The 132674-nt window shown below is 41.3% G+C and overlaps 2 protein-coding genes and 1 long non-coding RNA gene across 3 annotated transcripts; 1 reads left to right on the forward strand and 2 right to left on the reverse strand.

Annotated features, from left to right (window-relative positions):
- Positions 1 to 12403: 12403 nt before the first annotated feature.
- On the reverse strand, positions 12404 to 14759 carry LOC135578210 (uncharacterized). The gene is made up of 2 exons (XR_010469556.1): positions 14671 to 14759; positions 12404 to 14480 (listed from the first exon to the last, which is right to left on the reverse strand). It is a non-coding gene; the product is annotated as an uncharacterized LOC135578210 (long non-coding RNA).
- A 1840-nt stretch (positions 14760 to 16599) lies between these two features.
- Positions 16600 to 18306, forward strand: LOC102087329 (vitelline membrane outer layer protein 1). The gene is made up of 3 exons (XM_005501472.3): positions 16600 to 16830; positions 17283 to 17386; positions 17941 to 18306. Exons 1-3 carry the CDS (start codon positions 16660 to 16662, stop codon positions 18233 to 18235), a joined length of 570 nt encoding a protein of 189 aa, XP_005501529.1. The 5' UTR covers positions 16600 to 16659; the 3' UTR covers positions 18236 to 18306.
- Positions 18307 to 42315: 24009 nt separating this feature from the next.
- On the reverse strand, positions 42316 to 110472 carry CWF19L2 (CWF19 like cell cycle control factor 2). The gene is made up of 18 exons (XM_005501471.3): positions 110314 to 110472; positions 104459 to 104569; positions 103514 to 103633; positions 102230 to 102337; positions 99789 to 99908; positions 98187 to 98280; positions 96944 to 97059; positions 94652 to 95364; positions 88995 to 89091; positions 87624 to 87713; positions 67650 to 67775; positions 66277 to 66414; positions 50712 to 50924; positions 48782 to 48898; positions 46295 to 46450; positions 44853 to 44933; positions 43794 to 43895; positions 42316 to 42907 (listed from the first exon to the last, which is right to left on the reverse strand). Exons 1-18 carry the CDS (start codon positions 110395 to 110397, stop codon positions 42767 to 42769), a joined length of 2727 nt encoding a protein of 908 aa, XP_005501528.1. The 5' UTR covers positions 110398 to 110472; the 3' UTR covers positions 42316 to 42766.
- Between the last annotated feature and the right edge of the window lie 22202 nt (positions 110473 to 132674).

The following is a 132674-nucleotide window of genomic DNA, read 5'->3' on the forward strand; positions in this document are numbered from 1 at the left end:
GACCGGTACTGGTTTGTATCACTCTCCTGGCTGAAGCCAATGGGCACAAGCATCCTAATCCTCTCCTGCCTGGAGTCACCACAGAGCAGATGTACACCCTGCACTGATGGGAACTGCTGGTCTCTGAATAAACTTAAAATTTCTGTGTGAGTATGAATGAAAATCAACTGCCCTGAGAACTTTGCACAGAGAGGCTAGGTGCATGTGAGTGACATCTCATCTTTATACATGTTTGTAAATATATGTGTATGTATTAAAAAAGGGTTAAATGCTCCAGCAAGTATAAATTTTCTTGCCCCCACTGAAGCCTATCACTCCAGCTGTCAATGAAGCATTAACAGAGAACTGGTGATCTGCACAGGGTCTGCCCACGGCATGTCTCCTACAGCAGTCCTGCAGGAAGCCCACTTAACTCTCTCCATTTTCTGCCACACATAGGACTTCAGACAGCCACAGGAGTTTCTTCTCATTAAAGACTCATTGTGACTGTGCCAGGCTCTGTTTGTTTATCTCACTGCTTTAACTTGAAAGAGTCTACCTATACGCACTTTTCAGTCATGCTGGTCTTGGCATATCCTTGAAACCTTGACGCTGCTGTCTCCATTTCTTCCTCCAGTGTTCATCCCTCATAACATATGCATGCTAGACATGGGGGAGACCCTCATGTTCAGTGCAGGGACTAAGGGGATCCCAAGAAGAGAATGCCTGCAGGTTGGTCTGTGGGTCCCTGCCAGCATGCAGGAGCAGCCATGCAGGTGTAAGGCAAATGCTCTTGGGAACAGTTGGGAGAAGAAAGCAGACACCTTATTATTTCTTTTTATGGCATCATCTCTGGGTTGACACCCTGTCTCAGTGACCCTTTTCACTCCTTTAGGTTTGTGTGGGCTGCAGCCAAAGGCAGGTCTGGGTGTCCCGGTCTGCCACTGTGTGACCCTGCCTGAGCAAACACACCGGGCCCTTCAGCTGCTCTTGTGGGTTCTTGCTTGGCTTCTTATTTCAGGGGAAAAATGTGAGTGGCTTGGTGAAATGTCTCCTTTTCTCAGCTATTTGCTATGTGGTGCTCCCTTCTATTTTGCACTCAGATAAAACTGCCATGTAGCAGAATCTTTTTGGAGTGGGCATCTGTGTCCCAGTCTTGCCACATTTGGTCTCTTCAAAAAATATTTTCTTTCATCACTCTTCTGAGTCTGTCCTGTCGTCAGTATTAAATTAATAACATAAAAGTACTAAATCAAATTAATAATTGGTTACTCACGTTACATTATTCTTGAGTTTCCAATTCACCTCTTAGAGGGTCTAATTTTCTATGTGATTTTTAAAATTATCTAACCTCCTCAAGCAATGCACCAGTAGAATTGAAATTTGCAAGTTCATGGCACAGACCTCCACCATTTGAGTGAGGATCACCACTGCAGGAGAAGTAAGGTGCCATTTTTAATATGTATGTTTTTCTGTCCATCCCCCTCAAGCTATCACCTTATCATCCTTCCAGAAAACTTTCCAGAAAAACTTTTGCGTTGAGTCAGGTATTGTAACCACAAATGGAAAATTTCAGCACAAATGGTTGTAGACTGGAAAAACTACAAGCAACTGCAATCAGTCTTACAGAAGCAAACAGTAGGAAATCTTGACAGGCACCGTTAGCAAGCCTGTGTGCAACAAAGATATAACTCTTGCTGGGTCCAAATGTCTTGCAGTTTCTCTTAAAAACTGAAATTTACTTCAGGCAGAACCCCAGAAGATAAGCCTCTAGCAGGCTTTAGTGTACACACAAACACTCAGGTTGTGCATGCAACAAGGAGACAAAACATGAGACAATTAGGAAAGAGCAATACACTCTATAAATGAACAAGTAAAGCCCCTTACTCATAGTGCATCTCTGAGCAGCAACATTATTCTGCCCCATGACAGAATTAGGGTGAGGTAAGGTTTAGGGTCAGGGTCCCAAGGTCCTCAGAGCTGGAAGTCCCTTAGCACCTTGCTTGGTGGAAGAGCTCAAAAGAGATAAAACACTATGGTCTAGATAACTGCTGCCTGGAGAGAGGATGGAATAACTGTCTGCAAAGATCTCAACTTGTTAACAGTGTTGAATAATTAGAGGCAATATAAGAAAAGGAAGTTTGAAACTAAGAGGTGATTTGCCTGGAACAAGCCTTAAGCATCACACAAGATGAGAAAATTTAGCCACTGCATGTCCTCTGCTGAAGCTAGAAGATGTACTTCTGTGCCAGCAAAAGGTAGATATAATTTTAACAGGTGAGAAGTACTATCACAAAGACTGCTTATTTCCTCAAAGTGAGAAAAATGCAGCTATCCACTTCTTGCTGTGAATCCGTGCTTGCCTTGCCACCAGGACCTGCACAATAACAGAGGCATTCCTTGGTGGAAGGTTTCATTCACCAAGTACTTAATTCTCCATTGATTTGAGGTTATCCTGGCTTTCACCTCTCCCTTCAGAACTGCAGAAAGCCCACCCCCCAGGCTCTACATGGAGACTGTGGGGCAGTGGGCTGAGTGGAGGAGGCTGCTAGTGGTAAAGTCTGATATATGAACTGTCCACCCTTCCACAGCCTTGTCTCAGTGACAGTAGGGACAGGTCACTGAAGACGCATTCAGGCCATTTGTCAAGGAGCAATGACTCTGCTATCACCGGGCCAGAACTCAAACCAAGATGCTCACCAGATCCCTCATCCAAGGGCTTGGTCTCTTTTTCTCCTGCTGTGTCCAGGTAGCAGGTGCACAAAAACACATTTTTGTCCTCCCTGTCACTAATTAGGAGGTCCTTGGAGCAACTGGCAGACTCCCCACTACCGCTTTAGTGGATAAGTCATTGGATTTGCACTGAAGGTAAGTCTTCTCCACTCCCAGAAGTGTCTTCTACCAGCTGCCCGCATGTCATTAACTCCCTCTGATACCCCTTCCTGATCCCAGAACATGATTTTTCACAGATACCACAGTGACAGCAGCAGATCACAGTTTCCCAGGTTGCATGCCAAAAACAATCTCATATCTGGATTTCCATCTGCATGTCCAGTTTTCCAGTAATTTTATGCAGCTGCAATATGGATCTTCTAAATTTCTTGGATATTTATTTCCCCAGAAAATCTTTCACAGAAATACGGCAACCCTGTCCATGAAGCCATGAACCTCATCTTTACCTCATCGTTCCCCTCATCTTTACCTACTCCTGAAAGTAGGATTGCACATGGTCTTTGAAGTGCTTTGAACACTACAAATGGTATCTACAAACTTCACTTGAGTAACACTTGCTTTGGGGAATTTCCTCAGTGTTTTGATTCTTTTGTCCCTTCCTCACCCATGGCCAGGTATAGAAGAGCAAAGCCCCTGAGTTTCTTGAAATACAGGTCCAAACAGCTTAGCCATAATAGCTTCACCAGTGAGGCTGAGTTCTTCTTTATTTTAACCGTATGCCTACACAAGGTGCAGTTATACAAGGAAAAAAAAAAGAAGACAGTTTATTTTTCTCTCCAAACTGGGACAAGCCACAGCGGAAAAATATTCTATTAACAGTGTGTGTCTCTTCTATGGCCACATCTGCATAATTTTATCACGTAATTAGACCTTGGCTTCTGCCAGTGAGGAATCTATTAGTGAAAAGCTCCTCAGACAAAGGGAAGCCTTAGTGCATAAATTAATGCAAATCAAGCCTGGGCTCTCCCATCCTATGCTGTTTGGAGCTGTTATAATCTCTGTGTTGCTGCAAGAGAAGACTGTACTGCTGGAGCCTGAACACAAGTGGATGACAGGGGAGAGAAGGGCAACACAGTCCCCTTGTTTTTTCCAGATGAAGTCCAGGGCTTCAGCCTTATAGTGTGGATCAGAAGGAAATACACAGGAAACAGCTTTGCAAATTGGTGTTGAAATCATGTGGTGTGTCAACTTCAGTTTTAACAGAATTTTTTTAAGAGGCTCATTTAAATCAAAAGATGCACAGAATTTTATTGAACCCCTGAGTAAATCCAGTCTTGCCTTCTGTAACTAGATCTTTGCTTCCTCCCAGGTGGAGTCTGCCAAAAGTAGAGATAATGACACAGCTCTGAAGATCACTGGTCTTTACTGCGTGTGTACCAAAGCCATTGAATCATTGCTATGAGTTGCAATTTGTTTTCTTCACTCCTGCCATGCAGCAGTTCAAACACAGTCACAGGCACTTACGTGTGTATGGTGGCCCTTCGCAGAGAAGGCAGACAACCCTCACCTCTCCAGGGAAGGAACAGAGGGTGAGTTCATCCAGGAAGCAGCAGGAAGAAATGCAAGAGGAGAGTTTGCACCAGCAAAGAAGCAAGCTGGATTACCAGGAGCGCAGGAAGTGGGCCCATGTGAACCTCATGAGCTTCAACAAGGCAAAGTGCAAGGTTCTGCACCTGGGCTGGAGCAATCCCCCTATCAATACAGGCTGGGGAATGAGGGGATTGAGAGTAGCCCTTTGGAGAAGGACCTGGGGTACTGGTGGATGAAAGATTGGACATGAGCCGGCAATGTGCACTTGCAGCCCAGAAGGTCAACTGTATCTTGGGCTGCATCAAAAGCAGCGTGGCCAGCAGGTCAAGGGAGGTGACTCTGCCCCTCTGCTCTGCTCTGGTGAGACCCCACCTGGAGTCCTGTGTCCAGTTCTGAAGCCTCAGTACAGGAAAGACATGGACCTGTTGGAGAGGGGCCAGAGGAGCCACAGAAATGATCAGAGGGCTGGAACAGCTCTGCTGGGAGGACAGGCTGAGAGAGCTGGGGTTGTTCTGCCTGGAGAAGAGGAGGCTCTGGGGAGACCTTACTGTGGCATTTCATTACTTAAGAGGTGCCTATAAGTAAGATGGGGGCAGTCTTTTTAGCAGGGCCTGTTACAACAGATTTGAAACTAAAGGAGGGTAGACTTAGACTAGATGTAAGGAAAAGATTTTTTACAGTGAGGGTGGTGAAACACTGGCCCAGGTTGCCCAGAGAGGTGGTAGATGCCCATCCCTGGAGACATTCCAGGCCAGCCTGGACAGGGCTCTGAGCAACCTGATCTGGGTGAAGATGTCCCTGAACTTTGAAGCTCCCTTCCAACCCAATCTATTTTATGATTCTATGAAAGTACTTTTCTCTGTAAATTTTCCCTTGATGTTGGAGGCATCATTCCTAGGAAGGCTGTGATAATGAACCTGGAGTTCAATATTAATCGTCATCATCCTCAGTTTTTATCCTTTTTCAAGAAATGAACATGCATTCGTAAAACAAGTCAGAGCTACCTCAAATCTCCTTAGAGGAGTAGCAAAATTCAATTCTGAGCCCCCAAAGAGCAGGATATAGTGTGTGCTTATATTTATCATGCGCAAAGAAGACTAGCAGAGAGTGAGCTGGGAGAGAGAAATGGATGACAGTTTGTTTTTCTTGCTGGTGCCTGGGCATATGGACTTTTGGAAGCATTGACTAGGGCAATACTTCCCTTCTCTGCAGAAATTGTCACTTCCCTACACTCTGCTGCTGAGGAAGACATGACAGGATGGGACAGACATGGGGCAGAGCAGTTCTCCAGTTGCTGTCAGAGGAGATGAGAAACATGGAGACAGTGATTGTGGACTTTCCCGAACAGTAGTGAACATCCACCCATCCATCCATCCATCTATCCATCCATCCATGCCACTCTTCCCTCTGCAACAACCGTGATGCTCCCAGCCTCGTTTTCCAGGGCCAGGCTGGCAAACGGGGGCCACAGCCATTTTGTCCATCATGGCTCTTGATAATGGCTTATTTTATTTTGCCTGACAAACAGTTCCTGTGCAGGTAGATGTCAATGGCCAACCATTCTATGGTGTTCAGAGTACTAGTAGACTACTTGTTCTTCCTTACAAGGACTGAATGTTTCCCCATCAGTTCTCTGGGTTTAGAGCAGCCTCACAACACATACAAGCAAGCCCTTGCAGTCACTGGCAGCAGAAGGATTTTCCAGGAGGCTTGTTATTACTTGGCACTTATCTGACAGCCTTAACCAGAAAATAAGCCACCACTGCAGAGCAGTGGTGATGAGTCAGCCAGCTGCTGCCACGATACTGCCTGCTGCTGATGCATCGGAGATTTGCTGTCCCCATTCCCACATCAGGTTTTCACTGCTCTTGCACCATTGGGGACCCAGAGTGAGGAGGCTTTCCTGTCCCACAGAAGTGTTGCACAAAAGTGAGCATTTTCTAGGAGGTACAAGCAGTCTGAGTCCTGCTTGTTTACTTAATTAATTACTCCAGGTCTGGCAATGGCAGAGAAATTCAGCCCAAGTAAAGCACTATTTCTACTTTCTTTCCTTTCCCCTGCTTGATCCCAAATTGTCCTTTCCCCTCCCACCTCCACCTTAGAAAAGAGCTGATGTCAGTTTAATGTTCCCTAATCCCAGCCCAGGCCAGACCTGTGCCAGAACTTGAGCAGCTGCCCCTGGGCTCACCTAGCTCTGAGAACAATGCTGTAGCTAGAGGGAAGTGCAGAGTACCCCTAGAAAATTGGCTCTGTGTTTGTTCTTGCATGTCAGTGCTAGGCAGGATTTATTTCTTTGTTTGTTTTCTTCACTGCTGCTTGGGGGATATTTACCCTTTGCTAGGCTCACATTACTGGTCAGGAAAAGGACTCCCCAGGCAGCAGGAATTTGATGTCCAACAGTTTCTTATCTGCAACCCTAGTTCAGATTGTATTTAAAAAGTTCAAGATTATTTAGTACCTCCATTCTGCTGGCCAGGTGTGGAGGCACTGGGAAATTCAGTACAGGCTTATGATCACAGTAAATCATAATGCATGTAATAATATGTGATCCAATAAATATTTTCATACACTTAATCTAATAAATGCAGCACATGCTGTAATGTATATATGACCCTGGCTACTTATATTCTTCATCAATAGTTTGTGTAAACAGTTAGATCCCAGCTGTCCAAACTGCCTTTGCTTGTATTCTCAGATTTTTCCCAATTTTAGCCTGCAAATACAAAGAAAATAAACACATTGTAATGATGCTTTTGGCAGCAGCTTTCACCCATTTGCTGGTGTAAACCTCCGGTAAACGCCTGTCACTTGCCATTTCACACTCCCTTTCTGCGGCACAGACAGAGGCTTTGCTCCCTGGGAGAAAGCAGTGCCAGGGCCAAGGCAAGCAGCCAGGCCCCAGGGAAAGCTGTCCCCAACGAGCCTGCAGACATAAGTGACATGATCGTGCATGGCAAATGGGGAGAGGTGGCATCTCCCTCCCACCTCAATCCATTCGCTCACACCTCCAGCAACCGATGTTTCAGCAAAGACCCTCTTGCTGCAGAGTCCCTGTGGTGAGCACTGACAGCAGACAGGGTCTACGAGCAGAGCTGTGTCCATGATAGCTGCACTGCTCCCCTCAAGGCTCTTCCATTGTGCTGTTCCCACCTGGGTCCCCATCGGCCCCAGGTGCAGCTATGGTTCCACTGAGGCTCCAGAGGAGAAGGCAGCTGCTGGAGGCTTTACCCATGCTCACCAGCTGAAGGTCTTGGTTTTGAACCACTTCGCTTACACAAATAATCATTTAGTTAGAGCAAACAGGGATGGAAGGATGTTGAGGAGGTCTCCTAGTGCATTCCTGCTCCAAAGCAATCATTGCATGCTAATCATCCCTTATGCACATCTGCTCAAACTTTACCAAAAATGTGATGGAGATCTTACAACCTCCCTAGGCATAATTATCATTATCAAGTGCACCCCAGTGTCCAGTCTCAGCTGGCTGTGATGTTCATCCGTTACTCTTTCTCAGCCTGACGGAGACCAGGTCATTCTTTCTCTTTTCAGCAGTATTTTGCACTGTCATAGGCTTTTATCCCGCCCCCACAGTGGCCATGAGCTGTCAGTAATACAGGGTGTGGGGACTTGCTGATCCCCTCATTCCCTACAGATCCCAGGTGACAGCACTCCTACTGTAACATGTTTTCTCAGGCCCTGAAGCAATGTCTGCCTCCCCAATATACTCTTTATGTCTTCCCGTCTCTTGATTATATGTTCTCAGCTCTCATGCTCATTCCTCAGAGGTCATGTTTTCCAGACCACTGACCACTTTTGTTGCTTTCCTCTGGACTCTGTCCAACTGGGCCACAGTCCTTCTGGAAGTTCAGTGCCCTCAGCTGAGCAGAGCAGCCCTGATGGGGGCTCACAAATGCCGAGAAGAAAAATCACTCCATTTGTCTTGCAAGCTGTAATTTGGTTCATATATCTTGGCATGGAGACGACCTGACGCCGCTGACTCATGCTTTGCCTTTGATCTGTTATGACCCTCAGACCCTTCTCAGCAGACTGATGTTAATGCAGGCATTTTTCCTCGTGCATAAGGTGGAAGCTCACCCTTGTCCATGCAGAACCACATCCTATTTTTCTCAAACTATTTCTCCAATTTGACAAGACTATTTGTCAAGCTCAAGCTGTGTCCTCCAAAGTACTTGCAGCCTATTACAGCTTGTTATGATCCACAAAGTTAAAAATCTTATTATTTATTTTATAGGCAACCATTAATAATGACCTGGCTTGACATTTCCCTGATACTGACACTCTCTCCAGAAGCCACCTTGTTCATTCTTCACAAAGCTTTTCTGTGGAAATTGGATTTCGTCATGGCAAGAGGATGCATGATTAGAACAGAATATAAAAGGCCTGATCCGAATAAAGGGCAAAGGAAAAGATACAAGGAAACAAAGTTAAAATCAGGTTATTACCTGTTTCCCATCTGAGGACAATAAAAATAACGTATAATGCACATCATCTGCTTCATCGTAGTGGTCATAGGCAGCAGCAAGCCAGAAATGTTTGTCCTTAAGCCACAAGCATGTCACATAGCTACCGAATCAAGATCACACCCCATATATCAGCATGTCACCAAGAGAGAGGAGCTGGAAGATGGAAGAGGCTGGTGCGTGCAGTGGCTGAAACATAGGTTATCGGGAACCTGGGGGACCCCACAAGAGGGGATGCTGCTGATGTTGGAGGTCAATAGGAAATAGCCATCATTCCTTCCAATGGCACTGTGAAAAGAGAGAAGCTCCCTGGCTGCACCTTTGCTTGGCCCACAGAGAACCTATTTCACACTCAGTCTAACATCCACTTCTCCTCAACATGAACTTCAAGGACTTGCCCAACTGTCTCAGCTCGTTATCGGTAGACATGGCCAGTATTCCGTCTTGCTGTTGTACTGAGCAGTGGCCCTCCTCACCCTAACAGCTGCTCTTAGAGGACACAGCAGCAGACAGCAGCAGTGGTTATAAAGGCTGGATTACATTATCTTGCTGGAGCATAAATTTCCCCATTTCCAAAGATGGGAGTTACCCAGCAACTGCTCTTTCAGGAACCTCAAGAGGAATGGTCATTGTGCAACCCCACTGCAGCTGCCTTCTCCTGCCTGCTCTTCTCCTGCCGTGCTCAGGACAAAGCAGCTCAACCGTGAAGCTCTGCCCCTGCTGTGCCCTTGGAGGCTCTGGGGGTAACAAAAGAATTATGCATTTTTCCTCCTGCAGTGATACCAGGGAATTTGTATTGACAGCAAAATACCTTTTCTTTTCCATGTTCTCCTTTCTGCCCTTGTACTTTCAACAGCCTCTCTCATAAGGAGAATTCCTTTGTGCTCCAGGTATTTTCATTGCTCAGAGGATTTTTATCTTTCCCTCTTCCCCTTGGTTTGTAGTCGGCAAACAGGCCCTTGGTGTATATTAGCTTAAAGAACACCTGAAGCTCAGGTTTGAGACTGGAGGGATGTTATTAAAGAATTTAGAGACTCTGTAGGCAATGCTTATGGGGGTTTAATCTTCAAATGTCTAAAGTTTCCAGACAGCAGAGAAAATATCAGAAAGAACTTCAAATGAAGGGCTCAAAAATATAAATTCATGTGGCCTAGGAAAGAAAAGGGATGATATAGAGTTTGGAAAGAGATGGAAGTAGAAAAGGGACTGTGTAAAATGGAAGGAAGAGCATAAATTAGGAAGGAAATGTGTTTAGAACTAACTCAGAAGACAAGCCTACAGAAGAGTTTTGCCATCACAGTTATGTCAGTAACACTGCAATACATCTAGTTTTATACCAGTTCAGTCCCAGACGACATCTCAGTAGATGGAGGTTTTTCACAGAACCTGAGCCCCTTGCTCAAAGAAGGGCCAACTTCAAAGAAAGATCAAGTCTCTCAGGGTCAAGTTCTGAAGGTTTTTTCCCCAGGAAAAAATCTTTTGTCAAATCTGTTTATTTTCACTCTTCAAAGTGGACAAAAGCTGATGGCAATACATCATGGCAGGATATCTATCGCTTTGCTTGGCATGAAATACCAGCAAAACTCTGCTTAGTGATACAGTTCCCAGAGTTCTGCACCTGCAAGGGATCTCTTAGCAGATTTCATACACAAAGTACTTATTTCTCAGCTAATCTCAATTCACTTCGGCACTCTCTCCTGTCTTCAGATTTCCCAAAAACCCTCCCTGTAAGCTCTCTGTGGGTGCTGTGGGGCAGCATCAGCCCCTCACTCCCCACCCCAGCTGCAGCCAGGATTTCTGCTCATTGATCGGGTAGGAACAAGTTGGGCAGGAGGTGGGCAAGTCCCTGGAAAAGGCTGCTGCCTGCCTTCCTCAGGCAACAGCTGTAATCTGTGTTATGATGCTCCTCAACAGCATGTTATTTCTTAAAAAAAATGTGAATAATCTAACAAGTAGTAGAGACTGTTGTTGACATGGGGAATGTTCACAGCTACAAGATGCCCATCTCTCTCTGTTGTCATCTCAGGGCTGAGGTGACACTGCAGGTCTCTCAGCAAGAGTAGGTCCTGACTCTCCTCCTCACCCACAGACAAACCACAGATATGAACACTGCAGAGGGTCTGTTCTATTCTTCCTTCCAAAATGTTTTCTGCAAAGGAAACCCTAGGGCTTGCACACTGACTGATGGCCAGAGTGATCTAAAGGGTATGGAGCTGAAAGTACAAGACCAGGGCACACAGCTTATTAAAAAGGGCTTGAGGAAGGGTAAAAACAAACAGGTATTGTTAAACTGTAAGGTAAGGTAGACTGCAGGAAACAGCGAAAGCTAAAGTTATGGCCAAGCAGAAAAAATAGAAGTAACATATCTGGTGGCAGATTGTATGCAAAAGAACAGCAGACAAAAGCACTTTGTGGAACAAACGGCAAAGGGAATTAACACTAATAATGTTTCTTCACATTAAGAATTCAGGAGCCTGTCAGAAAATCTTTAGGACCAGCTGACAGTATAAAAGAAGATCACAGCAGATATGGCCATTTTAAAGCTATTTATTTGCATCAGTGCTCATAGTGGAAGAAACTTTGTTGCATCCAGATGGTTCCAACCACTCTTGGGGCTTAGGGGTCTTAGAAAGATTAGGTAGAAATTTAAATTACTTTAGAAGAGAGACAAAAAAATTAACAGAGTGAATAGCAACAAATAAATAAAACTGATAATAAGCACTCAAGAGGTCTAAGATGTCTCTAAACTGGAAGAGCTAAGGTCATAGCAGTGATGGATAACATGTCATTCAAAATTACTGGAAGGCTAAACAGGGGCAAACAGGAGGTCAGTTTTTAAAAATTGTTCCAAGGGTGATCTGAGTAACTACAGAACTCTTATTCCATCTTAAATTATACAGTAGGATCTGCCAACTTTTTATATAATACATGGGGGTACTGGATTTACGTGGCAAAGTCTTCGTAGTGGGATGGCCTGCAGGGGTGGTTTCTGTGACAAGACACCAGGAGCTGCCACCATGTCAGATAGAGCCAATGCCAGCCAGCTCCAAGATGGTCCCATCAGTGATGCTGGTGGCATCTCTGTGGTAATATATTTAAGAAAGTGTAAAAATGCTGCACAGCAGCGGGGGAGAGGAGTGAGAATATGTGAGAGAAAGAACCCTGCAGACATCAGGATCAGTGAAGAAGGAGGGCCAGAGATGCTCCAGCCACTGGAGCAGAGATTTCCCTGCAGCCTGTGGTGCAGACCATGGTGAGGCCACCTGTCCCCTGCAGCCCATGGAAGTCCCATGGTGGAGCAGATCTCCACCTGCAGCCCAGGGAGGACCCCACACCAGAGCAGGTGGATGCCCAAAGGAGGCTGTGACCCCATGGGAAGCCCACACTGGAGCAGGCTCCTGGCAGGACCTGTGACTCTGTGGAGACAGGAGCCCAGGCTGGACCAGGTTTGCTGGCAGGACTTGTGACCCCGTGGGTGACCCAGGCTGGAGCAGTCTGTTCCTGAAGGACTGCACCCTGTGGAAGGGACCCACTCTGGAGCAGCTCATGAAGAACTGCAGCCCATGGGAAGGACCCACACTGGAGAAGTTCATGGAGGACTGTCTCCCATGGGAGGGACCGCACACTGAAGCAGAGGAAGAGCATGAAGAGGAAGAAGTGTCAGAGACAAAGCTTGCTATCTATTTCTCATGCAACTTTTAATAATAACTGTAACCACTGCCAACATTTCCCTATTACAAATTCTCTCCAGAAATAATCTGCTCTCTCCTCATAAAGACTCTCCCTAGAAATAGGCTTAATCTGAGACAAAAAGCCTCATGAGGAATTATTATCAGGAAATATCAAAGACAACCATAGAAGAACAAACATTTTAAAAAATAGCAGAGGAAAACATAAGGTAGACCCCAGTTTCTCATTACCAGGCCTAAATAAACCCGTGCTCCTTATGGCTTCGTAAGCAGAAGCAAGATGTGAAGATGTGTTGCCCTGTGGAGTTTCCAGTGGCGTTAGACACCTACCCTTAGGCAGCTTAATCAGCTACACAAAAGCCGTTCTGTGGATTCAATTTCATTGGAATCAATTTCTGGACTTCACCAAGTGTACATCCCACTGACTGTAGCAGCAGCTCAGACACAAAGGTCACAAGTGGACTTTTGTATAGGCAAATAAAGGGAGGTGTCATAACTTAGGTGAACCTGAACCACAGCTCTGGTGGCCTCACCAGTCAATAGAAAAGAGCAAGAAGTAGCAGAAATGAGAAACAAAGAAACTGTGAAAGGGAAAGATATATTTGCCTCTACTTCTGCCTCAGAGAACTAATTCTCAGCACCAGTTGGTCTGCACTGAGAGTGGTGAGAAGTCGTGGACTCTGCCTCAGTCTAATGACTTTGAGCTATTAGGGGTGTTTCTAAGAGGGGAAAATATCACTGTCCTCATGTAGGTAGTCACAGGAATCACACCATTATGTTGTGGGCAAGAAGTGCTGCCCCTAACCCAGGTGGCAACTTGCCTGTGTGTCTGTCTGGTCCAGGTTCACCAGCGGTGCCAGCCAGTGTCAGTTCCCTGGCCCCCGAAGAACATCATTAGTAGCTGAGAAAGCTTTGAGACTCCGCTTCTGTTCTTAAACTGACATGACAGCAGCAGGAGTGCTACATGCTTTAAAGGCTGACTGACCCCTTGGCAGCACCAAAGAACACTTAAAACCAGGTCTTTTATCCAAAACCAAGCTTTAGTTTCCAGATTTGGGAAGAATTTAGCTGGCTTTATGTCCAATGACATCATGAAGGCCATTGCAAGTATTTTTTTCAGTCCACATACAACTTAAAGTAACTTTTTCTCATCATCATCTGGGAATGTTCTCATTGCTAGAGAAGAAGGACAACTGAGAACACAACTCTCTGGAGAGCCCCACCATCTTGTAAATATACAGTAAATCACAAAATACCTTCTGGCCCAGAGAAAGTGGGATTTACTTAACCAACACTTAGGTATCTGTAATGCAAAGTCAACAAGGCTACTGCAAGCACTTCGCTCTTTTGTTTTGATATTTTGGCTCTGTGATTACCTTTTTCTATTCTGCTAATTTCTGATTATTTTGAGCACCTACACTCCTTTCAAAGATTCTGATTTCATTGTAACTCTCAGTTCTTTTTATCACAGGGAGGGAGACTTAAATGTGGATGGAAATTATGCCCAAAAGTTGTCCAAAAATAAGAAATATATATTTTTGGTATACATGTTTGCAAAAATACAGAACTGGTCTTTGTCCTACACTGGTCATCGTGTATTCATTTCAATTGTTGAGTCTAATGCTACCCTGCTTTCCAATAATTCAATAAAAAGAAAAACTAAAAAAGATATGACACAAAACATGACCCTACAACTAGCTACCAAAGCTAAACAGCAAAGAAGTTGCCAGACTCACTGAGAAGTTCGAACTCCAGCTTTCCAATCTAACACAATGAAAAATCCACCCATCCTGGGCTTGCAACCTGGTACTTTCCCTGCCTGTCTGCAGGAGTGCAGGTTAACAGAAGAGAAAAAGAAGCAGCGAGTGAAGAGCTTCCTCAGATGAAAAAAACATTCATTAGCAGAAATGTTGGAGACATCACTGGGTACTCGGGCAGGTTCAGTGTATGAGGAGGTTTATCAAAAAGAACTCATTGGCCTTGCACCCCAGCAGCACAAATTCAACTCCTGATAGTGATCCCAGCATTTTCATTCTAGTCCATGCCTTACTCCTACAGCTGGGAACGTGTCCTGTAGAATTAAAAAAAAAAAAAGTGTTTCACTCAAGAAGAAGGTTCATCACACTGGAGGTTTAAAAATTAATGAGAGACAAGAGAGGAAAACATAAAACTGAAATTAGTTCCTTGTTTGTTTTCTAGCTTCCCACTCTGAAGTTATAGAAATGCAGCGTCTACTTTCTCCCACAGGCAGAGTTAATTACCAGCGCAATTGTTTTCACTGCTTCCTGCTGGAGTACCACAGAACCACTGACCCGAGGCCGCTGCCTCCGCCACGTCCTCCTCAGGCAGCCTAAAGAGAGCAACAAAAAAATCAGCAAAGATGCTGAGCGGGGTCTTTTCCCAGCCAGGATCGCCCTTCTCCTACCTGCAGCAGCAGCACCACTGGGGCTGGAGGTCAGGCTGACTGACAGGAAACAGCAGAAGTTGTGTGAAAGTGGAAGACAAAGAAAACAGACCTTCTCAATAAGAGGGACTCAAACAGAGCAAGATTCAGCTCCATGGGTATGCCTACAAACTGTAAAACTTCTCTACCTTTTCAGCAACTGTCAGTTTAGGCCTCCTCCCCCACCCCGCTCTTCTTCACTGCTTCTCCTTAAGATCCTTTTTCTGTTCCAGGTGTCTCTGTCACTGTTCTACCCTAAATCCATTACTTTCCACACATCCAGAAGGCTTCACCATCCAGCCAGCATGGTTAATGAAGGGGGTTGGTCAAATCGTTTCTTCACAGCTCTTTACTGGATGCGGTACCCGGCAATGGCCCATTGCTCTTGCTGCAGTTGCTGCCACTCTTATGAGGAAATCCAGTCGACATCTCAACTTAGAAATTCCTGTCTCTCCAGGAGTGGCAAAGTATCCATGAGCTACCATTCTTGAGACCAGGACCCTGATCACACAGCCCTTCATCACTGTTGTCTTTTTTCTAATGGGTTCCTGCTGCCTATGGGGCACAAAGACACAAAAAGACATTTTCATCCTCTTTGTCTCCCATGGGATGCCATGAGTAACTGAAGGTCTTTACAATTTTACACAAGGGGGAACATCAGAGCATTTCAACTGAAAGCAGCAATTCCTGCTTCACCTGTATGAGATAGCTGTTACAGAAGCAGTGTGTTCCATTCTTTGGTAACTGAAGCCTGGAATAACTCTTTCTCCCTATGTTGGCTATGCTGGTATAGACCTAACAGGACAACTCTCCCAGGTGGCATTATATTGCTGACTCTTCAATGGGACTGTGAGCAGCTTGTACTCCTACTCTGCAACTGCTCACTGGATACCCATGAATACTGCTGTCAGCAGAGGTTTCTTCTCTGCCAGTTCCTCTGGAGGAACAACGCATGCAGAAGAAACTCACATCTGAGTGGAACAACAGTAAAAATAGCGGTATGCTTATGCTGGAAACTTCCACTGTCTCTGTATGTTCACACCTCCTAAAGATCCACCTGAGCAGCTGGGAGCTATGGCTTCACAAAGAGCATGGAGTCCATGGGACGATGGGACTGTGTAGTTTTGCTTCTGTTCCCCTGTCCCCAGTACAAGAAAGACATGAATAAACTGGAATGAGTTCAGCAGAGGCCACATGAGATGGCTGGCAGCTGGAGAACTTGCCCTGTGAGAAGGGGTTCCTACCCTTTACATTTAACATGTGTCTCAGAGCAAAATGCAACGATTTCCAGTGCAGGCACTTTCCTCAGTCCCAGTGGGACAGCAAGGAGAGAAGAAAAGTGATGGAGTGGAAGCAAGTGAGGACTCCCACAGGACAAATAACCCTTAAACCATTCTACTTCCATTTTGCCTCAGCCCCCTCAGAGGTTTCTTCCCCTCCCACCCCACCACTCCTCTTCCTACCTCACTCCCTCCAACACCCTCCTCTCAGCACTGCCAGGACCCTCATCAAACCTGCAGAACCCCCTTGGGGAGTGGTCCCAGATCTGTCCCCTTCCTTCACAGCCCCCAGTCTGCACAACCCTGCAAGCTCCCAAGGCAGCATGCCCTGGTGATACCTCTTCTGTCTGGCAAGGGTGGCCCCATCACTGAGAGACAGGCAGTCAACAGGAACAGTACATAGCAACAACTAGCACTCGCCATGGGGTTTGTTGACACTCCCCAAGGACTCCCACCCACTCTCCAGGCTCATAAATTCCCCTGTGCCATCACCTACATGCAGAGAGGTGCCAAGCCGGTCCCCGACGATGCAGCTGCTCATCCTGTCCATCCTCTGCCTGCTGGGCTTCTACTGCCCCTTGGGTATGGCATCACGGGAGTATGAGTCCATCCTCACCGTGCCCAATGGAGGCCCCTGGGGCTCTTGGGGGAACCCACAGTTTTGCCCCAGTGGCTACGCTAAGGGATTTGAAGTGAAGGTAAGGTTTCGCTCCTTCTTTGGGATGGAAAAAAAACTGCTGTGAAATGATGTTTTGTTCCGGTCTCAGCAGGGCTGCCCACAACGATTTGTCCCATTGCAGCAGTTTGCATCTGCATCACTCAGGCAGGCTTACCAGCAAGAAATCTGTATTGCAGAGCAGCTCTCCAGGCTCCCTGCCAGGGAGCGATTTCTTAGCAGAGTCCATAGTGTGAGGGAAGGCCTGGGGTCAATCTCTGCAGTCTGGAGAAAAGGCAGAGGTGGGCAACAGCAAAAAAGCGTCCCTGAGAAATGCCCTGGAGCTGCCTCACAGCCCCACTCAGCAGCACTGACTATGTCCCTGGAGTCTCCTACCATCCTTCATCAGGACAGCTTACCTCATTCCTTCTTTTAAATGGAGGAGAGTGCTAACCACTCGCTGGTGATACTCCCATTTTCATCCTCTCTTCTAAGGTGCAGCCCTACCAGGGATTATGGCTATTTAGAGATGACACAGCTCTGAACGGCATCCGCCTGCTCTGCACCGATGGCACAGTCATAGAGTCCTCTGTCGGGCCGTAAGTACTCTTTGCTTTCTTGTCCTCCTTGAGGTCAGCAGCTTCTGGGCAGCACGTAGGAAAACCTGTGTGATGGTTTCCCCATAGGCACCCACACCCCCTATGAGGGTGGCTCCCCACCTTGCTTGAGGACGTGGGTGAGGTCCCCCTGGCCATAAAGTGTGAAGGTCTTTGGGTGGACATCTGGTACTGCAGAGGGAACAATATGTACTTTAAAAGATGGGAGTTGAAAAAATCCACATATTAAACCTGTACTTTCTCCTTTTCCTCAAATAGTCACTTGGAAAAGGACATTCATGTTAAATAACAGGGACAAAGCAAGGAACTGAACTCCTCAAGGAGTCTTGAAGAAACAGAGCAGCCCAGGCTGGATGGTGGCCAGGCATCCAGGGGGTGATGGGGAAGCCGAGTGAAACAGGTGCCTGTAGAAGAAACCCACTGTCCCTCTGTAGGTCCCCTGCCCCACAACTACTGGGTCACAGGTGTGTTGTGGTGTTGATTGCATTACAACAGAAGCTAAACACATCTTGTTGAGCTGTTTTCTTCTCTGGCAGGTGGGGAAATTGGACCAACGCCCAGGTCTGCCGCAGCAACAAGCTGGTTTCCTTCTCACTGCATGTGGAAGGGAGGCAGTACCTGGGTGATGACACGGCTGCCAACGATGTGAGGTTCACCTGCTCAGATGGGACACAGCTGGAAGGCCACGGACTTTCATGGGGTCACTTTGGCCCATGGAGCAGTAGGTGCAGCTCCGGGGCCATCTGTGGGCTCCAGACAAAGGTGGAAGCATGCCAGGGAATTCTGGATGACACAGCTCTCAATGACATAAGAATCTTCTGCTGTGAATAAGTCAAATCCCCCACCCCATGACAGTATGTACCAAGTGATCTGCCATTAAACCTTGAATCTGTCCTGCACAAGGAGAGGCGTGCATTTTTCTCCATCACATTTTGTCAGAGGTAGCCGGATCCTGTGGTGACAACATCCTGGGGGTTTCATCCTGCCCCCATCCACCTGATGTGAGGTTGCTCCAGCTCCTTGCTCCTGGGTCCAGCCTGCAGCAAGGCTGAGGATGTGTTACCAGGAGATGCATGTGCACACACACACACACAGATGGCCAGCCACTGATGAACACAGAGAGCAGTGACTTTACACACCCACACAGACTCATGCACACACACACTGCTCACACACACATGGACAGCACGGGCAGCAGGTGCTGTTCCTCTTGGACTGATCAGTATAGACATCCACTAGTGAAATATGGACCCGCACATGGAAGATGGGTCTCTCCAGTAGCTGGCATCAGCTGGCTGAAGGCCCTGAGTTCCCCAGGTGTTGGCACCAGACCCTCCAGCTCCTGAGGATCATGGTCCCGCTCCATCCCATAATAATTCTCACACATTCCCACAACCCTCCTCCAGCAATCACAGGAAGCAGGTTTGGGCTCTGTTGACACTACTGAGGTTACTGCTCCACCTGGTATTGCCTCCCTGATCCTCTCTGAGACTTTGTGTTCACTGTGGTTAGGCTTTGTAATAAATTCATAACCCAACAAATTCCTGGGGGTGAGCACAGAGGATCCCCACACTTGTAGGTAAGGTAGGAGGCAGGACTGTAATGGCTGGACAGTGAAGGAGGAGAAGAGGGATATCTGTTCTGGTTTCAAAGGAGAGGAAGACCAGCTCTTCACTCTCTCTCCATTACAATGGTTACAATGTTGGGGGTTGACTAGCATACTTCATTCATCCATGAATAGGTTCAAATATACCATGCAGCTGTAGGCCTCAGCTCCGTGCCTCTCCTGCCAGCCTGCTCAGCACAGCAACTCAACATCTCCAGGTGTCTGGTGCGAATCAGACAGCTTGGGGATTTTTGTTTCCAAGCCTGCAGTAATTCACATGCAGCGAAATCAGAAGTGTACCATCATGTAAGCACCTTTCCTGAACCCACCGCCATCTCCTTCAGCATCAAGACATCCTGCTTAGCTCTTCTCTGGAGTTCGTATTTTGTCCTGCTTTCTAGAGCTGTAGGTAATACTTCACATGTGAGGACTCTGTCCTTGATAACAAGTGTGGGACATGGAGTAGCCACAAACCCAGTTCTCATAGAGTCTTATGCAAGAACAAGATAGTTGGAGAGTCCTATGGTCCACATGCACAGGGAGGGCTTGGGAAGGAAGGGAACAAACAGCAAGGACAAGGAGAGTTCCACAATGAATTTGCAAAGATTTCAAGAACAAACCTTTTTCTCAGTACCCAGAGTACAAAGACGAGGCAGAAATCCAAGAAAGACATAGGGGGGAAGGAGAGTATCTTTCACTCTAGTTCATTCGTAGGCATTTCCCACACTCACATATTTTAAATTTGCTTTCTATGGTATGCTCTCTGAAAAGTGATTTTTGCCTAGGAAGATTGTGAATGGTTGTCAGTAGCACCTGTGAGCCAAGAGTTTCTGTGCACATATTGAACATCTGAACACACAGACACAGCTAATTCAGTGTTACCTTTGTTAATCCCTGCTGGGAGCCCAGATATTTCTGAAGCATTAACCATGCCATCATTTACCCTTATGCATCCAAACAGTCTGTCTGCCACTTGGCATGCAGCCAGGAGAATTATAGGGTCATGGAATGGGTTGGAAGGGATCTTAAAGATCATGTACTCCCAAACGCCCTGCCATGGGCAGGGACACCTTCCACTAGACCAGGTTGCTCAAAGCCCTGTCTACCCTGGACTTGAATACTTCCAGGGATGAGGTATCCACAGCTCCTCTGGGAAACCTGTTCCAGTGTTTCACTACCTTCATGGTGAAGAATTTCTTCTTTATATCTAACTTAAAGTTACACTCCTTCAGTTTAAATCCATTACCCCTTTTCCCATCACTACATGCCCTCGTAAAACATCCCTCTGCAGCTTTCTTGTGGGTCCCCTTTAGGTACTAGAAGACTGCTATAAGGTCTCCCCGGAGCCTTCTCTTCTCCAGGCTGAACAACCCTAATTCTCTCAGCCTGTCTTCACAGGAGGGGTGCTCCATTCCTCTGATCATCTTGGTGGAAGAAGCCTCACAACACATATATTTACAAGCATATTTAACCCTTTTCACCAAGACTTTGAAAACCGGGGTTTGAAACTCCAAGATGTTACGTTTTAGTGCTCATTTCATTACTTACCACATATTTACCTCAATCCACACCTATACTGGTAAGCCACACAGAGCCACCTGTTATCTCAAGAGAACACCAGATCAAAAATCAAAAGAGAATCACTGAATACATGAGCTGGCAGCAAGGTCACACATCTTCATGGGTGGATAACCAATTTTAAGAGATAAAGGCACTGTTGAGGCAGCTCAGTTTTCTATTACGGGAATCATTGTTTACAATCAGATATAGTAGGAAAATTCATAAGTCAGCTTTTCTTCTAGAAAAAGGTTTCCCTAGAGCACTCTGAAATACACTGAGACAAAAAGATGGGATGCTTGTCATGAATGTCTCAAGAGGTTTTTACATTAGCTTTGTATTATTATATCACTTTCATATTATTCAGTTGAGTTGTTGTACACAGCACTTTGCACGGCATTAAACATGAAAGAGACTTTCCCTCTATACAGGCAGCTCCTGCAAAATGATCAGTCTTAGAAGTCATTTTGTGGTCTTTCTGCTCAGCTCTTAGCCCTCCCCATCGTAACAAAAATGCTCGATTGAGTTGAGTCCAAATGTAACGGCAGGTCCTTTCGAATAATAAATATCCCAGTTTCTGGGCTGATAAGATCTAACGGTGAAATTCTGGAAGAGAAATCCATGTCCATTACTCCTTCAAATTTGTTATTTGATTAATGTTGGATTTTGTACTGTGCACGCCACTACTTCTCAACAGTGAACCCCAGGGCTTGCCACAGACCGACACAAAGTGACAAGGCTCATGTCAAGCACTTGCTTTCTGTCCATTCACAGCAGCCTGTGGCCCCTCCCATCTCAGGAAAACCTGAATGGAATACCTGAAAGAACCCCAAGGCTTTTCAGTAATGGTCCTGCTTCTTTTGCAGTTATTTACCTCAATGTACAGCAAGATCTGGTTGAGATGTTTAATCTTAAGCCTCTCACTTCATGCTTACTTTGTCTTTAGGCACCATTGATGTTAAATAACCAGCAGCAGCTATTCTTCCCCCATTTACTGAGCAGAGCATATGTGGTGCTCAAAATTTTATGTGAAGATATTCACAGAAACACTTCCTCAAGATATGTGGGTTACATGCAACAATGACCATTAACAAAGTAATGTCAATTCTCCACATATATATGGTTTTGAGCACCTGGAAGATGGTGACTACCTCTAAAATAACACCTGGGGTTCACCTTGTGAACAGTTTGTTGTAGCTGTGGAACGATGGTGGCCTTGTTCTACCCAAGCAACCAGTTTTCCTCCTTAGAAATTCCTAGTTACTTCCCCAAATAGACTGATTCATTCACAGAAGAGCCAATCGAGTTACACTGTAGTAAAGAAGTGCAACAGGGGATATCCCAAAGCTATAATCTTTGTTAAGGGAATAGGTAGTAAAGGTAATACAATGATGTCATTTACACTCTAGTGGGCAAAGCACAAACCACAGAGGTCTCCACGCAACCTAGGCATGCACCCAGTTTCCTTGGGTGTACTGGCATGTTGTCCATAGACAGCTGTGACCTGCCTCTGCTGTTGTGGTGAGCAGGCGGTTGAGCCTGCAGCCACAGCCGTCACCTCCCAGCAGTGCCACCAGTCCAGCACCGCGCTCATCACAGCTGTCCAGTACCCAGCCTAGAGCAGAGGCAGCACCATGCCCTTATCTGTTCAGAGCAAGCCTGCAAAGACAAAACTACTTTTGTCCTCAGGTCTCACTTCCCAGGGCTCAGCACTGCTTTCCTGCTGCTCCCATGCTTTCTTCTGCATCATATTTTTGTGCAGAACTTTCTACTCAATCCCCTTTCTGTGCTAGACACAGGATAACACCTGCTTTTGCTCAAACCCCCTCCTCATTCACAAAATGCAGGGACAGGTGGAAAACAGGAGCACTGATGTGACACCTGCTGAAAGCAGCACTCATATTTTACTATTTGCACTGATAGTCTCTTTTTGACTGTCTATTCTGGCAGCAGAACTAATGTGTAAAAACCACAGTAATGGACCAGGACCCCTATGGCAGTATGTGCTGTGGAACCAAGGAGCAGAAGGATGGTCCATGCTCTAATCTTTGTTGAAATTTGAGCATGCATATTTGCACGCATCCTCGTGTGCCAGTGAGGTGACAGGACACTTCTGAGAAGCCATAGGCCTGTCCCCCGGCTGTCACAACACCTGGGACACCCTTTCTGGAGTGAGAGAATATATATGGGTAATAAAATAGAGCAGGATGGAAATTGCATTGGAAATTTTCCTAGTATTTCTCCCAGGAACACCGAAGAAAGACACACAACGTTTTGATCTTCCAGATTTTCATTCCAAAGTTTGGTGACCCAGTGGATATCACTGCCATATGACACAAATGGCACAAGCCACTTTGCAGCCTCTGAAATGAATGGATTTAAACCTGCTAATAGATAATGCAAGCTGAAATAGTTAATATTAAAGCTGGAAAATAGCTATCTTTAAAGCTTTACAAAATGCTAACATTGTCAGACAGCATGGACTCATATCTAGGCAGTGGATATTTCAAACAATCTACCTTCATGGGAGCAGTCAGCCTCAAAACTTCTCCAGAAAGCTTCTTGTTTCCTGCCTAAAAGCAGCAAGCGTTGGATTCCAGTCTAAACTAGAAAACAAACTGCACTGGGAGACATTGCAGCCTAGTAGCTGTCTTACGCTTATCAGCATTTTCATCCTCTGAGCCCACCACATTCTGGTCAAAAAAACCGTATCTCCAGCCCTGTGAAGTTTGAACTTGGCTTCACATTGAGTAAATGCCCCCAAAGTTCAGAGCTCTTCCAAGCCAGTTTATTTCCTCTGAGAACATCTTTAATGAAGTACTTATTTATATTTTCCTTGAAGTAGAAATACTGTATCTGATATTATTTGTTATTTTTTATTTTAGTAGGAGATTGGGTTTGCTTCCACAAGTGTGTCTTTGACCTGTAATAAAATCTGTACTGAAGCAATGGCTAATTCTGAACAAGCAAGTAATTATTTCAGTAAATCCAAGGGAGGACACAAACAGCTACATCCCTCTGACCTTTCTGTGCCCCTTCTCAGGAGCAAACGTGTGCTTTGAGTAACAGAACAAAATTTCTTGTGCTGTGGTTCTGCAGGGTCATAGCAGAGTGCTACCTATATCCATGTAATTAGAAGAGGGGTTCATGAATTGCTAAAGCATATGTTTCCAGTGGATAAAGTAGATGAAAAGCATATTTACGTGGGCTAAACAGTTTATTAAATGAGATTGTAATAGATAGTTTGTCTCTTGTTAAGTGTAATTTCAAGATGAATTGATATCATTCTTTACCTCAGGAAAGTCTGCTAGTTAAAAAAGGGCTGTAGTCTCTACTGATGTGAACCAGTGTCATCACTCATTTCTTTTGGCTTGAATACTTTCTCTCATTTTTCTTTTCCATCCCTAAATCCTACATATCTTCCCTTGGATTTTCTGAAAAATAGAGATCAGCCTCAGCCGTGACTTCAGATACACACGCTTTTGAGCACTCACTGCTGTATTGGAGATTTCCTTCTTCTGCCCAGCTTCAGCACAGTGTTTGCAGGAACAATTCCATGGAGTGTAGTTGCCTTCCCTACACAGAACTCAGAAGCTGATTTAGGAACAATCAGACTCTTACATAGCTTTTAAACGCTGCTGTCCTCAGGAAAGAAGAGTGGAGGGACATTGCAACACCCATGGCAGTTTGCCAATACCTGGGGCAGGTTCCTTTGCATGTCTATGAAGGAGCTGATCCCTTGCCAAGGTCTGGAGGTGGCCTTGATGAAGAAGAGGAAAGGACACAGTTCTAGGGAGGCTACCTGCTCCCTGGCTTGCAGAAGGACGAGTTCCAGCATTGCTGCTCTTTACAGCTGCCTGGAGCTTTCAGAACTGGAAGGATGGGGTTTTCTCTTCCCAATTTCAGGGAGTAAGGAGATCTTTTGAAAGCTTCCAAGTAACAAGCTGCAATGGTGATACTTTTGGGGGAGAGTCCTAACAAAAAGAAAGAAAAATCACCACCTCTCATTTTCCTGCTCTCTAGCATGATTCTGAAGTATGTTAAAATAAAAATGTATCAAAAAGCAGCAAGCATCATAAGCATCATCTGACGTTCTCACGGTGCTTCCAAGCCTCAAGTTTGTGCACGTAACATCCGATTTTACAAGACCAAGACATCAAGAAAGTGCTAGGATTTCAAGGTCTTGCTAAAGTCTGTGTCTTGATTGCAGTTGTAGTACATATTCCAAAGTCTTGTTATGCAGCTACTTTTTCCTGGCTCGTTGCAAAGGTCTGTCAAAAAACAGCTACTGTCTAAAGACCTGATTCCCATTCTTCTGTAAATATTGCTTGTCTGCTCATACAGATTTGTCTAAATGCACCTCTGTCATCTGTAATAAGGTAATAGGCCTAAAAATTACCTGATGTCATCCTGCATCTTCCACTTTGCTACAGAAGATACTTTAAATCTAAATTGATGCCTTTATTACAACTCTTTCTACTCCTTGTAGCACTTTCGGATATCATCTCCCAATAACTGCAACACAGGGAAAGAACATAAACTTGTTCTGTTATTAGTGTTATTTTCTTGTGCTGAAAAATCCCCATGCAGAGTTCAGGTTCAATATCTCCACCGATTTGTCATTTCTATTCGCTCTATTAATTAAACAACCCATAGAAACGCCATACGTTGCAGTCTGATAGGAGCTGGTGTCCAGGCTGGATTGCCTGGAGCCCGGACAATGAAGTGGCTCCACTGGCATGACATATTCATTAGTGGCTTGTGTGCTGAAGCTTAGTGAAACAAAAAAAAAAAAAAAAAAAAAAAAAAAAAAAAAAACAAACCACAATAAAATCATAGCTTGACAGGAAAGAAAAGCAGGACAAATGACCAGTGTCTGTGTTAATACTGCAGCCCAGTGCTCTGAGCAAGATGGGAAGATGCCCAGTGCTGCTCTGGTGGGGCCAGCCAGGGTTCTCTTGCAGCTGCCCAGGCTGGTGTGCCTCTCCCACGCTCCTCCTCCAGCATTCCTCTGCTGTTATGCATATGAATATGATATCCCTGGAGACATTTCCTTATGCAGAGCAACTTCATAATGAAGTGTGGGGTTCCGAGTTACAACGCACTTATCATCTGGCCCACCTTACACCGTAATGCCAGGCTGGTTTTTGTGTAAATGGACTTCAACTTATTTAAGTCAGTTTTACACACATCCTAAAAGATCAAGAATGTGCACTGATTTTTCTGACCAGTAAGCATGAAACACCAAGTCAGCATATCAGGCAATTCTCTTATGGATAAACTCAAATGCAAAAGAAGGACCTGTTCATTATTCACTTACCTAAAACTGTGCTAGTCCTGCTTAAACCTCTTACAACCACTAATGCTATGTCCTTTTTGGAGTGGAGATTAAGGACCATTAGTTCACTATTTATACACTGACAGAACGATGGCAAAAAGATACAGGCACCTGAAATTGCTCCAGGTTATCAAGAACAATTCTGCAGTTGGGCAGGAAGGTTTTGGACTCGTACCCACAAAATCAAGTTTTCCCCAACCTCTTTCATCTCTTCGCACCTCTCTTTATTTGGGCTGTAAGCTGTTCAGGCCAGGCACAATCTTATTACGTATATAAGGTGTCTAGTGCAGGAGGGCACTTAGACCTCAGACTAGATCTAACAGCTGTGGGATTTCTGCTCTTGCCTCCCTCCCCAAGGCTTTTCATGTGAACTCCAACATCTCTGAGAAGTGTTGTATCTCAGGAGACCTTATCTTTGACTAAGATATCTGCATCTTTTTAAACTCCTGGATAATTTTTGTAACCAACATCCTGAATGTCAAAAGTTAGGTTGATGCAATTTTCAATGAGTGAGTTGGAAGTATCTCAAAAATACAAGATTTATAATGGGAGTGAGCCAAAAACCACAAAATGGCCACAGAGCAGCCATTACGGAGTCGTATGTCTCCAGCATTATTTTTCATGCAAAGTGAGTAATATATTTTAAGTCAGGCACAAGAGCTACAAGAGTCCAAGTCATTCCTTTGCACAAGATCAAAATGTGCTGAGGTTTCTTCATGTAAAAAGGTAATTGATAGATTAGTGCAAGTCCTTGTTAGGTGATACTGTCCTGAACAGCCACAGAAAGAAAGCCAGTTGAGAGCTAGTATTGTCTACAGACTTGCTGAGAAATCTTTACTGCTAGATTGCAGCCTACATGTGGGGCAACACACACTGGCTAGATCAGAAGCCTGGTAGAAAAGAGACATCTCCAGCTCCTCAAGTTGAACGTCTGTCCACTATTTCTTTCTGCAATCTTTACTTAAGTGTCTAAAGAAACTCCTCTTGGTACAGCTTCACAAAGAAAGGTTGTCCAAATGTAGATTATAAAAAAAGAAAATGAGACTTGATTGTCTTTTGGAAAATTATATTAAAAGCAGATAGAGTACGTGCTGTGCCAGGGAGTGGCAGCCTTTGTTATACCTAATCACACTGTAAAAATCACTAATTAATGGTGAAATAGTACTTCAGAGACACTATGATCTGTAGGTCCAGATTAATCAGGACAACACTTTACTAATTCAATGGTAATATGTACCACCTTTAGAACCCAAATCATCAAAAGTGAGTGTTTGCAAGCTCAGGAACTACTCCAAACACATTTCCTTCTGGTTGTATTAAGGCAGCAAGTAGACTTAGTACAATTGCAATTTTCTCTGCAATACCTAAAGCCACCTCTGTTTGGCAGACAGATTCCCAGGAGCATACCCTGAAGAGGTGACAGGACTCCACAGAAAAATATTTTACCCCCATTAGAAGGGATGACTCAGATCTGTTCAAAACTCCTTTAGAATCACAGAATCATTTCGGTTCAAAGAGACCCTCAGGATCATTGAGTCCAACCACCTAATCTTCATACCAAACAGGGGTGAAATTAAGAGGGAAAGTGTTCACTCTCACCCTCTTCTTCCAGTTTTTCTTTTTTCTTCTTATTTCCAAACACCATTTTTGTAGTTCCTCTGAGCAGCCTCAGCAAGCTCAACCAGCATATTTTCAGGGCAATCAGAGCTGATCCTTCATCCCCTCTGACCGTCTTTCCCAGCACTGCTGGAGCAGCTTCACCTTTCGTGCCATGCCTCCCTTCTGGGATGAGCTGCTCTTTGGGTTGGCAGGACCTCCTGTCACAGAAGCAATATCACCACCAAAACTGTTAATCCTGGTTCTGCCACACATAGGAGCACATGAGGCTGTAACTAGAGGTGGGCAGGAAAAACAAGGTTAATTTATTAGGAAGTTCCAGCTAAAGGGTAGATATCACTCAACTGGATAATTACAACAATTCCTTCTGGCTTTCGAATTACAGGGAGTGAAAGAGCATTATTTTGAAGAGGCTGTGTCCGACAGCACTGTGAGAAGCACATGATGATGATACAGATAAATGTATCTGGAAGTGGCCTTTTGCTTTACTTGGTTCTGGCTGTACCGCAATATATATCACCTAGTTCTACCTTAAACCTTGAAGTTTTCTTCCTTCTGCTTGGCATGTGCAGCAGTTTCCCTTGAATTTTCCACTCATTTTCTCCTCGTCTGTGAGTCAGCATGTGCTGGAGCTGTGGTTGCTGGAGGTTCCAACCACTGGAAACCCCAAGGTACATTTTGCCCTCAGCCTAATGCCATGCTTGGGCTCCAACATGCCACAGGGCAGAGTCATTATGCAAGTGATGCCCGTGAGACCTGCTGTCATTAATTGAGACCCTCACATAGGACCTTTGTAATTAGGGAATGAACAGAGGCAATGAGTCATTATATTAAATACTGTGGGAGTCTTAGGAAAGGATGTTTTCTGTAACTCATGGAAATAACACGCGACCTTTGACATGACCATTTTTTTTTAATTGTTAACAGATGTCATTGCAGTCAAGGGAAGCAGGATACCATATTGCCACTGTTTTAAGAGAGTCACTTAATTAAGTCCATGCCTTTGATGCCATATATTTAGAGCCTTCGGGAAAGTCAGTCAGCTACAAAGTAGTCTTCAGATATCTCAGATGCTTGCAAGTTTGCCCAGTAATGAGGCTGAGAGCATATCTCAGACACACACACACAGAGGACACCAACATGGGCTGCCACAAACAGCACGGCCTTCGCCAGCATCCCCACAAACACCAACAGCACCCACACACAAGCACCGATAGCTCAGCCCCCTCCCTCCTCTCCAGCTTGTCAGGAATGAAGCCTGCTGGTGAGAACACACATGCCTTCTCTCTCCATGTTCACAAGCACGTCCATGTTCCCAGATCCCTCAGATGACAGCACAGCCGCCGAGTACACCCAACGACCATGCCTGAACTGCCCCCCTGACCCCATACAACAGGTCTCTTCCTACCCACTGGCTCATCCAGCTTGATTGTCACCAGCAACACAGATGCACACAGCCATATGCTCATCTCACAGGCACCCCTCACCCACCAGCCCCTTAAATGTCAGCACAAGCTCTCAGTCCACCTCACATCCACACCCAGACCCCAGGACTCTCACCCAGGTCTCCTCCAGCTAGTCCAGTTCAAAATTTGCCAGCAAACATATGCACGCATGCACAAGGGATTAAATTCACTTGGCAAGCATTAGCACACCCAGGATTTTCCAGTTGTTGGAATTTAGGCCATTCAGTCTGAAGCCAGGAGTTCTTGTCAGTCCAGCCTTCCTGGATCTGAGTTTCTACAACACCGTTCCATGTGTCTCCATAAGGCATGTGTCTGAGCTCCAACCCATATTTTTGGCTCATCCCAAAAACACCACTCACATTCATTCAGTTGGCTGAATCACCCTCTCAACTCCAGCAACTGTACTGATTGTAACAGGAGTTTAGACACCTTCCCTACACCAGTGCTAAATCACACCCCTAAGCCAAGGTGAGATATACTTGCAGCTCATCATTGTGCAGTGAAGAGCTTACACTTTTTACTGCATTTCCTAGGTAACCACAGAATTGATTTCCAAGCAAATTCTGAAGGTTGTAGAAGAAACAAAGGATGAGGGTTACACTTACCAGCAAGGGTAACGTTGTCTTAGTTGGCTTCTTACAGGAGGAAATGTAACTTGCTCTATGTAAAAACTGGACTCAAGAGAGATATGAGGGGTCTTGGTTTAAATGCATTCATAATCCATTATGGCATGTCAGGTTCTCTTCCAGGGGATGCTGATGGGCATTTGAAAGAAGTTTCTTTCCACATACGTACAGCACATGTACAGAGTTTCAAGCAGTGCTGTGATTTAGTTGGGAACAAACACAGACAAATACTGAGATATTCAGCCCTTCACTACCTCTCATTGATGCACCCTGCCTTGGAAAGAATATGTAAATTGTTTCGGTACTGAAGCAATTTCTCCTCTCAAAGGGTTTGTCCCAACAGAAGGAAGAAAGATATTTGAAGATGCAGACACACAATTGGAGTTCTCTTTTTTTTTTTTTAAATACCCAGGGTCCTTTTTTCTGTGATAATACAAAGCTTGTCAAAGGTGACAAGAAAGTACTGTAGGATTCCTGTCGATTATGGTAACTATTAAGCATAAACTAACTGTCACAGATGAGATTTTTCTTTCCAGCAGTGTGGAAGGGAGAAAAACGTTTCATTAAAATGCAGTTATTTTAATATATTCTTTTGGAAAGAGATGTGGATTACTTGATTATAGGGAGAGGGCACAGAGGTGACTTTCAGGATCTGAACATTTTGCTTCTTGTGGCAAAGTGTTTTATCTGCTTCAGGGAATTTGGAAATAAAGAAAAGCTTCACGGCCACAAGAGGGTGTAAAATTACCCAGCACAAAGAGCAGGTTTTGTGCACTTCAACCTTTCTGCTACACAAATCACCAGGAGGGTAGTGAAAATTATACTCTTTTTCTTGGCAGTAAATCTCCATCTGAAAGAACTTTTTCATGGATGAGTTTTATTTGGACTGCATAATGACAGAAAACTCAAAGTGGAGATTCTGCAAGCTTTGCTTGGATGGAAAGGTAAATTTTTAAGGAATTGTGAAGATTCCCATGGAGAGAAGTTAAAAAACAATACTCTTTTTGAATGTTTGTTCTTGTTTTTGTTTTTAAAAAACATCCTTGACAAAATGAACAAAGCTATGGGCCACAGGTGTAGGCAATTTGATACATATTGTAACATTATACTACACTTGATAGTCTCTGTAAATATTTATTAGTATGCAGTAATAATACTTTCACATCTCCCCAAATACTCCAAGCCATCTAGACAGTTTCTTTCTGATTTTTCAGAGACTGCCATGCATGCAAGTTATTGAACATTTTGTTCTAACTCTTCTTTCTTCATTTCTGACTTGACTATTTTCTCCTTTGAAATCTTCATTTTATTTAGCATTTGGTGACAATCAATGTTTGTTGTTTTTTTTTACAAAGTTAGAAGCCAAAATGACTTCACCTGTCTTTTGCACCATTGGTTATTTCCTGTTCTTCCCAGCTCAGCATGCTGACACGCTTCCATTGCCACCCTTTTAGTGCAGGTGAAGAAGCTTCTCTCCTGGTCTTTTATGACCCTACAGGTCCCTAGATCCACTTCACATCTTAGCCCTTCTGATTTTATCCCTTCATGTTATGTCCTTACATAGATCTCAAATAATTCTCCTTTCCACAAATTAGAAGTGAATTATCATCCTTCCCCTTAAACGTTACTCTGTGCTGACCACATGGGAGCAGGAAGGACTGCCTGATGTCAAACAGCAACTCCCACAAGCTCCAGTCTTCTGTGGGTCATTTCTCATTAGCAAAATGGGAGTGGAAAGTACGACTTTTCCTCTACTCTGAGTGTTGGGGTTTTTTTGTTTTATTTGTTTTTTGAGGGGGGCTTTTCTTGTTTGTTTGGTTGGGTTTTTTTCTAGAGCTTGAGCTCCCTATGACATGGGAGGCCTAGCTGTGTGACAAGGCAATAGCCAGCGTAACAGTCAATCTGGTCTGCAGCGTGCTGACAGCAACACAATAATTGTAAATTCTAAATCATAACGTATTTGTTGTATTTGAGAAACAGTTTCAAAATGCCAAAGCTAATATTATTCCTTTCCCATTATAATCAGTAGAAAAACATATCAGAGTCCTATGACAGTATGTTTCTGTCAACAGTTCTCACTCTTCCTTAGACACTGCAGATATCTAACTTGTCTAAGCAACCAAATATTCAGAGGTTCAAACACCATGAATAGTTGCTAACTTCAAGACCAGCTTGTTCAAATCCAAAAGATTCTTTCCCATCTCCAATCTCTGTCTACACATCTTTGGATTCCCTGTTTTAAATAATAATCCATAATGAATCTGTCTTTGTAAGGATCACCCCCTTCTTTAAGACTAGTTGTTGCATTGGCCATTCATGGCTGCTAGAGAAAAACACAATCAGCTTCTGGGCAATACAAACAATGAACTGGGAGTAGGTCTTCAGATATAGGGAGACAAGGGATCTACATCTGAGCAAGAAGGATTTTGCCAGAAGCTCATTAGCTTTACTACACGAGAGATCTCTCCAGCTTCAAAGAGAGAGAGAATGAATCCCACCAGTAACTGCCAGTGGAGACTAGGAATCAGTGGGAGAGTCAGACCTTCATCTCTCCAAACAAAATACAACTCTGAATTAATTAATTTCTTTAATCAAATAATTGAAAAGAATAGAAATTTTCTGCCGGGCATGCTGTCAAACTGACAAAGTGACTCAGCAAGCCAAATAACTTGTCTGTAATGTGATTATATTTGGGGATTTAGGTTGGGGTTTAGACATGTTCGGTCGGGAGATTATGATCTGGTGGCAATTACAGAGACATGGTGGGACAGTTCACATGACTGGAATGTGGTCATGGATGGCTATGCCCTTTTCAGGAAAGACAGGCCAGCCAGGCGTGGTGGTGGAGTTGCTCTTTATGTGAGAGAGCAACTACAATGTATTGAGTGTTGTTCAGGCACGGATGAGGAGCGAGTTGAGAGTCTGTGGGTGGGTGAGAATTAAGGGGCAGGCTGGCAGGGGTGATACTATTGTGGGTGTCTATTACTGGCCACCAGATCAGGCTGAGGAAGTTGATGCGGCCTTCTACAGACAGCTGTGAGCAGCCTCGCAATCACAGGCCCTGTTTGTGGTGGGGGATTTTAACTTCCCTGATGTTTGTTGGAGGGACTACTCAGCCAGCCAGCCACAGTCCAGGAGGTTCCTCCAGTGCTTTGATGATAACTTTCTGATGCAAAGGGTGGAGGAGCCAACTAGGAGAGGTGCACTGCTGGACCTCATCCTCACTAACAAGGAGGGTCTGTTTGAAGCGATAAAGGTTGAGGGCTGCCTTGGTTGCAGCGACCATGAGATGGTGGAGTTCAGGATCACATGTGGCAGGAATAGAACACCAAGCACAATCACAACCCTGGACTTCAGTAGGGGCAACGTTGGCTTTTTGATACTGATATATTCATCAATGACTTGGATGAGGGAATAGAGTGCACTGTCAGCAAGTTTGCTGATGACACCAAGATGGGAGGAGTGGCTGACATGCCAGAAGGCTGTGCTGCCATCCAGCGGGACCTGGACAGGCTGGAGAGTTGGGCACGGAAAAATTTAATGAGATATAACAAGGGCAAGTGTAGAGTATTGCATCTGGGCAGGAACAACCCCAGGTTCCAGTATAAGTTGGGGAATGACCTATTAGAGAGCAGTGTAGGGGAAAGGGACCTGGGGGTTGTGGGGGACAACAGGATGACCATGAGCCAGCACTGTGCCCTTGTGGCCAGGAAGGCCAATGGCATCCTGGGGTGTATTAGAACAGGGGTGGTTAGTAGATCGAGAGAGGTTCTCCTTCCCCTCTACTCCGCCCTGGTGAGACCACATCTGGAATATTGTGTCCAGTTCTGGGCCCCTCAGTTCAGGAAGGACAGGGAACTGCTGGAGAGTCCAGCGCAGGGCAACAAAGATGATTAAGGGAATGGAGCATCTCCCTTATGAGGAAAGGCTGAGGGAGCTGGGGCTCTTTAGCTTGGAGAAGACTGAGGGGTGACCTTATTAATGTTTACAAATATATAAAGGGTGAGTGTCAGGAGGATGAAGCCAGGCTCTTCTCGGTGGCAACCAATGACAGGACAAGGGGCAATGGATACAAACTGGAACACAAGAGATTCCACTTAAATTTGAGAAGAAACTTCTTCACAGTGAGGGTGACAGACACTGGAACAGGCTGCCCAGGGGGGTTGTGGAGTCTCCTACTCTGGAGACATTCAAGACCTGCCTGGACACATTCCTGTGTAACCTCATCTGGGTGTTCCTGCTCTGGCAGGGGGATTGGACTGGATGATCTTTTGAGGTGCCTTCCAATCCCTGACATTCTGTGATTCTGTGATATTGTTAAAGACTGAACTGAAATAACAGATTAAACACAAAGTCATCGGGCCTGCAGTTTTAAAAGGTCCTGCTGTCTGTCATTAAACAAGCAGGAACTTGGTGCCAGAAATAATTGCCTGCTGTGTCACCACACTAGGGCTTCGTGAGTAAATAGCCCTAATAAGCTTATCTAGGTGTGGAACACACTCCCTTAGAAGGCGAGGATGACCATGTTTAGATCTCTCCCCAAGACTGAGGTCTTCTGGCATAATGTTTTTGCTTTAGAAAATGACCACACATCTCATCTCCAATAAACAGACCCTGTCCCCAAGACCCCCACCCCACTAGGAAAGTCAACAGCACATGTCTCCACGGTCTCCCAGCATCAGGCAGTGCCAGTCTACTTAACTACAAGGAATTCACATACAGAGATGCTAAGCACAATACCACACAGGGAGAAGCGTTCTTGCTGCCACCCTCACACTAGCAGCTGTACTGCAGCCAACATCTTACATGGAAAAAAAATGCTATGAAAACAGAATAGCCAGAAATCTGCTATGAGTCTAAAACACATTAACCAGATGTTGTACAGAGATGACTTTGTTACTCAAGTAATGCATATAGGCTAATTTAAGAAAATGAAATGTTACAATTTTATTGCCCTGAATAATAATGCAGCCATAGGTGGAAACCACCACAGGACTGGTAACAACACAACTGAGGAATCACCTGATCATAAAACCGAAGGAAACTCTATGAGCGGTGGAGAAATGAAGATTTCTTTAACAAAAGCATTTCTTAATAAAAGTTATGTTGTTATTACCAAAATACTTGAAATGGGGTGGTCTTTCACGTGGTGGACCTTAAACTACAGTTTTCCATTTAAAAAGGTATTCACTGCTGGATGTTTAAGGTTGCTAGCAATTTTTTTCCCCAAAATAATCATATTGAATTTGTAAAACTGATTCCTGGATTATTTCTTCACTTTCCTGTGAAACACCAGAGCAATGCTACAGGAAGTGATGGGATGTTCTGTGTCTACCAGTGACACTGGAAATCCTTACAGGTGCTTTTTTTCTCCCACAGTCACAGCCAGCTGTTGCCTGACTTCTTACCTCTTTGTATCACAAGTCATACTCTATTCCCAAGCATCAGTTCCCTATACTTAAAAAAGAAAAAAAACCTACTTAAGCCACTTTTATTTTTGCTTGTTTCCTGTAAAATTGCAATTGTTTATAGCCTTTCTGGATCTCAACATTTTCTCAAAACCTGCAGATCCCATCGCTGCAGAGCCCAGGGCAGGGTGTGCTGCTCCAGCTCAGGCACTGCCACCACATGTCACAGACATTCATTTATGCCAGAGCAACACATACTAAGCAAATGAAGGAAGCTGCACATATTGACAGCGTTACCAGTCTGGGTTACAACAGGCCATGTATTAGCAACATGGTCGTGTTTTGCTCATCTTTCAGCATCTTGCTTCCAACCCCTCTGAGTTTTTGCAGAGGGGAAAAAAAAGTACCAACAACAAAAACTACCAACCACAAAACTCCCTCTTTTTCAGAAAGTCCCAAGTGTCCTCGAATGCAAACATGTTCTATACTAATTTCAATCTGTTTCTGCTTTTTGTGCTTCTCCCTGTAGGGCCCTTACAGACTAAGGTTGCAGGTCCCAGTGAGAATGCAGAGGAAGCCACTGATGCCTGGTCTCTAACCCAAATGAAGGCAGGATTATGCTACCAGATGGCCGAATACCTCACAAACTAGTCCCTTCAGAAGAAACTCCTACCGTTCTTATATTTTCATATATCCAATACCTTAGAAATAAGTATTACTGTTTAAATCACAGCAGTTCACTGAAACCATATATGATGAAGAGGCTCCAGGACAGACAGGAGAAGTGAGCATCCTCACTGCACAGCAAACTCGTGTCCTATGAACGCTGCCCAACTCCTCTGGGGATCGAGGGCAAGAAAACGGTGAATTGGAGTCCTCACAGCCCGCTTCCATGTCCTCTCTTTCTACCATTAAAAGACAATCTAAGCTTTCTAGCACTGCTGTTTTGTTAGGCAAGGACTCATTAACCTTTTTAAAGTTAATTATTTAATATGCCAGAATCATATTACTGTTCTCATCTACCTGTATTCCTGTTTGATTTGTATAAAAATGTACTAAGGAAGACAACCACACCATTTAACTGCAAGACCGAGTTGGTTTTCATTAGTGGAGAGGAAGGCAACAAAATTATCCCAGACAGCAGCTCCCACCAAGATTTGATTCGGAAGCTTTGCACAGAAGCTAAAAACATAAGTCTGTGCAGTCATAAATCATTTAAAACAGTGCTTGTGGACAAGGAACACTTCGAGGAGGATGTGACCAACTGAAGCAAGTGGGATCTCTGGGGTGCACAAAGAGCTGGAATCCAAGAGGACCTTCTGGGCCCTCCCAGCAACCCAAAGCCCATGTGCTGGGTTGGGGTGAGGGATGCACCGAGGCCTGGGGGCAAATTCCCCTGGTCCAAGGGGACAGCGGTGTCACGGCTGTCAGAGGGAGCTATGTTGGTCACAGCCTTCAGACATATGGACTTAATGTCTATGAAGAGCTGTGAAGATGAAAGTCCTGAGGATTAGGATTTCCTTGGAGGGTTTCACTCTTTTCTTTCAGTTTTAAATGAAGTTTTTTAAAGGTTTCATATTCAGCAGGAAATAAAAATGCTATTTATCCACACAGTCTTCCAGACAGCTATATAGAGAGACAAGAATTACTCATACAGATGTGAGGTCAATTCCATATCATCTGTTTCTGTAGTGATACTGGCCAAAATATTTTTGCTCTGAAAATAGCCCAAAAGCTTTCCACTAAAGACTATGCATCAGGAAAAGTGGAGAGCTGGTTCACAGAAACCTCTCAAGAAGCATGTGATGTTTGTAAAAAGAAATAATACCTAAATTTTCTGTCTATTCTCTGCCTTCAACAGCATGTTAAGTTGTTTAGGGCTTTTAGAATCCCCAGTCTATGTCAGAATTACAGATAACGTTTTCCCCAGAGTTCTCAGGAACAGCCAGCAGTATATACTTTTAGATTCAAACAACCTGTTTGGAAATCACTGCAAATCTCAAAACTTCTGTTGAGTCATGGTTGTCTCACCATCTGCTGATAGCAAAGGCCAAGGAAAGAAGGTAATTGGCCCCGACAGAAATATGGGCCAAACTAGGACCCTAGGATCTGTTTTACATGGACAGTCACTTTCCACTCACTCCAAATGCAGTTGGATAAAAATACTAAATATGGGATTACTCCATTATTTTCCAACTCATAATAAGCAAGGAGATCGAACTGCTGAGAACAACAGCCACGAAATTTAATCCAATAAGTTGTTTCAATAAAGCTGAGCCATTTCACTGAAATATATTGATTTTGACCAAGATTTCTTTGCTGACAGACTAAGATTCAGTGCTCTGATCACTTCTGATTAGAGAGAAGAAAACTCAAGCAAAAGAAACCTTGGATTTCTGACTGTAAAAATCACTATTCAACACAGAATTCACCATTATTTGATTCTATGAGTACCACCTGCAGTGTGTAAAAGATATTTCTTCCCATTTCATGAATATTCATGAATAGCAACAGAGGGAAAAAGAAGAACTGTTACTATGCAGCAAAAGGGCACTTGCTTAAGTCTGAGATAGATAATCCAGTGCATCCTAAACCTGCTGAGAGGTAATGACAGTCTTTAAATGGAGAAAACCAGCTCAGGAATCAGAGATATGCGTGCAAAAAATGTATGTATCTATATCATGTTTGGCTGGGATGGAGTTAATTTTCTTCACAGCAGCTCATACGGTGCTGTGTTTTAGATATGGGACCAAAACAGTGCTGATAACACACTAACATTTGCACAGCACCAAGGCCTTCTGCTGTTTCTCCCTCTGCCCCTCCAGTGAATAGAAGCTGGGAGGGGACACAGCCAGGCAGATGACCCAAAAAGGAACGGTATTACAGGAATGTGTGATTTTCAACCCAATTTTTCCCCATGATGACACAGAATATAATCCTAGAGTTCATTTCAACCTCACCTTTCCCAGATGATACCACTTTCTGACTTTCTAAACCCACCCTTCCTGTTGTTTTTGCTACTTGTGATGCCCACAGCCTCTACATCCACAGCAAGAATAATGGTATCAGAAGCTGCAGCAAATCCATCAGCAACAATAAAAGTGACAGCAGGGAAACAGCTTAGCCAGTGTACACAAACACTGCAGGGTTCACACGGACATGGCATCAATTTCCAGTTGCCACAATACAGTATGCTGCTTCACCCAAAACTAAGAGCAGAAGTAGAATTCAAAATTATGTCAGCGAAATGGAAAAAAAATATCTACAGCATAAGTGTCAGAATTAAAAGGGACAGCTGGGCAGTTATGCAAGATTGGTCACCGAGCAGATTATAATGTTTAAAACTACAAAGTCATCAACTTCTACAATGATAGATAATTATTTTCCAAATATTTCCCTGCGACAGTCCTGCAGTTACATTATTAGCTTTAAAATCTGAGACCCGAGGAAGGTTTAAATCTTCTTTTGGAACCAAATTCCAGTGGTTCTTAACCTAGGGGTAAAATTTACACCAACTTCTCTCTAAAGGGTGTATCAGCATGACTTTCTTGAAGGAAATATGCTACCCTTCCTTACCACTTTTAACAACAGAAACCCAACATTTTAAAAGTAATGTTATCACACAGTGACATCAATATGCACATGATAATTACGATGTTAGCAAGCCTGGATTTCTAAAGTCTGTTCCTTCACACTGGATTAGGTTGTCTTGATTTATGAGGGGTAGAAGCGGTACTTTTAGCTACAATATTTAGGATCTTGCTTCAAAACCAGCTCAGATTAACCTAAGAGTATAGCAGCCTGTGTGCCCACATCTTTTCATCCTGCAGTAGAGCTGGAATCAGAAAGAGAAAACATGCTTTAATGATAAAAATACATATGAAGATAGGAAATTATGAAGAAATTTTGACTGAGGACAGATCCCTTAAGTGACCCATTAAAATGTTTCTTCTTTCATAGACTGCGAGAGATTTGAGATCTCTTGCCATTAGAATGTAATTATTTATTTATTCTACCATGTTATTTTTCCAATTAGAATTTGTAGGAAATTTAAAACAAGTTGGTTGAACTCAATATGTAAAATCCCACTAAATCACATTTGACTATGACTCTGGGAATAACTCATCATTTGGATTCATGAACAAACTGCAAAAAAATCAGCCCAAACAGACCTAAGCCTGAATGTTGCTATATTGATTTTCTAGCAAAGCAACAAAAATCCACATTGTTCTCTTTTGGGTATTTTAACAAGTACAAAGAAACAATCCATCACTGTTACACCAGAACTGCACTAAATGCAGCATCTCACATTCTCATTCCAAAGGAAAACACAAAAGAAGGGAAAAGCAAGTGGAATAGGGACATAAATGAGAAGTACTTATCTGGAAAAATAGCAGTAATTAGCGGAAAGCCTTGCTTTCCATTTCTGCTGGGTTTACCTCCGCTTATATCAACCTTATTTTATAGGGTGTTTCAAAAAGATGAAGCCAATTTGAAATCACTACTGCTTTGAAACTTTGAAACATCTTTCCTAAATGCCCTGTACATTACGTCAGTTTCCATCAACGGATGACTTGAGGCAATCACCTCCACATCAGCCAACCACTGGTTATGGATAAGAATAATGATGCCATGGCAGCTTTTGCACTTCATTTTGCAGCTAACGGTGTGATACAAATTCTTGTTGCTTTCTTTCCATTTGACCAAAAATAACCTCAAAACGTGGGTTCCTGATATGAAGGCAAAGGCCTCATGCTTCAGGCAGCTTTTTCCAGCAAGCATGTGGGCCCAGGGAACACCAGGGTGAGAAAAAGCCAAGAAGAAAGTGAACATCTCACAGGAGCCTGTTTAGCTCTTTTTCCCCAAGACAGACCCAGGCTGGGAATCTTCAAGGTTTCAAGGCCTGAGGCAGATGATCTGCTTGACTACAGCATCCATCCTGGTTCCCTCTAGAGAACCTCATGGCAAACATAACTTAATAAAAAGCTCTGGATCCCGAGCTCCAGCACATATTATACACAAGAATCTTTCTGTGTGATAGGGTAGGACTCGACTACGTTCTAACACCTGTTAAATTACACACACTGACTCACTTCAAGGGAGAAGCCACTTTACCTCCCTGCTTACACCAAAGAGTACATAGGAGCACATTTATAGCAATGTAAAAAAATCCAGCTTCTGACCCCTGTTCTCCCTGAGGACACCTGAATTTACATTTTCCACCTCTCAGTGCCAAAGAATGTAGATAACGGGTATTCTTCTGGATGAAGATATTTTAATATTTATACGAGTAAAGACGGAAGTTCAAGTGTACTATGCCTTCCATTTAAGTGCCCTAAAAAGCTGTGTTCACTCTCATGGCCTTATGAATATTTAAAGATACTTACAAAGAGGAACAGCTTAACCTGAAGATATGCTCATCTAGTCTGTGACCAAGCACAACACGATACTATTCTCAGTGTATGTGGTAAGCACAGTCCCCATTCTGAAAACTTCTGTTAGGGCAAGACACATTCTCCTGTATCGGCAGCTTGAGATTGTTACCCTTACTCCATATTTCAGAGTCCTTTCCGGTCCAAAGAATATCAGTAGTTTTGCCCAAACCAGAACAATAAAATATGCACACACCATGAGTCGGAGAGACAGACTTTTCTACAAGTTAGATATCATTTGTGAAACACAGCACTTCCCTTGAGGAACATGAATTTTGAGAGAAATTATATTTAGAAAAATTGCATCTTCAACACAGTATTGGATAAAAAAATTCTTCGTGGCCTTAAAAGACACACTCACCTCTGCTGCTTCTGGGTATCCTCCAGGGGGGCACGTGAGACCAGGGGCAACTTTTGCTTTCAGATAAAACCACTTTTAGTCATGCTTTACACCACCACGACTGCACTTTACCTACATTTGCTTCAGTGTTACCACATTCTCAGCAACTCCAAGCAGCAACTCTTTCATGTCCTATTTGCTCTGTAATCTCCCCAGTAGAGTAAGGATGATCAAAACTTACTGGAGAACAGTAGAACTGGCTCTTTTATCCGTGGCTTGCTGGTGAAAAATAGTATGAATCAGACATAAAAATTACTAAAACTAGTGTGACAGCTTACTTTTAAGGTATTTCTCTTGCAGTGACACAAAGATCCTACAGAAAATGATTCACAACAGAGAAGACTTTGCCAAAATGGGAGGAAAAAAATAAAAGGTACTAACTCTTTAGGAAATTTGCAAAAGACCACCAAGGGAGTAGAAATGAACACTTATTCAACCCAGTAATATTTAGTGACTCTTTTCTCAACCTGAGCGGTTCACAACAGTTAAGAGAGCTGTACAGGGCAATGGTGGGTGGGAAAGGAGTGGGAAGCATGTTGGGAGACCTGCAGGATGCCTTGACTTCTCCTGTGCTAAGGGCCCCCATTTGCCCTTTGGAGCCATTCCGTGTGGCACCTTCTGTTCACAAGCCAGTCAGCTCTCTGTCCCTCACCTGCTGCGAGGATGCTGTGGCAACATTTCCATCCCTGTCCTTCTGTCCTTGTCCTGTTCTCCCAGCTCTGCACCTGTGAAGCCTGAGCCTGCTACGGCAGGTTTCCCATGGAAAGGGATTGACACTGATGTGAGAATTTCCCTTTCCCTCCCCCACACTCTCCCACCCCCATTTTGTAAATTTTACACAAAAGGAAAAAACAAAACCTAGTGCATAACAGAGCAGTCCTTTAAACAGTGGACAGGCAGTTCTCAGTGACTTCCATGCACGGAGCTTAACAATCAGTTACGGTGCAGCTCTTGCCCGGATCAGAGTTTGCTCCGATCAGCACTAACAGCATCACGAGCAGGAACAACCAGGAGTGAGTGAGTTTAAGCAGATCCCGATGAAAACTATACAATGATTATCAGAAAAGTATTATGGTGGGCCACCTGCAGCACCAGAGGGGATGCCCAGGGCAGAAGAGTCAGCTGGGGAAATCCCTGTGATCATTTTCTTCTTTCCTGGCCATCACAGACTGTTTTCCCTTAAGGTTCTTTCACCCTCCTCTTTTTCTTTTTTGTTTTTTATTATCATCAAAAGTACCTGTTACCACGAAAGCTGACATTCGCCACCAGCAACAGACTGTCTCATCAGCCTTTGTGCAACAGCCCAGCTTGAAAAAAATACTACTTCATACTGAAAATAAGTACAAAAAATTGCACTAATTCTTGTGCAGGGGGGCAGCAGCAAATTTATCAATCATATCCCATGTCTGTATTACTGCAATGACCTCAACTTAAAGAACACAAGGACTCAAAATCAGAAAATTATTTTCTGTACAGCTTCCATCTGTAACAATGTATTTGTATTAATCAAAATGTTCTTACAATGTAAACCATTTTCTGTAAAAAGTCACCATGATAATTAAGCACCAGCTCTATACTGAATACAAAATAGAAAAAACAGTTGCCTCAAAGATGATAAAAACTCAAAATGTAGCTTCTGCTTTTGGAAGAACTCCAGTAGCCACAGGGATATTATTCTTTTGGCTCAACTAAAAAACAAAAAACTAAAACCACTGTACACTTCTGTTTTTCCAGGCTTGCAGGTTCATGTCATTCACAGTGCCAAAAACAGAAACAGGTAATCAGCAATTAGACAATATCCTTGGTTTTAAAATACACTAGTAGTGCATAACACACTATTGTTATTCTTAACATATGAAATATCCCTTAACGTAATTTATGGCTTGTATAGTCCTTGACTGCAGGGGTGTACTCATTCTTTCTTTTTGGTAAAGTCATATGGTTTCCACCACTGTGCAAACTGCAACACCTTCTTCCTCTGCTCCTCAAAGTTCTGTCTGATTCCTTTTCTCCAGAGTCGCGGTTCCAAGTCCAGCATCCCACCAATGATTTCCTTTGCAAGTAGAAGACAGATAATGATATGTGAAAATTAGCATTTACTTAACACTATTTTCCCTTAGAATAAAGAAATACATATTTTCACTGATTGTCACTGTTTTCTTTGAGTGCTAGTTATTAAAACTTGAAATTCTGAAAAATATATCAATCCAAAAATTAGAACCGTAGCTGTTGTATGGTTGCTTCAGCAAAATTCTTTTAGGTATAGCGTAGCAATGGACTGCATAAAAATCCTAACACTGCAAGATTGTTAATATGTTAGTATGCTTGTGACTAAGAAAAAATTCAGAAAAAAGAAAGCTGCCCAGTTTGCTTTTAACTCCTTCTGAAGTTACATTTCTGCCCAATCATTCTTGATGTTTTTGCAATATTGACTCTTTCAATAAATGATTGCTGTGACATACTGTGACATAATAAAGAAAGGAAGATTTTATTGCAGCTCTTCCTGTATATATGATATTCTCTATACCACACAGAGTAATTTAACCATGGAAGTATTTTACTAGGAGTTGCCTGTGAGACTCTGTGTGTACGCACCTTAATTTATACAATCACAAGTCCATGCACCCATATGAGAACACTCTGGCCATGAAAACTCTTACATAGATGTATTTTCCACCTATTAAAATATATGTCAAATATCTAGACATCCTACTAATTCAAAAGAAACATGGATCTAGAATCACATTCTGAGTATGAGACAGCAAGAAATCAACTACTTGTTCATTCAACAAGCCAAGTTAAAATGAGTCACCAAGAAGAGCCGGCTAACAAACTGGGACAAGGCACATCAAAGTGACTGTTCTGGCAGCACCTGTTTTAATTACTTAAATTTACCAAACAGGGCATAATTGGTAAATCGATCTTTTACATAACAATACCTTTCCAAAGTAATGAGGAAACTTGTATTGATCTTCAATGACATGAGCAAATCCTCCTTGCAGCCCAAAGTCCACAGAAAAGTATGGTAATCCTTTAGGAACCTATACACGCAAAAACATTTTTATACGTTTAATAGACTGTAGGTATTTACTTGACATCCCCACAATGTAATGAATTTGAAAGCGGTTTTGCAGTTGATGGTATCACATCCTACACCTTCGAAGAACACGAGCAGAAATTTCAACACAACCATCAGCAAGTTGCATCTCTTACAAATACGGTGTTGTGCGATAACAGCCATTCAATCCCTTGCTCTACTGCATTTATACTTTCTCTCTGTCATATCAGGCTTCACATCTCATTATTGAAACCCATTTCCTCTTTCTCTTAAATCAGGATTTTTTTAGTGCAAAGGTGCTATATTTACTAAAAGACACTTTCAGAAATTAAGTATTATTACTACATAGTAGTAAACTACTTTGTGGTAAAGTTTATCTACCACACATCTTTAATACTAAGAAGATGGAACAATCTTTGAACCTAACAGTTTTAGCATTATTCCTTTAAGATTTGTACATACAAAGATGTTTCAGTTCAGTATCCAGGAGACAGAGAGAGTTATTGTTCCCTTGTTTTAGGAAAAAGAAAAGCCTATAATGCTATTTATATTTTTGCTACGTAAACTTAGCAACACAAAAGGCTGTTCTAGGTCAATGAAAAAGACACAGCATATTTTTTCCAGGAAAGTAATTTGCAAATCTTTGATCTACCTTAATTCTTAATCAAGAAAATTATTCTGGTACATGTCCTCATAGTGCCAGCTTTGTTCTCAACCAATGCGTGCAGCTCAGTCCACCTATTGTTGAAATAAATGGGAATCTTTTCCCTGATGTCTGTTATGAGCTCACTCAGCCTTTTAATTCTCATCACGTCTATGCCATATCCCGACGCACTAATCTAATTGTGTTCCCTTTCTTCTCTCTTTGAAACAGTTAACGAAAAAAGATGAGAAAAAATTGCTGAGAAATTCAGCGTTCTCAATACATTTCTTTACTTACAGATTTCCGAACATCTTTTGAAGAAAGATCAATTAACTTCTTGTTCACGGACCACTCTTCATCAGATTCCATTATAGCTTTCTGTAAAAACATTTTATCTAAATGTGAAAATAGTCTTTCAGACGAGCAAGCAAAGAGCTAACTTTTCAATGTAGTGACGTACATTGCACTGCAAGTACCAATTATTTCTGAACAAAGTAACTTTATTTTAGCAACCTTTCAGATTTCCAGAACTTACATACTTTATAAAAGCATCGTATAATATCTTCAAACTCACTTAATTCTATTCCTCTTTATTTTTAATTTAACTTTTGCCTGACACAAATTATCTCTCACAACTCTCAGCTAAAAGGTCACATTCTCTTTTTACTGAGCTCATACAAAAACCACTTATGAGTTCATTATAGTAGCCTTTTTTTTATTTTTTAAACACTAAGAGGAGAATCCAGCTTAGAAGAGTAATTATGATTAAACCTTCTAAAGCTGCCTCTGTATCCTCCATAGTATGGAAGCAAGTATAGTGTAGTATAGTACAGGTACCTTTTAAATGTTATTTGTTGTATATTTTAATGATGGAAACTTCTGAAAGTTTTATGCACATTACATCACGATAAATCTTGTACTTAATTTTTCCTTTAACATTCAGATAAAACCCAAGTTTTACCAGTGCTTGAAGTACAGCAATGAAATCAACCAGATGGAGAGTTTCAAATGTGGTAGTTACTGCACTACTGTTCACCATACTGACCCCACTTCATCAAAACCCAATCACACTATTTATTTCCAGAAAACAAAAATAATATTTCAAAGCACAAATAAAAAAATTTACTTAAAAAAGGCAAATCATTATCTAGTTGCTGAAAGCCAAAACGCTTCTTTTGCAGGCAGAAGGTTCAACGAGCTTTTCCTTGCAGGGTCAGCGGAAAGAGACTGGAAAAGCTACAGAAGAAATGCTTACCATGCTGTCTAATGCTCATCAAAAACCTAAGACACATATCAAATTTGGGCCTACTGAAATAAAATGGGGAAGAAATATTATATACTGATATTTTTACAACAGCTGGTATTATTTTGTCATTTTATGTTTGTCAAGCACATGTATGGGGTTTTAAGTTTATACTACAGGACTTAATTGAGAAATATGGCTATCTTTACAGCACTTCAAGAAACTACAAGTCTCTCATCTTCCTCCAGCATTTGTCAGTGCAGTCAGACCTGAGGCAACGGCACAGTGACATCTGGCTCTTCCCCTGACTGCTTGAAAAACAGAATTACCTCACAGGGCTCGTTTTAAGATTAAGTAACAGGTTCAAAGAATGAATCAGGAAGTAAGATCAAAGAATCCACCTTCTCAAAATAGTACTTGAATATTAAAAAAAGAAGTAATAGATGAATTATGATGAACACATTCAAATGACCTAAGAAAAATTATTTTCATGTACCTTAAAGTAAATTGGAGCTGTATCTCCTACTTCTTTTGGAAGAGGAATGCATTCGTAAACCATGTGATACCGTTTCTTCATACCCATGTTTGTTTCTAGGAATACGCAGTCCAAGTCTTTAGCTTCAAACATTTTCACCAATGCACTTCTGAACATCTGTTTAAAGAAAAGTGTAATTTGAATAAGCTTTTCAAAGCTTTCAGATATTTTATATCATTTTACCAACATATATTATATTCATAATATTCATGATAAAATGGATAACAGCGGCAATCATACTGGGAAAATGCCGTATTATTCAACAATTTAACACGGACTATAGTTGCTAAGATACGAAGACAGGAAGTCTGGAAAACTATTGTGAAACACACATTATAATTAACACTACAAACTCAGTTTTAATAAATACCACATATTTTTACAGTTGAAATTAAAGCTATGTTGAACTTCATAACTGTGATGTTCCATAAGACAATATGGTTCTAACAGTAGGTCCCAAGCTTACAATTTCCAAGTTAATGTCTTGCCTTGTATTGACTCTAGATACCATTATCTTTCCAATATTCATCCCAATTACACAGTTTAAAAGAAAAAAAAAAATGACATTTCCACTAGGCATGCTTGACCTTTAAGGAAAATATTAACATTACCTCCAAAGAAAGCCATGGCTTTAATTGCCACCTTCACTGTACGGCAGCTTGCCAAATGCAATACTGTAATACATACCCCTGTCCTCAATGTTACCAGTTCCCCTCACAATTAGGTGCTGCACCTATTCCAAGTGTATTTCAAGTTATAATTCTGCCAGCTCCAGTGTGAGTGCCCCGCACACTCTCGAGGCAGCTCTGACATGGTGGAGCTGTGAGCCGGGATCAGCCGCAGCAGGAGGAGGGGAAAGCACAGCTGTGAGCAGCCGGGCCTGGTCCCGTCACGCAGGAGCAGCAGCTCAGCTCAGGATGAACCTCTGTTCTTGCCTAAGTTTCAGGAATGCCTGTGCCCAGCCTGGCTGATCGTGACCCAGACTTGCTGACTTGAGCCTAACTCATCCCCGCAGACCCGTCTAGCCATCACTGGGCTACAGCTGACACTTGTCTAACCACGGGAGCTGCTCGCTCCTCCTGGCTTGGCTACCATGGCACTGCGCCGTGTCAGTGAGGTGACTTCCCCACCTTGCCCAGCACCATCCACCCCCCAGCCTTCCCATCCCTGCAGAGCAGGAGTGCCAAACGCTTTTTCACCAGGGGCCACATCAGCCTCACGGTTGCCTTCAAAGGGCCAAATGTAATTTGAGAACTGTATAAACGCAACTATTCCTACATACATCCTGTTTTCCTCTATTTAGTTAAAAGAGATTAAGACAAACAGAAGATACAGAATAAGCATTTACCACTCTTCCCCATGCTCTGTTTTACTTCCCAATTCCTATTTGTTGCACTTATTTGCTTCTTATCCAACTTTCTTAGGCATTTCTGTCCATTTCTGTTTTGGAGGAGCATAATTTACTACAAAACACTGTATAAAAATTAGATCAGCCCTGGGAATCAATGTGGGGAGAAAATCTGAAAAGTCAGAGAATCATCTGCCAGGCTTAAGGTAAGATCAATGTTACTTAACCTATTCCAAACTCATTAATCAACCTGCTTTTAAGTCCAAGCAACCACAAACAAAAAAACCTTTACCTAATCTGAAGTAGTATCCATGATTTTTATGTAAGAGGTTGCAGGTTGTTTTCCCCTTGTAAAAATCCTGATGGGAGGAGGAGGGAAGACCAATCACTGTCCAACTCTTAGTCAGAACCTGATTTTCCTTTTCCAAAGAAAACGGAACTTAGAACTTTCAAAATGCCTTCATAAGAGAGTTGGAAAGCACGACCCATCATGTTTGGCACTTAAATCTAAAAATTCTTTTCAAAAAAGTAGGAAATTGTATTCTAACAGAGACCTCACTGATATGAAAAAGAATGAGATAGTTCTCTCTCAATTATCATCCACCCAAAACTCAGATCAGCTTTAAAAACCCAAAAATATGTAAACAACATATCTTCACCTCATGTTTCATTATAAGGCATCTTTCTGCCCTGACAATCCTTTTCTTTTCTTTGGCACTCCCACGGAAATCTTAACTGCCACGCCAGTTATTCCACTTTCTGTAGGGGATCAGCTATACCTACATCACAGCCCTGAGAGATGTTTGTCCAACCTGGTTTCTAAGACCTCCAACAACAGAGGTTCTGCAGCATTCCAGGCAACTTCTTCTAGTACTAACAAGTGAGAACTTTTCTTCAGTGTTTACCCTGCATCTGTCTTTTTCAATTTTTGACCACTAATTTTTATCCATAATGCAAGAATGTTCTGCCCCTTAGTGGAATCAGAGAAGAGCTGCCAGGCTGGAAATTATGAAAACAGGGACTTAATAACAAGAGTATTACTATTCAAAACAACATTATTTTACAGAAATGTGAGAACATGAGACAGTTTCGCAGCTGACCTGGATTTCTTCCCAGATGTCTTCATCAAGAAGAGTGGCTGCAGTATGGTGCTGCAGAGGGGCTATCAGGCAGTGACCTTCAGTAAGGGACTGGTTGCGTGGTAGAGACAAGTAAACCTATAAAAAGCAAATAAAAACTAAGTGCCCATTTTTCTAGCATTAAAAACCTTCCCATTGCTAAGGCTCAGAAATACATCATTTGCTGAACTTCAAACAAATGAAAGTCATTACCTTCTAATTACAGCAAGGTATTAGTAATTTTAGTATTTTTTTAAAAAGGTTCCATTATCCATCAGTAGCTCCAGTGAACTAGTAGTATTCAGGCACCAGCTCCACCAACAAAGCAGTAATATCAGCTTTACAGACAAACTGGTAAACTAACTATTATGAAATCATACTATTTTGTCCACTACAATACACTTTTAATACAGAAATGCATACATATATATATTTGTATTAACCTAATAAAATATAATATATATAAATGCATACAGATATAACTATATCTCTGTATATCTATCAGATATACAAACACACATATATATGTATACACACATAGATGCACATCTGTATGCACTTTCATATAGAATCCTAGAATGGTATGGGCTGGAAGGGATCTTAGAGATATATCTAGTTCCAAGAACCCTGCCATGGGCAGGGACCCCTTCCACTAGACCAGGTTACTCAAAGCCCCATCTGGCCAGGCCTTCAACACTTCCAGGGATGAAGCATCCACAGCTTCCCTGGGCAGTCTGTTCCAGTGTCTCAGCATCCTCATGGGGAAGAATTTCTTCCTTATACCTGAACTAAACCAACCCTCTATCAGTTTAAAGCCATAACTCCTTGTCCCATCACTATGAGCCCTTGTAAAAAGTCCCTCTCCAGCTTTCTCATAGGTCTCCTTTAGGTTCTGGAAGGCTGCTGTAAGGACTCCCCAGAGCCTTCTCTTTTCCACGCTGAACAACCCCAACTCTCTCAGCCTGTCCTCACAGCAGAGCCATTTCCAGCCTTCTGGTCATCTTCGTGGCCTCCTCTAACCCATTTCCAACAGGTCCATGTCTTTCCTGTACTGAGGCTCCAGAGCTGGACACAGGACTCCAGGTGGGATCGCACCAGAGCGGAGCAGAGGGGCAGAATCAGCTCCCTTGACCTGCTGGCCACGCTGCTTTTGATACAGCCCAAGATACGATTGGCTTTCTGGGCTGCAAGGACACATTGCTGGTTCATGTCCAATCTTTCATCCACCAGTACCCCCAAGTCATGCTTCACAGGGTTGCTCTCAGTCCTCTCATTTTTTATATCTATATCTAGTTATATATATATATATGTGTGTGTGTGCATATGTATATATTATCTATTACAAAACAAGTGCAATGTACCATCAATACATATCTATGCATTTAATTCCTTGGCCTATAAAAAGTTTCAAATCAAATTAAAAACATCAATAATAAATTAAAACTTTGGTTAAAGAATGACAAAAATAGCCTATTAACAGAAACAAGAAGGTTCCCTGTACCAAACTATTTCAAAGCATTTTAGGCTTAAAACTGGAATTCTCCACTTATTTTTTTTATAACACTGAGATACAATGTGATACAGTGTGATTTAGTCTTCCACAAATCCACCTACAGTTTAATCTCTGCACTCAGATCTTTCATTATTGCTCCTGTCTTCCACAAATCCAGAAAATCTGAAGTTCTGATATCAAAGATTAGCTTTATAATTCATGATAGATTTATATCTTTTTCTCCTTCACCCTTGAGGAATTTGTGAAATGAATTGTAAGGACAAGGAAAATAAGATGCAGAACAAAAAAATCATTTTGTAGAAACAATTTTGTTCTTAAGCTTAGGAACTCTAACATTAACACTGCCTTCCTTTATATCTTTTTTATTTTTACATTTGTGTTAAATTGCTATTTTCTTACCTTGGTACCAATTGCAATAATAAGATGTTTAGAAAGTTCACTGCTCTCAAAGCAGTGTGGGCACTTTTCCATGCGTGCAGCAAGCTGCTGGTGCTCATGTATTGCTTTTCTTCTTTGTATTTCTTCCTCTTCCCCACTGCGCGCTCTTTTGGCTGCTTTGGAAACAAACATGTCATCCAGAGTGTAGTACTCCCTGTCGGTTTTTTCCATGAGCTGAAAAGATACACAGAAAAAATGCGTGCATTTATACATACGCAAGAAAAAATACTTAGCTCTTTGTAGCATCCTTTATTGAGAAAAGCAGTAAGTGCGTAAACAGTAGCATTGCTTCCTTCCATATGGCACCTGCAGCACTTGCTACCACCAGGTACGTCTCCTGCGAGCAGTCATACGCAATCTTAGACAGCACAGGTATGAAAATATAGATGAATGACAGCAGTAAGAAGAGTATACTACTATAATATATTCCATCTCAAGGTAAGGGCTAAGTATTTCAGTATTAACTTGACAGAATTTCAGCTTGCTTTCGAAAGCTACAAATTTTTAAAAATCATATATTATCATATATTTTATTTTAGTCTTCCTCCTCCTCTCCTATTACGACTATCACTCTCCATCAAATCATCTCTTGTGAAATAACTAGATCGTGATTCTGCACCTCATGCCCTGTGAAAACATGCCAACAGTCATTCTTACCTAGTGAACAGCACTAAGCTATTTTGTGGAGAAAACAGTCTTTGCCTTTAATATTTAGTCTTTCTTGAATACAGCTGTTGCTAGATATGGATAACAAACACAACAAGCACATTACCAGAAACAACACTGAATGATCCACAGGTTTTTTGTTTGCTCATTAATTGCTACATTTTACTTAAATGTGCCATATTTAAAAGAAAACTCTGAGAATACTAAATTTGTTATGAAGACATGCTTAAGGATCAGTGGTGTCTTAAAACACCTTAATAGTGGAAACCCACACAAACTGGCTATGTCTCATCTAGATGATACTTGGCAGGGATGGAGTCTGTAGAGAGGAACCAGAGGAATTGAAGGTGACTCCAGGTGACAGAGCACATGGTAAGAAGGTGGCCTCACAGCAACAGCAGCAAGAGACAACAGAAAGGAAAGCAAAAAAATATATGAGGTCACTGGACTCAAACCCAAGTGAGAGTAGATTTCACTAAGTTTCAAAACTCACTGAACCCCTACATATATATGGCATTAAGCTTTATCAATCTTTTTTTTTTTTTTGATGACAAAAAAATCCCATGACATCTTGCCTAAATCAAGACTTAGCAAGTCTTGATTGTAAAGATTAACTTTCTAAAGAACTTAGGAAAGTATTTCTCCATTTTCTGCTTTGGCTGCTCTAAACAACTTTAAAATTGTGTGCCATTAATGCCCTAAATATTCAACACATATAGCTAAGCAAATGTAAAAAAAATTCAAAATAATTTTTGCAAGTTTTTCTCTTGAAATGAAATTCATAATTCAATGACTCAAACCTAAGAGAAGGTCTGAAGCAACATAAAGTCCAATACATGACCTTGAGTGGAGTCAATGAAAACAAGCACAATTCAGGAGACTTAAAAACATCCAGCTACGAATGCAACAACGAAAAGGGAAAAACAAACCAACCAACCAGCCTTTGGCAAAAGTTAGACACCCAAAAGGACTATGAGACAGATTTCCCAGTTGCATCATAGTATTCTCCTAGTGCTTCCTGGAAATCCAATGGTAGTATTTCAGGATTCAAAATTAAAAGTTCTCAAAGTGAAGGAAAACAATGGAAAATATTAAATTATATTTTCACTTCTAATATTACTAAACAGTCTACATATATAAGTGGAATGTGTAAGCTCCTACTACAGCCTGGATCCCACCCAAGGTCTGTGTTTCAGAGTAGAGTAAGTCAGTGGAGAGTCTTAAACAAAACTTTTGCTTTTTCCTAGAAACCAAAAGGTATGTAGAAGAGTTCTTCATGCAGCTGGAGGCCATGGGAGCCAGACAACATTGCACTTATGGTTTAAGATGCAATATATATCGGTCAACAGAATTAGATGAAGCACACTGGGAAAGGAAGTAAAATAAACATGATTACTTTGGAGAAGTGAAGCGATGAGCAAAGGTAGGTAGCAATGCAGCATTTTGGGAGAGGAGCCAAAGTAAAGGGATATTTCAAGGAGTATTCACAGATCAGGCTCAGATTAACTCTACCACAGAGTCTCTACCAGCAACCAAAGTATAGATTCCATTGCAATACTAATGAATAACGGGATAACAAGGAATGCAAGGCAATTCAAGAAACCAACACCCCAGCTTCAAAGACATTAAATAAGTGCTTGAAAGAATCAGGGTCTAAGAAAAAAAGTGTTTTAAACATTTCAATCTGTTTCTGCAATAAAAGATGCCTAGTCATTAATAACTCATGTCCAATTGGATGTTCTTCAAGCACTATACCTCTCCCTCGCTGAAGAAAAACAGACAAGGACAAAGCTGAAAAATGAGGGCTTATTTCTTTCTCCCTTTTCACACCTTTAAGGAGAAGCTTATGAGACCTTTATTCAAGTCGTAAGTCTAGAACATCAATGCACAGTGCTGTTATATTGCAGTTCTGAGACAAAAAGACCAAGTTACAGATAGTCACCCTGTCTCTGAATCTTCATTTATTGCCATGTATTATCACATCCTTTAGATGACTTTAAAAGAGTGTTAAAATGGGATATATTTTCACCTCTAAAAACAACAGTCATGTAAGGAATAAGAATTTCTTTGCAACTCCTGTATTGTCACAGTGTCCTCCTAACACACCTCAAAACAGTTCAGGAAGTACAGAAACCAAAACCAGGCAAGAATATCAGTCAGCAAGAACTGTGTGTTCCTACTGAAATAAGACACGGCATGAATACAAGTGGGAAAACTCATTCAGCAATGCCTTAAAAACAAAGAAACCACTACTAAAGACATTTAGTCTGCAATATTGCAATAATAGCAATGAACATCACTAACACATTATTTGCCAGGAAAAATGAAAAAAACCTTTTTTTCAAGGGCGTAATCCCCTAAATATTATAATCCCTTAAATATTATTATCCCTCATCTCCTACAAATGCCAAATATCAATGTGTCAGAACTGAAATAAAATAAAATGTAGCCATTACTATAGCAGACTAGAGGGTACTCTTCAACTGCTACTCTAAATATTGGCCTTTTGAAAAGTTATTCAGGAAGAAAATACAAATTCTCTTTCAAAAAATTTACTTTTACAATAAGGTGCCCAGTGTGTTCTGCCAATTGCATTATTTGGCCATAATAAAATTTCTCCAAACAAGTTAAAGGGAAATGGAAGAACAAGCAGAGAGTGTTCTCCAAAATGCCAGAAGGAAAGCGAGTAACCATTGAAAAACCGAATTATTTCATACATATCTTCTTCCATATAGAAGACAGAGCTAAGTACAAATCCAAAGAAGGAACTATGCTGATGTATTAGATTTACTGGAAAGCTGCTGTTCTGCATCAGCTGAAGCATCACACCTGTTAAATGTGAAAGTCAATGCATTCTGGAAGTTGCGTATTTAGTTCCCTCACTGTGCTGGATGCTGTGCTCACTGTATTTCAGGTGCCATACAGAGATCAGAAAGAAGCAGGCAGTCACTTTGATATATCAGTTTTAAGTTGGAATGTCCTAAAAAAAATCACTGATCTGCCTAAAGTTAATATAAGAAATTCAGATATCTATAAAGACAATGCACCTGAAGTCCTTGTTTCTACCAGATTTTGGCCAAAATCAAGATCTAATGTAAACTGGTGTTCTCATAAGAAGACAGATCATCCCCACAGTCCCTTGTCTCCCCTTTTTCATTCTGCTTTTTTACTCTGGGCTCATCTGCCACATTTCTGTGATTTTTTGCTTTGCTTGTACGTCTGTTTTCCAACCTTTCCTCCCCTCTTGGCAAGCACTGGTTAACCAGAGAACACACAGGCGGCTTTAGGACTTTTAGCACCAGGCAAAATGACACAGCCTCCTATGGTGTCATTGTACAACTGAGACATTTCCACCACCCATCTGAGAGGGGATCTGTTTTCCACCACCAGGATGTAGTTTTGGTTTAACCAACAGGGACAGCAGCACAGTTTTGCTTGCCCTGGCCAAGAAAGGCCTGTATTACATAAACACTTATAGAGCAGCTGGGGAAGGCATTCAAACTTCTTCCAGGAGCAAATAAAAGTCACACTTACGGATCTCATTTGGACAGATCTAACATGTGCAAATGTGGCCAACATGCCAAACAAGGAGAGAAAGCACCAACCATTCACCAGAATTCAGAAAGAGATCAGCATCTGACTATGCACAAATGTGAATGAATTGAGGGAGGGAAAAATTACTATGTTGTATTTGCTGATGAAACCCTTAACATTATAATTACCATGAATAACATGAATATATTTCATTAATGATTTCATTATATAACATTCTTTTCATAAAATAATTTGTGTCTTTTTCCACTTTTTTACGTTACTGAAGCCATTAGGCACCTTTGCATGGGGCTAACTCCAAAAACACCTCCTACAGGTCTGTGTCAGGTACACTCTGGGGTAGCCTCATGTTTCCGCCAAGTGTTCAGACTGATGGAACAGTATCTCATAGCTTCCTTTTAACCCAGTTCTTACACACTGCTGGCTGCCCATACCCTCCATCCGAAGGGTGATGCACACTGTGTCTCCTCCTTCTCCGTCCGCTGCTGTCACTTGCTCTTTGGGTGCGCCCTTTGGAACCACTAAAGAATCTAATGACACTGTCATACTGAAAGGAAACCTCAAGCAACAGAACTTCTAGTCATCAGGGATTATCCCTATATAATACCCCAAGTACACCTTTCTCCTCTTCAAATTTCCTCTGAAATCTGGAGATGAAACAGGAAATTCTCTCAAACACAATTAGCACGGTAACAAAATATACCTGCTTCTTTCTAGCACGGGTAATTTTCAGCCTTTTTGTACACATATTTTTCTGCTTGTTTTCTTGTTCTATTTTGTATGCAACTATTGAACGACTGCTTTTTCTCTTTTCTCGCTAACGCAATCATAGCTAAAAGTTACTTCCATATAAGCTAATAAAAGTGCATCTGCTTGGAAAATTTGTGAAAAAAAGTCTATAGATTGTATAAAACGTATCAGTTTGGTTTTATATTGTCATGGCAACACTGACGTCTTCAACTTTAAATGACAGAGTTAATATTTGTGGAATGTTGTCTCTTAATATATTTTGGGAAGATGCAATAAAGAAGAACAAACTATTATTTTAGAATAGAAACCTGGGCGATATATGAATATATCTCATCACAGTCGCATTTATTCACCATTTAGCATTTTTGCTCAGAAAACAGAGTTTCTGATCTCAAATAGCATGTGTTCAAGCCAAATCAAGGTAGAATGTTATCATGTTAGCATTATTACAACTCAAATCTCCCTATGACCACACACACCTGAACCTGTAGGCTTAATTGAACATATAATTCAGCATATAGGCATTTCAGAAACCTATCATTCCAGGGTAATAAATAGTATGTTAAAACACATAGTATCAAAGGATTTTAACTTATCAACGCACAGCATGCTTTTAAGGCCCATGACACATACAGGAAAATATTATGAATCATGTTGATGAACAAGGTAGTTCAGAATTACCTCTGAGCAGCAGAATTCAAGGAATAAACATACAGCGGAGTCCTGTGCAATGATTAGGGACCACGATCCTTTCTGCTTCAGTTATTTGAAATGAAAACTGTTGATTTTGCTATGATTAGTTATTAGGACAGATAAAACTTCATATGCAAGCCAATGAAATGAAAGCCAAACAAAATACCCTCAGCCACAGCATTCTGCTATTAAAAGTGTGATTAGCATTTATCTTTACAGTTATTCCAGGCCATAACTTACATGAAAGAAAACACAGCCTAGAAAATACAGTTGTGCACAAGTCTTCATTTGCAACATACCTTGGAATGTTAACATAATTCATGAAGAACACCAAATGCTTATGCAGCCATTTATTATGGGCTGCTTCCCCACAGTTGCTCCTTTTCCCAGGTTTTTTCTCCTATCCCAGCTGTCACTGCTGTGGATGTGTGTCCACATGCAGAAACAGCTTTGTGTCCACACAGTATTCACAGAAGTTGTTTAGTGCATTGAACTGACATGTAGCATAATGCAGATATTTGAAATTATTTCCTCTTGGGTTTCATTTTTTTTTATAGCAAACCATGAGCATGTATAGATCTTCAAGTAAATGTAAAAAGCAACAGCGTACCAGAGCTTTGTTAGAGGTTATCATGTCTATTAAATCCTGTGCTAGAATGGCTTCACCACATGAAGAAAGAGAAGAAAAGAGTTTATTACACAATAGCAGCAGAAATATTCTTCATTTTTCATTTTAGCTTTTAAAATGTTTCTAGACTATTATTTTGGTTTATGGTGGTGGAAATGCAAAGATGTGCAACAGGGAGGTTTGCACAGCAAGTCAAAAAGATAAGGCTGAAAGCAATTTTCCATTTTACAGACTTCAGAACCAAAGAAAAGCACCATGCAAACTCACTTTTTACAAACCTGTAATACCAGCATATCTCTTGACTAAATCCATAAACGACGGGCAGAATTTCTAATATAGTTCTGTATTTTTCACTGCTTAAACTAATGTTATGGATTATTGCAGAGACTTACAAAGAAAATGAGTTTATGGCCAAAATTTAAATGGTTTGATGAACAACACACATTAATTGTTCTCACTTTCTTCCAGTAAAACATAATCAAAAAGAAAAAAAAATGCCTTAGTAGAATTTACGTGTACAAATAGAAGGTAATTTCTATTGAGGCAATGTTCTAGAAATCAGTCTCTACACACCCACAAACTCCTATTGACATACGTGAAAGCATTACATAAGCCTTAAGAGTATGAATTTGGTAAAACTGAACTCCTTACAACAGTCAAGGGCAGAAGGAACTACAGACAGGCTACTTAAAGCTCTCAGTAGTGAAAACCTAAGACTTCACACATATTTTGGACTTTAAAACTGGGAGGGGAAGAAAAAAAATCTGTTTTCAAATATTTTGTTGACTTTTTTGTATCCTATAGTTATATTCCTGTAGCAGTGAGAACCTAATCTGCTTTCCAACATGAAGAAAGAAAAAAGTATCACAGTATGCTTGGGATTGGAAGGGACCTCAAAAGATCATCTAGTCCAATCCCCCTGCTGGAGCAGGAACGCCTAGGTGAGGTCGCACAGGAACATGTCCAGGCGGGTTTTGAATGTCTCCAGAGAAGGAGACTCCACAACCCCCCTGGGCAGCCTGTTCCAGTGTCTGTCACCCTCACTGACAAGAAGTTTCTTCTCAAATTTAAGTGGAACCTCTTGTGTTCCAGCTTGATCCCATTACCCCTTGTCCTATCATTGTTTGCCACCGAGAAGAGCCTGGCTCTGTCCTTGTGGCACTCACCCTTGATATATTTATAAACATTAGTAAGGTCACCCCTCAGTCTCCTCCAAGCTAAAGAGACCCAGCTCCCTCAAGCCTTTCCTCATAAGGGAGATGCTCCACTCCCTTAATCATCTTTGTTGCTCTGCGCTGGACTCTCTCCATCAGTTCCCTGTCCTTCTGGAACTGAGGGGCCCAGAACTGGACACAATATTCCAGATGAGGTCTCACCAGGGCAAAGTACAGGGGAAGGAGTAGAAACACAGTAACCCCAAACAGCTTATTTTCTTTAAGTGTAACAGTGATATATGAAAGAATTAGACTTTAAGGCCTGCTTTCTTCCATATAACAAAAATATTACTGTTGGCATTTTATTTTTTGTTTAAAAAAGCTTTTTCACCACTGAAAGTTAAAGATTTGAGGTTTTTTCATAATGTTCAGAACTCTGACGTAAGAACATGCACAGGACACTGTAGCAAAGGGTCTGTTTCAAACTGTTTGAGGTAACTGATGTCCACATCAACTTGCTGTGCACAGAAGCAAAAAAACTAACAGGAGATGAGAGCCTCAAGTACAATAGGGTTGTACTAGAACCATAACTAGATAAAAGAAGAACAGGCAAAAGGGGAATGGTAAATCAGAATTTGCTTTTCATCTAAATTTAAAACATAGGCTCAACAGGCAAACAAATAGCAAGAAGACGGCATATTTTCTCTATCTGATCTCATGGAGCCCTTAAGAAAAGGAAACTTTAAAGGTGGGAAAAAGATTTGTAAGGATGCGTGTGCCTTGACCACAACACATGTTCAGCCTGTGAACCTGAGCGGGAGTCAGGCATGAGATAAAGTTATATCAACCTTCATTTGCTAACGGGATTAGACAGAGATTTCATGGACAGAGATTTTGCGTCTATGTACTGCCATTTCTTCCATGTCCCATTCAAGAAAGTAAATCCTTTTATAAATTATATCTATTTCAACATCCCTGTCTCCTGTTACAAAACTGCGATTATGACATTGTATTCAGAGATTCGTAACTACTAGCCCATATATCATTTGAAACACCATTAAAACACTAAATATCAGGAGAGTAACAGTGCTGTGGAACAGAGCATTCAGCTGTGTAAAAGCCTGAAAACATACTGGTCTGTCTTTCTCACTGCATTCCATGTGTGAGAGCAGTGATCATTTCCTTGGTCCCCAACAGCCGTGTGGTTGGAGTTTCCTTTTTGGCGCAGTGTGGGAAAGTGATAAAAGCGCTGGGAAAATCCCTGAAGGAAATTATAGTGCTGCAGTCCGTATACTTAGTGGTAACCACAGCTGGCCACTGCCACAGCTGCAGGGGACTTACACCACATGACGGGAGCAGGAGCAAACCCACCGCACAAGAATGTGCTAGACGGAGGGATGAAGACACGGAGCGCTGAGGCTCCTCTGTTCACACTGGTAAATTCACACTGGATTAAAGGTGCCAGTAAGGGTGATCACACTGCATAACCAAAGAGCTGTAACGGCTGGAGAGCCACCTTGCTGCCAGGCACTGAACGTTCACTGGGCTGAACAAGATATAGACAACACGGAAAAATATAACCTGACCATAAGTTAGAAGCTCTAAACAAAAAAAATCCCCAGACATAATTGGCTATATTATGGTAGCAGAAACTCCCTACGTTTGTAGTCTAAATTTTCTTTTTACTTGGCCGAGCAGCCAGCAATTTTAAGACAACTAACGAATGCAACAGAATTTAAAAATTTAATTTTAGTTTGTTTTCTGTTCAGCTGAAAAGAGGCATCCAACTCAACCTAAGGATGAGCCAGCCCACATCCATTTTCCTGCAAATTATGTTGGCATCAGGTTTGACATTAAAGCTCATGAAAGCAAAACCAACACCGTAATGAGAAGTAACTGTGCAAAACAGATACTTAAAGGAAGGTTGTCGGTAAAAATATACCCTATTTTTCATTCTTTAAAAGCAGTTGTTTTGTCTGCAGTGGGTTGCTTTCTTAGGTGTGACTACTGGGATAAAATCACAACAATCACTCAACAAAAGCCATTCAGACTAATAAAATGAATGAGACCAGCACGTCGCAGGAGCTTTATCCTCCCCCTGTACTCATGCCCTGGTGAGAGCACATCTGGAGTACTGTGTCCAGTTCTGGGCTCCCCAGTTCAAGACAAGAAATTACAGGAGGGAGTCCAGCAGTGGGATACAAAGATGCTGAGGGGTCTGGAGCACCTTTCTCCTGAGGAGAGGCTGAGAGAGCTGGGTCTGTTCAGCCTGGAGGAGAGAAGCCCGAGAGACAACCTCATCAATGTTTATAAATATCTCAAGGGTGGGTGTCAAGAGGATGGACCAGACTCCTTTCAGTGGTGCCCAACAACAGGATGAACAGCAACAGGCAGAGACTGAAGCACAGGAGGTCCCACCTGAGTATGAGGAGAAACTTCTTTACTTTGAGAGTGCCAGAGCCCTGGAACACGCTGCCCAGAGAGGCTGTGGAGTCTCCTCTGGAGACATTTAAACCCACCAGGACACATTCCTGCGCGATCTGCTCTGGTGAACCTGCTTCAGCAGGTGGGTTGGACTAGATGATCTCCAGAGGTCCCTTCCAACCCCAACCATTCTGTGATTCTGTGACTTTTCAGCAGTTTCCTCCCACTGCTGTTCTGAAATGTTATACATTCATTTTCGTGGATATTTTTTTTTCACTTCTCAAATGAAGGCACAAAGACTAAGATGTATGTGTTAAATTTGTGTACTATGTTATCAAACCAAAACTGACAAAAAAGGTTTGGTTGTTGGACTTCCTGCTGGACATAAAAACACCTTGCTGAATCTACTTAAGAGAGATGCAAGATTTTCAAAGATTGTCTCACTGAGCCCCTAGACCATAATGCAGATACTCTCTGTAGTACAGGTTTATCAAGTACATAAAGAAACCATCTAGAGTATCTATAATCACACTCAAATTTTTTAGACTCCCGCCAACATTTCAGCACTAACAATGATCTTGTAATGCTGTGAACTTCAGAGCCTTCCCAAACTAAAATGAAGCAGTTGTTAAAGTCAGAAAACACAATACATTCTTGAAACATCATTAAAAGTTTTATCCTTAAACAAAACAAACAAAAACTAAACCAATAAGAAAGAAACCTTTAGAATGAAGCATACTAAACAGCTGCTTGCTCTAACCCAGTGTGATCAATGTATGTTGCAAAATCAATCTCCAGCAATGGCTAAAATGTACGGGGAAAAGCATCAGCAAGGCGCGTAGAACTGACACTTCTGCTACACACCTGCAGCTCTCAGCATTTCTCTGTGGAAATCCTAAGGCAAAATCCTATTTAGATCTCCCTACTCAGTATTTACCAATGAAACAGAACTTCACAAAGGCCCTGTATCCTTCTTCCTCCCACTCACAATTAAGGTCTCTACAGCGTCTCATGCTCTGCAGCACACATTCTACAATTTCCTTCTCCACTGGGAAAAAAAGAAACAAACAAAAAAAGCCCAGAAACCTCCTTTGTGTTAAACCCTGCTCTGTGACCACTTCATATTTGAGAAACAAAAATAGTTGTTTTCTATTACAGTTTTAAGTGAATTGTGTGTTCTAGCCTACCAGCTGCCTTTTTCCCAAGCTGATGAAATTTGGGCTACTTTGTGTTTTTTTTTTTTTTCAAATGGTACCATTCTGTATTTTTGACCACTGAGTATGATTTACAAACTTGGGTAGCATCGAAGCTATGGGTGCACCATGGGTGCACTAGAGTAGCCTTATGTTTTAAGTATGTCCTAAATTCCCTTTTTCTCCACAGTCTCACCAGCACTGAGACGATGTTTGTAGATTCACAATGACTCTCAAAACAGGCTGAAACAGCCTGTTGCACGTGCACAGTTCACTCAGCTTCACAATCACCATTATTTCGCATTCATTAACCCTGAATTTCTTCTGAATTTACTGCCTCAATACCTATGGTGGGATCTCTTTCTCCTTATCTCAGAGGTCCATGGCATAATCTCCTGTGTCTGAGCTAGACATCTTAATTCCTTCTGTACCAATAGTGTCTGTCAGACAGCATTCAAAATAGGACAGATGACTCACACCACTAAAATACGTACATCTCTCCAGCAACTCTCTGAAGTGAATCTTAAGAATCAGTTCAGATAAAAGGTTCACAGTATCACAGTATCACACAGTATCACAGTATGTTTGGGATTGGAAGGGACCTCAAAAGATCATCTAGTCCAATCCCCCTGCTGGAGCAGGAACACCTAGGTGAGGTCGCACAGGAACATGTCCAGGCGGGTTTTGAATGTCTCCAGAGAAGGAGACTCCACAACCTCCCTGGACAGCCTGTTCCAGTGTCTGTCACCCTTACTGAGAAGAAGTCTCTTCTCAAATTTAAGTGGAACCTCTTGTGTTCCAGCTTGATCCCATTACCCCTTGTCCTATCATTGTTTGCCACCGAGAAGAGCCTGGCTCCATCCTCATGGCACTCACCCTTTATATATTTATAAACATTAATGAGGTCCCCCCTTAGTCTCCTCTTCTCCAAACTAAAGAGACCCAGCTCCCTCAGCCTTTCCTCATACAGGAGATGCTCCACTCCCTTAATCATCTTTGTTGCCCTACGCTGGACCCTCTCCAGCAGTTCCCTGTCCTTCCTGAACTGAGGGGCCCAGAACTGGACACAATATTCCAGATGTGGTCTCACCAGGGCGGAGTAGAGGGGAAGGAGAACCTCTCTCGATCTACTAACCACTCCCCTTGTAATACACCCCAGGATGCCATTGGCCTTCCTGGCCACAAGGGAACAGTGCTGGCTCATGGTCATCCTGTTGTCCACCAGGACAAGATAGCTCTTTTCCATTCTCCTTACTCAGACATGAGAAGTACTTTCTAAATAATGGCTGGGTTCTGGATTAGGTATTTGTTTCATCCCCAGAAACTCTTCATTCTCTCATTCACCCACCCTTGGATTTATTTCTAAATAAAAACTACTAAATAGAGTTTTATCATTTTGGGAGGGCATTCACTCACTTAGAATGTTGCATACATGTGCAATTAGCACTGTGTACTAGAAGGTCCCTCATAACCTGCAAGCATTTTCTCTTCAGGGACTCATTTTAAACTCCCAATTAAACAGACTCCTAGTTCTTCATAATTACCTGTTTACAGAGGTTAAATACTATATTGCATTTTCTTCTACAACATGAATGCAAGTTCAGTTCCCAAATTTCACCCTCATTTGTATAGAAACTTTTTTTAAAACAGCTGTACACTGAGCCAGGCTATTTCTGCACCATTCCTAAACAGGTCAAATTACCCCACTGTCTCGGAAACCCTTACAGTGCAAGTAACTAAAATCTTGGAGGAACTGGCTGCAGATACAAGAATGCCAACCAAAGATGTTATGCATACAGGATTTAGTTTTCTGTTTTCTTCAAAATCAATTATTAGAGCTCATACCTTTTAGCAATACGTACAGATGACAGAATGGGAGATGAGCAATCACCGAAAGGAAGTAACAGGCGATATTCAACCAAATCCCCAATTAACAGAAATATCCATAAACCAAAAGCAGAGAGAAATACCATGTAAGGAGTGTCCACCTTCTGGTTGAGATTATTTTCTTCCTAGGAGCTGGTATAGTACTGTGTTTTGGATTTAGGATGAGAATAATGTTGATAACACACTGATGTTTTAGTTGTTGCTAAGTAGTGCTTATACCAAGTCAAGAACTTCTCACTGCCAAGACGGCTGACCCAAACTGGCCAAAGGGATATTCCAGACCATTTGACATCATGCTGAACAAAAAATGGGGGGAGTTGGCTGGGTGTGGGGATCACTGCTTGGACACGGGCTGGGCATCGGTCAGTGGGTGGTGAGCGATTGCACTGTGCATCACTTGTTATGTGTATTTTATTACTATTATTAGTAGTAGTAGCAGCAGCATTATTATGGTGGTTGTTTTTGTTATTTTCCCTTTCTGTCCCATTAAACTGTCTTTATCTTAACTCAAGATTTTCCCTTTTTTTTTAATTCTCTCTCCCATTCCCCTGAGGCGGGTTTGAGTGAGTGGCTGTGTGGCATTTGGCTGCCTGATGGGTTAAACCACAACAAGGAGGTACCATAAAAGCTTCCAAATAGCTAAAGGCCAGGAAAATACATAAAGGCTGCATCACTGGAAATGTCACCTGTTCTTACACTCTTTCTCCTAAGCAGTCACTACTGGATACAGAATACTGGGCTGAGTGAACCTCTTGTATCGCTGTTCTTGCTTTAAGTGTCTCAGTCATCAAGAACTTGGAAAACACAGAGCATTTCAAAACTGAATAGATAAAAAGAAAAGAACAAAAAGAAATATAAAGGAAAAATAGCAGAATTTTCCCTTTGAAGGCTTGTAAAACTAAATAATAGAGAAACCTTTGATCTCCCTTTGAGTTTGCTACTCTTCCTTGCATTAATAATTAATTAATATAATGTTAAAAACCCCAAAACTAAACCAAGGACAACTGAATATGCTCAAAGAGTCAAACGTTATTTCCATCTCGAACGGAAAAAACTTGAAATCAATAAATATATGAATACACAAACGATATTTCTCACAAAGTTTAGTAATTTCATGGCAAGTCAAGTACATTACTGTACAAATGCACATATTTCTCAGAAAGTCAAAATGGCCTTTCATTTGAGTTTGAAAAACTCCAAGCAAAAAATATTTCTTTTTTTGAGAGCACTCCCCACTCCATAGGGGCACTGCAAACATTTGCTATTACCAAAATCAGGAAATTCAAATTTGTCTGGTATTATTTTCACATATCTGGAAAGAATCAGAGCAAAAAAAGCAATCCTGTAAACTGCTCAGTGGAAGAAAACACATGAAAACTCAGATTAAAATCAGACAAATTGAGTACATTAATAACAATTTCAGAAAGACATGTTAATATTGATTTACAAACCCTTGTTCGATGCCCAGATTTGAGTTAAAGATTTTTTTAAAAATTCCATTCCACTTGGAATGGAAGGTCCTTGAGAAAATGGCAACCATTTGTCTTTGTTATGCGTATTATCGTATGATGTAGACAGTACAGAGTTTTATTGTGTCCCTACATTATCATTTACTTGTAAATATTTTCAGGACATATACGCTAGTTAATTATAGTTAATAGTTTGCACTGTTACACAGGTTTTGTAGAAAAATATGATGTGTTTGTGGTTTTTTTAGAAAGGAAGGTAAAGAACAAAGTCAAATACTGGCAACAAGACACATTTATTTATCTGGACCCCAAGGGCACCCATTTTTTTAGTATGCCAGTGGAAGAAAATGAGAACTTCTACCAGAAGCAGCTGAAGGAGAAGATGTATAAGCCACACTACTTTCTACAGTTCTGATAATCTCTCCAGAAGAACTTCCTGTCAGATGCTTTATAGCATTAGGTTAAACACCTCTGTCAAACACTTCCATATCAAGCACAGAAAGTATCCTTTAATATTCAGTTTGGATGACAGAATTAATAATTCCATTTGCTCTGCAGTATCTGTGAGAGCTGGCCACTCCTTTAACCATGGAACCACTCATGGCACCAATCATGTATAAATCTGTGTGGCCTGCGAGCATGAATTATCTCATCATCCAGGACATCCTGATGGTATTTTTCAGGTAGTCTGCTTCACATCTCATTGACACTTGTAACTTCTAGATGGAAAAGACATTCTAAACACTAAGAAAATGCTGCTTTTATTTGTTACTAATTCGAGGAAAACCTGTTTTGTTGGGCATAAGTAACCTATTAATGTACAACACACTCTAAAAGTGTTCACCTCAGAAGCATCAAATTCTACAGGCAGAGGAACAGCACAATCACTTCTATGAAGGAACTGAACGCACCCCATTTCTCCATGCATTAGGGTTTTCATCACTTCAGTAACATCTACCAGGACCATCTTACTACAGACTTCATTATTATTCAGGACAACCAGAATTCTCAACCAAAAGTAACATACATGGAGCACTGAGGCCTCCTGTCCTCCCTGATATTTCTAATCACAACATTCTCAATTCAAAAGCCATGCACGGGACACCTTACCTTTGATGCCATATGCATGAAGAGTGAGTTTTGATCCTCTGCTGTTCTCATCTTCTCATTTTTGACCAAACCCTTCAGGTCCATACTATCATCATCCTGAAAATACCTTACTCTTTCTTTATCTACATGAGTAGGGACCTGGAAATAAACATATTGAAAATATTAACCTAGTGAGAAAGATCAACTACAAAAATCAGATCCTAGTAATTTCAAAATGTTTAAAGAATCAGAAATCAAACTAACCACATCTAAAACAATTGGGCTTGCAGCTTCATTTGACCTAAGGAAAAAAAAAACAGCTTTCCCTTTCTTCAATTGCATCAGGAGGTCTAAATAAAAGTACAGCCTCTTCCCACAATCGCTATATCCTTTATATCCTTAAGCTATCACAGCTACATCATTACCACTCAGGAAAGATGTACAGTAATTCACTGAAACAGTTAACCAGCTCAGAAACATGGAATATTCCAAAAAGTAAACTTTATTATTTACAGCAGCTTTTCAATTGTCAAGTCACAGACACTACTGAAAATATGTATAAATGTGATACCTCTGCTGGGAAATGCTGCCATCTTAGACAGAGAGTACAAGAGAACAGAGTTTGCCCTTTAGGGCAGGCCTAAACGAAATCCTGAAGGAGCATAGGGAACAGTCATCAACATAAAACAGAGACAGCATTTTCCAAAATGGAAACAACAGCAAGATGACAACCAATTCCTCACATTCTTGTGCCTTTCACTCCTCCATAGCAGTGTTACAAACTGAGCCGTCCTACTAATAAAGAACATACTTGCTACAAATATGAGGTATTGTCATCTCCTCTTTTCCCAAGATGACAGAAATATTAGTTTATTTACTGTTGCAAGCAAACACCCTAAGAATAAAACACTATGAGCTTCTTACTGTCCCCCAAAGCACTTTTTTACAAAGATTAGGTCATAGTATTTATTATCACGAGCAGCAGTATTTTTGATCAGGAGAAAATAAAATTAAAATTAGCTCCCAAGACCTAAGTATCCCAGTAAAATATTTCTTATTTCGGAAATATTCACCTCTACTAATCTGCATTATTTACATAACTTTATGTAATATAAACTATTTGGCTAAGAGACTGTGATAATTGGAAAAACTTTTCCTTGAACGTGCATTTAAATAAGCTCTAAAGTGATCCCTAGGGAAACACAGTCTGAATATAAACTTAATATATGCTTAATAAATATGTACTCAAACACCTAATTACAATCATCTTCCAAAAGAGACTTTTTAACTACCTATTGACATTCTGATAAGATGCTCAGATTCATCATGGCATCATAAAAGTAAAACTACAAAATCATTTCAGAATTACACCGTAATACATTTGTAAAAGTTACCGTTTGCCGCTTTCTCCGTCCCCCTTTAGGCTCTTGCGGTTCAGTTGGTGCAGTCACAGGCCATGCCCTTCCACTTCCATCTGTTCTCACAAGGACCACTTGTTCATCTTCTTGACGGCTTGAAGCCTGTGCCAGGTTTTAAAATGTATTTTAAAACAGATGATACACACAAAACCAAAAGAAACACCTAATCCACACTGAATAAATGTTTTAAATCCTGAAGATTAAGTAAGAACTTCTTTACAGTGTGTGTGTTCATTGTAACTGAAAGCAGACAGTATTACCTTACACAAGGTATTCTTTTCCACATTCAAAAAGAACACAATTTTAAAAATTTATTCAGGTAGTTAAGTGCAGTGTTAATAAAACTGTTCCGAAATGAACCAAGTTTGTATTCCTGGTTCTTTCTCCTAAAGCTTCATCCCCAGAAGAAATGCAATATTCCTGAAGACTTAAATAGATAATATTGAATTAATATACACCACAATTATAACAGTGTATTCCTGAAAACGATCTGAAAAGGTGCCAGATATTACCACATCCGGCCTTTTTGTGAATTGAGGGCATCAGGGATTTTTTGTTTCTTTAGTGGATTTTTTTCTTTTCAAAACTTAGCTAACAAACTAGCCAAAACATTAGCTATTGCTTTTCAACATATTCAATTAGATCAGACTTTTCTTTCCCGCACTGCAACTACCATTAGTCACGGATCACTTGTATCACAACATAACACTAAAAATTTTTTAATCTTGATTCTAGGATATGCAGAATAGGAGATAAAAACAGCTCAACATAAATATATCTCTCTATAGTGAAGAAGAAACAGATGAGTAGATGTACATATATTATTTAGGTCAAATTAAATTACAGACTGAGACAGAAATGACAACGTTCACAACATCTGTTTGCATGTTGAAATATATGGAAACAAAACCAAACATTTACCTGATATATGCCAAATAAGTCATTTGCCTTTGGATTGCACACACATTCAGTCCACATAAACAACAACGGTACTTAGGTACTGTTTCTACATACCAAGAGAAATTTGGAATAATGAGGAAGATATATTTGAAACCTGACTAAACCAAGCTCTTGAGGTGCTGGAGATGTGAGGTAAGAGGAGAGGGCAACAAGGGAAGCTGTCACACACTTACCCTTGGTCCTCATGGTGGAACAGAACCAGCAGTTCATCTGCTGGAAGAGCAACACAGTAGGGCACAAGCAATCCAGACTCAAGTACATCGAGGACAAGTATTGACACAAATGCTGAACAAACCAATGGCCATGGAAGTGAGCAGCTGCCTTGGCTGCAGCAACCATGAGACACTGGAGCTTAATATTCCCAGGGAAAGGAAGAAAGCAAGTAACAGAACAAAGAAAAAACCTGGACTGAAGGAAAATGGACTTCAGTTTATTCAGGGATCTGCTCGGCTGGATCTCAGGGGAAATGGGAAATGGTCATGAAAGACAAAGGTGCCCACAAGAACTGGATGGTCTACAAGAACAACTTTCACAGAGGATGAGAAGGGTCCATTTGATCTGCTATTTGGCGAAATGGGGTACATCTAACAAAAATAAAAGGACTTTTAACAGCAAGTGGAACCTGAGAAAAGTTACCCAGGAGGAACACAGAAGCACTTTCCAGGCATGCAGGGATAGAATTAGGAAAACCACAGCTGAAGCTGAAGGTAGTAAGATACACAAAGAACAAAGAGAAGGGATTCTATGAGCATATTGGATATCCTTCTACAAGCAAGGACAACACAGATCCACTGCTGAAAGAGGAAAGGCCTAGTGACAAAGGACATGAAAGACTAAAGAGGCTAAGACACTCAATACTTTGCCAGTCTTTACCAGCAAGATCTACCCTCAGGCTTCTCAAGCCCCAGTGCCCAGCAGCAGAGTTTGGAGGACAGTTGTACTACCTGCAGGAAAGCAGAACCAACTTAAAGACCACTTAAGCAAACGGGAAACATACTAGTTTATGGATCTAGATTAGATGCACATATTGTTTAAGCTGCACAAGAGGTCTCTCCCTATCACATCTGAAAGTAGTGGTGATCGACAGATGTCCCTGGAAAAAGGTAAATGTATACAGTCACCTTCAAAAAAACGAAGAAGAAACACCTGGTGAACAACAGGATGACCACCTTCCCCTCAGTCCCCAGAAAAATTACAGAACAAGTCCTCATGGAAGCCCCTTGCAAGCACAACAGCAGCAAGGTGACTGGGAACAGCCAGCACGATTTGCAAAAGGCAAATAATTCCTGATAAATCTGCCATCTGCAGTGAGATGACTGGTTCAAAGCACAAGGAAAGTACTGGGAATGCTGTTTACCTTAGTGTTTGCAAGGTTTTCAATGCAGTCTCATAGTATTGTCTTTGCCTGATTGGAGGGATGTGTAGCCTGCAAGATGGGTGGGAAATCATCTGTGTTACCAGGCTCAAAGAGAAGTTGTTAATACTTCCCAGTCTAACTGGCATTCCTCACGGCTTAACTACCATGTTGTTACAGATGCCGTTCCTTAGGGGCTGACAGTGGGGTCTACACTACTTGACTTCAACACCCTGGACAATGGAACAGAATGTGCTCTTGGCAAGTTTGCTGAGACTCTAAATAGACAGGATGAGGATCTGGCTGACAGACTGGAGGGCAGGGTTGCCATTGAGAGGGACCTCAGCAAACTGAAAAAATAGGCTGACAGGAACCTCAAACAAATGCTAAGTTTTGCACCTGGGGACAAACTCATACATTGGCAAAGGCTGAAGACAGATGAGGAGGCAACTCTGTAGAAAAAAGTCAGGATGCTTGGTTGACAGCAGTGAAAAAATGAGTTTATGAGCCAGCTAATCACATTCTGAGCTGTGGTTTCCACCCTGTAGATTATACAAAGTAATGAGAATTCTAGAGGCCAAAATGCTACTCTTAGTCCTGCACATGCAATTTATTACACCAATTTTCTACCCATAGAAAAACTGCAAAAAAGTCATTTTCAAAAGATCTCATAAATTGGTAAGATTAGAGAGGGAAATGGGCAAGTGAAACAAGTTTAAAGCATTCATTCTCCAAAAATTGCTCTAGCTCTGGACAAAATACAATAGAAGAACATCCTGCCATAACTCTTATTTTTTTAATTATATAAATATGTAGCCTTTAAACATGGTTGAGTGAAATAATCAGTTTTGTCAAATACTAAAAAAATATATAAGGTTGTCATTTTCCCCCTCATTTAAAACTAAACAGAAATTAATTTATTGTAAATGTATTTTCAGATTAATATCTTTTGTATTATCAGCGAGAAGTTTTCCAGCAATTTCCTACTCCGTATTTTAATATTTAATGTTGTTAAAGACACAAAACAGTCCTTAAGCAGACTTCCTGTGTCCTTTATATAGAATATAATACAACTGCTTATTTACAATGGATGTAGACCTTTGCAAGACTGCACATTGCCTTTGCTTTCCTTGTAATCAACAGATATCAGCAAGAAATCTTTTATTATTTGCAAAAAAAACCAGTTTGCTTACTGTTATTATTGCTGTCAACAAGTTCTAACCCGTGTTCTTTAATGAGACAGAGCTAAATGCACATCTTACCAGCTATTTCACAATTACTATTACCTGACAAAGCATGGAGACCTTCTTATGACACAGAAAAGGTGACTATGTATTTTCTTTTTTCTTTAATATGCCTATTATAACTGCTGTAAGAGTTCAAAACTTCTAAACAGGAGCTACGTGATGTAGAAATAGTGTGATCAGTCAACCATATCTTTTGCCTAACATACACCTTTTATTTAAACTGAATAAAGACCAATAGAAACCTGAAGATAAACAGTGTCATTTTCCTTTTACTACCTCTATCCATATTCTGAACATTTATTTTTTTTTCCACAATACTGGCGTTCACAAAGCACCATGAACCAGGATCCAAACTAATAGAAGACAGAACCCACAACTCATCACCTGGTTTGAGTTTTTTAAACTTTCATTTCAAACTTGAAAGGTAGATCACTACTGAAGAGGTATCACAAGATCCGTGTCACAATTTACATAGGGATGCTACTGAAAAAACGTGCCTGTCCAGTCTGCATTATGCTCCTATTCTCAACTTCACCCCTATTAGCTATGACTGACAGTTCTCAGATTAGTTTACAGAGAGGAAAAACAGAGCGGCTGTAAAAACATTAAATGCTGGATATCAGAAGGAAAGAAGTTCACAAAGTGGTCCTTACCATTAGACATAGGTAGAAGCTTAATATGAAAACTAGTGGCAATGTTGATTTTTCCTTATCAGAAGCCAAGCAGCAAGCTGCCAAGTGTCCACCAGCAGTTCAGTCTGTCAGCCAGGGACAGGTGAATGGACAGTGAAATCACTATCACTCATATGGGCACAGAGGATACCCCTCAGTTTCCTTGTACAATCAAAACATTTTGCCAGATAGTGTAAACCCTATTATACCAGGCATCTTCAGAACTGTAAGACCAGAAGCAAACACTTGCCTCAAGTGAGATCACCTACAAACACCTACAAGTGAGATCCTCTTAGTCTGGACAGAAAAGCATAATCCCCGAACTCCTCATCTACCCTTCAGCACCTAAGATCTTAGGAGCACCTAACTTGATACGGCTCTAGAATTCCACTGATAACAGGTTATGCTTCCAAGCATGCTCAAAACTGCTCCCATTTTGCCAGAGATGGATCCATTTCCATCCATCAGATGGAAAGCTGATTCCATATTGCCTGGACCAAGCATCCTTACCCCTAAGTTTTATCCCTGGTTGGCTTAGGTCAGATCCAGCAATCCTTAACACTCTTGAGTTCATCAAAAGGGGCCACAAATTTAATGCAGAAAAAATACCCTTTAGTAGAAATATCCCAGAGGAATATCATTCACTCATTTAACTTCAGTGCAGCTCAGGAAGGTTACAGACTCTGTCTCCTATAACTTCTCTGTCCATGAAGCAGAGAGAAGGAAAAGGCCTAGAATACAGCAGGAGTGAAAAACAGACAGGGAGGACTCATTAAGTCAGCACATATGAAACCGGAGCATTATCGTGTAGCTCAGTGATACAAGCACTCCCACAGATTCCAGTCCTTCAGAAACAAAATACCAGGGAGCAGGATGAATCCATCCATTTCCCAAAAAACTGCTTAAATACTTTGCTGCACCTCAGCTACTGCAAACTCCATTTCTCAGGACATGCAACTGCAGTTCACACAACTGCTGCCAGCTGCCCAAAGTGAAGCACGGGAGCACTGGGTGATGTTCTGTATCCCTCCCCTTGTGCACCCAGCCTCGGTCTCCCCACACCTTCACCCGCCACCACCAACTACCTTCTTGCTTGGAATGGAAGTTGCTGCCTTTTCAGCCGACAGACATCTGTTCAGATGATGGACGTCCTGTCAAGAGCCAGGTCAGCTCAGCTCCCTCCAAAACAGGGACAATTGTGCATTTCCACTTCACAGGGGTGTTCTCAGACTTACAAATATATATGGAGAGACACACATATAAAAATAAAATGCAGAAATTCTTCACCAGCAAAATAAGTATTTATGAAATAAAGAAAGAAAAAAAGAAAAAGCCTGACACCTTCTTGATTACACTACAAAGATGTTTAGGTCAGTCAGTTGATCAAATCAGAGCTAATAATGGGGACATCACTAAATCTGGTGATATTAGGACAGCCTTTGTCAAATCTTATAAACAACTTCATTAATCTCAATTTGAAGCTATTTTCCACCAAACAACTGATGTCTGCTTTACATGTGCCACCCTTGCCTAATGAAAGCTTGTCCCAGAAACCCTAATAAAGTCTGAAAATGTTGTAGATACTCAAGTATGCTAGCTTCAATACTTAATTATATTTTTCCCAGAGAAGTTACAGAAACATAAGTTACAGACCAAAAACCTGCCTAGACAAGCCAGACTTCTCTCTTCTGTCTCATCAAAGGCAAATCTCATTTTGCAAAGCAAACCAAGATGTCCAACACTGGTCTGGTTCCAATAACAATAATGATATTTTCAGAGAATATACATACAACACTACTTATTTCCAGCATCAGCTAGATATCTGCCTCACCCGCTACATTTTCCCAAGATAAGGCATTTTCTCTCTGCTGGGAGGGGGAGAAGAGGCGATGCATTGCACCGGAGACAACAGCCACATGCCTGCACCCCACACTTGCCATGTGCTAAGGGTCAAACCTGGCTACAGACACAGGCAACTGGGGGGACACTGTTTTCATGTCATTGCTACGCTGTTCAAACAGGTGTGAGACCTAGTTAACACTACAGCACGACAAGCACTACTTATTTGAAAGCAGAACAACAACAAATGATCAGCATTACATTAGCAAAGAAAACAACAGGGTGGAGAAGGAATACAACATAAGGGAAAAGCAGAAGGATGTACGTTATACTTTTAAATGGGATATAAATGCAATGGAGTATTCTGGATATAGCAGAGGTAACCAATGTAAGCTGCTAGGGCACTGGTCATTTCTTTCTTCATGAAAAAACAAAAACAAACAAACAACAACCACAACAGGGAGACAACTGGCTGGTTTTTGTGGGGTTTGTGAGGTGTGGGGTTGTTTTTCCTAATTGCAAAGTCCAGAGTCCTGAAACAACAATGCATATGAGTTTGATCATAACATATTTAGAGTTAATATTCCAGAGAAAAAGAAAAGGCCAAAAAATCATAGTCATATTTAGCTTTAGAACACAAAGTTTAAAAAAGTGTAGTCCATCAAAGAGAAATTAAAAGGAGCAGATAGATAAAAGGACAAAATAATTATGGGCAGCATAAAGACTAATGTGAAGTAATGCGAGAGACTAAAAGTGAATGTGTACTATGAAGCAAGATTAATCCAATGGATCAAATACACCAGGCACGATTATTCAGAAGATTAAAGATGTTATCAGAGGAAAGACATCTTTCAGAAGTCACAATCCTGTCTAAACAGAACTGAATGAAAAACATAACAAATATAGAAAGGTAATTGTATTAACAGAAAAAGGCAAGGCACAAGTTGATTTTGAGGAAGATCTTACTAACAATAAATAGTAAAGCTATTTCTAAATACATCAGAAGCAGAAAGCTTTCTGGCAGAAATGACGATCAAATGATTACAACAGTATCAGAAGATGACATTTGAACAACAACTTATTGTTTTTCATTCTAAATATAGTATTTTCCTACTCAACCTTATTTTTCTTTTAAAAACAGAATAAACTTCAGGAGTCATCTTTAAATTGAAATATCAGTAAAAGGAGTTTCAAGCAAGCTGCCATAAAGAGATGATTTTCACTAGAGGTCCCCAAAAGAATTCCGATACATAATGTCCACATCCTTCAGCATGCATTCTATCACTTAAACAGGTCTCAGTACAAAAGTAATGGAGGGTGGCAAGTAAAACATAAACCTTTAAAAAAATGTGAAAGGCTGATTCTGGGAATTACAGGGTGAGGCATCTAACATTTGTAATGGACAAATTCACACAAGTATAATAAAGAGCAGAATTCCTCTACACTTGAACAAACATGGCACACTGGGAAAGAGCCTTTGCAGGGAAAGCCATGACTCGCACAAGTATCAGACGTTTCTGAAGGATTTAAAGGAGCATGGATACCAATGTAACTGGAAGACTGTACTTAAAACTCTCATTTTATCTGTTGATATTTTGTTTACACAATATAGACCTGCATTTCTATGTGACATGATATCCAGTAACACCTATGTGCCATTCAGCATAGCACAAGAGTGGAGTAATTACCTTCTTTCCTAATAACAAACTCTGAAACTGTCCAGGCAGCCTTACATAGCTTACTTTAAACCTCTCAAGTCTCTGAATTAATGACTTCTTAAATAATATTAATTATTACACATACTAAGCTATATTATTAGTAGAAATGTTGATTTTAGTATTATAATTGTTCTTTAATAATTACCATCAGATAAATATCTCTATCTATATAAGCACAACATAGGTTTAAAAATATATTAAAGTATTTCAGGTATTATACATTCTATTAAGTGTTACAACTGAAACTGGAGAAGAGGCTCAGTCCCTATCCCTGAATCCTGTGATGACTGCTAGACAAACAATATAATTTACAGTCTGAAATGAACAAAGATAGAGAGTATTTACAGAATGAGAGGGGAATTGTTTGTTCCCATCAAGGAATACGAATTTTTACTTCAGGCCAATTAAATATGCAAAGTACACAGTTGTTCTCTCCAAATGTACTAACCACTATACAGCGATTAGCACCCAATTGAACAAAACAAAGCAGACAAGTCTGGTTTTGAAAGATAAATGTTTTAAATTAAATACATAAATAAATAAAATGCAATTCTAAAAAACATTTTTGAACTCCCGAGAGATGATGTCTGTTCCATAACCCAGCAGGAGGAAATGGAAAAACGCTGCCACCAGGTGTGCAGCTGAATTTGAGCAACAGACACTGAACAAAGGGAGTGAACAGGCCAAACCTATTTCATTGGAACAGGGTCTCAATGTTACCAGCTAAAGAGAAGACAATATTTTTTAAGAGTCAGTATATTGTGGGATAAGGAGCAACTAGAGCTAGGAAAAACAAACTTTTTTTTAAATTACTGAGCCAACAAAAGCTGGATGTTGTGTGAGGTGAGAGCTGTCTGCAGATGTTTACCAGGAGCGACACTGCAGTGGTACAAGCACAGTGTGATGAGGGAATAACAAAGCTCAGCAACAGTCCCCAGCAAGGAACAAACCTCCACTACCAAACACTATAATAGCTGTGGACAAACTGGACACTGGACTAAGCACACAACCTGTGCCCTTTCTGTTACAGCCTATGGCCAATGGCTACGCTTTGAATATTGCCTTATGCGTCTCTTAGAAAAGTCAGCCCTTATAATATCAAATACATGTCTAGGAGACATCTAGCGCTTCTCAGAGTGCTGGATGTAGCTACATCTTCCACCCACCGTCTCCTGCTCTCTTCCATTACTCTCCTCACATTTCAGCCACCCCTCTATCAGGTTCTCAGGTTGTGTTTGCACACAATCACCACTGCTGAGAAGGACAAGTCCACCTCACACAGAAGGAGCCGTCTGCCTCTGCCAGCACAGGCCACACGTACGCACGGCCCAACGCTGAGGAGCCGGTGCAGCCGCGCATGGAGTTCCCGTGTGACACAGGCTGCAAAGCCTCTGAGCCACCCGCCAGGCTCTGCTGTTCGTGGTGAATAATGAACTGTCAACTTGGAGGTAATGCTTATGAAATCAGCAGGCAGACCATTCTCCATAGCGAGACCAAGGTTTGGAACTCAAAGAAAGATGAAATTAAAATGGTCACAGGTCTGTAACAGCAGTCATTGAGTCAGAGAATCATTTCAGTTGGAAAAGACCCTCAAAATCAAGTCCAGCCACAGCCTAACTCTAGCACTAAACCATGCCACTAAGAACCTCATCTAAACAACTTTTGAACATCTCCAGGGATGGTGACTCCACCATTTGCCTGGATAACTTGTTCTAGTGCTTCACAACCCCCTCCATGTAGAATTTTTTCCTAATATCCAATCTAAACCTCCCCTGGTGCAACTTGAGGCCATTTCCTCTTGTCCTATCTCTTGGGAGAAGAGACCAACACCCTCCATGCTACACCCTCCTTTCAGGTAGCTGTAGACAGTGATAAGGTCTCCCCTCAGCCTCCTTTTCTCCAGCCTGAACAGCCCCAGTTCCCTCAGCCACTCCCCATCAGACTTGTGCTCCAGACCCCTCACCAGTGTATTAAACTTCTGTCTTTGATTTGTTTTCTTACAGCAGAAAAAAATAAGACTAAGAGAATTAGCAGCATGAAGAAGACAAGGACAAGCAAACTTCTACCCAGGTTAAAAATTCAGTATTGCAAGAAAGACTCAGTAAATATAGTAATAAGCATCACTACTGCAACTTCAAAAAGTATTATGCTAATTGTAGAAATGGGATTTTAAAAAGTTAGACAAGATCAGGAAGTTGGTCTGCCAAAATTATCACCTTGCACTTAACAGCAGAACAGAAAAACACAGAAATGAACTAGTCTACATAATAGTATTTTCATCAGGTAGTGCTAAATTTACATATAAAGCATGAGAAGAAAAAAAAAACAATAACACACAACACAAAAAACCACAACATAGCTCCTATTTCTGAATTAAAATATTAATAATTAGAAAAGGATTAGGTACTTAAATAACTACTAATTGTTTGGTCTCTATCCTTTCTTTCTCCCTGTCAGTGAGTGACACAGGTTAATAACTTGTTATGTAAAAAATTTAATTTCATTTTATTGATATAAAATTGCTTGCCCTTTAAATCAACAATTCTTTGTTGTTATATTATGAAAAAGTGTATTTTAGCTCACTTGAGCTCACTCAGAATGAGTGTCCTGACCTTCTTATCCAACTCCTCTTTATAATGAATGTCTCCAAGCACCCCTGCATTCAAAAATCCTTTTATTTGCTCTCAGTACTTATTTCCTTATAGTATCTCTCAGATAGGATGATCAGAATAAAACCTCCTGAGTAGAATGGACATGCACACAAACCTCAAAACAAACTCAGTAAGAGTCATACTGCCAGGCTGTGCAAATAAGATTGAAACTAGTAGTTTGCAACTCACAGTAGACTGTTGTAAGTCCAGTGATGTGCCTGGTAATGGAGAAAACTAAAGCAATTAAGTTTAACTTACAATATTATTGGACGTCAGGAAGCCACATAACCTTTCAAATACAACTTTAATTAAAAAAAAAGTCTAAATAAGTAGTTTGATATTTTAAATTGTTAGCTACACTTTGAAATGGTGAGTCACTTAACCATGCCAGCAATGAGCCACTGTAGGTATGCAATGAAAGAATTTTTTTTTAAATGTGGTGATTCCATGGCTTGTTTCTATAGCAAGAACATCTGACAGAAAACACATACACTCAGATGATAAAGAAGAAAAGTATGTTGCAGCATGTTGGTTCTTAAGTCCACCAATTTCATTTTCATCTTGTCAAATACAGAAATGTAATAGTCAACTGAGGTGTTAAGCAGAGGTTCAGCATATGTGAATAAAAATAGCATTTACTTAATTAAATATAAACATTTAGTAACAAGTAAATTAAAAAGTCCAGTAAAAATATTGCAAGAAGTTTCAAAGATGTTCAGGCCTCAATATACACTATTTAGAAAAGAGATTTACCCTAGCTCTGCTACATCAGGTATCTTCAGAGACTGTATCAGCAGAAAAGGTACTTCTACAAGTACCTCTACAAAAAATAGTAATTCAGGCATATAAGAGTGCTTAATAATGCATTTTTATTAGAAAGAAAAGTAGTCCAATATGAAAAAATTATTACGAAAGGAGTATATGTAGAAAAGGGTCTTCAAAAAAAAAAAAAAGCAGATGAATGTGGACAACTAGATGTTGCAGAACAAAGATTCAACTGTGCATACTTTCCAGCTTTTGTTCATGTATATCCACACCCTCAAGCCATTATCACTGCTGATATTTTGGGAGACATCAGAAGACAGATGGAGACTGGAAAAAGCAAGGAGCCTGTAACATCTTCCCTAGACAGGCAGCACGGAACAGTGACGCTGCTACTGACACTGGTGGTGGCTCTTCCACTCCCCACAGCCGTCACTGCAGCGCCCGGAAAGAACCTCTGTAAAAATCTCACGCACACAACTGCACAGCTGGAAGTGTCTCCTCATCCAGATGTGCTGGCCCAAAGCCAAATGTCTCCATTCCTTTCAGAAGGACGGCTGCGCAGTGTAATTGCTCCCCTTAAACAGCCTATTTCTGTAAAACGTTTCTGCTTTATGTTGGTAGCAATGGCTAATGAGACCTAACATGTAATTACGCTAAAGACCAGGTGGTCCCAACAGTCACTGGTTGATCAAATTCTCCTTTCAAAACCTCACTCTGAACACAACCATTTTGTTTCATTGCTGAAACATACAAAATACATTGTTAATTTATGGTTCACACTTTTATAAATGGTTTTATGTGTGAATTATTTTAAGTCCAAACAGGTTTAACAATTTACCAAAACTGTGCAAGGACCAACAGAAGCATGAGCAAGGTTCTACCTCTCCACTTCATGCTGACAGGATCTACTGCACCAGAAAGGCCTTCCAGGTATGCTTTTGCTTTGGTTTTAGCTCGGGGTTTGTGGGGTGTCAAATTTGATAAGAAAACCAGAACTTACTCTGAGGAAATACAACAAAAGGGTAGATAAAGCACTAAAAAGATGCAAAAACTCAAAGTGTTAGGAGAAAAACAGAGCTAGAAAAAAATGACAGCACCAGCTATGAGTGCTGGATGGCACTTGGATATGGTTTTTACTTCCAGTGTCAAAGCACATTCCAAAGCTTTTTTATTATCAGTTTGAACTCTAAGGAAGTTTTATCCACTCTGCCCTTTATGTACTGAAACCAGTAAGATATTTTACATCATTTAGTTACCAATACAATTTCTCCAGTACTTTTTAATTGCAAAAAACAATTTCCTATAAATTACATTCAGGAAGTTAAGATGTTTTGTCTTAGTACATTTTTATCTTACAAATAATTGCGTAATAATCTCTTACTGACATCAGCAAGAGTGTTCAGGAAATATACTCACCAGAATCTGCATATACCCATTATTTTTTAAAAGTACAAACTAATGATACTAAAGCTGTTGTGCAAAAGTATGTCCATTTTATTATTCCCTGTTCCAGTTAGAGATAGTCAGCTCTTTGTATGGAATATAAACTTTTGGTGAAGAAAGGCACAGCTATCCTGCAGATGAGATTAAAGTGTGATGGAACAGCAGGAATTAGAAATTATGATGAGCTGAAGAGATCTGAGAGTAAACAGGCCAAGAGCCATCTGCTGCTGTATCTCCCCACCATCTGAAGTTCCAAATGAAATCACAGATTTATATTGTGCATTTAGCAAGGATCATTAATCCCCAGCATCCTAGTTCTTATACAAGTGTCTCAGCTATATTTTTGTGAGAAAGAGTTTTAAACATTTTTTTAAACTGTTCTTTATCGTAAATCTAAAAGCATTACCACAACTGTATAGAAGTTCTGCATTGGGCATGTCACAATGAAAGCCACTCAACCAGGTGTTATTTAAACATATTACAGGTAAATTTTGACAAACAAATATTTTTTTTGCAGAAAAATACCTGTGTTTATAGTCTCCTTTCCCAAACCTAAAATTAAACATGCTGGCACTCCTGCAGTTTTGAGTGTTAATTTTCAGGGTGCTTTGGTTTTTTGTTTGGTTTGGTTTTGTTGTTTGTTTACTTGTTTAAAAAGAAAAAAACCCACACCTCATTAGCACTGATGATTTTTCTTCTATTTCTTTCACTTCCTATTCTGAAGTATCATTCACTATCTAAATTTTACATGCTTACACAGATATACACAAACACACCACTTTACTTTTAGATAACTTTTTCCAAGGCTCTTTGTCCAAGCTATTTTCAAAAAGGCCAATCTTGAAAACACATGAAAAATAAAGAAACTCTCTCAATTTTCTCTATTATCATTATTGCAACCAATAGAATATTATTTCAGGTTTGTTTCACAACTGATTGCTCTCAGCTACTCCTAACATCATCTGGTTTGCTTGTCTCAGGATAATAACTGTGCTGCAAATAATTTCTCTGGATAAAGATCCAGCATGTTCTGTGCTGTCTCTCTTAAGACAGAACTGTATGTAATGGTATGCAATGGATGGTATTTTACCATAAATAGGATTTGAGGTATAAGCTGAGCTGTCGTGTTCAGTTTCCTTTCTGAAAAACGGTAAGTGTTGCTTCTTAAACAAGAAGAGAAAAATAAACAAACAAACTTTTATACTGATCTAGGTTCCCTAGAATTATTTCTCAGTCTGGATTCTAATGCATCTCTGGGATCCAAATGAAACACCCGACCTTCAATACATCAAAATTTGTATTCAGATGCAGTTTGTAAGAGGTGGTGTTGGAAATGTAATCATCCTTATTATTTATACTTGGGAAGAGTAATTTTTAAAAAAGCAGAAGCATTTGAAGTATGTGAAGCTCTTGATATGAAGAATGGTTTCACTAAAACACAAGCCCTACTTATGTCATAAAACTAGCTAAATTAACTTTTCCTTGCATCTCTATCTGAGATGGAAAAGCAATGGAGACTGTTACTCTTACAGAACCAACAGGTAGCCCAGAAAAAGCTTTCTCCTCTAAAGTAGCATCATGTCAGTCAGTTGCCAACTGTAAAGTGAAATACAGTGCCAGCCACAACTGAAGACTATGGCTCTAGTGATACCTTTCATGCCCAAGAGGCTTCACAGAAGCATCTACATACCCCTCATTAGACAACCTTCAGGAGATTGTTTATTGCTCTGTGTTGAGAAATATATATATCTGGTGGAATATATTTATATATTCTATGTTTGCATATATGTGTGTATATACATATGTATATCTATCTCAATCATTGTTTTATTCCTTATGCTTTAAATATATTTATTAAATGAATCATACTAGACTGAAGACTGATGAACTTTCATAGGAAATTCCCTTATTAAAATGAAGATTTGCTATGCTGAAATCATTTGTGTTTTCCTTACAATTTCTCAAAAACGTGACAGAAAAGCCTGTATCCATTCATACTTTTCCAGAACTTCACTCTCTTATTTTAAATACGCTATATTATAGTTTATCCTCTAACATGTTATTTTGCTCTAAGTACCATCTTCTACTTCTCATTCAATTTTGCATTGATTTTGCCTTTTAAACACAATTCATCATTATTAAGAACTGCCTCTGGCAACTGCTCAGCAGAGACTACTTTCTGTTTGCTGCATACTGATTAAATGCCATGGAACAGGGTAACAAGCTTAGGGTTGCGAAGCTTTTCTTATAGGCCAGATTTCACTTAGAATTCAAAACAGTTTTAAAAGATGCATATACTTCATTCATCCACCACCATGAACTGAGTCTAGATTTACTTAATTCTGTATCATGTCAATATATTTTCTGATTAAAAAAATAAACACAGTTAAGTTTGTGGCAACACAAAATCAAATCAGTTTTCATTTAGCAGATTTGACTCTAATTCTTATGCAGAGACCATACTGAATGAAGCATGAGAAATAATAGAAAACATTATTGAAAAACCTGAAAAAGACAAAGCACGCAAATAATGCACATCGTATATTATTTAGAATTGCCATAAAGAACACCTTCTGCATGCAGATTAAAACATAAAAGCAGCTATACTGGATCAAACCAAAGGCAAACATTGCTTCTCCAGCAGTCACCACAAGGGAATGCCTGATGCAGAGTACAAAAGGAAGGATGCCTCCAAGTATCTGTGACTCTGAAGTTGAGAGCCACACATCATTCCTGTACAGTCCCCCAGGGATTTATTTTTCATGAACTTGTCCAGTCTCTCCTAGAATCTACTTAAGCCCCCAGCACCCACAATATCCTGGAGAAACCATTCTGGGAAGAAACACATTTTTTTCCACTTGTTTTCAATCTGCCTTTTCAATTTGGACTGGATGATCACTCTATGTCTCTTCCAACCAAAATATTCTACATTCTGCCTCTTGCTTGTTTAAATTTTACCTCCCAATTTTTGTACCACCAAAAACCACTGCAAATGATGTGCTTCAAAGGAGTGCTAATGTTCCAGATATATTTTGTTAAGTAAAAATACAGAATAAAAGCATAAATTTCATCAGGTATGGCTGGTGTTGACAATGGCAGAGGTAACATCCTCATAACCGATGCATTCAAATCAAGAGCTGTGTAGCACTGTCAGATAACAGAAATACAAACTGTACTTAAGAGGTAAACCATGAATACTTGGAAGTTATTTTTTAAGTGCTGAAGTCTCCATAATTTTCTGCTGTCTCCTCACATTCAGTAAGTACTCATTTTCATCACCTACTCTAACTCAGAAACCCTGTGGTACAGTAGCCTTCTCTTGCACAGTTTCACTAGGGCTCAAAGTGAAACTTTGCTCTTCTCAAAATGCGCATGACAAATTAGACACGAGCATCTCAATATAAGCATCATTTACTTCTATCACAAATGAAATTAAAATATTTAATTCAGGCTTAGTTCCTTCATGCAGCCCAAATTCCTCTTTTGCATATTCTCCCCATTTTTATATTTCCATAGACCCTGAAGGTTGCCTCCTGCTCAAACATAAAGACAAAACAAGCACATTTTAATTCATTCTTTTAAAAAGGGTCTTTGCATATGCATTCACTGTAGTTGTATAATGTGTATTTAAGTACAGTAGCCATTAAGGCCCCAAATTTCACTTAACAGATCGTTTAACCATAATCCTAAAATTTACAGAGCTACAGGCTTAAGGCAGCTTGCAGCGAACAACAGGGGGCTCTACCCAAGCGGAGACACCCACGCGATGTGCGACAGCCCCACCACACCAGTAACTTCTGTCTTCAGACGTCCAGGGTGCTACATGCACCCAAGGGGACACCTCTCTCACTGGAGCCAAGCGCACAACACCAGCTGACACGCTCCTGCATTTTGGACTTGGTGCTTTTAATCATAGATTTTCCATTTACAACACACACGGCCTCTGCCCCGTGACAGGCATCTAATCCAACGAGCCCAAAGTCAGGCTTGTTCAGTGTCTAGAGCGCCTTAACTGTTGTTCCAATCTGATTTCATGTTTCAAACTGGAAATATTTGGATAAAAATGTTTATTTAATGTTACTAATACTCAAAATAACCTGTGTTGCACTTAAGGATATCAGATACTGGCATCTTTAAAGGTGCAAAGAGAAGAAATGTTAGTAAATCTACCTTTACTTCCCATTATCTTCCTGTCTGTGCTCTCTAGCACAACTAACTAGGAAAATACTTATGATAGCACACCACATTGATTTCTTATATACGTGTGTGTGTGTGTGTGTATATATAGGTTTGTATTTATTTATAGATACAGATATTTTATCAAAAAAATAGCTACATGAAAGAAGTAGGAAAAAGTGCAATTGATAAACTAAATATTTAACATGATGTGGAAATGATGTGGTGGAAAAAATTCAACAACTTCAGTGAACCAATATCCCCAAACAACACTCCCTAGTATTTTTTGTGAAATCCCAAAAAAGCAAGATAACAGCTGCTCATATGCCTTCAGGAGGAATATACATAAAAACTAACCTCTTTAAATATATATAAAAACTCATCTCTTCAAAAAAAACCACACAAATATTATTAAAAAATTCATATCTCAATTCAGGCAAAATAATTCCATTTATAAAGCTACTCAAAAGCCACAAACAATTTTAGAACAACCCAATAAATCTTTGGCTTTTCTGTGCTTTTGACACATGGAAGGCAGTTGAAAACAAATCAAATGTTAGACAGGGAAAATGAGGGCTGGTAGTGCAAAACAGAAATGTTTCAATAGTGCTGAAAAATGGGTTAAGACAAAGTTAGTATTTTTTTTTTCAGTTTCAAGAGGATCCAAACATATTTTGGCCTATACTGAATTTTAATATGGTATGACTTCATACACAGAAAACCTATACCTTTATTATTTGTGGGTGTTCACTTCATCTAATAGAAACATAAAAAAATAAAAAAGAAAACAACAATCCTCTTCCTCAAGGTAATTTTTTTGCTATAAAATTACCCAAGTGGGCTTACTTGGGATGCAACTATGGACTTCTCTTCTGCTCCACTATCTTTTACCATTTTCTTGCTACTCTAGGTTCAAAAGATGTACACATCCACACTTTTTGGCTTCTTTCGCCTGGAAATTTCTACTTGCAACATCTAAATGAATCACAAACGGGAGGTCTTAAGGATGACTTTGGCCAAAACAAAAACTTGTACCATAAACCAGGATCTGTAGGCAGAGTGAAATATATCAACTGATAGACACAAAAAGATTTAAACACCAAACGTAGGTATTTGTGGATATGAAGTACCATTTTCATTCCTGCTGTTGCTTGGGGTAGAATTCTTGTCTAAATCAAACAAGCTATAAAAGCTAGTTTTGCCTCTATTCTCACTTACAAACAAAAAAATAAATAAACCCAGGATTTAAGCTGCCACTTTACAGTCCCTTCAGTCTGTATTTTCTTGATCACTTTAAGGCAGAACAAACCAGCACGGCTGTCAAAACAATTGATTGTGTCCTCTGTACAAACCCCAGCTGCCCCTGCACAGCCCTTGTACTCACATGAGTTTTCATTCAGTCACACAGGGAACTGAATTGGGAAATTGATCCACGTTCAATTAATCAAGAAGGAAAAAAAAACCTTCTTAGGGAGATGCATTCAGAATTGCCTTCACTGCTTCCTGATTTCTCTCCCCAGTTCTCCCAACAGAAATGAAAATAAGGAAAGGCCACATTTGAGGACCTTTCAGTATGACATTGGCCACGCTGCTCCCAGGAACCAGAGACAGACCTGCCTGAAACAAAACACTGCATGTTTGGTATTGGTAGCGGAGGCAAAGCTATCAAACCTTGGGATCAATGGGGCATCCTTTTGGAAAGCCACTTCTGTGGAAACTGCTTCAGGTATCGTACCTGCAATACACCCGGCTGAGGCTCTCACTTGGGAGGTCAATGTTCTAGAAAGACTGATTCGTACAGTTTCCAACACACCTTCACAAATTGGCCTCTTTTGTGTTATCAGATGGTTTCTGAACATCTGGGCTGTTTTAACACAGTGTGATACAGCTGCCACTTGACACCTAGGAGTATGCATTCTGCTTGTGTCCCAGTAGCCCCAAACCACTTTGAAAGTGTAAAACCAGTAAGACTACCCTGGCAACTATCACAAGGATAGGACTTCTGACACAGCAACTGTCAGCTTTGCTGGGACTGTTCACACTCAAAACTCACATAATATAGGCTAGAAGTTGCCACGAAACAGGCACAGGCAAGGCATATTCATAAAGACAAAACAGCAAGCCTCTAAAATGTACAGGAAGACCTTCGCGCTCTGGAAAGCAAGACCTGGCAGTAATTAAAACCCAAATGACTTCAAATAAACGTCAAGGTTTTCACCATCATTTGCGGAGTCTGCCAATTTAATGCCACCCTAAGAAGCTGAGCAACTTTACAGCAAGCTGTAAAGAGGCTGATGCTGTTCCAGCATTACACAGTTCAAGAGCCAGCCTTTGCAGAATTACCAACATAAGCTGCTGTATCTGCAAGAGACGGTTTGCATTGGTAAACCATGGAAAGTCCAAAACAGCAGGACTGTCAGCAGAGCTGGCTCTCACATGCTAAAGATCGTTTCTGCAAGACAAATGAACTTCAACATAAAAATAAGCATTCTGAGATGAACAGACCTAAAAACCAAGCTCCTACATCTGGAGTTATGTAAGACGCTGATCCTGAGCATCAGAGAAAGACAACGTGGAACTCACAAGGGTAGACATTTTGCTACCAAGATATTTCAGAAAGAAAATTGGGGTCAAATTGAACAACAACATCAGTTTTTGCCTAAAAGTCTCCTCTCTGACATGAGGACAGACCTCATAAAAGAAGATATATACTGCTTCCTTATAGCTATATCAAAGTTGGTATGGAAGATTACTATCCATTTCTTGAATATCAACCACTCTTTGAAAACACCATTTGAAGCAGCACCAGCTTCTTCAGAGAGAGCAGAACTACTTAACAGCCAGCACAGTCAACACCACAACACAGACCAGTTTTACTTTTAATGGAAGATACATAACACTGCAGAGAAAATATTACCAATAAAAAAAAAAAATAAAAATCCTTTGGAAGTTGTTAAATTACAATGGAAAATGTTTTGTTTACCACCAAAAAGTACAACTCAATTTGAACAGTAACTCACCTGAAGTCACACCCAACAGTTTTCCTAAGTACGTTTCTCTGTTGAGCTGCTACACGAATTACACTATTGTGTTACCACAAAGAAAAGAAGAATATTTTCTCCTTACCTCTCTGCCAGACTTTGCTGGAACCTGCCCTTGAGTTTCTCTCAATTTGCGAGCATTATCAAGTTCTGCTTGAAGTTTTGAAGCTAACTCCTACAAACAAAGTCATAGTACTCCATTAGTTTAACCACTTAAACTCTTAGAGACTTTTATATCAGAATTAACTATTCATTCAATTTCTTTATTTTTTTTTTTTTTTTAAACTCTAATGACATGAAAGATTTCAAAAGGACAGGATTTCTACAAAAGGTGTATTTGTTCAAACTTTGTAAAGCTAGATACACACATTTGTGTCTAACGTCTGTGGAAAAAGAATTCATAATATAAAATCAGTCTGAAAAGAAAATATTTATAAAATGGACACTTTCTCCTAACAAAACTGAAATTATGTGATAGGGGCATTGACAAAGACCAACACCATGTCCTAATCCAGCAATAAATTCATATACCAAACACCCTGAAACTTCCCACAAACCAAAGAATCAATGGCTCTCAAGAAAGATTAATTTGGCACGTGAAGGTGTAACATGTCTTATTTATCAGTTCTTAGTGATGCAGATTTCAGTGCAAATACTCTGTCACAAGAGGCAACTTAAACAGGTGCACTAAATTATTTTTTTAAAGGCCCATAGTGATAGGATCCACTTCTATAAAATGTTATTTTACTATATCCTTCAAAAATCTTCAGTTATACTTCCTTAAGAGCAGTAATTCAGAGCAAGCACTTGTAAAACATGGCTTAAAAACTAACAGACTTCGACCCTGTTATAATTCAAATTTTCAGGCAGTACTACTTACGGCAACCAACTTACTATAGCCATACTTAAAATAATAAAAAAGTATATACTTCCAGAGTTTAGAGTGTTCCAAAAGATTGAAATTCTTTTTCCCTCAGATCACTGTCTGAAACAAGCCTCCTGAAACAACATTAAATATTTATATTTCCATAGCATAATAAGTAGGCTTATAGGGCAGCGCTACGGACCTCAAGCACCTACTTGTGACAAAGCTGATAAACTAACAAAAGTTCCAGAGACTGTCTACCTTGTAACACTGGGAGAGTTGAAGTTTTCACCTGCTCCCTGCATAATAAAAAGACACTAAATCCTACAAGAAAAGACAGATAACAACTGGCTTTGGCTATGCTGCCTAGCCTGCAAAACCTGGGGACCCAAGTCCCCTATTTTAGTCTACAAAGCACTGCATTTAAAGCAGAACTTATAGTAAAGTAGTATCTTCAAATCCTACCCGATCAAATTTTGCAGGAATATGTATATATATACACACACATACATATATATATTTAACAATTAAATCACTGTGAACTTTAAAGAAAAATTTCAGTAAATTATGACAATTTTGCAAAGACATTACCATGTCTCCCATGAGTTCTGCTTTCACAATCCTCGCTCCCAGTCTGTTCATCTCATCTTCACTAAGGACCCGAGGTGGCTCATCCTTTGATGTATATCTGTAAAACACCAGCAGCACTAAATTCATAGAAAAACAACGTAGTATTCACCTGTGAAATTAAGTATTATATGTCTACTGTACGGGTACATATGATCCTACTGTCAAACCAATTGATAACAACATATAATAAAAACATATTTGCAGTCAGAAGTTGCCAAGGCCTCTGAAACCACAAAGCTTGAATAAAATTTTTATGAGCTGGGTTTCCTTTTACTTTTGATATCAATTCAAATGAAAAGCACTATCTAGGAACACTTTCTCTGCATGAAAAAAAACAGTCAAGAGCCAGTAGCAGGTATAAGCAGACAAAAAGCAAGGAAAAGAAGAACAGAAAGAGTAACTTAAACCCTCTCTAACTCTCCTTTTTGGCTTTGGTCATGTTTTTACTTCTCAGCTCCAGCAAAATCACCTATTTCCCTGTTCTTCTCCTGTACACCAAATGGCTTTCCAGCTCTTGAAAACTACCTAAATGCTCATACTTACCTGCTAACGGTACAAGCTTTGCTTCAAAAGATGTTATGGTTGGTACGGTAGAGTTTCCATGAAAAATTAACTGGTACTGTTTTTAAAATACAAAGTCTCCCTAAAGAAGCTACAGATAGTAAGACATATTATAGTATTGTATTTTAATATTAAAAGGCCAGTGTATGAGTTCTTATGATAATAAATAAGGTCTCTAAGAATTATTGCAAAGAGGCATCAAACAAGTTTGGCTCTTCTTCTCTAACCCTAGGAAAGACTAAAACCAACTAACTCTTAGAAGTAAAATATCGAACACAAAAGAGACAAGAACATAGTTATGATATTGGTTCCTGCTATTAAAAGAGGGAGAGACAATTTCACTCTCCACTCAATATGGTTAAACCCTGTCGAATTTGAAGAATAGGAGAACTTTGATGATGGAATCATCTTTAACTGTCAGATATCCCCAGCCCAGAGGAAATTAACAAAGTTACTTCTGCCTGTTTCTAAGATACCCAATCCAAAACCAAAAAACTCAGCAGAAACATCTACATTAACTTCACCAGAAACAGAACTCTCAAAGAAGTTCTCACTTCTCCTTAATCCATATTTTTCAAAACAAGGCAGACTATTTCAGTTTAAAAAGTACTTCATACATCCTTTTTTTAAGCAGTGTTAGTACTTGATTCATCATCTGAACTTTTTGAGACTATAGACATTATTTTCATTTGCTTTTTATCTTGTCTCAGATCAACCTCTGAAGCAGTCACATAATTAAGTGGGATTTTCAGCTGGATGGACTTTTGCTCTGGGGAGATCCCCTGGACATCAAATCAGTACTTTTAATTAACCTGTGTCATAACTTTGATTTATAGGCTGAAGAAACTCTGTGTTTTAGAAGAGATAAAACTTAAAAGGTACATTGCCAGCATGAGAGATGCGGAACTGAACCAGCAACACCTATTAATCCAAACCTTCACGTCAATTAACATTTACTTTTTGTGACTGACTGACAACACCACTGAAAGAGTACATGTACTACAAGACTCGAAACTTTAGGAAGAAAGCAGCAGTCTATAAATTATTCCCGACAGATAACTACCCCACAGAATCAAACCTAAAATGTTCCAAAAGTCAGGATTTTTGATAAAATTCTGCAAAAAAGATGACAATTGTCACTGAAAACAATAGGAAAATAGGTCATACATGATCTCAAACACACACAAGCTTAGGAGTTGAGAGTCAGCTTAAAGAACTTGGAAATAAATAAGTCAATAAGCAGAGGCTATATGGTTTTCCAGACCTAAGTAATCTCCACTTTACTAATAAATCAGCTCAGTAATTGTGTTGGCTAAGAAATATAATTAAAATATCAAAGATTATGCACAATTGGGTTTAACAGAACTAAAACAGAAGACATATGCAAAAGAAAATATCAGCTAAATAGTTTCTGTGCTTAGTTCTCTTCTGTGGGGAAAGGAATTACCTTTTCTATCATAATAATTGAATTATTTGAACTTAAATAAGCTAACCACTTCCATACACAATCTAGTTTCCCAAAACTTGCAGCTCTGTCCAGTTAGTCAGCATTGCACTTTCTTCATGTGGTAAGCAAAAGCTAAAAGGTACAGGTTTTGTACTTGCAATTAAAAAGTGAACCACCATTTTTTAACAAAAAATAATAATGAGACAATGGTATCACTGACTTGCATTCAATAGTTACATGTTCTACTAGGTCTGGCTAGGATGGAGTTTACGTTCTTCATAGCGGCCTGCATGGTGCTGTGCTTTGGACACGACTGGTGCCGGTGTTGACAACACACCTGTGTTTTGGCCGTTGCTGAACAGTGCTTACGCAGCCCCAAGGCTTTGTCTGGTTCCCACTGCACACCCCAGCAAGCAGGCTGGGTGGGCAAGAGGTGGGAGGGGACATGGGCATGACAGCTGACCTGCACTGGCCAAAGGGCTGTTCCAGGCCACACCAACTCACGCTCGGCACTCCAAGCTGGGGAGCACAGTCTTGGCAAAGTGGCTGCTGCTCAGCGGCTAGTGGGCATCAGTCCACTCGTGGGAGGTGGCGAGTCACCGACTGCCTTTCTACCACTTGGCTTTGTCTCTTTCCTTCACTTGTTAAACTGTCTTTATCCGGTACAGGAGTCTCTGTGCCCTTGTGGCCAGGAAGGCCAATGGTACCTGGGGTGTATTAGAAGGAGGGTGGTTAGTAGGTGGAGAGAGGTTCTCCTTCCCCTCTACTCTGCCCTGGTGAGACCACATCTGGAATATTGTGTCCAGATCTGGGCCCCTCAGTTCAAGAAGGACAGGGAACTGCTGGAGAGAGTCCAGCACAGGGCAACAGAATTAAGGGAGTGGAACATCTGCCTCATGAAGAAAGGCTAAGGGAGCTGGGGCTCTTTAGCTTAGAGAAGAGGAGACTGAGGGGTGACCTTATTAATGTTTATAAATATGCAAAGGCTGAGTGTCACAAGGATGGAGCCAGGCTCTTCTTGGTGACAACCAATGACAGGACAAGAGGCAACAGGCACAAACTGGAACACAGAAGGTTTCACTTAAACATGAGAAGAAATTTCTTCTCAGTGAGGGTGACAGACACTGGAACGGGGGGATGTGGAGTCTCCTTCTCCAGAGACATTCAAAACCCGCTTGGACACATTCCTGTGTAACCTCATCTGGGTGTTCCTGCTCCGGCAGGGGGATTGGACTAGACGATCTTTTGAGGTCCCTTCCAATCCCTAATGTGCTGTGATTCTATCATTCTGCCCCTTTTGCTCTTCTGATTCCCTCTGTGGGATGGAGAATGAGCAAGCAGCTGGGTACACACTTAGCAACCTGCTGGCGTCAACACCTCCCCATCTCGCACAGCATCTTCACAAGGGCTCTCTCACTCAGTCTCTGCATTTCAGACAATCACTAGTCCAAACCACTAGTTCGCTACAGTTAAATAAATAAATTGGATGTCAGGATTCTTATTTGCCATCAGCTATATGACACAGCAGTCAGAGCTTGCTTTCTCCTTCTCAAGTCACAAAGGAAACAGAACTGAGAATGAAGGTAGACTTACTGAAGGATTATATGTCATTTACAGAGAATATTTGCTGCTAATAAGCATTTGGATTTTTTTTTTAAGTGCAGGATATTTGAGATGAAGGATAAGACTCCAACCACACAGAATTGTGCCTTTTTATGTGCACGAAAAAGCAGCTTCTTAACAGGGTGGGTTTTTTCTGGAAGTATAGTTCTGGGTGTATATTTTCATTTTCATGGAGGCCGTCCGTGAAGTGCAGAGCAGACATCCTCTCCCAGCTCACCACAGCATCCCTCCTGAGACGAATACCTATATTTCCCTATGGAAACCAATGCGCTACCCAAGGCAGACAGAAAACAACTGTGGATTGTGCAGACCTTGTACCCCAACAAAGTAATGAACAAACCAGGACTCAAGAGCTGAGGAAATCTCATAGGATCCAGCTCAGACACACCATGAATCATTCTAATCAAAAGCTTACAAAGTGCATTTAAGCAGTAAACACCAGGCACTTCAGGACAATAACTATTTGGGCAATATCTACATAAACCAAGACAATCACTAGATTTTAATGTCTAATAATGCCTCATACACCACAGGTTTAATGCTACAAGAGCTTTTTCTCAGAGTAATCAAAACAACTATAAAGTTATATTTCTGATTTGCCAGCAAAATAGCACCTAGGCAAATACTAAAATAAACAATAAAACAAGACATGACAAACTCTTAGGAGTGGGACTTCCCATAATGCATACAAACTATTCACAACAGAATCAAGAATTACTTCTGCTACCAAGTATATTCAAACTCATGCTTTTTGAAATAAATAATTTTGATTAAGTGAACATCATCCAAACAATTTATCTTCCTGCTATCAAAGAAAACGTACATTTTATTTGCTCCTATCAATGTGGAAAATATAGCAAGTATAACCTGGAAAAAATACCCATCCTATACAGACTAAGCTGCCTGTTTCTGGTTAGTCATGCAGTATTCATTTGATGTACAATCAATACACAGTGACGTATCTGCACGTAGTACATGTAGGAAGAGTTATAAATAAAATAAATACTTTTCAGGTATTGTCTTGTTATTAGAATTCAACAATTAAACATTAAAAGTAAATTCATAACCCAACCATAAGCTTCTTTCTGCAAATAACTGACACAAGCATATAAGAATGGAGGAAATTAATTACATTTCATCAAATGCTGTTCCAAACTAAATCATATCATCCTTCTTACTCCAACCAAGAATATTTACTCATCCAGCATTCCCAAGCAATTAAAAAAACACCATCCTGACTCTAAAATACTTTTGAACATGCTTTCCTGTTATTGGAAAGGGTGGAAGGAAAGCATTCACAGTAATAACCACACTGCTCATACCACCAAAAGAACCAGGTGGTCATACTGGAGAACAGGCGTCCTCGAGTGGAGCAAAAGCTCGGTTCTTTACAACCTACTTCTCTGACCACCACTCCTTACTACTCTCCATTGTTTTTCACTAAAGCAAGTCAGGCAAACTGAAATTCCTACTACATATTAGTTTGCATTTTCCTTCCCACTCTTATTTAGCTTCCCTCTTTTCCTCAGAAAATGCACTTTTCTAATCAAAACCCTCTACTATTTTTCATATGCCACTACTTTAGCATATGGGTTTATCTCATAGGTGGAAAACCTATCCTCACTGTATTAATTATTCCAGTTTTTAGTCAGCATTTTCTAACATTTGTCTTTTATAAATTCAACAACAATTAAGATATTGGTTTGCAGGGTTTTTGCCTAAGAAGCCAATTTTACTGCAGTGTGAACTAACATTCGAAAGAAGTAGAAAATAACCTGTCATTAGCAATTCTCAAATATGCTGAGGAGACAGGACAAGCAGGGAGTGTTCATTATTCCTGCAGCGGTTCATTTTAGCTGCCCCTAGCTGCGAGGGAAGCTGCCTCCTACATAAAGAGACCTGACCATACCAGATCTAATACTGTTACAAAGAAAGAGTTTCCAGTACATTTTGCCACAAAAAACAAGGCAAGATGTTTGTAAAATACCTAGAACATGACGTTTTACTGTCAGATAATGTTTGGCTCTTCTCGGGGATATTGCTTCTGTATTCCTGTCGTGACTTTTCATCACCTGAAGTTCTTTTCCGACTACTGTCATCAGTTTGTTCCCTAGCATCTGATGATTTTTGATCAGACATTAATTTCTCCTTGTTATCTTCTCTGTGTGTTTTGGTCCCCAGTGCAGTATCCTCACTAGGTTTTTGGAAACGGCTGCTCAAAGAGCTATGAACCGGCAGTTTGGAAGAGGATTGCTGTGACTTGTAGTCTCCAGGTGCACTGTAAGATGGTAAATCATCATCAGAGGGTTTCAGAAATTTGTGTTTCATGTTACTGAAAGATGAAGTCTTTTCCTGACTTGGTTTTTCATCTGAGTGCTTTTCTGCTTTGGAGCTGTAGCCTCTCAATGCTGAGTCCATGCTACTGTGTCCACATTCTTGGTCTTCTCTTGATGTATCTCTTTTGTAACCTTTGTCTTCTTGTGCCCATTCCCTGCCATACTTCTCCCTAGTGTAGCTCCCAAACACGTTCCAGTTTCTATCATCTTCATTTCGCATCTCCTTTTTCATATGCTGTTCTTTCTTCTCTTTCTCACTTTCGGAATAGTCACTTTTCTTCCATCGTCCAGTTCTACTATAATTTTCCTTTCTAGATGCAACTTTTTCAGCTTCTTCTAATCGTGACTGAAATATCTCCATTGACTATAAGAAAGAATAGAAAGAAACATACTGCTTGTAAGATCATGGGGTACTGTGAAGCTCTCTACAAAGTATTACAAGGAAGGCATCACTCTGTGAAAATGAATCACTGTGCAAAGGGCAATGCAGAAGCCATGGAGTGGAAAAGAAAACCAGAACGAAAAAAGGAATTTACAGCCTCATGTCTAGTATGCTCTGCTGGGAAGGCTTTCTGATCCCTTCTCTTGGGCTATTTCTAAATTTCATCCTATGGTGCTAAAGCAAAGCACCAAACACTCCTGGGTACAGGGACCAGAGTCTCAGAACTGTCTCCTCCGGGCAACCAGGTGATCAGAGGCTTGAGCCAGGGTGAAAGGCTTCCTCTTTCTCACTCATGAACTTCGTGTGTACGCTCACCAGATGCTCAGCTCCTATAGAACTAATTGACGCTATCACTAAACTATTTTACAATCTAGTTAAACTCTTAAAAACAACAGGAGAGAGGATTCAAAATCCTTAGCTTGAAACAGGCTTTGCACCCATCTCTGGCTTTCTGGACAAATACTCCATTTGTTACACAATTATGCAAAATGTAGACTGTTCCTCTTCCCTCTTTCGAGCTGAATTAAAAGCCACCAATTACTTTTTTTTTAATTTTTTTGTTTGGTTTGGCTCAAAACATTACATACTGAGGCAAATCAAGCAGGGTTCTTTTTCAACCACTATCCCGTATTTCAGCACCCAGAGTGGTTCATGCTGTTTGAATTTTAACTTCTTGAGAAAGATTCTTAAAAATAATATTCTTTACAACCACAGACTCCGAATAATTTCTACAAGTGCTGACCATGTTGTTTTCATCAGTCAGGAGTGACTACAATTCAGTTAAAAGACAATATCATGAAGTCATACTGCCTTATCCAAGATTTCCACAAGCAAATCAGCCTGATCAAGAAACCCCACAGAAAACTCAAATGTAACACTACGACCAAGATTTAACACCCCACACTTTTGACCAGTGCTTTTAAAGACACTTATATAATATGTAAGGGGAGCAGGCTTTAAAGAGTTAACATTGTTATCGTAGACTGTTCTAGTTAAAACAAATGTTGAAGACTTTCAAACCTTCCAGAAGCAAGCATCTTTCTCAATGTATCTGTACTGAGCACATCACAGGTGGTCAGAAGATTCATATTTGGTAAAATGTAACACAGTTCTCAAAATTATCTTGGCATCGTTATTATTATTATCTACAATGTACATTATTATTCACTGCATGTAAGAGAACAAAATGTATTTTCTAGTATACATCATAATTTCGGAAGCGCTCAAGTACTTTGTAGCTGGGACCATTTGAACCTCCTGATGTAGAAAACATGTCTTTAAATTTGCTATACAATCCATATATTAAAAAAATATTTAACTTAAAGATATAAAAGGCTGGGTAGCTTTGAACTCTTCATCATTTGAGAGAAGCTTCAGAGGCTGTTTTTTCCTGCTTCTTTCCTTACGTCTTACACTACACATTGAGTATTTGTGCCTTTACATGAAAGTAACCTTTTCCAAGCATCTATCAGTATGACGAAAAATAATTTAATGTCCTTACCCCATATCTCTCAGCTACAATTTCCTCAAAATCTCGTTTCTCTCTCTCAGCCTCCTCCTTCATCCTTTGGTATGATTTTCGTAACCAACTTAATCCAGCATCTTCTACCACTGTAACTGAAGAAAAAAAACAATGGGAGGTCATCACTCTTATTTAATCTTACTCTGTATGTGACATTAAACCTTCACCTAATGTATTACAAAAACTGAAGGGGTGAAAAAGAAAAATAGAAATAATATAATAATACAATTACTTGTTTTTACGAGTTAATGCTGGATATAAGTCAGTAATACTGCTGATTTAATTTAAGCTTCTCCATTTTATCACAGAACAAAACAAGCAGTTTCCATGACAGAAATTGCATATGAGAAGTTGAAGGGTTTTTTTAATGAAATTAAAGAACCTTCTTATTGTTTCCACTTTCTGTGTCCATTCTTTGGCATACCCCTTACATTTGAACAAATGCATTCCCCCTTCTCGGAAAATTAATGAGTAACCCATCGCTTTCCATTTGAGAAGTTAGCAGAGGTTTTAACATTCAGGACACATACTCACTGATGCCTGTCACCTCTTACAGATTGCTGATCTCTGCGACTCCTACAAGTGGGCATGAGGCTAATGGTTTGCAGGACAGACTGTCCACAGAGAAAGGCTCCCAAAGAGAAAAGCCAGGGACCCTACTGTTCCCTGTTGACAGAATACAAGGACCCTTCTTATCACATAATAAATGCTTCATGACACTATGAAAAACATTTTCCTAACTGCTCTTGCTGGAAATAGGCCGAATAACCCCAGGGTAAGGAAAGAAGTGAAAAGGTTACAGAAATAATATTTTTCACCAACTGCATCTGTAATGTACTTCATTTTAATGTGACTCAGACTTCACTGGTTGAATATTTTAAAACTATAATTTGTGTAATGGAATGAAAGGAACCAAATGAGATGACAACAATTTATCTTGTCTTGGTTAAATCATGCTTTCCTTTAATTAGTTCAAAATGGAGAATTTCTGTAAAGATATTGAAGGTCAAACCGCTCAAGATTAAAAACCAGTGAACAGAAATTCTGCAAAACAACATACTGTGTTAGCCCAATATTCAGTACTGAATTTTCATCCAAATTTTATTTCAGTACATGTAATTCATAATCCCTTTACATCAACATTAGTTGCAACTTGTTAGCAAGACAGAGACCAGAGACTGAGGACCGTAATTTAAGATTATTACTAAAAGTTGCTGTTTACCTTTTTTAACTGACGCTGCTTCATCCTTCTCTGGTGGCAAACCTGTGCCACCATCTTTCCAATACGGATTGAGTTCTCTCTCAGACAGCATGGCCTAAAACAGAAATAATGTTAATGTGCGCATAGCATATGGTTTGTATTTTGTAAAACATTTCATAAATTTTGTGATGCTTGTGTGGGAATAAACAGTTTACTCATAACTTGTACTATCTGAAGACAGGTAGCTCCCAAACATGCTGTCACCCTTCTCACACAGAAGCAGTTTCACTGTTCAACTGCGTTGCCAGTGTAGCAGTAATATGCACTTGCATTTGAAGCACTGCTGTTATGGGGGGCTCCTAGTTTTACCTAAAGCTGCTGCTTTCCATCCTCAAACTAGATCACTTACAGTGAGTCTGTCAGCTGACTTCTCTGGAGGCAGCCAAAGAAGTCCCCTGGAGAAAAGGACTGATTAAGAACTCCAGCACTGACAAAATTTTGAATTTACCTATGTTATATCGTCAGCTCTCCACCAGCTCCAGCATGCTGTATGCATCTGTTGCACACATTGTTTTGGGTATCAAAGGAAGGACCTACATTCTGGCGTAGAAAACACAATACTATAAACCTGCATGGAGAACAAGTGGTTGGGTGGGAGAGTCCATAAAAAAAAGATCATATTCTTCTAGGATCAAGAATACATATAAACTGTCTTCAACTATATAATACATGCTGTTATTCCAGTGACTTAAGATCTCCACATTGAATGGCCCTTCAATAGTTCAGAAAAAATGTTCAGCAAAAAAATTAGGCATGGAAAAAGAAAGAGAAGATAAATCCCTTCTCAAAAGAAACTAAACAAAGCACCACATACTGTCCAAGAACAGTGCTCCACATCAATCTCGTTCGTAGCCACAACACAACTAACTGGAAAACCTAACACTCACAAGGGGCCTACAGCCAGATGTGAGGACAAGTAAATATTAGACCATGATCAGCAACTATGTTTTCAGATCAGATTACCTTGCATTTAAGGAGATGAATGAGCAAATGAAGCAACCAGCAACTAACTGTATGTAAACAGAACTAATTTAAAGACAGCAGCTCCTTCCCCAGTCAGATTCTGATCCATTCAGGAGTTCATGCACAACTGCACCATGAAAGGGCACAGCAACTGCTCTGAATTCTTTCTTCAGGAAAAAACAAGTCTCAGCACCCTACACTTTTAACACAGTAACTTAGGCAAGCTCTTATCACACAAAACAACAGTTCTCCTTTCACACGCACCATGGGGAAGAAGGCCAGACGAACAGTCCGTCATTGTTATTAAGGAAGAACTTCAAATATTACAGAACTTAGTACTAACAAAACTGGCTTTCTCCTTACCTAGAAGATACTTTAAAGACTTTCGTCTGCACATCAGCTGTATGAACCCTTCCCATCCCAAACAGAATAACTAACTGACCAATTTAATTAAAATCACTACCACACAATACATCAGGCATCGGTTTAAAAACTATACAAAAGACTCATGCATTTGGTTCATGACTTACAGCATTGGTTCATTCATCAGACAAAATTCAGTAAGATGCAGAAAACAAATTATATATTAATTTATCCTACCTGCTCACGTTCTTGAGCTTTCTGTCGTTCCAGTATTTTTTCTTTGTGTCTTTCACCTTTGACAGCTGCTACTGATGTGGTTTTCAGTGACATGAAGTCTAAATTCATCCATTCTTCTCTCTTTAAAATAAACACAAAGAATCAGTGTTCATGCTTTCAGCAAAAACATGGCTTAGGTACAAATCAAACCAGTGCAACTACTGACAAATGTTACTTTCAATAAACTGATAGGTTTTACAAACAAATACGAAATACTTTGATCAAAAGCAAATATGATTTTAAGAGCCTAAATCTTTCGTCTTTTAAATATTTATTTACACAAATAAATTTCATAAATGTCTTTCCATAATCTGAACTACATCTTCATAATGTAAGATAATGGTAGACATACGAACCATACAGACTGCCTATTATTTCTTTAAACAAACACTGTACATCTAGACCAATTCCTATTCATCTTGCTCATTCTGACTCATGGCCTCTTACATCTCTTCTAGTGGATACAGAATCTCCAATCAGTAACCGAGCAACCTCATATCTAGGCACTAACTTCACCCTCAAATTTAAGTTACACATCTAAATTCCACATACCGTACCCAAAATAACAGGTAAAAACCTGCATTTACATGACCTAAGCCAGCCAAGGACATGTTAAAAGTGAGGACTGCTCTCTAAAGAAAAGCAGCATTTAAAAAGCCTCGATATACCTACTACCTTTATACATACAAAACCTGAAGCCTCAAAAGAAACCAGTGATACACACATTACAAACAACCACTCTGTAGAAACAAGTATTTGGAACACTTCTGTGGATAGAATAGCAACCAAAATAACAAGATTACGCTTATTTTGAAACATGTCCTTGCAGAAGATTCTTCGTATCTTCAGTAGAGTTCAAGTCTGAGTTGTGAATACGAATAGATGCTATATGTCATAGTTTCTTTGTTATATAAAAATTACATTTGGCAACACACCAGCTTCAGAGATGACACACAACACTGTAGTTCTCAGATATCCTCTAGCAAAGAGACGGAACTGAAAAATAATCCATCTTCAAATGCTTCAAAAGTACTATGTCCACATTAGTAAGCACCATGAATCAAGAGAAGCGGATGTGCAGGAGACCTCTGCAGGTTGTCTGGTCCAACCCCCTGCTCCAGCAGGGCCACCTGGAGCCAGCTGCCCAGGACCATGTCCAGACAGCTCACAGATACATCCAAGGAGGGAGATTCCACAAGCTCTCCAGGCAACATGTGCCAGGGCACGGTCACCCTCATAGTAAAACACTGTTTCATGATGTCCAGAGAGAAAACTCCTGTGTGTCAGTTTGTGCCTGTTGCCTCTGGCCATGTCACTGAGAACCACTGAAAAGAACCTGGCTCTGTCTTCTATACAGGCTTCAGATCTGTGGTTTGGGGCTTTTTTTGTTTCTGTTTGGTTGGTTTTGATTTTCTTGTTGGTGTTTGGATTTTTTTGAGTAAGCACGCTGGACTAGTCCAACACTGGTCCCATGGAGCAACTCAGGTGCACTTTGAGAACATTTCAATTAATTTAAATTCAACAGGAAATGGATGTAGATGCTCCAAGACTTCTTCATAATGTGAGTCAAAATACAAAAAAAAAATAGGGATGACCATGAAATTCCTTTCAAAAGCACTCTCTTCATGCAAAAATAGACAAGCCCAGGCAAGAGATTATAAAAGAAATGCTTGGAAAAAAAATGGCTTTGCAGTATAAGTTATTATGACATGCATAAGGATTTATATTTCATTACTTTATACTTTTCCAGTAAGATAGATATGATTCAGAGATCCTTTTTATTTCTCAACAAGATGTGCAAATTCAGAACGAGAAACAGAGTTTTTCAGGAGTGGAATTAGACATAAAACTAAAAATCATCATTTTCACACAACTGAGAATGTTGTGATATGTGACTACATTTATTTTACTAAAATCACAGTAGTTCATTTCAGAATGACTCAATTTTCCAGAATAAACACTGCTTACTGGGCATATAGTTCACCTAAGAAGATCAAAAGAGACACTGATTCCATAAACATTGTTGCTGAAAATTTGTACACCTCTTTTTCTTATATCTCTTTAAGCACCACAGAAGTAAAAATCCATTCAACTGCAGAATAGTCACCAAAATTATGCAGGAAAAAATAACATGCCTAGTCAAGGTCTTTAAGTTGACCTCTTCAAGAAAACGAAGCTAAGATGCTAGACCTTCAAAATATGACGAATGGAATTGCTGCTGGGCAACTTTAAGTGTAGTGCCTTGTTAAATGCTAAGCAACTATTAGAGAAGCTAAACAAAGACATTTGTCTGTAAAATAAGTTTTGTTCAACACATTGCAAAAGAGCTGTAAAGAAATGTAAGCAGATTTCACATTGGGTCATGCTAAATTTATTTCTGGAGTATTTATCAAACTGCTCACCTGTAGGGAGGGTTCTTCCACAGCATCTGATTGCTTGTTGACCTTCCAAGCTTTTTCTGTGTTATCTGACTGCGACACATTTGACTCAACCCATTCAACTGAAGAATCCTAAAAACAGAGTTTAACATTAAGAATATTAATAGTCCCTTAACACACTTTTATGTTGATAAAAGGCCATACTTACCAAGTATATTCATCATCGAAATTGATCCTGATTAGCATTACTAATATAGTATTGTTTATTATTTTAAAATAATGATAATAAAAATAGAATATTGATATTTCCATAGAAGACTGTTCCTTCATGATCAAAACATTCCACCACACTTCATGAGCACATCACAGCATGTAATACTAGTTTATACTGGCAGTTTATTAGCATAACACTGCTCAAGTTAAAACTGTTACAGTTAAAACTGTCAGAATAAAACCAAAACCAATTGCTTTTATGGTATTACAAAAACAAAATTTTAAAAATCTAAATTCAATAGTAAGTATGTTTTATATTAAAAAAGTGAAATCAGTAACAGTACAAGATAAAGCACTGTACATGCTATCTCCTCCTATTTTCATATCCAACTTCCTACACTCGCACCTGCGAACACTGTGCTGAGATTTTACCCTTGAAGCCCATAGGACTCCACTGAACAGTTTCTTTGCTGTTTACATGAACCTGTCATGGGAAGAACAGATTTGGATCAAAGGCATCAGCCAGGATTGTGTTGTAACCCAGTACTCACTGACGTGATCTGAGGGGTTCTGATGACTGTCATGGGACATGTGGGACATTTGTGCCTTAGGTTACTTCCTACACTGAAAAGCATAGTTCACCTCAGATATCAGTTCCTGGAAAATAAATCTCATCATACTGCATGTTCCTTCACTCAATAAAGAGAATCTCTGAAAATAAAGTTAAAAAAAAAAGGAGGCATTTGTTTACAGATTCAAATGCGCAAGTTTGAGCCTTCCTTCAGAACCACGTACAACTCCCATGTTGTTGGGAGTTTCCACGGCTGAAGATTTCAGTTTCTCTCTGCTGAAAAACTATAAATCCCTTAGTTCCTGATGAGTGGATTAAATATTATAAAATTCACAAGCACTCACCTAAGAGCATCTTTTAAACTGATTAAATATGTTAAAAAAAAGACAAACTCTACCAGTTTTTCCCAATAGAAAATGGTTAAGAATGAGCCTTAATTTTATTAACCATGTGTACCCATAGAGAATGAAACTGTACAAGTTTTAAAAATTTCATTTGAAACATGTGAAAGTTTTTTTACTTACCGAAGAACTATCAACCAAGTCATCCTTCTTTTCAGATTTTTGTTTCTTATTTTTCTTCTTTTCTTTCTTCGCTTTTTTTGAATGCTTATCCTTTTTCTTTTTTTTGTGCACAGAATGTTCCTACAAGTAAATGTTTGTAAATGAGATCCAGTAAACCCCATCACTCACATACAAGAGAAAACAATTTCAATCTACTTACCATACCACACTGAAAAAGGTAAAACACACACAGCTGGATATTGCTGCATTTTATAGAACCATAGAATCATCTTTGTTGGAAAATACCTTTAAGATCATTGTGTCCAACCATTAACCTACCACTGACAATTCCACCTCTAAGCCATGTCCCTAGTTCTACTACCCTTCCTCTCTCCTGTTGAAGGAACAGGGGGACAGTGGGAGGGCATGTCTCACATCCATCATCAACTTCTCTTCCCCCATCAAAATCTTTCTCACTGGAACTAAGGCATTATAACCATACATAAGAATATCTTCTACACTACATTTATTTCAGTCAAATCTATTGCCTCTGGAATCACTGCATCATCAAGACACATCTGTCCTTCGTTGAAATATCTGCACAGATTTCTACACTAGACGGACTCAATATTGAGAGGTTCCATTAAGGCTCCTCCTGTGAATGACCACAAACAGGACAGCTATGAAACCACAGATGCTCCAGATCTCTTCCCATGGGACTATTCTTCTCTGGCAACTCTTGCTCTTCTGCACTTGGTAGAAATTAAAGCTGGAATTGAATGATAGACATTTTTCCTCTTTGTGAGTAAACGATTATTTCCACCTAAAAAAAAGCTAACATCTAAGCATGAAGAATTCAGAAATCGGGAGTCTTTTAAAGATCATCTTAAAGCCCTCAAAGCCTTCTAGTTATACAAACATGCTGTAAAGCTAACACCACCATTCAATGATTTACAGTTCCATCACCTTTTCCAGTTGTTCCACACGTTCGTTCACATCAGGAAGCAGCCACGTATCTTCACCTCGTAGATGCTTTAGCAGCTTATGTCTCTGCTCCTTTTCATAACTAATTTTGGCCTAAGACAAACAGAGAAGAAAAATAACCAGGCAGCGTTCAGTAGCATTTACTTACAGACACACCTTTGTAAGCCACACTGACAAAATCATACACAATGCTGAGATCTGTGCTTGAGAACTTTTATTTTTAGAGGACTACACAAAACTTAAGCTTATAATTGGACAGAGATGAAACTGTGGATACACAGGGAACTCAAATAAAGTTCTAGACGGTGGAAAAACGCAACAAAAACTGACTCCTAACTTGTTTGCTCGACAAGTAAACATGAAGCATGTTGCCAAGATTTAGCCTGGGAAAATAAGAAGTTTTCTGCATTCTCCATTTCACTTCTGGTTGAGAAAGACCAGCAGCTGGAGTCAACAGTTCCCTTCCATCCCCTGAGCAGCTCTTGGGCACACAAGCCTATAAACACCTCAAATAAAGGCCAAGCCAGATCAACATGTCAACATGTCTTCACTTAATATGCTCTGTGCCTCTCTAGGAAGATTCAGCCTCTTACCTTTCTCCATAATAACAAGTATATTTGAAATAAAATTACAATTTCCTTCATATTAACAAAGTTAAAAATATACATGGCAGAAAATGAAGTTAACATTATAAATAAGATACAAAAGGAGCTTTTATACTTTTTATTAGATCTAAGAATAAACAGGAAAAACACAGGCAAATATTTGGGTAATTGAGACACGTGATCCTAATAAAAACCATGGATCATCATTTTGGCTGAATTATACAAATACATATTCAGAACAAAGAATGAGCAGAAACCATCATCAAACTGCAGACTGTTGTCTCCTGAATACTAAATGAAACAGGGCTGTGCAAGATGAATCTGTGGTGGCAATACCACCAGACTGTTAAAAAGAAAGACAGATACAAATGCATCAGGTGAAAGTTAATTTCTTCTTAGATGAAGACACAAAATACAGAAAATTCTTAACAATTTCTGAGTGTAAAATAAAAAGCTGCCTAGGCATTTAAAAAAAGATGAAATAAGTATTTTCACGTAAATTATCATTTTACCATGAGAAAGTTAGCAGCGAAACCCTCTGATCCTTTCTAAAAACTGCCTAGCTCCTTCTACCATCAAATCACAATATTCATTTTATTCTTGGTGAATGCTTTCCCCTCACACGTACACACACAATCATTTCAAGGCAGGGAGGAGGAAATCTGTCTACACTACTCTCTTAGCTTCAAAACTTACCTTTCTATTCTACTTGTCTTTAATAATGACACAGGGCTTACTAGATCCTATAAATTGTAGAAAAGAAAGAAAAACTAGTTAAATCCCTTGTCAGATTTGATATTCTGTGCTATGAAGGCCAACTCTAATAGGTTCACGTCTCCCAACCCACAAGAGTTCAAGCAATTAATTAACACTAAGGTTTATTAATATTTTCTGATGCCAAAATAAAATCCAACAATTTCTCCTTTCCCCTTTACAAATGAATACTTAACATTAGGCACATTTTAGGTCACCACTGCAATATTTTTAAGTTTTCTTCTCCATAAATACAGGATGCTACAATTCTGAAATACCTCTATTTCAAAGTAATGCAATAATTAGGCAAATGACTGCATGCTACACACAAACACAGAGGACCATTACAAGCAACAACCAGTCAAGAAGGACAAGCATACTGCTACATTACGTACTCCTGCGACACCCTAATAAAGTTGCTCATAGTCTCCTTTGCAACAAGCACAAGGTGAAGTATAATGCTGGTAAAGCACTCTGAAAGGTCTGTTGGTAAGGTACAATAAAAACAGTAATTATTCTACAGCTCTGTGTTAGCAATATTTGCCAAGGTGAACAGTGCCAAACTTACTAGTCTTTCCCACCATCAGGCCAAAGGGTCTTGGATTTCACAGCCCCATCTGAATGAGGAAGGAAACCAAGTTCAGGGAAAGTGTTTTCTGGTTTTCATTAGGCAGGTCATTAAGGCCAGCCTGCATGGTTACTGACAACAGGATCTGCTAAACGAAGAATAAAACTTGTTCCAAACAGCCTGTAATATACTGCAGACACAAACACCAAAAGCTGTAAAAATTACACCATGCCAGCCCAGGAAGAAGCAGAAAAGATCAAAGAGCCTGCCAATGGCCAAGGTCTAGGTCACACATCAAAGAGAGGCTGTTACACAACAGCTCCCCAGATGATGTCCAGAAGGGATGGAAGGATGTCACCTAGGGAGGGCAGCTAAAACACTCCCTCCACAGCTCACAGAGACCCTGACCAACACTCTTCCCTGACCCCAACTCTCTTTATCATTTCAGCTCTCACCAAGGCCAGAAAAAATTTTCCGTATCACTACAGAGACCATGCAATTTCCCAACTTTAACTGTGGTCAACCTCTGGTTCTTCAGATTATAAACACCACCATTCAATAGTCAACTTCTCCATCCAAAAGAAGAAAAATTCCTTGTTTCTCCAACAAGCATTCAGAAGAAACTCTACAGCACAGCACAGCACCAGATCAAAACAGCATGACAAAACCACCCAACACAGACCTAAGCTGCTCTGATGGCCACCTGCCACTGAAGGGCAGGGCTCCATTCCCATTCCTCTCCTCCTTGCGCTCCCCCTCGGGCGGTCCCAGCACCCCCTGCACCCCGGTCTCAGGGGAAGCCACTTCAAGGACAACCCTGACACAAACTGAATCCCACCTGCAGGTCAAGCTTCCAAGCTGCTCCCCTGGCAAGGTCAGCAAGGCTACCAGTTTAAGCATAAGGAACAAGAGAAAAAGTGTGCACTGGGGGGAGGGGGGAAACAAAACCAACCATTAACAGAAGAGCAACCCTGAAGTACAGAAATACCATGTTATAGCAAAAATGCAAGAATCATTCAATTTGAATTATTGCTAGCTTTTTAAAACAAAACAAAAAAAAAGCATTCATGTCTAGGAAAAACACACATCCCTGCACTTACCAAAACACCAATGTTTATTTTCGTGTTCTAAACTTGAAAATTAAAACAGTAGTGTCATGAACTACTGCTCTCATCAAAACAAGATGCTATTTCTGGGGCTTAATAACAATTTGTATGTCAATACTTAATTATTTGAGATAGTGAAGCTTCTCTCAGACTCCTCACTGCCAACAATGAGATTTAAAGAGTTCCCTTTTATCTTAGCCCCAACTACATACTCTATAGAACAGAAGACAGACTAATAATTTCCAATATTTTACAACTTAAAGCTCCTTAAGGCGAGTTTGCTGAATGCCTCATCTTTCCAGAATCAGAATTGCTGAAGTACAGTCATTTCTGCAGACTTCTTGGATTATCACACACAAAGACTTACGCAGCTGCCCAAGTGTCTTTGCCAAAGCAGAAAGCAGGAGCTTCCAAGACTGCAGCCACCAAATAACTGTCTTAACTAGATTAGCCACGCATGCAAAGTCCCTGCATGTTTCTTTTTTTTTTGCCTTTGAAAGCAAGACAGTCAAAACGCACCAAGACAAAGCCTTGCAGCAGTTCTCTCCCAGTTCTGTCCCACCATTGTAGCAGCATGTAGTGTAACCATAAGCAAAGCAGAGGAAGTCAATACACTTAAGACATGAATCTGTTCTCACTTACTGACATTATCAAAACTATACATATTTTAATGAACAAATTAACATCTTCAGGAGCTCTGAAACTTCAGAAATACTTTGTTTTCTTCAAATTAGAACCGATTTTCCTTCTGCAGTAAGAAGCAGGGAAGCAACAAAACCCTCCCACCTGACTTGCCACTTGCAACTGTTTTCCTGCATAAAACTTCAGGGACAGTACCCTCAAGGGGAGGCTAACCTTATTCGTTTGTCTGTTTTCTGCTTTCTTATTTTTCTGAATGGGCAGAGGAAAAGAAAGATTTTCATGTGTGCTTATGACAAAACCTGGTTTTCATTTAATTCAAAAGAGAGTTTATTAAGAACAGTGTAAAACATTAAAAAAGGGGAGTTCAAACTTAGCTAAGTACTGACTATTGCTAGATGTGTGATACTTAATGGGAACAACATCAATTGCTTAAGCTAAATGAAAAATATTTAATCACTTTATCAAATGCTCTTTTAAATGGTACGATATCACCACATATCTGAAGTACTAGTATATATCACCTATATAGGCTATATCCTATATATATTTATCTCCTATATATATCTATATATCTGTTCAACTCTAGGTTTTGCAAGTTACAGTGTAGGTAAGCCTCAGGCTACTCAGGCCATTTTCCCATTACTTTTTTTCTTAAAATATCTTTTCCCAGTAAAATTTGGCAGCTGCTTACTTTGGCCTTTCTCTCAAAAGCCCATCATCACAACCTTATATTTTGTCATACCCTGGCTTCCTCTTACAGTTTTCTTTCCAGTTATCACCCACTCCTTAAACTTCAAAACAAGTCATGTCATCTAACTGATGCACCATGTACTCTTTTATCATTCACTCTACCTACAAGTTACAACAAGAATCAGCAGATTATTGCACAAGTACCAAACATGACAAATTTTGAGTAAAATTAACCAGGATTAGCACAGGTCTCCAAGTCACAGCAACTCTACCAAAGCATCTGTGAGCAGGAGCCTCCTAATTCTTGACTAACACTTCAGCAAGATACAACCAAGCAAGTAACATCCTGGCTCCACAAGAACAGGCTGTCCCACTTGCGTTCAAGTTATTACAAGTTATTAGTACTCCATGACAGGAGTGCTGTAATGGAGATCACAGAATCACAGAATGTTAGGGGTTGGAAGGGACCTCATCTAGTCTAATCTCCCCGCCAGAGCAGGAACACCCAGATGAGGTCACACAGGAAGGTGTCCAGGTGGGTTCTGAATGTCTCCAGAGTAGGAGACTCCACAACCCCCCTGGGCAGCCTGTTCCAGTGTCTGTCACCCTCACTGAGAAGTTTCTTCTCAAATTTAAATGGAACCTCCTGTGTTCCAGTTTACACCAATTACTCCTTGTCTTACCATTGGTTGTCACTGAGAAGAGCCTGGCTCCATCCTCCTGACACTCACCCTTTACATATTTATAAACATTAATGAGGTCTCCCCTCAGTCTCCTCTTCTCCAAGCTAAAGAGCCCCAGCTCCCTCAGCCTTTCCTCATATGGGAGATGCTCCACTCCCTTTATTATCTTTGTTGCCCTGTGCTGGACTCTCTCCAGCAGTTCCCTGTCCTTCTGGAACCGAGGGGCCCAGAACTGGACACAATATTCCAGATACGATATCCTGACTCTTTTAGCAAAGACAGGCCATGAAGACAAAGAGGTGGAGGAGGTGTTGCCTTTGCTGTGTCACTTAAGGAAAGGCTGAGAGCCGGGACAGTTTGGCCTAGTGAAGGGAAGGCCAGGGAGTGGGGGTGGTGTCACCTTATCAATGTATACAAATATCTGAAGAGAATTGCAAGGAAGACCGACCGTAGCTCTTTGAAAGGTGTAAGCACATAAGCACGTAATAAGTGAAATACCGATGTAATGATACCACTACAAGTGGCAAAATGCATGAACTCAGGTAGCTGTCACTCAAGACCGTTTCTCGTTGCTTTCTGACCCTCCCGGTACCACAGCCCAGCCCCTCTCGGGGCAGAACCGGCCCTCCGCAGAGCCTCCCCCCCCACTGCTGCCAAACCTGTGGGCAGGAGCCCACGGCCAGTGCCGCCCTCAGCAGCGCGCCGGCCCCGGCCCGGCCGGGGGGAAGGAGGGGACCAAGGGGCTCCCGGGAAGAGGCGAGCCCGGGCCGGGCCGGGCCGGGCACCCCACCTGCGCCAGCAGCGCCTCCCGTTCGCGCTGCCGCTGCTCCCTGCGCGCCGCCAGGCTCCGCTCGCTCTCAAACCCCGACGCCATCACCGGCCCACACCGGAAACACCCGCCGCGCAGCAACCGTACAGCAACCCCGACGTACGGCGAGGCCGCGAGACTGTCGTAAACGGCGTCCCTGGCAACGGCGGGCGGGGCGGAGCTGGCTCCTGCCGGCGGGGTCGTGGCGCATCGTACCATTTAAAACTTCAGAACTAAAGTCAGAGAGTCACAGCATCGTAGGACAGTTTGGGTTGGAAGGAACCTTCAAAGGTCACCTAGTCCAACCCCCCTGCACTGAGCAGGGACATGTTCAACTAGATCAGGTTGCTCAGAGCCCCGTCCAGCCTGGCCTGGAATGTCTCCGGGGATGGGGCATCTACCACCTCTCTGGGCAACCTGGGCCACTGATTCACCACTCTCACTGTAAAAGATCTCTTCCTCATGTCTGACCTGAATCTCCTCTCTTTTAGTTTAAAACCATCACCCTTTGTTCTGTATAACAGACCCTGCTAAAAAGTCTGTCCCCATCTTTCTTACAGGTCCCTTTTAAGTACAGAAAGGTCTCAACAAGGTCTCCCCACAACCTTCTCCAGACTGAACAACCCAACTCTCTCAGCCTGCCCTCACAGCAGAGCTGTCCCAGCCTCTGATCATTTCTGTGGCTCCTCTAACCCCTTTCCAACAGGTCCATGTCTTTCCTGTACTGAGGCTCCAGAGCTGGATGCACAACTCCACGTGGGGTCTCACCAGAGCAGAGCAGAGGGGCAGAATCACCCCCCTTGACCTGCTGGCCGCGCTGCTTTTGATGCAGCCCAGGATACAATTGACCTTCTGGGCTGCAAGTGCACATTGCCGGCTCATGTCCAATCTTTCATTCACCAGTACCCCAGGTCCTTCTCCACAGGGCTGCTGTCAATCCCTTCATCCCTCAGCCTGTATTGATATTGCGGGTTGCCCTGACCCAGGTTCAGGACTTTGCAGTTGGCCTTGTTGAACCTCACAAGGTTCACATGGGCCCACTTCTTGAGCTTGCCCAGGTCCCTCTGGATGGCATCCCATCCCTTAGGCATGTCAACCACACCACTCAGCCTGGTCTCATCCACAGACTTGCAGATGTCAAATTGTGGAAGGCTTTCACAACCTCACAGGTGAAGGTCACAGCAAATATTGTGTTGTGGCACAAGCAGCTTAGGAGGTGCTTGTGCCACTTGACTGACAGGACCATGAAGTCCTGGGATGGGAACACTGTCCTACAGGCTCGCCCTTGCCCCTTGCCTGAAATTACACTGTGTGAACTGCAGCCTCCTTGTCTGGACCAACATTTATGGGAAGTGAACAAGGGAAACGTGGCCAAACCAACACTCACAGCACCAAGGGCTCCACGTTGCAGTCACCCACACAATGGCCTCCCAGCCACTTTCTGCCCTGTTTGCAGCCAGTTCAGTGTGTTTGTGCCTCCCTGTGGCTTCTGTAACGGCAGCATGCTGGCTGCTCGGGATGTGCCTGCATGGGAGGAGGGAAGTTAAAAAATACGCACATTCAAGCACTTACAAGTTGCAGTTGGTCAACAGTGTTTGAGAGGGCTGCTATACCTCAGGTGAAGCAAACATATGAGATATCATCCTTTGGAATGAGATCAGTGCATTATTGGTGTGTTTGACACAAAATGTGTTCACAGTTACCAAGTAATAACATTATTTAGGTAAAAGTCTAAGAAGTGCTTGGGTAATTTGTTAGCTATTTGCATTGGACAGTGTGTTTTCAAATGGGTAACTGTAATTTAATCATTATCTCCATGGTGGTATTAACTGTGTAAATTGCATTTGCATCCTTGCTCAGTTTATACTATGATGGTTAAAAACATCTCAAGAAAAAGTAGTCATAGATCACCACTAGATAGATAGTGATAACTAATAGAGCTTAATGGGCACCGTTTGGAAAAGCAGCACATGAAGCCCCTCTGGAGACTCATTTGCAAAGCAAACAGATGGATACAGAAGACATTCCAGCAGGATTAATGAATGGTATGCTCAGCCCTTAGCTATATACAGGAACACTGGTTGAGAGAGGAGAAGCAGGAAAGGTGCATGTTTGGCTCAGTAAGGAAAGCTTCTTCTCTGACCATGATATTATTTTCTTATCAACAACCTGTTTTCTCTCCATGCCAGTGTTACCGCTTACTCCAGGCAAACAGCAGAGCTCTCAGGTGGGTGCTCCCAATTCACTCAGCACACAGCCAGGCATACTGGCTTAATAGAATCACAGAATCACAGAATCACAGAATGGTTGGGGTTGGAAGGGACCTCTGGAGATCATCTAGTCCAACCAGGCATATTGGCTTAATAGAATCACAGAATCACAGAATCACAGAATCACAGAATCACAGAATGGTTGGGGTTGGAAGGGACCTCTGGAGATCATCTAGTCCAACCCACCTGCTGAAGCAGGTTCACCAGAGCAGATCACACAGGAATGTGTCCTGGCAGGTCTTGAATGTCTCCACAGAAGGAGACTCCACAGCCTCTCTGGGCAGCCAATTGATAACATATTAAATCTAAACAGCAAATTGCTAGTCCATGAGCTGACCCGACTAGTTGTGACTGAACCAGTTTAGGAAGTATTTGGCAGAGCTGCATGAGAACAGAAAGCCTGGCAGCTGTGGCAGAGCATGAATGGTGACGCTGTGGACAATTTCTTCCTCCAGTACGGGAGTGAGAACAGGGAATGTGTTTTCTACAGCAGGAAGTTACAGGCAAAGAAGAGAACCCAAAGCAGGGTGTCATCCTTTGCAGTATTTGGTGTTATTGATATCAGAACCTTCCACAGCATTAATAAGGCAGCTCTGTAAATTTTCATTTTAAAACAAATTTCCAGTACTCCTCTTTTTAGGATAGAAACCGTGATGCAAATGCACTTGGGAATCTCAAAAACTGAAGAACAATAGAAACTAGAAAGCTGCTTTATAAACATGATCATTCTACCATTGGGCTTTCTGAGAGCTGACTTTAATTTTGAAGTCAGCAGTTAGGGAAAGGCTGACATAATTTACTCTCATTTCTTCTCCTCACACACACACACACACGCACAGAGAAGAAAAAAAGTTTAGTCTTATTTCAAGATGTTAGGATGTCTGAGAGCTCCTCACATGCCCAGAAATCTCCTTGATATGTCACTTTTAATGGTCAGCTGGGCACCTGTGTTCAGTTTTCTCATTCTCAGTGCCAAAATTAAACACACTAATAAAACAATAATGCTTCAGAGATACTAATCTTTGCTGAACTTCTGCAGAGAAGCACTGACCTTGCAGAGTGAATTGTTATTTCCCATTTAATCGCACATTTTACACTTTCTCTGAAAGAAGCTGGTGACTCTTCAACTGACTCATGACAAACCTTCATGCTGCTAACCTGCATTGCTTGCCTTCAACACTCTGTTTGATATTTTATTTTTATACAAAAAAGGTTGGAAAAAAATCCTCTCAGTGTGATCCTGTGGAGTTTTCTTTAAGCAAAAGGCAATGCTTCACTAGGGAAAAGGGGTTCCTTACTTTGAGAATATGAAACTTCTTTTTTTCCACGGTGTTGCTGGAGACAGTTTCTTACCTCAATTTCAACAACACATTCTGAAGTCTTCATACTAAAGAAGCACAATATCCAGCATGATGCTGGGTAGAGGGCAGAAAGGGGCTACACCCAAGTCAAAATATTCTTAGTTTCAGTTAATTCTCATTCTGTTCATTTTTAGAACCACCTGGTTTTCATTTGCCATTGGTACTGCTGAGCAGTCATTTACATTAGCTTACTTAGACTGGGATGGGAATTTTCAACGATTTGTCCAAGAAGTAAAAATGTCAGTCCTTGGAGAAATTGCAGGAGAAAAAAAAATATAATAATGACGTGGTTATGAGGAAAAGCATATTTCTTTCACAGAAATTTCATTATGTTTCCTCAGGAGAAAATTAGAGCAACTGTGTCTAAGCTCACTGCCATAAAATAATAGAACACTTTGCCCAAAAATCAATGCTGGAGCAATGCCTGGGTTATTAGGTGCTCATGCCTGAATTGTTCAGTGAGCACCTGCATTGAAAAAGCAGACAAATTTCTACTGTCCATCAAAAAGCGTGCTCCTGGCAGCAACAAGAGCCCCTGCGACGCTGAGGATCCTGACAGCCTGCCTTGGAAAGGAGAGCTCTCCTTGCAATGAAAACCAATGAGAAGACATGGTGGATCGAAGAATGATTCACCCTGTGTTCCATATTCAATAGAAATCATGTGTTGTCTGCCACTGAGCAATAGTTATTTTGTTAATTTGCTCAGATCCTTTTAAAGCAAGCGATCTCTTCAGCTGTAGCTCAGCAGAGCAGGGGAATGGGCTTTAGAAACACCCATTTTCCCTGTCCCCACCCCAGCTTCATGATTGTAATAATGAGAATCATTCATCTGGGGAATTCTCTAATGACAACTACTACTAACAAATGCTTTGTGAGGCAGTCGTTACATATGTGAAACAATAACTTGTTCAGTTCATTTCTTGTGGGTCTTTTACATGCTACCGTTTTTCTTTTGTTAAGTTGAAAACAAAGACTCTTATCAGATGGGAAGCTCACAGCAGTGAAAACACCCCTTCTGTCCTTGCTTTATTGAGTCTAGTAACACATTTTTTCAGAAATTATTCGAGAGAAATGTTTTTTTTCTGATGTCTGCTCAGTTTGGAGAGGTCCAGAGGTGCACATGTCAAGGAGCTTCAAATCAGCTACTTCCAAAACAAGACATAAATACTGACTGAGGTCACCTGACCAGGACCAGAATTAACACCCTGGAACTTTAGTTTATCAGTCTTTATGCAGCAGACCAGTGCAATAAAAACCTCAAACAATCTTAGGCAGAGTTTCAATGCAGTTCAATAGGTTGGTTTTATTTTTGAAGTGGAGATTGAAATAGATGTTTGGTTTTTAAAGCTAGGCCTGCAGCCTGGTCCCACAGGCTGTTGTACCTGCCCGTTAGTTACAAGAGCAGCAATACCGAAGCCGGCGTTGCAGATACTCTGTGCAGAGCGACCCCAGCCCTTGGCTGCTCTCCTGCAGTGCTGCCGCCCAGCCCGATGCACCCTCGCCCAGGCAGCACCCAGCAAACCAAAGGCAGCTGCTGCCACGCTCCCAGCTCGACTCTGTGTGTGGAGAATCACGGGAGAGTCTCCTTCTTTCATTGCAATATTCAAAAAAAACACACGGGGATGGGAGCGTGTTTTTCTCTGATTAAATGGTGAACACTCACAGAAAAAAAATTGTTGAGACCAGTGAGGTCTTGCTCCATGGAAGAGCTCTGAGGCATTACAGCTCTGTAACAATAATTATAAAGAGAGTTTGACTGCCTCAGAGAGCATCCATAATTGTCTCTTTTGGCAGCAACTTGAACAATTTACTTCTCTCTAATTTTCACCCCACAGTTCCTGAAATTGCTCCTCATTTTTTTTTTATTCTATAGTACTGTGTTAAGAGGCAAGGATAATTTCATATCCAATTCTTGTCTTAGCCCTTGACCCAGAAATAGCTGTAAATACTGAGTAATGTGTCTGACATCCCGGGGCACTGTCTTTGTCACTGTTCTTGACAGCAAACCCTCTGAGGAGTGTCACACTACCAGCTTGTCTTGCTGCTCACCTCGTTTTCAAGCACAAATGCCCCTCCAGGCCCCTGTTAATGCGAACACACAGACACCACCAAGCAAGCATCTCTTCAAGCATCTGTCATGGTGTTGGGTACTGCAGAGTCAGGAAAGAGACCATATAGCAGCAAGACCTTGGATTTCTTTTAGTGTGCACTTTGGCCTCTTCTGTCCTAGGAGTTTCAGAGTGGGAAAGACCAAACAAAGTATCTTTCATAGTCAAGATGAGGTGCAACAAGGCCAAGTGCCGGGTCCTGCACTTGGGTCACAACAACCCCAGGCAGCGCTACAGGCTTGGGAAAGAGTGGCTGGAAAGTGCCTGGTGGAAAAGGATCTGGGGGTGTCAATTGACAGGTGGATGAACATGAGCCAGCAGTGTGCCCAGGTGGCCAAGAAGACCAACAGCATCCTGGCTTGTATCAGGAATAGTGTGGCCAGTAGGACCAGGGCAGTGATTGTTCCCCTGTACTGGGCACTGGTGAGGCCGCACCTTAAATCCTGTGTTCAGTTTTGGGCCCCTCAGCACAGGAAAGACATTGAGGTGCTGGAGAGAGTTCAGAGAAGGGCAACAAAGCTGGTGAGGGGTCTGGAGCACAAATCTGAAGCAGCTGAGGGAACTGGGGCTGTTCGGCCTGGAGAAAAGGAGGCTGAGGGGAGACCTTATCGCTGTCTACAACTACCTGAAAGGAGAGTGTAGCATGGAGGGTGTTGGTCTCTTCTCCCAAGTAGCAAGAGATAGGATGAGAGCAAATGGCCTCAAGTTGCACCAGGGGAGGTTCAGATTGGATATTAGGAAAAATTTCTTCACCGAAAGGGTTGTAAAGCACTGGAACAGGCTGCCCAGGCAAGTAGTTGAATCAACAACCCTGGAGGTGTTTAAAAGACAAGTAGATGAGGTTCTTAATGCCATGGTTTAGTGCTAGAGTTAGGTTATGATTGGATTCAATGATCTTGAGGGTCTATTCCAACTAAAGTGGTTCTATGATTCTATGATATTTCTCCACGATGAGGTTTCAAGCTCTCACCCTGCCTGTCAGAAGCATCTTAGGCACCTTAGCACAAACCTGCTGCGTATCCTGCCTGGGTGGTGTGTTCAGAAAGAGATTGGTCACACAGGAATAACACTTTATTATAAGGTCTTTATGCCTTATAAAGCCAAGCACATAGTAGACAGGCTAAATGGGTGAGAAGTGATTCCTGTCCCTGTATTTTCTGCTGCCTGTTCCCCCAGAAGACACCTGGCATGTCAGTCTGGCCAGGTGGAATGACTCAACTGAGAGGATTATTTGGGAAAAGCAGAGGCAAGGCAAGAGTTCTGGCCATCCTAACAATGGTCCTACTGGGGATTCTGGTGTGATAAATGTAACCATGTCCTGCAAGCTGGCTTTGTGCCTTTCAAGTTTGGAAACTTGAGAACAGGAACAGTGCCATAGATTGCAAAATTGTGTTTATTTAATTTGTGAGATATCAACAAAAAAGATTAATTGCAGCAATTCCTCTAACTCAAAGCATACCGATAAGCTAAATCTTCATGATCAGCATTGCTTCATTAAAAGGAATTGGTGCAAATGTGTTTCACTGCAATCACCTTCTAATTTACATCCTTGTCACATACAGCCTGAGACCCAAGAAAAATGCACGATAAATAAACATGCTTTTTTAGTGTATCCTTAATAGCACTACCTGAGAAAGAAGACTTAGAGATCTTTTCTGGTAAAAACAAGGAAAAAGCTCAAGCCCATGTTCAAAAATGTGCCTTCTATACACTGACACCAGAACCATTCATGTGAGGAAAGGTTCAGCTTTAATGAGTGGCGTGGTAAATCACTGCATTCAATGAACATGTTTGCAGTGCAGAATAAGGTGATATGGGCTCGAGATATCTTACCATGCATTTCAGTCTCTTTTGGTTTAATTTTAATTGCATACAGACACTATGATGCTCTGACTCCCTTAGAAACTTTGAGGCTTAAGTTAATCTAGGTGAGAAGACCATGTTACTTTGTGAGGAAGCAAAGGGGAAAGCATTTTAAGTGTTTTCCTCTGGTCTGCATGTCTGTGTAAGCCAGTCGAGCCCAGGGTCAGGATTCCTGCAACCCTCTCAGACCTTCGGGTACCACCAGAAGTGCTGGCTGTGCTCAGCCAGACAGGGACCTGGCATGGTGATCAGGCTTCCTCTGGCCTCCACCACAGAGGCTTGTACTAGGTGCTGCCCTTAGGCCCACATGTGGTGTTAAAAGCCAGGGATGACAGCCCTCTCTTGCCTGTGCCGTAGAAGGTCTTAAACAAAACTGCCAACCAGAACCAGGCTTTTAATGCTCCATCTGAGGCTCTGTCTGAAAATCCCAGTTCACAAAAGCCAGAGTAGAGAGCGCTGATACTGGAGGAGAGTCTGAAGCATTTGTTGTTAATTTAAAAAGATATTAGACTGATTGGAGGACTCAAAAATATTACTTGTGTTCTGATTATGGATGCCAGTTTCCAGTGTCTTAGCGGTAATTTAAGTTCAAGGCAATTCAAGAGGAAGCAATCTGAAGGAAGATGGGGAAGCAAACAGCTGGACCAGATGAAATACATCCTCTCATTCTGGTGGCCTGGTGAGAGGCAGCGATGAACTCCAAATAAAACGTTCTCTGATCCTTCCTTAGAATACGGGACGCAGAGTAAGGAAAGCGAGATGTGAAGTGAGCACACACAGCAGAAATCATTAGAGTAGCAATAAAATAATTAGATAGGAATCATTTCTCCAAGAAGACGTGCTCTCTTGAAGGGCATAACCCTCCAAGAAAAGAATCATGCTAGAAACTGCTAGAAACTGGTTATTATGGTAAATTAAAACCAGCATCAGGCTAGTGATCAGACAGACTATTTACTAAACGGCTTTATGTCAAAATTTCCCAGCCTGGGATGCCTGAAAAGAATCTATATTCCAGGAAGCAAAAATGGTTCTCAGAAAATTCATGTAGTCCTAAAGCTTAATTGTTAAGTGCTGAAAGTAATTCCTTTAAGGTCTGTGGAAGTCAGGTTTTTGGTCATGCTTGCTCCCCTGTGGATACCTAAGAAGGGGAGGATGTTCAAGGACTCATCCAAAAAATGCAGCATTTGGCCAGTGTTGAGGCTTGCGAGAAATCCACCTCCCAGAGGAGTGCAGACGTGACGATGGGTTGGTCTGTTCCTTGAAGCTCAGGGGTGCACATCTCACATAATCCCCTCAGACAGAGCCCACCCCAGGGTGCCCAATATCCTTTTAAAAGCCAGTGCTTGATTAAAAAAGAGCCATAAAAGGAGATGGTTAAAAGTAAAGAAAATGCAGATATGCAAAAGATTGCATAACGTCCTACAGTGAAGAGCAAATAATCCGAGGAGAGTATTTGAACAGGAAATATAAAGTGTTAGGATTTTGAAGGGACTCAGGCATGGCATTACGTGTGAGTCAAGGGATCAGTTCAGTATTGGTGTATTAGGAAATCTGATGTGGGTGAGAATTTTGAGGCCATGAGGCCAGAGAGGAAACATGTACTTTAATGAGGGTGAAAAGATGGGCAGCACACACACACAAACAAGGTCTCAGAAAGGGATGCTGTGCACAGAAGATTGATATGGAAAGGAAGAAGAAGGGAAAGAAAAACAGCAGGTCTGTGTTGCTAAATTTAGAGAGAACAAAGGAATGCATCAAGACTATATATTGTGCAAATCATTTTAGGAAACTAAGCAAGAGGCAAGGGGCAGAAAAGAATGAACAACCTCTTCTCTGTTTCCCTGCTATCTTTAACTACAAGAATAAGGCAATGCAAAAAGCTGGGGAGCTTTGAAAAGTGGAAAACTGAAGGCAGGGTTTTCCTTCCAGTGCCAGGAGTGCAGGATTCACTGCAATTGTTTAAAAGAGTTTTAGATATTGTCTGATTGCAACTTGAACAATTGCCAAAGAGAACTGTAGCACACTGTAAAGGACTCTACCTCCCCAAGACAAATGCTTTAGCAGTTCCTTAGTTGAAAGTTTATACTTTGAACTCATTCAAGGATATGAGAAGTCTGACATGAAGGACTGATGTGTGTTTGAACAGCTGAATGTGATAAGGAATGTGTTTCTCCATCTTCTGCTCTGCACAAGGCATCAAAGATGAATGAGCTGAGGAGACAGGATGGCTCAGCTACAGACTATGAGCTATTTTCAGTGTTAATAATTTCTAAACTCTGTTTAGGCCTTGGAATCACTATTTCAGTTTTGATCTAGTGTCCTGGTTTTGTTAAAAACAAGTTTCTCTTTTAGTGAATTTGCCTGTCAGCTAAAGCCTTCATATTAACTGCATTTTCCTGGAGAACCAGACACATGTTTTGGTAAACCTAGCAATGGAATGCAAACTTGTTGATAAGCACGGATGGACATCTCGCGAGAGGGGCGATGAGAAACAGGTGACCAAGAAACTGACCAACTGTGTATAACATTCCATCCACGTGAATACTTCATATAAAAGTGCGAGATCACGAGGATCTCGGCCCTTTTCCTTTTTCCCTTTTTCCTTATGGCCAACATTAGAAGAGGACCTTGCTAGTCGTCCCTGCAAACTGAGGCCTAGTGAGAGACTGAATCCAGCTCCGATTGGCTGCAGAGTCTAATCCAGGACTTCAGGTGTCGGCTCTGCAGTTGCTGAGACTTTCAAGATTGGTTTTGTATATTTTGTATTATTTTCTCTATTCTTATTAGTAGCATTAGTAAAACATCTTTAATTTTTTCCAACTCTCTTCTCTCTGTCCTTCTTTCCCTCCTGATCACCTGTGGGAAGCGGGGAGAGGGAGGGGCAAAAAGGGGGAAGTGGGGGGGAGAGGGGGTTAACAATACATCTGCCAGGGTTTTATTGTCACCCCGCAATCTAACCCCCGACATCTAGATTCTGAACAAGACATCACATGAAGAAGCACAAAATCATTTAAAAAACGTATTTTACACTAATTTATTCTATTTTATGCTTCAGTTCAGTAGGTTTTCCTTTTAATTTAAATTTCAGTAGGAACAGAAGACAAAGACATAGCTAAGAATAACTACAGCATTTGATATCTTTGATCGTTTTGATAGAAGTTTTCTTTTCTTTTTATTCTTTAGATAAAGGATATTAGTTTTATAACAAAGGTAAGCTTGCCATCACATTAGAGTGATAATACATAGTGTTTCTGCATTGGAAGGAGAAATTCAATTACTAATATTGCAATGTCGCATCTCTCTTCGACTTATTGGCTTGTCAATTGGAAATTTCTTGCCTTTGCTTTTGTAAAATCAAAGGAAAAACTACTGCTGTCATTGGGGTTGCTATTTCATAGTGGTAAAGCACAGGCATAGCCTGCTCTAAGGGTGGGAGATGTTTCATGTCAGAGAGTCATCCCGTGTCCCAGATGTGTCTCCACCAAGCTGCCTGGATGGAGGGGCTGCCCGCAGCGAGGTCCTGGCACCCTCGGAGCTCCGAGCATCTCCACTCCTCGCACGCCACACCAGGCCTGGGGCATCCAGCCACCTTCCTCAGAACCGGATCCAGAGCTCACAGAAGTCAGAGGGGCAGCTCTCCATCAGTTCCCAGGAGGCTTCTGGTGAAGTCCTAAAATAAATTGGTTAGATCGCTTTGTTTACTGGAAGCAAAGGGAAGAAGAAACAGAGAGGACAAGGAATCGCACTGGGTTGCCTCTGGCTTCTTCCTTGTGTTATCCTCAGCTCTCCAAAGCTATGGTTGACAGGAAAAATGTCTAGTTTTGAGAGTCAGTTCACACAATACTAGATATTTGATAATACAACAAAGTCGCAGGTTAGACTAATTTAAATAAGGCTACCTTTAAAATAGCCAGTAGTGGCTTACTGCAAGTACAACAGGAATACTGCAACCTTAACCACCATCGTCCTTTGAACAAATTAAAAAAAACAAATGATACTTTGTGAAATGTTTTAATTTTCCTTGTAGCCCATGACTTTACTTACAACTCTTACCCCTGGTTACATTACCTCAGCTATCTATTAACCACAACAACCCACCTGCATGCAAAATCTTTCCATTAAAATAAAAGAAAACAACAAACCCAGGGTTTCAGTGACCCAGTGCATTGACACAAATGACTATAACCTGTGCTGGAGTAAGAGAACTGGGGCCTAGATGACCCATACAGAAATTACATTGATATTTCACTGTAGCTCAGACATCATTTAGCCAAGTTATGCCCATACATTCATGCTACTCATGTGCAGGTTGGATAATCTGCCCAGTCAGAGTGACCATGGGGCAAGTTGGCATTCACAGTTCAAAACTCATCTTTTCCTTCCCCCTAATTTCAGCCCAGAGAGGAGTAACACTGATGCAGTGGTGGCTCTCACCTTGGAGTCAGTGAGGTCCATCTCCAGCAGAACTTCAAAGCCACCAGTAAAACCTTTTGGAGTTTTATTTCCCTCTTGCAGCCGGTGCAGGCAGCGCACACAGGAGCACCGTGCCCAGCAGCCCTGCACGGCCGGGGGTCCCTGCCAGCTGTAAAACACAAGAGCAGCTTCTGCACAAAGCACTCAAAGGAGAGCTCTGTCCCCCTTTACTGGGAAAGCAGGAGAGATCCAGGCATTTTCTCAGTGCAAGAGTGGCTCCTGGGCAGGCATGAAGGAGGAAGCACATGGAGAGCAGTGCCGAAGGGTTCTCTTTAGTGCCCAGAAAAGGACGAGGATGTAAGAAGTGGTCTGAAGTATGACAGGTACCAGATGAGCCTGGACGAGCTTGTCAGTCTCGTCTGTGGTCCTGGAGGCACAGAGACACACTGGGCAAGAACAGGAGCAACCCTGCAAGTCTTAGATGCAGAAAGCTGGTGTTGCCAGCTGTTGCATCACATACACCTTCCCCCCCCACCCCGCATCTTTCAGGGCTTCTTATGACCTCCTTTATCTTTCACTTAACATTGGTTCACAATACAATCCAAAGACATTGAAAACAATGGAAAAACAAGATGTGACAGATAGCAGGCCAGTGAAAGAATGTAAAGAGAGTGGCAAGACAGTGAAAATGAGAAGGGGGGAAGACAACCTCTGCAGTAGCACACTGGATATAGGTATATAACCAGATATAGATGTAGTTAGATTACATTGCTGGGGCCAAAGGAATATAAATGTTACAGCAAGCAAGCCATTAAAACTTATAGCTGGAGAAACGCTAAAAACCTTTGGTTTAGCCACAGTGAGTTGTGTCTGCCAGATAGCCAAGGGAAAGAATGAGGATTTTAATCTGTCATAAGGAATCAAGTCTGGAATGGAGAGTTTGACTTGCAGCTTGTCTGCATACCAATGATAACTAATTTTGTATATGTGGATGAGACTACATCAATATAAGGAGAAGAGAGGAACAAGGGCAGAGCTTTACAGAGTCTATCAGGAGGAAGGGAAGGAGAAAAACTCACTCAAGGACATGCAGAAAGTGATTAGAAATGTAGGAAACTCAGGAAGGAGAAGTATCACAGCAGCAAGGGGAGGACGAGGCTGCGAATGAAGAACAGCTGGCATTCTCAAAGCTAAAATGAATGTCAGTGAAGACGAGGCTTCAAAATCTTGGCTAAGAAAATGTCTTAATTTTGTAACTGTCTGACAAGAGACGTACTGAATATTTTGTACAAAACGAAGTCAGTAAGGTAAGTAACACTATAAATTCCCTATTCATCTCTGATAACTGTTCAGGGAGTTTTGCTGTTGACCTGAGATATAGGCATCAACATCGATGTCTTTTAAAGCTAGGTGAGGTGGCTCAGCCTAGAAATCTGTGTCTGGCTTGCGGACGAGAGCCCCACCAGGCACAGGAACAAGCTGTCTGAGTTCAACAACCATCTCTGTAACAAATACCTGGTGGGGAGGCAGGCAAGAGAAGGAAAACAATTCATTTGCAGCCACTTGAGATGTCAGATGCGGCCTTTCAGAGCAGTTTGGACAAAGCCATGCAATTCTGATTCTGCCCCAGGAGGACACATATTAGTTAATGCAGGGCAAGTTATTTGCATAATAGATTAGGGTCCAAATGCTGCTGTCGTCAGTACGATCACTTCATATAAAGCGCATTAACACAAATAAAAGAGATTTGCAATGATGAATGAAATGTCTTTCCCTCTTTTCTCCCCAATAAATTACAGAAAACCACAGTGACAAGCAGGAAGTGCTAGTGACAAGAAATTCTTAATTGTAGCAGCAAGAAGAATACGCAAAACAAAGCACACTGGAGACAGTAACTAAAGAAGATTAATATCTTCTTTAGAATTTCTAGACAAATCTTTACCCTTTTTATTTTGCAAATGGGAACTGTTTCTGTGATATTTACAGGTATAGCATATCTAAACTGGAACTCTGAGACTAAAACTCATCCACATTCTGGTAAATCTGAAAATCTTGTGATGTATGCAAAATGTTTTCACTCTTAATCTCTCACAATATAAGTGTCTGGGATGGCTCCCCATTCATGCTATGTAAGGGGAACACTTTGTTTAATTCAGAACACTTGCTCTATGCAGTGACAGCTGCATGACATTAATTTCTGGCACACAGTTCCCCACTTTATACAAAGCACGTCTGAGCTCTGAGCTCTCCTGAGAGAGACTTACCTACACATCTGACTTTCTGTATTGTTCTTTAGAAGTTCTCTTCATCCTGTATGCACACCAGCAGCTTGCTATCACTCAGGCTGATTGCTGTTTTTCTAGCCTATATTTAATATCTCTGATAGATGTTTACTTTAATGGTTCCCACAGGGATCATGCCATTTAACTCATCACTATCCATCTCCACTCTCTGCTGTCATGCTCTATGGATATTAAGTTGAAGTTTCTATTCACCAAGCTGTTCCCTATGAACTGTTCTTATAATCTCTCTGCTATTCCATCTCCCAGTATGTTAAAGCAACTTCCTGACTTCCTACACTGCCTTATAGCTCCTAAAGACTGAAATGTGAATAAGTTACCTTATATCCAGTATAAACACGGATGTGATGGAAATCAGCTCTCTCCGTCAAAAGCCAGAAGCAAGGTGCACACTTTCATCTTATTGGTACACATGAAGCACAACTGCATTATTATTTACGTGGACTAGAAGGTTCAGCACATGGAAAAGTTTCATATTCATAATGGTTCTGTCACGGGAAGGAGACGACTAGTCCTGGCATAAGAACAGGATAACACCATTTCCCAAGGCATGAAGACAGAGGAACAAATATTAAAAGTCAGGGAAATCAAAGACAAAAGTACAGTGAGGGAGATTATTTCAACGAAGATCAAAGCAAGTCCCAAGTAAGACCGGGCACATGAAAGCTAGCACTGTTTTTCATAGTTCTCTCCTCAAAAGGAAAACTCAAAAGAACTCAAGCAGTCCATGGCCACGTGGTGAGGTAAACAATTTTAAGAGAAGAGGACAGAAACCTTTCACATTTGAATTTGGGAAAGTACATCAAACGTAGTTTCTTCCTACTGGTATTAACACCTTAATTGTTTAGATTTTATAAATAAACACAACATTTGTTTTCCCTGAAAGCTGAATTAAGGGTGACTTCGGTGTAGATAGCTAACATCAAATTATTACACTCCGTTCTAGTCTTCAGACAAGGGAACAGGAACATTTCCCCATCGTTCAATGCCAGCCACCCTTTAGGGCACACAGCAATGCAACACAAAGTGCTTCCTCTGGACTCTCCAGCACTTCAACATCCCCCATCAGCCATTTCATTGTTTTGCTATTTCTACCTTCCCACCAACCCAAGTTTCATGCCTGTCTCTGACTCAGAGCTTTTATTTCCATCTCCTTGTTGTGTTAAGAGGGTTAATTTAGCAGAAGTTAAACTCGCTCACATTTCAGCTTGTCCTCAGTATATTATTGGGGGCAGCTGAGCTTAACTGCTGAGTGACGCCCAACCACACCAAATGACCTCAAGTCAGCACTGTGAGTCTGATCGTGCTCAACAGCCAGTTCAGCGATATGTTGAATTCACACAATTACACATTCACTAATAGTGCGGGGTTGGGTCGTGGTCACTGAATTCACAATTCCACAGATTCACAAATAGTATAACATGTACTGGGAGTCTGAGTGCATCCAGTGAGAGATTCTCACTACTAGATCCACAAAAAATGAGGTTCATTAAAGCAATAGATAGAAGTTCTTTTAGATTGACATTGATAAAATAGACTGTCTACAAAATATGTATTGGTACCAAATATATTTATTTAAGATGACTATATAGCACTACTAATGTGATTACAAATACAAGTTTGAAGTCTAAGTGTTCCAGGGAAACACTTGGTGCAATCAAGAATGCAAATCTTACCCCAAAGCATCCTTTTGGGACAGAAGATAGTCTCAGCCCATCTACTGATGCCAGAAGTGTGCAATGCTGTTTCCTTGACTTCTCAGTGATGATATTCTCCCTACCTTTCTCCTATCGTTATGGTATTTTGTATTATTTTCTGTGTTTAGGTGGAGCTTGAGTGACTCTAGTCATACATACCTTTGTTATCAGTTGGTGTAAAATTCTCTTGTTTCGATTTTACTTATGAGAATTCACAAATCATGCTCAAGGGAGAATAGGGGCATGATGTAGGTGGGTATCTTTTGGTATGGAGGTGTGTTTTGGTATTATCATAAGGTTATAATGAGCAAAATTCATCCACAGGACAAAGTTCGACACATCTGCTAGCTCAGCAACTAGCATTCGGATGGAATGCAATATTTATGTCTTTATGGACAGCAGCTATGAGCACAGCACCATCTGCTTCCTGTAGCTGCCTTGTACACAGAGCCTGGCTGTGCTATCTCTGCCCCCCACCCCGTACTCCTTGTTGCCAGCACACTGGGCTCCCCCCATGCAGTAACACCCAGAACACAGGCCAGGCCAGGGGGAGAACCATGCAGAGCAGATTCCTTGCTTGCTGAGCAGCTGCCTTATGTGCTGAAGATGTGGATATAACTTTATTCTCAATAAGCGTACCTTCAATAATTAGTTTCAATAATGTACCCCCTCAGTAACTATTCCACTATTTCAACCCTACCTCTCCTGTTTGTTATATCATGTAGGGCAAGAAGAGACTGGTAATGTATGTTCAGAATCGCTCTTCATGCTCTGACCAACAGCTTCTTCCTTTCCAATCACTGACCTGCAGCTTTTCAAGCACAAAGTGCCCATTATTCTTGGGACAACATTTTAGATCTTTCCACCTCAGTGGCTTCATTAGTCATCAATTTTTGAGGGAGCCTCTGCAGTGACCTTCTTTAAACATACTTGCCTACTCTTAAGCCTCTTCTTGTCATCATTCCTTCTACCCGGACCTATTTTGCTCTTTCACATTCTCCCAGCACAGGAATGTCACTGCTAACAGCATGTGAAACCATTTTTCTACTGGTTTCTATTCCAAGGAATGTCACTGCTAACAGCATGTGAAACCATTTCTCTACTGGTGCCTATTCCAAGTTATTATTTTCTGTAGGGTCAGTGCCCAATCAACTTGTGCCATCCTTCCCCACCTTTCTTTGCTTTCTTTAGGGTCCGCCAGAGACAGCTGATCAACCAACACTCAACCTTCCTAAGCTTACAGTGTTATGTAGGAAACAGCCTGAACTGGGCAGGCCTTCCAACATGCCAGGGATCTAAGGGGAGTGTCAGTTATGAGGGATACTGCTACATCACCTGTCATAGTCAAGTTGCTAAGTAGAAATTCCCTCTTTTTTGACCAGAAGAACCATTATTTCTCTACACCCCACTGTCTAGGCACACGGGAGAGGTGCTGGCGTGGGACGCACTCTTCGTCCATGTTCTAGACAGCATCAGGACATGTCACTGGTGGAAAGATGCAGCCTTTTCTGTTATGTGACAGAGGTCTCATGACTCCCAACAAAGCTGTATTGTTCTTGTAGTGAGAGACCCCAAAACCTAATTGTACAAAGAGCCCAGAGTTTCAGCAGCACAAGAAAATCCTTGGCTGTCCTGTCATTTTCCATAGGGCAGGGCCGTGGGAGCACTCAGGGGGGCAGGCTGCACGCCTGCCTTACCAGAGCTCCTGCTAACCAGCACCATTTAGCACCCACCCCCTGGGCTGTGGCTCTGCAGGCAGAACAGCCTGGCCATGGGATCCTGCAGAGCAGTTTGCAGGCACAAAACCCCACAGACACTGCTTTCCAAGCTGGACAGAGGGATGAGCGAAAGTACAGTATTGCCTGCAACAAATTACTTATTCATTTTTCCAGCCCATGAGACAGTGACATTTGGAGAACATGGCTTGGTAGCAGCCTTGTGATTGTTTGATTAAAATAGCCCTTTAAGAACAAAGAAAGGGGTGAAAAGGGCAGAAGAGTAATATGGCATAAAAAAATTATCTTATTTTTCCTCTTTCACCCTCAAGTTGCAACAACACAGTCTTCTACTGCATTTCAGAAACTGAAACTACATCAGACTTTGCCTATTCCTTATTCTCCTAGTCTCTATTCAAAGATGTCTTCAAAAATAAAACATCCCCTCAGTGAGGATTAGTACAAGAAAGTGAGCAGCAGCAGTCTGAAGAATTTTGAAAGAAGATCTGCAATCGCACGCCCAAGTTGAAACCTGAGCACGTAGCTGAGCCATTTCACTTCTTTTTTTTAATCCTCCATGAACAGCACCAAAACCCAGGGCAGCCCTGAAGCAAGCAGCCGCAATTCGAAGTGCTAAATCTAGCTCAGCTGACAGCGTCCAGATGTGACAGTAACTTTTGACATAGCCTCTTGTAAACACATCTGGTAAGAGTTGCCAGGGATGTTTTTTTCAAACCACTTAAGAAAAACATATGCACACCAACACCCACTGAAAGTTCGTGTTTACCTTAGTCTGCAAATACATGTTAGATGAGGTAAATGCAGAGGCCTCTTCCTTCCTGCAAATCATATATATTTCATATTTTTTCTCCATGAAGCCATCTCAGAGTTTCCAGCATCGGTGAGCGATGGGATCTGCAGCTTAAGAGAAAACACACCTCAGTCTGCCTTTGCTGGTGAGGAACATGCCGTGGAACCAAACCCTATGTGAAATACAGCTGCAGAGAAGACACCAGCTGTGCTCACACTACACAAACACAAAGAGCTCATGTGCCAGAGAACATGCAAAATAAGGCAGAAAGAAATAGAGATACGGATGAGGGGAGCAAGAAATCAGCTGGCTGTGGGACAGGAATGGCTGCTGACAGTGTAATGCTCCAGTATTTTCTAGGCATCACTACAAAAGAGAGAAATAGCAAGACAAGATAGCATATACCATTAACTATACAAAACACACGGCAGAAAAGCTAACCGAACCCCATTTTTGGAATTTGCAGAAATATGGACCGCAGTAACATGGGAAATTTGTGGGCTGCACATTGATGCCCCTTCCAGATTCACATGAGAAAAAACAGAGTAACCAGCCAGTCCAATGGCTGAAGCGTGGGTTGTCACGGGGCAGAGTACTGGGGAGTTTTCTGCAATGGCTTTTTGTTTTCATGTTTGAGAAACACAGAATTTACTTACAATGAAAGTTTAAAGTTTTTTGTATTGTTTCTTTCATGTGGAAATGGCGGGTTTTTTCCACATGCAGAACTTCACTAAACACATCCAATGAATTTTTCATCACAGGTCTCAGAAATATCATGTTGGAAATTGTTGTGCACACAAAAATAAAGATATTGACAAACTCCACTAAAAATAGGGAAGCAGTTCAGAAAAACAAACAAACAGCAAACAAACACTAAACAGAAAGGGAGGAAAAAAACCCAGACAAATAGCAAACTTAAGACTGCTCGGCAAAGACCTAAATATTCTCTTAGAATGGAAGCTTCACCAGAAAGATGTTCTCAAGTAGATTTTGATGCTTTGATCAAGGACTGGCATATAAATCTATCAAGAATTCTTCCATCATATTAAAATTGTTGGAGAAGTTCCAAAGATGGCAAATTGCCTTTCCCACTGCATTCTCCTCTCTGCTAAGTTCATACAGTCTTGAGGAGCAGCACAAGAGCTCATCTTCTGCTCCCTGTGCCAAACCCAGTCCTTCAAGCGCTCTGAAGTGCAGCTGTGGTCCCCAAGCAGCTTTTCAGGGCTCTCAGTCAGCAAAGCAACACAATGAGCATGTTGTCCCTTGCCATCTGCTGTCCTAAGCCTTGCCCTACCAAGCACAAGTTGAGCTCTTCTGGGGAAATGCAGCCTCTCGGAGGTCTGGGACAGTTTTGCCACTGGCTCTGCTGCACCAGTCCAACAGTCTGAAGGACCACAGTATCACAGTATGTTTGGGATTGGAAGGGACCTCAAAAGATCATCTAGTCCAATCCCCCTGCTGGAGCAGGAACGCCTAGGTGAGGTCGCCCAGGAACATGTCCAGGCGGGTTTTGAATGTCTCCAGGGAAGGAGACTCTACAATCTCCCTGGGCAGCCTGTTCCAGTGTCTGTCACCCTCACCGAGAAGAAGTTTCTTCTCAAATGTAAGTGGAATCTCTTGTGTTCCAGTTTGAACCCATTACCCCTTGTCCTACCATTGGTTGTCACCGAGAAGAGCCTGGCTCCATCCTCGTGACACTCACCCTTTACATATTTGTAAATATTAACAAGGTCACCCCTCAGTCTCCTCTTCTTCAGGCTAAAGAGACCCAGCTCCCTCAGCCTTTCTTCATAAGGGAGGTGCTCCACTCCCTTAATCATCTTCGTTGCCCTACGCTGGACCCTCTCCAGCAGTTCCCTGTCCTTCTTGAACTGAGGGGCCCAGAACTGGACACAATATTCCAGATGTGGTCTCACCAGGGCGGAGTAGAGGGGAAGGAGAACCTCTCTCGATCTACTAGCCACCCCCCTTCTAAATACACCCCAGGATGCCATTGGCCTTCCTGGCCACAAGGGCACAGTGCTGGCTCATGGTCATCCTGTTGTCCACCAGGACCCCCAGGTCCCTTTCCCCTACACTGCTCTCTAATATGTAATTTCCCAACCTATACTGGAACCTGGGGTTGTTCCTGCCCAGATGCAGGACTCTACACTTGCCCTTGTTAAATTTCATCAGGTTATTCCCCGCCCAACTCTCCAGCCTGTCCAGGTCCCGCTGGATGGCAGCACAGTCTTCTGGCGTGTCAGCCACCCCTCCCAGCTTAGTGTCATCAGCAAACTTGCTGATAGTACACTCTATTCCCTCATCTAAATCGTTAATGAATATATTGAATAATATTGGCCCCAGCACTGACCCCTGAGGCACTCCACTAGATACTGGCCTCCAACTAGACTCTGCACCATTGACTACCACTCTCTGGCTTCTCTCCTTAAGCCAGTTTGCAACCCACCTCACTACTCTATTGTCTACACCACACCTCCTCAACTTAGCTGTGAGGATGCTGTGGGAGACTGTGTCAAAGGCTTTACTGAAGTCAAGGTAGACCACATCCACCGCTCTGCCATCATCCATCCACCTCGTTACATTCTCATAAAAGGCTATGAGGTTGGTCAAGCACGACTTACCCTTGGTAAAGCCATGCTGACTGCCCCTAATAACCCTCTTATCCTTGATATGCCTTGAGATGGCACCAAGGATAAGCTGTTCCATTACTTTCCCAGGGACAGAGGTAAGGCTGACCTGTCTATAATTACTTGGGTCCTCCTTCTTGCCCTTTTTGAAGACTGGAGTCACATTTGCTTTCCTCCAGTCCTTGGGCACCTCCCCCATTTCCCAAGACTTGGCAAAGATGATGGAGAGCGGTCTATCAATGACTTCAGCCAGCTCCCTCAGCACCCACAGATGCATCCCATCTGGACCCATGGATTTATGGATGTCCAGACTATTTAATTGCTCCCTAACCCAGTCCTCATCGACTAAAGCAAACTCCTCCATTGACCTGGCTTCATCCGGGGTCTCAGGGGTACAGGGCTCCCCAGGACAGCCTCCAGCAGAGTAGACAGAGACAAAGAAGGCATTCAGTAATTCTGCCTTCTCTGTATCTTCTGCCACCAGGGCACCCACCCCGTTCATTAGTGGGCCTACATTGCCTCTGGTATTAGTTTTATCTGCTATGTATTTGAAAAAGTTCTTTTTGCTGTCCTTGACCCCTCTCGCCAGCTGTAATTCTAAGGAGGCCTTGGCTATCCTAGCTGCCTTCCTACATCCTCTAACAGCAGCCTTATATTCTTCCCAAGTGGCCAGCCCCTGCTTCCACGACCTGTAAACTCTCCTCTTCTGCTTGAGCATACCCAACAGATCCCTATTCAACCACGCAGGCCTCCTGGCTCCCTTCCTTGACTTCCTTCGTGTGGGGATGCTCTGATCCTGAGCGTGGAAGAAGCAATCTCTGAATGCAATCCAGCTATCTTGGGCGCCTTTTCCTTCAAGCAGTCTTGCCCATGGGATTTCCCCCAGCAATTGCTTGAAAAGGCCAAAGTTAGCCCTGCTAAAGTCCAGGGTTGACCCCTATGAAGTTAAGAGAATCTCTTGGTGCTTTGCAGGTTTAATTTTCCATCTGCCCCGGGGACGACCACTCAGCTTTAAGCCCACAAATGCTCTGAAGCACTTGTTTTGTCAGGGCAGGACGGGGCAGCACACCAGCAGGCAGGTCTGTCTGACGCAGGGGCGGCTGGGGTGGCCTGCTGAGCCCCCGAGCAGCAGGCTGGGAAGAAGTAGGACAGTGACCCCCAAACAGCCACCTCTG

This window comes from Columba livia, chromosome 1, assembly GCF_036013475.1.
Source record: "Columba livia isolate bColLiv1 breed racing homer chromosome 1, bColLiv1.pat.W.v2, whole genome shotgun sequence".
Classification (NCBI taxonomy): domain Eukaryota; kingdom Metazoa; phylum Chordata; class Aves; order Columbiformes; family Columbidae; genus Columba; species Columba livia.

Coding starts and splice junctions, on each gene's coding strand:
- CWF19L2 (XM_005501471.3), bottom strand. CDS start 110,397: ATGGCGTCGGGGTTTGAGAGCGAGCGGAGCCTGGCGGCGCGCAGGGAG. Junction 97,060..98,186: donor AGCAGCGTCAGTTAAAAAAG/GTAAACAGCAAC, acceptor TTTTTTCTTCAG/TTACAGTGGTAGAAGATGCT. Junction 46,451..48,781: donor ACATCTGGGAAGAAATCCAG/GTCAGCTGCGAA, acceptor TTCTTTAAACAG/ATGTTCAGAAGTGCATTGGT.
- LOC102087329 (XM_005501472.3), top strand. CDS start 16,660: ATGCAGCTGCTCATCCTGTCCATCCTCTGCCTGCTGGGCTTCTACTGC. Junction 16,831..17,282: donor CTAAGGGATTTGAAGTGAAG/GTAAGGTTTCGC, acceptor CTCTCTTCTAAG/GTGCAGCCCTACCAGGGATT. Junction 17,387..17,940: donor ATAGAGTCCTCTGTCGGGCC/GTAAGTACTCTT, acceptor CTTCTCTGGCAG/GTGGGGAAATTGGACCAACG.